Raw genomic sequence first — 131,441 nt, 5'->3', positions numbered from 1 at the left:
TTTTGTCATTTGTCATTATTATTGAGATTGTGTCCCCGCACATTAATGTTTTGTCAAAATTAGGAGAAAGTAGGTCAAAAATTTCATTTTGACTCAGTATCTAAGAATTCTGACTTATCATCTCACAATTCTGACATACTATCCCATACATTATTAATCTGTAGGCAATGTCAGAATTTCGTCTTTGAAAGTCTTTTTTTTTATAATTATGACCTACCATATATAGGCTATTTTCTACCATTCGAACTTTTCATCATTATTTTTGTTTTGTATTAAAAAAATTTTTTATTATTGTAGTTTATTTGTCAGGGATAATGATCACAGTAAAACAGTACATGAACCAGAGTTATCCTACAACGACAATTTTAATTGACATTTAACTTTAAATGTCAGCCTAAAATTTAAATAAAATAGAATTTGACAGCTCGCAGAAAGCTACAAAAATGTAAAAGCCTTTAATGCTGTGAAAGCTCCTTTCATCACAACCAGTGGAGGACATTTACTTTTGTTGGATTTATATTGCAGATTAGGAGTCTCAAACTTTTATTTTGAAGGCGTGTTGAATAGAAAAGAGCTGGAACTGGAACAAAAACTTTTCTGCCTCTTTACTCTCAGCTCATTAGGCAAATGAAGGCATGCACACCATGGCCTACTTTTTTTCTGGAGGAAAACAAATGAACACAAGCCAAAAATACTGAACAAAACCTAAACTCTGCATATTAATTACACGCTTGTTCTTCTGTAAGAAAAGTTTTCACAAACTGGGTCTCATTTGTGTGGGAATTTAGGCTATGTCACATTCCTAACCAGAGAATAATTACACAGACTTGAGACTGAGGATTATTTTGGTCTTATCCTGTGGTCTGAAATGTAGTTTTGGTTTGAGTGAATGGCCTACACACTGTAAGCCAAAACAAATAAATAGATAACCTCAAGTGACTCTCAAAGTGTAATTTATTTTTGGTTGCATTGCATTAATATTCAGATTTTGTATTTATTTTAATTTTAAAAACTGTAAATGTGCTATGTAAATGGGAGAACCTTTTGAACAACTAGCTGTGTGATCTTTATGTGCAGGTTAGTAAAATGACAGATGCTTTTTTTGACCGACACGTTAACATCATAGAAAGTGAACAGTGAAAGATACAACTACTTGCTATTTCTTTAAAAAATAAGTCTGCTACACCTCTCAATCACAGTTGAGATCTTTGGAGTAGGCAATGATGCAATATGTTTATGAAGAGAAAAGAGATGAGAGCTCTGAATCAAGATATTTTGAATGGCCTTGCTCTTCATAACCCTTGGGAGTACTCTTCACACCATATTTAGGAATGAAATTATCAGGATAAAAAAATTTCCACTTAGTCTGTTATTTGTTGTTGTTGTTTTTTATTTTTTTAGACAAGAAGAAGGCCTACTTTTTATGGAAATTAGAGAAAGGGAGCCTAGTTGTTGAACACCCCAAAAAAAGTTTCCAGTCCATTTTACTTCAAATATGGACAGAAAAAACTGTATTGTGTTTAACTTTTTAGACAAACCAAAATTAAGAGAAATAATATAACTACATTATCTGAATATGGACAATTCCTTAAATGTATACTAGTAGAAAACCATCAAAAATATCCCTATTTTGATATATGTTTTTTTTTTTTTTTTTTTTTTAAATGTCTTTAGTTGTTTGTAATACAAGTTTAAAAGACATAAAATAATTTTATTTAGCTTATTTTACTTTATCTTTAATTTTTATTTTTTTAGATTGTGTCCCTGTACTTTCCTGTCAAAAAGAAAAGAAAAGAAAAGAAATTAAAAAAATAAAGAAAAGAAAAGAGAAAGAAAAGAAATGAAAAGAAAAGAGAAAGAAAAGAAAAGAAAAGAAAAGAAAAGAACAGAAAAAAACAGAAAAGAAAAGAAAAGAAAAGAAATTAAAAAAGAAAAGAAAAGAAATGAAAAGAAAAGAAAAACTAGAAAAGAAAAGAAAAGAAAAGAAAAGAAATTAAAAAAGAAGAGAAAAGAAAAGAAATTAAAAAAGAAAAGAAAAGAAATGAAAAGAAAAGAAAAGAAAAGAACATAAAAAAACAGAAAAGAAAAGAAAAGAAATTTAAAAAAAACAGAAAAGAAAAGAAATGAAAAGAAAAGAAAAGAAAGAAAAGAAAAGAAAAGAGAAAGAAAAGAAAAGAAAAGAAAAGAAAAGAACAGAAAAAAACAGAAAAGAAAAGAAAAGAAAAGAAAAGAAAAGAAAAGAAATTAAAAAAGAAAAGAAAAGAAATTAAAAGAAAAGAAAAGAAAAGAAAAGAAGAGAAAAAAACAGAAAAAAACAGAAAAGAAAAGAAAAGAAAAGAAATTAAAAAAGAAAAGAAAAGAAAAGAAATTAAAAAAGAAAAGAAAAGAAAAGAAATGAAAAGAAAAGAAAAGAAAAGAAAAGAAGAGAAAAAACAGAAAAAAACAGAAAAGAAAAGAAAAGAAGAGAAAAAAACTGAAAAAAACAGAAAAGAAAGGAAAAGAAAAGAAAAGAAAAGAAAAGAAAAGAAAAGAAAAGAAAAGAAATTAAAAAAGAAAAGAAATGAAAAGAAAAGAAGAGAAAAAAACAGAAAAAAACAGAAAAGAAAAGAAAAGAAAAGAAAAGAAAAGAAAAGAAAAGAAAAGAAAAGAAATTAAAAAAGAAAAGAAATGAAAAGAAAAGAAGAGAAAAAAACAGAAAAAAACAGAAAAGAAAGGAAAAGAAAAGAAAAGAAAAGAAAAGAAAAGAAAAGAAAAGAAATTAAAAAAGAAAAGAAATGAAAAGAAAAGAAGAGAAAAAAACAGAAAAAAACAGAAAAGAAAAGAAAAGAAAAGAAAAGAAAAGAAAAGAAAAGAAATTAAAAAAGAACAGAACAGAAAAGAAAAAAGAAAAGGAGTACTGTAGTTACAGTATCGTTTCCGAGCGGTCTATGAACGCAACCCTCCTTCACGCCCCTCTTCATCATCACTGGTGGCACACTCCCACAATGCAGCGGGGTGGTGTATTAACATGGCGTCAGTGGTTGCTGTTGTGAGCAGGGCCGAGTGAAGCTGTGAAGAACAGACATGATGCAGAGCAGCACCGCGGAGGAACACGAACCATCACACTAATACAACCCTAAAGACACACAGAGTAAGTCCATACGCGCGCTTCTGTGCTGCTCTGCTCGACGTGGTTGTGTTGTGTGTTTTAATGACTTGCTGCTGGCTGACAACTGGCTGTTATTTATCTCCCGTTAGCCGCTAGCTCGGCTCGGCTCGGCTCAGCTCGGTTCGGCTCGGACTGGACCGGACCGGACGACCGGACCACCGGGGGCACAGCAGCGGCTATCGTTAGTTAGCTTATATAGACGTGGAAGTGGAGCTAACGTGAAGTCCCCCGGTGTTCAGTGCTGAAGTCCCTTCAGTTTCGTTTCTCTTGAACTAACGGGAGCATTACCTGAAACAAATGTTAGCTGTAATCTCAACCAGCCCTGTCTGCGACGCCTAACCGGAACATACCCGAACCACAACCTCTAATCAGTACCCCACACTAGTTCTTCATACACATCTTTAGAGACGGTAAGCGACAACATTGCATCAACATCACTGCTCGGTGCTGCTTTGGCTCTGTGATAGTTTACATATCAGCAGAAGTAGTAGTTACTTATATAAAGTAGCAATGCACAGTGTCAAAGTCATAAAAAAAAAATAGGAGTACAAAAAGTATTAGCATCAGAATATACTCAAAGTACCAAAGTTAAAGTAGTCATTATGCAGAATGGCCCATTTTAGAATAACATTATGGGATTGATAGCAATGCCACAGTGTCAAAGTCAGTCATGTCAGTGCATGTCACAGCCTAAGAGACAACCACAACAACAACAACAACACATAATAGATGTCACTCACACTCTGCCTTTTATTTACTCCTCTACTTCATGTTTGTTTGTTTTTTACATTTATCCTTTGATATTGCAATATATTTTTATTAATTTGTTTTTTGTTTGTTTGTTTTATTGACACAACAAACATTAATTACTTCCTTATTTATTTTTTCATTTACATTCATGTTTTTAAGTATCTATTTATTGTAATTTGCTTAATGAATTGTATATATATATATATATATATATATGTATATATATATATGTATATGTATATATATATATGTATATGTGTATATGTATATATATATATGTATATGTATATATATGTATATGTGTATATATATATATATATATATATATATATATATATATACATATATATATATGTGTGTGTGTTTTTATTTTGTTCTTTTTTTATTTTTTATTTATTATTGAATTGACGCTTTGGCGATATTGTTCACCTGACAGTCATGCCAATAAAGCAAATTGAAGTCATCAATAAAAAAAATAGGAGTACAAAAAGTATTAGCATCAGAATATACTCAAAGTACCAAAGTTAAAGTAGTCATTATGCAGAATGCAGAACATTTTAGAATAACATTATGGGATTGATAGCAATGCTACAGTGTCAAAGTCAGTCATGTCAGTGCATGTCACAGCCTAAGAGACAACCACAACAACAACAACAACACATAATAGATGTCACTCACACTCTGCCTTTTATTTACTCCTCTACTTCATGTTTTTTTTTTTTAACATCTATCCTTTGATATTGCAATATATTGTTATTAATTTTTTTTATTTGTTTGTTTTATTGACACAACAAACATTTATTACTTCTTTAATTATTTTTTCATTTACATTCATGTTTTTAAATTTATATTTATTGTAATTTGCTCAATGAATTGTGTGTGTATATATGTGTATATGTATATATATATATACACATATACATATATATATATGTATGTGTATATATATATATATATATATACACATATACATATATATATATGTATGTGTATATATATATATATGTGTGTATATGTGTGTTTTTATTTTGTTCTTTTTTTATTTATTATTGAATTGACGCTTTGGCAATATTGTTCACCTGACAGTCATGCCAATAAAGCAAATTTAATTGAAATTGAATTGAAATTGAAAGTCATCAATTAAAAAAAATCGGAGTACAAAAAGTATTAGCATCAGAATATAATCAAAGTACCAACGTTAAAGTAGTCATTATGCAGAATGCAGAACATTTTAGAATAACATTATAGGATTATAATTAGTGATGCATTATTGTGTGCATCACTTTAATGCTGCAGCTGGTAAAGTGCAGCTAATTTTCACTACTTTATGTACTGCTGGGTAGCTGAAGCTATAATAAGTGTAAAAGTCAGTCATGTCAGTGCATGTCACAGCCTAAGAGACAACAACAACAACAACACATAATAGATGTAACTCACACTCTTGCCTTTTATTTACTCCTCTACTTCATGGGGTTGTTTTTTTTGTGTTTTTTGTTGTTTTTTACATTTATCCTTTGATATTATCAAGTCTTTTTCATGGTCTTGATAATGAGGATTAATCTCGGGAATAGATGGTAAAACACTGAATGATAGAGACTAAACTTCTGTTTTTTGTCAACTAGAAATCAACAAAATAAGTTCTAAATATAATGAGCATGATCCTGATTCAAATTTTTCTAACCTTTTTACAGAGACCGGATTTATGTAAATATTATGAAGTAAAAGATTTAAAAATTGTTATTTCAAAGTTTAACACATTCTGTTTCACCCAAAACATTTTCTATTTTTCATCTCAATTTGAGGAGCTTATCTAAGAATTATGATAATTTGACCCAGTATCTCTCATGCCTGGATCACACGTTTTCAGTTGTGGCTTCATCTGAAACATGACTAAATGAATCTGGTTTCATTGTATGAACTTCCTGATTACAAAGCCATTCATTGGACAAGGGGAATGAGAACTGGAGGAGGTGTGTCTCTTTTCATCCACAATAGTTATCAATTTATCAATAGAGATGATCTTGTGACTTTTGAATCTAATGTTGCAGAATCTGTTTTTATTGAAATCACTTCATGCCCTTCACTTGGGGGAAGAAATGTAATTATTGGAGGTATTTTCACTACTTTTATGTACCGCTGCTGGGTAGCTGAAGCTATAATATTACATGATAAATTATCAGGTGATTTATATTTTGTATTAATAATCTGATCTGTAATTAGCAACTGAAGTTATCAAATACATGTAGTGGAGTTAAAAAGTATGATATTTGCCTCCAAAATGTAGTGAAGTAGAAAGTAGCATAAATGGAAATACTCTAATAAAATGCAAGAACCTCACATTTGTACTAAGTAAGTACTGTACTTGAGTAAATGTACTTAGTTACATTCCACCACTGCATATGAGATGTGTTTGTGTTCAGTTAATGCCGCTGTCGTTTTACCTACATAGAAGCCCTTCTTTTTCCATGATATACAGTGGCATAAATCCTGGGAAATTTGTGAGAAGCACTGTTAAATTATCTTTTAAGGGAGAAATAAAAGCAGATTAACCAATTAAGTGAAATCAATTATCAATTCCAATCTTATAAGGTAGTACATGTAATTTCTCCTGTGAAAAATGTACTTGAAAGATTTAAAATCGGATTATATTTATGATAAAAAAAAAATGTGTGGGCTGATCAAGGAGACTATCTCCCACTGCTTCTTTCAGCGTGTTCACACAAAGATAAACCTTTTTGACACATACACTGAGGTGAAACTTTTCCATGTTTTATCCACAATACATTTTTTTTTTTTTTTAAGGAATGGTTTATTTTACATGGTCATATTCTCAAAGCAAAATAGTCAAATTCTATCAAAGCTATTTTTCTCCCTTTTGAATAATTCAGAAGTTGCAGCAATAGTTTTATGTGAAATTGGTAGTACAACAGAAAAAAAGAATTTATGACATTTTAGTTGACCATAATATTTACATTGTAAGACCTATGTCTCGATTTCTTCTTCTTCATTTGACTGTTGAATAATTAAAATTTCTCTTTGTAGATTAATCTATGTACATATCTGTAATTAAAACAATGTATATAAGCCCTAGTAAGTTACATGCAAAGCAAGTTTACACATTTGTTTGGTCAGTTAGCTTCACCTGACTTTGTAAAGCAAGACACAACAGGCTATCACAACGTAGTGTAGTCTTGCTAGTTAGACTGATAACTATAATTTCTTCTCTTCTTTTTACCTAGACTTTAGGTGGCCTGTCTCCCTTGTCATCCTCAGCGTGGTGTTGACTCCACCAGGGACAAGAGCAGCAGGACAGGAGGGATGGATGACTCCAAAAGTCCAGTAAAATCAGTCAAACAGTCTCAACCCAGAGGACCCAAAACTTTGTCCAGTGAGAAGTCAAATAAAGAGGCTGCTGTGCAGAGAGACGGTACCAAGTCTGCAACCCGCAGCAAAGAAAACTTCACTGCTGCAAAGGATGATCATAATATAGGCAGCCAGGGAAGCCGTGGGCCAGGCAAGACTTTCACAGACATCCCCCAGGACAAGAGGAGGGGACGGGCCTCCAGGCTGACTAGACTGACTGGAAGAACGAGTTCTGGGGAGAGGGGGAAAGGAAAGGTGGCGAGCTCACAGCAGAAGCTGGTGGCACAGGCTCCTGACTCCAGGGTGTCTATTTCTGCAGACAGCAGCCCCTCGGCAAACAGAGAGACCAGCTCTCCTGTAGTGCCCGGCACACCTGAGAGAGGCCTCGTAGCGCAGGCCAAGAGCTCCACAGTAGCTCCAGCAAAGGAAAGGTCCCATGGTGAGTTAGCACAGTGTTTTGTTCCTGGTATGATTCTGTCTTCTACACCAAATGTATCTCTGGTAGACCGCTTTGTTTTTGTTGTTTGTAGGAATGAAAGCTGCGTCATTGATGCATCAGTCTATTGAAGAGGTGAGGCCCACTGTGGAGGAAGGGCCCCTGACAGAGCAACAGCTGGGCCTCCGACAGGCAGAGGAGCGCCTCTACAGAGACTACATCCACCGACTGTTGAAAGTAAGGAAACCATCCAGTCATACATGATATACAGTATGGCTCATCTCAGCTGCTGCATTATGGGTCCAGCCAGTATACATCTGCAATAGATGGTTTGATAGATTGATAAATAGATCGATGGATAAACACATTTATTTATCTGTTAAAATCTCTGCTCAAACATCATCTGTTTTCTTGATCACAGACATGTTTTGAACATAAATCAAAATTAAAACTGCTTGAAGTCCAACTACACTATGTAGACTCAGGGGCTGTTCACATGTTGTGTCTAAAAATGCGTGGAACACGTGCTGCTTTTTTTTCTTTCCAAGGTGCTTGGGAGGTTGTGCTCCCGTCGTGCCTGCCGTTACTAAGCAACCAAAACATGCGTGCGGCGATGACGATGATGACAAAGTTGCGGTAATTTGGCAGTTAGCCTCAATGACTAAACTGAACTCAGTCAAAACAAAGATAAATGGATTTCCAGCATCGTAAATACCTCACAGTAGCTTTACTGCTCGATTTCTGTCAGTTTGGCTCACCTTTCAACCAGATGTTGTGACGTCCTCGGACGGATATGGTGAAACAAGTAAAATAATTCGTGGGACAGATGGTAACGCTCTGGGTAGTCCTGCACTAAAATGAATAACTTCTTCTCCATATATTTACCGTAGGCTGATAATTATGGTAGAAAGAAAAGATATCTGCCAACAGTCATTGGTTGTTCCTCGTCATGTGACATGCAGTGCGTGCTGCAGCTATTTTTGGCCCAATTCCAATCCGGTCCTTACACCTTCCCACTCCATGACGGAGTGAACTCTGTTTGTAGTCACACTCAGGTAGGATCTGTCATCAAGTGACTAAAAGTGCAAGAATAGTATAAATAAATACGAAAGTCAGTTTAAATGTAGTGTATAAATAAATGCAGTGTTAATGGCAGAGTAAAACAGATTATTGCATTAAGTCAGTATTACACAGTTGAAGATATAATAAATTATGGGATTATACCTGCTGATAGGGGTAAACAAATAATCAATATATGTTGTGTATATACTGTATGTATAAATTTACAACAATTTGCCATCTAATGTACATGTCTACCGTTTTCTAGACTAGACGGGTATATTTAATCCTAAATACAATTTATTTACTTTAAATTGATAAAGTCTGTATGACAATAAAGTAGAATAAATAAAAAGTCTATCTTAGTTTGAGCAGTTTATGAGTAAATGTTTGTGCTGGTAGTCGCACGGAAGTTACATTGGAGCGTGTTCCATGACGAGCCCAAAATAGCGTTGCACGTCGTCAGAAAGGGCAGCTTGTTAAGTCGGCATTGATGGATTAATTACAACTGCAAAAACAATAAAACAAATCTAGGGCTGAACGTTTTTGAAAAAATATCAAATTGCGATTATTTTGACTGATATTGCGATGTAATTTGCGATACTAGAGGGAATGATCATTTTTACATCATTATTCTCATTTTCATTGAAAAACATATTAAATTGATGATGGTGTGATCTCTACCAAACAAAGATGTTTCCTTAAATCTAGAATATGATGTGTAGACCAGGACATCACTGCAGCACAGCAATATTTAATTTAGGACCCACATTTCGAAATTTAACAAATATTGCGCTTCCTGCAGTTTGAAATGCTATATATAAATTGCAGCTGGCCATATTTGGACTTTGATCAAATTGTTTAATTGTGCGGCCCTGAAAAAAAACTAACATGTTTTGGGGAAAAAATAGCTGTACACAAGAGCTGACAGCTACTTATGTTCTTGGTGTTTAGTTGAGATTAACAAGTTATGTTTAAAATACTGACAGAGGTCCAATCTGTAGGACTGGGTGTTGAGTGTCAACACTTTTTTGGTGTTTTTCCTGTACTAGCGATTTGCTTGTTTTTATCTCCACCCAGCATGAGCAGGTGGGATTAATGATTGTGATTATGATCATGTCAAGATGACAGATCCTAAAATGTCTGACTGAAAAACTGCAAGAGAACGCACATGAACTGATTGCTTTTGCCTCTCTCCTTGTTTTCACAGCAGTCCCCCGAGTACCCCAACTATCAATACTTATGCAAGCTCTGTTCTGTGCACATTGAGAACATTCAAGGAGCACACAAACACATCAAGGAGAAGAGACACAAGAAGAACATAATGGTATGGGAACTTTAATTTTGTGTTGTCAATCATCCCAGGACTTTATTAATGCTCTTCTGAATGGGCATAACATAAGGGTTTATAAATAACGTATTTTACATATTCTGGTGTATCAGGAGAAACAGGAGGAGAACGAGCTGCGTGCGCTGCCGCCCGCCTCCGCTGCCCAGTTGAGGGCCGTGGACGCGGCGGTCCTAGAAACAGCCAGGCAGCACGGGATCTCGGAGGAGGACTTTGAGGTTCGAAAGGCCGTGGTCGTCAGGATGGAAGAGATCATAAAGAAGCACCTCTCAGGTTGGATGCTGTGATGTCACTCAGACCGGTCTATATTTCCTGCAGCGAGTAGAGTAAAATGAAGAAATGCCTTGAGATCCATTTGAACCATATTAAGTCCTATGGAAATTAGATCTTGCTCGTCCTCGGTGCCTAGTTTCCTTCTGTTTTTATTAAGTCTTACTAAAGTGTGTAATTTATTGTATTTTCCAATATCTTCTCTTTGGTTTTCCAGCTTGCGCTCTCCGCCTCTACGGTTCATGTCTTACCCAATTTGCCTTCAAGACGAGTGATATCAACATCGATGTCACCCACCCCTCCTCAGTAAGTCTGCTTCTGCTATTTCACAAAATCAGTTCTCTAATCAGCACTGACATTTGTTCTTCTAGTTGATGATTCTCTCGTTGCTTTTCTCCGTTCAGATGACACAACCTGAGGTCTTGATTCAAGTGCTGGAAATCCTTAAGAAAAGCCGTAAGTTTTGCTCAGCACATGTTCAATTTCCCACGAGTTTAGACATGATTAATTGTTACTAAGTTGCATAAACCCACTGTTCTTGTTCTTCTTGGAGTTATTGGCTTTGTCTTGTTGGTTCTTATGTCTGATAACATTTGCAAATTAGACACACAAGCACATTGCTTGGGAATTCCTTATCTGCTTTGGTCTTGAATTAGGATAAAATGTTTCTTCTTAAGGACCTCATGCGAGGGGTTTGGATGGTTAATGCTACATGTGTAGTTCCGATTTTAAGTCCTGCAATGAATTTGTGTCTCTTCAAGGTCATTTACTGTTTTTTATCTGTCTCTCTTCTCTAGCTGAATTTTCTGAGGTTGAGTCCGATTTTCATGCCAAAGTTCCTGCCGTGTTCTGTCGGGATGTTAGCAAGTGAGTGTTGCTTTAAATGCATCAATGCATGTTGCTTTTTGCCTAATAATAATTCACTTTATTTGTTTAGCACCTTTCTTACAAGAAATGTAGCACAAAGTAGCTTTACAAGAAGGGAAAATAGACATAGAATGAACATAAAAACAGGGAACATAAGATGGAAAATTAAAAAACTTGATAAAATAAGAAAAAAAATAGGAATAGAATGCACAAGACGGAAAATAAAACCCACTTAATAATGATAAACAAATCAGTACCCATATGCAGCATGCACATATACATCAGTAAACACTGCAGCAGTAACTGCATGTATAAGATTTCACTTTGCTAGGCGTAACATATATTTAAAATTAATTCAGACTTTGATTCTCACAATCCGTCGTTTTGGTCACATGAGGATGGCACAGGTTACCATGGTTACACGTCTCCAACCGGCAAGGAGATCCTCAGGAAGTGACAGCGTAAATTACTGCTCAGTGGCACATACTACTGTTTATTCACACAAAAGTACGTTGAACGACAGTACACATACTGGGTATGTAGGGCATAGTATACGATTTCGGACGAAGCCTATATGTATATGTATAGATTTGTCACTCTCATTGATGTTTAAATTATTTGTTTTTAAACATTTGTTTGTGACTTTACATTGATTAGTAGAAGATGGAAATCTTTATACGACTGCAACCTGCTACCTTTTAAGATTATGTCATCTCAGACAGCACAGAGTTGGCTGTGTTAGATGATCTCATTTCAGTGTACTTATGTAACTGCACATTGTTACAGTAGATATCAACTCCCACTTTCCTGCAGTTCCAACACTAATTTCCAGTCTGGCACCAACCAAAAAAACTCTCTAAAAAAAGAGCATTACATCACACATTACACATCACACGTTTTTTGAGGTTCTGTTCAATGTTGATGTAAGAATGTGATCCAACTTTTCATTGTCATCTTCCTTCCCTTCTGCTCCTGTGCAGTGGCCTGATTTGTAAAGTGAGTGCAGGTAATGACGTTGCTTGTCTCACCACCAATCACCTGGCAGCTCTGTCTAAACTGGAACCCAGATTGATCCCCCTGGTGCTGGCCTTCCGTTACTGGGCAAGGGTAAGGCTGCGACTGACACTAACTCCTCAGCTGAAAGAAGAAACTATAAATAGCTTCTAATGGGTTTCAGTGTCTTCAGTTTTTTTTATTATTATTTCTATGCATGTTCCTGCGCATGTCAGCAAATACTGATATCCCTTTTGTAATACAAAAACAGGTGTTAGGAGGTTGGATTTTAAAAAAAAATTGTTTTTTTACCTCAGGTCTTTTAAACACTGTTTGTTTTACTATTAGTATGTTTATTAAATGACACACAATACTGGACTTATTGGATTTTAAAGCCAACAGACCACAATGTGTTGTAATGGCAATGCTGGTATTTTTTTTTTTTTTTTTTCTTTAAATAAAGCATCTCTATCTCTGCGCAAACGATCTATATTACCTATATGTCCAATTACCAAAAATAAAAAAATTTGGATTAAGGCTCAAATGCAGACTAACTGAACACATTTTTCTCCATATATTTATTTCCGCAGCTGTGTCACGTTGACTGCCAGGCTGAAGGTGGCATCCCCTCGTACTCCTTCGCCCTCATGGTCATCTTCTTCCTGCAGCAGAGGAAAGAGCCCATCCTCCCCGTCTACCTGGGCCGCTGGGTATGTCAAGTGTTGGGTTTTTCAGCTCTTAGTCTTATCCACTTTCACTGGAAAAGTGTCCACTCTCCCTCTCCCAAAATTACCGTAAAACTTCAATTAGACGCCGAGTCCCTTTCACTCGTCTAGTGTGACCACATGTTTTGACAAATAAACGTCAGTCTCAATTAAACGCTGGGTATGTTTTTTTTAATATTCATACTGGTTTAAATAATCAATTTGATGGTATTTCTCATGATCATCCCAGCATGAGTTTTGTGCGAAAGGAATTAAAGGCCTGCCCCGTATAGACGCCTGTCCCAAATATAAGCTGGTTGAGTTCAGTGATTGAAGCAAAAAAAAAACGGGCTATTAATTGCAGTTTTACGGTACTTTTCAATCCCTTTCTCCTTTTTTTTCTTTTTTTATGGTCATTTTATGCCTTTTATTAGGTGACAGACAGTAGAAAGATGACAGGACATGAGAGGAGAGAGATGTGGGGAATTGCATGTAAAGCCAGACAGGACCCAGCCAGATGCAAACCAGGGACATTTCGCTTCATTGTTGGTGCCTTAATCCCAAGGCCACAAACGGCATTTGCGGGGTCAATGCTTTTCTAAACACAAAGAACTGACGCCTGTTTTAAACTAACGTCTTCTATGATAAACACAACCGTTATCCTCGAAATAGCTACATATGTAACCTATACTCTTGAACAGTGCTGGAAGTGGGCCAGTAGTCACCGGTTCGCAGTACCGGCACTTCTTCCTTTTACTCCTTGGCGTACCGTGACTTTTTCTTGGGCGCTGGCACTTCTCACAAGCTGCTGGTACTCTTCTCTGCCCTCTATGTATCAGGTTCTCTGGGAGATTCATAATGGCGCATCGCCAGCGTTTTTATGCCGCTGCTCATAAAACCTTGCACACCTCAGCTCTGCTTGCATACCTGCCTGCCTGTCTGTCTGGCTGCTGTTGATTCAGGCCTATAGACATCCTATAATATATTATAGAGCGATACTATAGGCTACAAATAACACTAGAAAGCACTTAAAGTAATAACACTGTGGGTAAATTTACCAACACACCACCATAACCCTATAATGTTTCAGTTGGAATATTATTAAGTATTATAGGCCTACTATAGAAGATGCATAGCCCAAGTATAAAAAATAGCAATAAAACCACAGCTTATTATGACTGACACAGTATAAAATGCTTAAAGAAATAATAAATAGATAGGAATAAGTTGCAAGAGACTGCTGATACCGTATATGTGAATAATGGAGTACTTGCACTTATTTTTTTCCACTTCAAGCACTGCTCTTGAAGCTTTTTCAGGAGGCTTTGAGGATCCAGTTGCCTTCAGACAAATACACACTTGAGCCCTGACATAAATATACACAAAAACTGCTTACGCCTCTCCTATAACTAAAGATTTGCTCATTTATCATGTCTTGTTTGTTTCTGGTAGTATAACTATTTTTTTTTACTTCATAACATTTTCCTGTTGAATCAGAAATTATCGTTGATAAAATGCATGGAAATTTTAATTGCACTTATTTGTCAGTGAAATCCTGCCTACTCCCCATTATTTGTGGTGCATTATTAGATTTTTTTAATGGAAACTAGGGCTGTCAAAGTTAACGCGATTTAAAAAAACGTATTAACGCAAATAAGTTTTAACTCCACTAATTTCTTTAACGCAACTTGTGATTTTTAGGTTGTGGCTCAGTTTTAAAGTTAGAGTGAAGATACTGATATCATATGAAACCAGAAAACCCAAGGAATCCATTGTCACCGACCATGTCATACTAGCTTGTCGCGAAGGAGGATAAATAACGCTCCGAACTCATGTTAAATTTTGGCGAGGAAAAACTGGCATGGCCATTTTCAAAGGTGTCCCTTGACCTCTGACCTCAAGATATGTGAATGAAAATGGGTTCTATGGGTACCCACGAGTCTCCCCTTTACAGACATGCCCACTTTATGATAATCACATGCAGTTTTGGCAAGTCATAATCAAGTCAGCACACTGACACACTGACAGCTGTTGTTGCCTGTTGGGCTGCAGTTTGCCATGTTATGATTTGAGGATTTTTTTATGCTAAGTTCTGTGTTGTTAATTGATTTCTAATAATAAATATATATACATACATTTGCATATTTGCCCACTCCCATGTTGATAAGAGTATTAAAAACTCTCTTTCAATATAAAGCAGGGAAGAAGGCTGAAATTTAAAAATATGTCTCAGAAAACACAATTAATAGTCTTAAGTGTCACAGCCTGGTGTAATATAGACAGTGGCTGCACACGATGACCCACATTCTTCGTCTGCATCTTGTGTAATGTTTTGTGAAAACGTGATAGGTATGGCGGGTCTCAGGTCTGTGTTGGGAATTACGGGCTGAACGCATGCTGATGTAAACATGTGTCTGTATTATATTGAGCAGGCACATTTAACTCAAGAAAAATACTTGACTTAAAAATCTTCCTTCTGCTATGCTGCTTATATTTGCATAATACTGAGGAAAAATGATTTGATGCTGCTACAAATCATTAACTTAAAATTCATATTCATAGTTACATGAAGATATAAAATTACCCATTTAACTAAGATTGCATTCATCATTTCTGGCATCACTGTTATAAAATGTTTTCAAATGAAATAAAAGTTGTATTTTAGCATTTACCGCCAGGAAGAACTCTTCTGTAATGTTGAGAGAAGTGTAGGTGGAACTTATTTCTACTTCTAGTTGTTCTCCTCGAGGTGAACATTCTTTTCTTCAGACCTTCAGTCTATTTGTGCCTCGAGGTTATCAAAGAGAAGAAATGTGACATGCTCTGTGCTCACAAGATGAGGAACAGGAAAGATGAAATTAACTTTCACAAAGGTTTCCTGAAGTGTCACGTTCAAGAGCAACAACACCAGGCTGAAAAACAGTTTTGCTGCTCTCCCTGTTTGACCGTTTCAAACCTTCATTCCAAGCACAGGGTGTGGTATGTGCTCTTGCACCTGTAACCACCACACCCAACAACGGCATCAATAGATCCAAAAAAAACATTCATCACAAATCTATACTGTGACAGTTATTTGAATAATATGCTTTTTTTATACTGCAATAAATTACAAACCAAAGCCCCAAAAGTCACAGCTAAAAGTTAAAAGGCGATCACACTGGACACCTAAAAGCAAGGCACAGAGCCGCAGTGCTTTCCCTCTTGCAGCTCTTAACTTGATCACACTGAGGCATCTTGCTGTTGCTAGACAACACATACTCGCCTGTCACTTGTGACACATAACTATTTATAGCAGCTTTTTTTTTTTTTTTCAAGCAACCAAAACACAGTAATAACAGACAATCCAATCTATAACTTATAATATAACTCCCAAGTGACCCAAATGTTTCTGGACCTGTTCTGTGAGATCAAACGGCAACAGCAGGCTTTCCCCCATTTTTGTAGTTGACTGTTTGTGCTACAAATGTGCTTCTCTACTTGCATGGCAGAGAAAAAGATGCAGTGATTTAGAGCATTTATCTATTCAGAGCTGAACTTTCTTAAACCGAAGGTCCTTGTTGCTTTCCTCCTCTAAGAATGCAAGGTGGGCTGGAGGGATAAAATGATGGGGTGTCCGGTAGTGTTGTGACAGTTTTTCCTCGCCAAAATTCAGTGTAACTTTGGAGCGTTATTTAGCCTCCTTCGCGACGAGCTAGTATGACATGGGTGGTACCAATGGATTCCTTAGGTTTTCTAGTTTAATATGATCCCAGTATCTTCACTAGCTTCAAAACTGAGTCGACCACAACCTCCGAAAGATTGAATAGTGGCTGGGATTCCAGATTTTTAAGAGATAATTGAAAATCGCTAATTAAAAATCAATTCAGTGTTTTGGAGAATCGATACAGTATCACAAAACATAATATTGCAATGCTCATGTGTAATGATATTTTCTTACACTTAGTGTAGTGTAACTAGTCCCCAAGCCTTCACTAATAACATGACGATTTAGCATGAAACATGTCTGCCACGGAGCTGCAGAGTTTTAAGAGGGTTTTTAAAAAAAGTTAACATCTTTGCTTAATATCTCCTCTTCCTCTTTCAGATTGAAGGCTTTGATGTGAAACGTGTGGACGAGTATCATCTCACTGGAATCTCGTTGGACATGTTTGTGCGGTGGGAGCGCAGACCTCCGAGCTCCGATAACCGAAACGATGCCAGAGGAGAAGGCAGACCCAAACCAGAGCAGAAAAAAACTGATGATACTCATTACTCAGAAGGCATTGTGAGTCTCACAACAGCACACAATCATATCATAAGAGAACAATTTACTTTGATTCAGATTTCAAATCATACTTTTATGTAGGGCAGTGTTGATATTCTTGCTTTGTCACCCTGCTTTTAACTACCTCTTTGTTACTGTCCCTTAAAGACCCGCCTGACCTTGAACCTGGGTAAAGGGGTGTCGCTGGGCCAGTTGTGGTTGGAGCTCTTGCGTTTCTACACACTGGAGTTTGCTCTTGAAGAATACATCATCAGCATCCGCCTAAAGGAGCTCCTCTCTAGAGAAGTGAAGAACTGGCCTCGCCGCAGGCTCGCTATTGAAGGTGAGAGACCTACTGTGTTGGAAAAACTCATCTTACAGGTCTGGAGAAATATCAGACATTCACTCTGTGTGTCTTTTTTTTATTCTTTTTTAGATCCTTTTGCCTTGAAGAGGAACGTCGCACGAAGCTTGAACAGCCAAATGGTGTTCGAGTACATCCAGGAGCGATTCCGTACGGCTTACAAATACTTCGCTTGCCCTCAGAGAAGGGGCACCGGGGGCCGCCAGAGAGGCAAGAAGGCAGGCAAGCAGGGTGTAAAACTGGAAGAGCTTGAGAAGGAAGAAGACGACGGTGAAAAAGTTCTGAGCGCACAGATGGGGCACCGAGAGTTTAAGGACGACGAGGAGCCTGACAGTGATGATGAAGATGGATCAGATTCGTCCAGAAAAAAGAACGAGAAGACTTTAGATGCCAGCCTCATGGACATGGTTCTCAATGAGGGGGACAAACCCTCCTTCTCCCCCAACGGCCTGCTGGACAGTGACGAGGAGGAGGAGGACGAGGAAAGCAGTATTTCAGATAAGGACGGGCCTGTTACACCAGAGGATCTCCACTATGTGTTTGATAAGATGATTTTCACTGGTGGGAAGGTAATTATCACCACTCTTCCTTTTGTGTACATGTTTTTTTATAAAGTTCATAGCATACAATCAAGAATTGGTTTATTCAAGATATTTGTATTGACTATTAATTCTAGTTTTACTTTGACAAAAGTAAAATATCTTAACCCATTGTACTGCCAAAAATACTAAATCCTGCATGTAATACTATTTAATATAGCTCCTGAACTGTTTGTGATAGAGGTAATTTGGAAAAAAAAGAAATTGTAGATTTCAAGCTTTCCTACTTTTATAGCTGCAGTATAGAAGAAGCATCATCTCACCTGTCAGCATTGATGGGTTCATGTCAGGTGAGATGTTTAAGTTTAGGGAGGGTCTTTAATTGATTATTGACACATAATGACATAGTCCCTACATTGTCTTCAGTGGTTGTTAGAGAGCATAATGCGACCTTTAAGACATTTTATTTTCAATCTATACAACATGGGACATTACCCCACACAAAGGAGTCCCTGTTCAGATGTGGCATTAATATGCGTTCTGGTTTATCTGATCACAAGTGGGCAGCTCTAAGTACAGGTGTGAATGCACTGAAGACACATTGAGATTGGATCGCTCAGACCACATTCAGAGGAGGTCTGGGCCACATAAGGCCACATTCTTTTAGCAGTGCATACGCAAATGTGTCCCGGGCCACATTCAGGACCGCCTACTCAACTGACATCCCGCTGGGAGCCGTGGGGTCTCACTGCGCACAGAGCTGACACCCGCCCGCTCTCATCCTCAGCTCTGTAGCTCTGTTCCCTGCTGTTGCCTGGCAAAGGCGGCGGTGTTGGCGGCACGGAGGTCCCCGAGGACCGCCGGTAGACAATAACATTCTAATTTTGATAATAAAATGTACCCAGATTCTTGAATATGAAGGATATTACTAATGATATTCCTGTAATCTTGCATCGCAACGCCTGCTGTATTAGCCATGTGTTTAACGTAACTATGTTTTTATTTGCATATAGAGCGGGGAAGTGAGATCCGATCACAAGTGGTCACTGGAGACGCATGTGGAGACGTAGCTGTCCACTTGTGATTGGATCATCCAAGATGCGTTTTAATGCCAGGTCTGAACAGGGCCAGTGATTTTCTATAACTAGTACAGGATGGTCACAACTATTTGGAGTGTCTGTCATTATCTTGGACTTACTTTGTGTTGTAAAAGGCCGTCATGTGTAATCGGTAATTTATGGTCTTTGAACTTTTTCGTTCCAGCCCCCAACTGTTGTGTGCAGCATCTGCAAGCGAGATGGTCACCTGAAGGACGAGTGTCCTGAGGACTTCAAGAAGATTGAGCTGAAGCCTCTGCCTCCCATGAACGACCGCTTCAGAGAGATCCTCGATGGGCTCTGCAAACTGTGCTACTGTACGTAGTCAATGGAGCACTTTATGTCACTTAAATCTTTTCTGGATAGTAGTCAGAATCAGCATCAGTTTTATTGGCTGAGTATATGTGCACACACAAGGAATTTGTTTTACACTGCTCTCAATGTCAGCTAAAACAAGGATAACAAAGCTCGACAAAAGTAAAACATAAGCATTCATTTAAAAAGTATGCAATAGACAATGCAATGGTGCAAAGGTTGCTGGAATAGCTATGGAATAATTAATGTCACAGGTTGCTTTATGTACATGAGGTAGGTGGATATGACAGCATATACATTTACACATAATTTTTTTACAGTGGATAATTTCACTAAGGTATCACAAACAGTGACCAGCTGGCATGGAAATGAGAAAAACAGATACATTTTATTCATCATTAAAAAATAAACTGCATTATATTTACTCCCAACTATAATATGATAGAAAATAGGATTTAGGTTTACTCTGATCTACCACTAGTAAACCTGCTCTATATCAGTGACTCAGTTTTAGATGATCAATATTATAGGATTGCAGAGCTGCAACTAATTATTATTTTCGTTACAGATTAATCTGCAGGTTATTTTCCCAGTTGAAACGATTAATCACTTGGTCTGTAAAACATCAGAAAAGTGAAAAATTCCCTTCACAATATCTTAGAGCACAAAGTGGCATCATCAAATGTCTCGTTTTGTCTGACCAATGTTCCAAAACCCCAAAATATTACATTTACTATAATTGAGACCAAGAAAGACCAACAAAATCATAGCTGCAAGCGGCAATCCCGGGTTCAAAATTTGAAGCTGCAATGAGCAGGCTTTGAATTCCGGGCTTCACAAAGCTTAGAAAAGTCACTTTAGCTGGTTTAATTCTGTTTAAAGGAGGAGTTAAGACCAATCACACACTTGTGTCATCATTACAATGTATGCAGCGTTTCAATAATTGCACATTCAAAGCTCTGCTATTTTCCTGCCCTGTAGTGGATGTGAACGAAACTTGGTGTGTATATTCAAGACAACAATTAATAATATCAAACCAGCACAAACTCAATAAGGTTCTACCCCTTCGGCGCTTGAACCCTAAAAAAGCCTTTTATTTTTATTTTTATTGACCAATCAGATTAATCGACTAATCATTGCAGCTCTGTCTGATTGCATTTCTGTTCTTCTGTTTGTAGATGAATTGTCACCAACACATCCTGAGCAGCAGAAGAGGGAGCAGATCCTCTGCAGCCTGGAGAGGTTTATAAGGAAGGAGTACAACGGTGAGCATTAAACATAAACTACTACAGACGACAACCTCCCAAATATTGATGTTCCTCCAGGCCTTTTTTTTTAATGTCTGCAATTTATTCATTTATTTTATTTTACATAATTCATCAGCAAGCCTTCCTTTTTTCTCCCTTTTTGTTGTGTTAATTTGTAGCTGTTGATGTTTTGCAAACTTAATGCGCTGTACATATCAGCTGTTTACAAGACATAATGTCTTCCCTGGAAGGCCTTAATTGTGAAATGTTTGTGGGAATTGTAGAGTTTCATTAACAGCAGCTTAACACCACAAGAGTTTAGCAAAGTAAAAACGATCAGAATGAAGAAATCAGACGGGGAGTCTAAGTTGTAATGATACAGAATGTGTGTTTTACATTTGGATAGAAATTAGAATCTCTTCCTGTGTCTGAATCCACAGATAAAGCTCAGCTCTGTTTGTTCGGCTCCTCCAAGAACGGCTTCGGCTTCCGCGACAGTGACCTTGACATCTGTATGACTCTGGAGGGCCATGAGACTGCAGAGGTAGGCGGACTAAACACACACACATACTGCCATTTAATGCAACTCACGCTTCCTCAGTGGGATTAGAATTAGTGAACTCTATATTCTTCCACTGTTACATTAAAATTTTGATCTGTTTGAACAGAGGCTGAACTGCAAAGAGATCATCGAAGGCCTTGCAAAAGTGCTAAAGAAGCATACAGGTGAATAAACATTTTACTAGAACTATTTTCTATCTGTCAAGGACTGAATCTGACTGGTTGTGATCTCCCATTTTCCCAACATCACAGGTTTGAGGAACATCTTGCCTATCACAACAGCTAAAGTGCCTATTGTGAAGTTTGAGCACAGACAGAGTGGTTTGGAGGGAGATATTAGCCTTTATAACACCCTGGTGAGTGAACCAGAACCTTCGTTCACTGTTATGTAAAGTGCTTAGACATGCCTTTATTTATTAAATGTGCTGTATGAATTAATTTGGACGGGTCATCCCTTGTAGGCTCAACACAACACCAGAATGCTGGCTAAGTACGCAGCCCTGGATCCACGTGTGCAATTCCTGGGATACACAATGAAGGTCTTTGCAAAGGTATGTGGACAGCTGACACAATAACCCTTCACTGGTTTTGACAGTTCAGTTTGCAGTTCTCTGTTCTAGTTCTTCTTTCAAGGTTTTTTTTTTTAGGAACTTGTTTGTCAGAATTTTATTGACATTCAAGAGCGCTGCCTGGAATTATCCAATAACTACGCCATCCTGACATCAGTAAAGCCCTTTGTAACAGCAAGCCCTCGTGAATGACAATTATAAATCAGTTGCTTGAAAATTTTGGCACCAGCCAATTACAAAACAAGTAAAGTTAACATAGTTGTCACTGCAGCATCACAAGCTGTGATATGACTTCCAAAAATAACGCTTTCAAGGGGCGGTGTACCAAACTTAAAACTGTCAATCCTCTGTAAAGATACTTAGTTTTATTCATATATCCATAAATGGAGAAATATACGTTCAGAATCTGTAGAATGCATGCAGTTTAAATCCAATTTACACCTTTATTATAACAGCTTTTTCATTTTAGTGTCATATGTATATTTATCTATATTCCATACTACCTCTTATGCTCACTCTGAGCTGGAAATATATTGTTTTTGACAGAATAATCTTAAAGAGGACCTTTTATGCTTTTTCCCTTTACTTTGCATTTAAAAGTTCTGCATAGTCACAAAGCACAAGATGCTGTTCCACAATCTCCAATGGTTAAACTTCTCACCTTGCGGCAGTGATGTACAGGCGTACTCCAGGACAGTGTGACATCACTGTTGGATGTGGTTACAGGTGCAACAAACCAGACTTCTGACCAGCCACTCTCATCAGTAATGCTGAGTGTGTTCAGAGGTGAAACTAGAGAGGGCAGCAAAGCACTGCTTTTCAGCCTGGTGATAGGTTACTCTTAGAGAACAGCTTTTGCAAACAGCTGCCTTTTATCCTGATAAGAATTGATAATGTGCTGATATCTCATGTACTAGACACCTAATAGGATGTTTTTGGAGAGCACTTGAAGGCACTGAAGGGTTACTGTGTCGTTTCTTGCTGTGTAACTCTGTCCCTCTGTGCTCACAGCGCTGCGACATTGGGGATGCGTCCAGAGGAAGCCTCTCATCTTACGCATACATCTTGATGGTGCTTTACTTCCTGCAGCAGAGGCAGCCGCCAGTCATTCCCGTCCTGCAGGAGGTACCAGTCACTGATTAATGACCAGACCCTTTAAACTCAGAAGAAATGAGCTATACCTGAAAGATAAAGGATTTCGCTTTGAATAAAATAAGATAAATATGTCTGTTTGATGTCTTTTTAGATCTTTGATGGGAACTCTGTCCCCGAGCGGATGGTAGATGGCTGGAATGCTTTCTTTTGTGATGACCATGATGATCTGGTGAGTTTAATGAAAAGGACTTGACAAAAATGCATTATTAACAAAAAATTGCAATATTTGACATTATGAATGTAGTACAAATCTGCTGTTGTTCCTGTCTACGGAGGACAGAACCTGCCAAAATCAAAAATAAATAAATGACTTGATAAATAAATAAATATGTAATTAAATCTAGCAAAAATAATATTAAAAATAAATGTAGCCATTAATTGATTGACAAAATGTGACATACATTGATATTTCTGTTTTAATTTGCTTCTTTATTTATTTATCTTTGTATTAATTCCCTTATTTATTTACTCTTCTGTATAATTTTCCCTTTTATTTATTAATGTATTTATTTTTATTATTCTTTAATGTATTTATTTATTTTTGCATTTATTTTTTATTTATTTATAGATTTTTGCATTATTATTTGGTAATTTTTATATTTATTTTACTTTTATTTTTAAATGTATTTATTTATGCATGTTTTATTTATACACAACTTGTCCTTTGCATTTCACCCCTTATTTATTTCCCCAAACTATTTATCTAAAGAATACAGAAATAAATAAGTTTGGGGAAATAAATAAGGGGTGAAATGCTAAGGGAAACTCGTAAAGAAATAAACAGATGAATAAATGCAAACATACATAAATACGTACATGAATTTAAAAATAAATATAAAATAAATAGATTTAAAAATGAATAAAAATAAATACATTAATAAATAAAATGGAAAATGAAACAGAAGAGTAAATAAATAAGGGAATTAATACTAAGATACATAAAGAAGCAAATTAAATCAGAAATATCAGCATAAATCACACTTTATTAGTTACAATTAATTAATGGCTACAGAGTAATTTTTTTATTTATTCATTTATTTTTTTAAATTTTGCAGGTTCTGGCCGCTGTATTTGTCTATGTTCTGCTATTTCATCATTACATTTTATATAGATACTTAGTGAGTTTCTTCTGTCTGCACAGCGTCGGCTTCTCCCAGAGCTGCAGCCGAACACGGAGTCAGTGGGGGAGCTGTGGTTGGGACTCCTGCGCTTTTACACTGAAGAATTTGACTTCAAGGAGCACGTCATCAGCATCCGCCAAAGGAAACGCCTCACCACCTTTGAGAAACAGTGGACCAGTAAATGCATCGCTATTGAAGGTGCGTACACGGATCTGCGTGTCCCTCCGTCATTACCTGCTTCTTAATGTTTTACGGCCGGGATCTTCTTTTCTACTCACTCATCTGTTCTTCTCCTCAGATCCCTTTGATTTGAATCATAATCTGGGTGCTGGAGTGTCTCGCAAAAGTAAGTCATTTAATACATCGCATATGTTCTCTAGTCAAAGGTGTTTTCTTCCTTTACGACTTTTGAACTGTTCTGCTCTCCGGCAGTTCAGCCTTTCTACCAGTTGTGTTCTCAGCTGCCTCTAAACCGGTGCAAATGTTTCTTCCTTGCTTCCTCTAGTGACAAACTTCATCATGAAGGCCTTTATAAATGGGAGAAAGCTGTTTGGGACTCCGTTCTACCCCGTCCCCGGCACTGAAGTGGTACGTCACTCATGATTCAACCAGATTGAACAAAAGGTTAAGAATCTGAATGCTGTCTGTCTGCTCTGTGTCCTGGGGAAACCGTCTAAAATATCTCCTGTTTCTGTTTCAGGACTACTTCTTTGACTCGAAGGTGTTGACAGACGGCGAGCTGGCGCCCAACGACAGGTGCTGCAGGATCTGCGGGAAGATCGGACATTACATGAAGGACTGTCCAAAGAGACGCAGGTTGTCCCCTCTCCGTTCATGGAAATATTTCTCTCGTGCCGGTAGAAATCCATGAAAAAGCTAAAAGAAACTACTGAGAAGTAATAAATGTTATAAATTCATATAACTTCTACTTTGTGTTGTCTCGCAATGTAAAAAAAAAAAAAAGTATATTTAAAATTTAGTAGGGCTGTCAAAGTTAACGTGATAATAACGCATTAACACAAATTCGTTTTAACGGCACTAATTTCTTTAAGGCATTATCGCAACTTTGATTTTTAGGTTGCAGCGGGCTCAGTTTTAAAGCTAGAGTGACGATACTGGTATGAAACTAGAAAACCTAAAAAATCCATTGGTACCAACTATGTCATACTATCTTGTTTCAAATCAGGCTAAATAACGCTCCAAACTTACGCAAAATTTTGGCGAGGAAAAACTGGCATGGCCATTTTCAAAGGGGTCCCTTGACCTCCGACCGCAAGATATGTGAATGAAAATGGGTTCTATGGGTACCCACGAGTCTCCCCTTTACTGACATGCCCACTTTATGATATCACATGCAATTTTGGGCAAGTCATAGTCAAGTCAGCACAATATTTGTCATTGTTTTGTGTTCATTGATTTCCAATAATAAATATACAGTATACATACATTTGCATAAAGCAAGCAGACTTGCCCACTGCCATTCTGATGAGAGTATTAAATACTTGACAAATGTTCCTTTAAGGTACATTTTGAACAGATACAAAATGTGTGATTAATTTGCGATTAAGCGCGATTAAATATTTTAATCGATTGACAGCCCTATTTAAAATTTATATGAAAATTTTTTCAAGCGTCACTGTCGACAATACTCCTGTTCTATATATCAAACATATTAGGGAGCAACAGTGACATTTTGTTTGGATGGATGACCTAAGAGTAAGTGTCATTAAGTGTCATTAAACATCCAATAGCTAGTTTCCCTTTATTTATCTGTATGTGTTTTATACTGCACCATTGTAGCTTTCCAATTATGTTTTCGGTCTCATGCTACGTTCACACTAAGAGCGACAAAAGCAACAAAACGGCCAAGCGTGGCCAGCTACATTGTCGCCGTTGAAGTGTTGCTCTAGTGCTCGTTGATGTAGTTATGCCGTTAAATAGCACTTGGAACTGGCTAACGGCATTTTTGTAGACTGAATGGAGCAGGATGAAACAAAAACATATGATTGCTTGACGCTTTACACTGAAAAAAGTTGAGGCCAGCTCAACTTTGATTTGTAGCGCGTCACGCAGCCACAACCGCCGAGCGTCAGTTTGTAGCTTCCTGTCACCGGCTTCCATTAAAAATGACTTGTAGAAGGTTGCGGTGTCGCTTGTAGTGTAAACGTAAGTTAAGAGTTGGTAGTAAACATTCTAACAATTGAGTGTTGTCATTTCCATCATACAGTAGCTGTGAAGTGAAACAACTCATTAGTTGATTTTCCTTTCTTTTTAATTATAATTAGGCTTTTATACATAGAAAATGTGCTATTTTGAGTAAGTTGATGCGTTTTTCCACAGTAACATCGGCTCAAACTAACTTTGATTATTTTAAGCTGTCAACATTATTATTCCCAACAAACAGCAACAGAACGACTCAAAAATAGAGATGCGTAAAAAAGAAGCTGTTAAATGTCAGCAATACATTGAGAAAGATACGAGAGGAAAGAGAAACACAAAGTCATGTCACAACTATCAAAGAGTGAGCGAAGAACAGATGACAGCGGAGAGTTAATCCAAGTGACAAAAGTGCGATTGTGAACAAAAGACTTCAGAAAGGAGTAGAACAGCAAGAGAATGACTTTCTCCTGACGCTCCAGCTGAGTAACATAAGTTAGGCCAAGATAGCAAGGTTAAGCTGTTCAATAGGTACACTTTCTTTTTCAACTGTTAGTAGCAAGGATGATACTGATGAGTCTAGCCTGAGGCTCGCTGAAGCCATGAATATGTTTCGACCTTAAAAAATCCTTGGTTGTATATATACAAGTTTTGCTGAAATCTTTATAATTTCAATTAAAACCATTACCTTTTTTGTTGCAAGAATTTTGTAGTTTTAGTAGAATTGGTAGTTGAAGGTGTACAGAAGTCGTATTTGCTATTTAGGAGAGCCTGAATCATTGTTATTTTTCTTGTCTGTATGTCTGCACACTCCTTTATGTGTGTTTGTACTGAATGTGTCAGATTTATTTATGCCCTGAACTTTTTCCTCTGCCAGGATGAAGAAGAAAGAAAACGACAAAGACGAGGACATAAAAGAGGACGAGCGGGAGCCGAAGGACAGGCGCTGTTTCCAGTGTGGGGACATGGGCCACGTACGGAGGGACTGTCCCGAGTACCGCCACCTCAAACAGAGGACCGCCGGAGCACCAGGTATCCCCAATATCCACATCTGACTCAGAGGTTAACTTTCACAGAGACTAAGAGTGAAGACGAACTCACAAAGTATTACTTTATGATATTTACCTATTTTAAAAAGATTAATTTTAACAAAGGTTAACTGTCTTGACACATAAAAGCTAATATTCAGACCATTTAGGTGGTGAAAATAAAACTGCTTACATGGCTTCTTATTCTTCTGCAGTTCCTCACATGGTACGAACTATAGTGAGCTCCCAGTCCATCCCAATTCCCCAGACAGCTGCAGACTGTCCCGGAAGGACCAGACAGCCTTCTGAATGTGTGAGTACAATGGTTCGACATTTCACTGAGTCAGTTCACCCACATTGGAAAAAAATATACAAATATTTTCTCACTTATATGCATAGAGATTTTTGCCTCCATCCAAATACAAAGCATTAGGTTTCGAAGATTAGTTTATGAAGTATCAAAAAGTGGTCTCACTACAATGAAATGGCTACTATGGGAACTAACATCATCACATATGAATACAATTGGGCTCATTGGATCCACAAGAGTCTCAGCTTTACAGTCATACCCAATTTATGTATTTGCAAGACTGTTTAGGGAACCCAAAATGCAGAAACCACTTTTAGATAAGGCAAAAAACTGTATGGTTTTTGCCCAAAACTGCATGGGATTATCATGGAGTGAGCATGTCTGTAAAGGGGAGACTCGTGGGTACCCATAGAACCCATTTTCACTCACATATCTTGAGGTCAGAGGTCAAGGGACCCCTTTGAAAACGGCCATGCCTGTTTTTCCCTCGCCAAAATTTAGCCTAACTTTGGAGCGTTATTTAGCGTTCTTCTAGACAAGCTAACATGACATGGTTGTTACCAATGGATTCCTTAGGTTTTCTATGATATGATACCAGTAAGTACCTTCACGCATCCTCTGAAATACAGTTATGATAAGTCGGCCGACGATGCCTGCGCCCTCAAGGAGTAGAATAGGTGATTAAGGCCTCAGAGCTGAAATGTAATTGATAACGTGAATACAAATGATTGGCAGTGTGCAGAATGTTTTGGTTTCTTCAGTCAAGACTTTTCAATTCCATGCACCTATCAATAGAGTTGTTGGTGTGCAAGAAGTTTATCATTATTAATAATCCCTATGAAAATAGTTCACAATATCTTGAAATGGGGGCAAAATCAAAACTAATTTGGGTGAACTGGCCCTTTAAACCTTTGATGCTGCAAACACAATTTGGAAATCTAATAATGTTTTTCCAGGTTGAATTAATTCATATTTGAATATGTAAATAAAAGCGTGACTTTTGTCTGATTTCTGATTCTTTCTTTCTTTCTTCTTCTCAACAGTCCGACAGTCGGCAGACTCCGCCCTACTCCCCGCAGCCTTCAGCTGTCCCTCAGAGTTCGTCCCAGTCCTCCAGTTCCCCTCAGCCCTCCCTCATCAAGACCAGTTCTGTCGGTCCCCCGAAGCAGCCTGTTCACCCCCAGGTCCCCCTGTCTCTCTTCAGCTTCCCTACCTCCCATCCAGGCCAGTACCACCCAAGTGCGCTCACCGCACTGGGGCTTCTTCCCTCTCACCAGCACCCGTCCCAGGGGCAGCCTCATCACCCGGTCCACATCCCCTCCACCTCCTGGCCCATACACGGACCAGTCCTCACCACGTCCTCTCCCAACGCCCCCTCCCCGCCCGGCCTGAAATTCGCCCTGCGTTCGGCGTCAGGGAACGGGAGTCCCACAGGCTCAGGGGGCAACCCCAACCCCATGAACCTGAACGACCCCAGCATCATCTTCGCCCAGCCGGCGGGGAGACAGCTGGGCATCGGGCCAGGACGGGAAGGGCACTGGCACAACCATTTGGCACAACCTGGGTCACTCATGGGCAATGGCACTGTGGTGAAGTCAGGTATTTACTGGGTGAACTTTGGTGGCACCGTCTGTGTGTGATTCTGTCTTTGTGTCTTCCCGTTACTGCATCTTTAAATACAGATTTAGTTTAATTGGTAAATTATATCTAAAGTCGTTGGATTATACTATCTGATTTTGGAACCAGTCTATAATGTGAATTGCAACAGTAGTTATTTGCCTTTTAATACAGAGAAAATCCAGTAATATTTCCAAAAATATATATATATACGTGTGAAGTTGCGTAGTATTTTACAAGGTCCCCTGAAGTACAAGGTAACATCATGTTCACTGCGATCTGGGCCACACACCCCTATCAAGACATTTCACATTGCAGCAGTTTGGAGAGTTCCGTTTCATTTTTCCTGAGAAATTTAAGTATCACATACCATCTCCTGCAGTCATCCAGAAGCCATAGAACTGTATTTGACAGCAACTGTTTTCAAGGTCAATCAACCTTTTTTCTCCAAACAAGACTCGGTAAAAAGCGAGTATATGGCTGGACCGTGTGTGGTCAGTCTGTGAATTTGTGGCTAAATTGTTACACAAATAGTCAGTGGTCATGTCTGTAATGTTTAATCCAGCGGTACATGTCCACCAGGTCCGGGTTGGCCCTCTGTAGTGCAGCCAAAAATGGATATTTGGACATTTACAGTTCCATGACAACTGTGCAAACTACGTCTTCTGAGGAAGATACGACCAAAAGCTTCAGAACAGCTAATAAATGGACTTTTTAGCGATAGTTGTTTTGTTAATTGTAGTTACATACGCTAGTCTTGTTTGCAGTTGTAAGACCGATTGAGCATGAGACAAAGAGGAATTAGGTCACAGTAACACCTGAGTGAAACACCAGCTGTTGTGGCGCTGGTGTAGATAGCTGTGATGATTAAAACTGAAGCTGGAAACTAAAAAAACATGGCTGAAATGCTTCTAGTGTAGGAGGTGATAAGAGAGAGGGACGATGGAGCAGCGTTCTGTCAGAGCTCTGAGGCGTTCTTCAGTGTCAGAAGTTGTGGGGTAACTAATGTAGAGCGGAGAGGGGATGTTGATTTGGATTTTCTCTTTTGGGATTTTCTCTTTTTTCTAAAAATACTAGGGCTGTCAATCTATTAAAATATTTAATCGTGAATAATCACATGATTGTCCAAAGTTATATTATATTATAATAAATATTTATATAACATTTATATTATAAAATTACAATAAATTCCCTTATTATGCACCAAAAAATGAACTTCCATGGCCTCTGCCATTTCTGACGTCAACAAACACAACTCGTAAACTCTGAGCTTTCAGAAACTTTCCACTTACAAAGTCGTGAATACCACAAGAGGAGGGCGATCATATGTACTCTTCTCGTGAACACAGTAAACACGACCCCATTAGAAGGCACCAAGAGTCGGCATACAGTTTGACACACATCATTGTCCTTTGGTGTTGATTAACCCGGCTAAAAGCCGACTGCTAAAGCTGCTACAGCTGACTAACAACAACTAGTGCACTGCCAAAACTTTGCGAGTAACACTCACGCTCCAGACTTTCTGTTCCGCGTGTGTGAGTAGTAGACCTAAACAGCTGTTTGGGTCACAGGCTGTACCGAAAGGATGTCGTAGACCGATCCGAACGTCCTGTACCAAATTCATGTACCGCTCTACCCCTAACGGACAGACAACTCGAAAACTTAATGTCTCCGGCCAAGTCTGTTGCCGTCGCGGAGGCAAAATAAAAACTTGGATCATTTAAAAATGATTTAGTAAATGTCTAAATGAGGTAAGACATAGTTCTTTAGGGTGTGGGTAACAGTTCATTACATCACTGGTGAAGGGACACGGTTTGGTTCACACAAACTGGGATATTACAGAACTTTTATTACTAGATTTTATGGAACTTTTTCCTCAGTTATTGAGTGTGTTTTGATCTTGTCTCTACAGAGTCAGGCCACCCAGCCCAGTTTGTAGGCGTGGGTCAAGGCTCTCGGTTATGGGAGCACAATAAAACACCGCAGTACGCCCTGTCTCCATCCTGGCCCTACCGGATGCCCCAGAACTTCATCCAGCAGGGCAATGGAGGCTACCAGCCTGGCAAACCCTTCGTGGCCCAAGGTCAGACATGATGGCCATTTCTTTTATTGCTGCTGAGAGAAATAGAAAATCACAAGTTCTCCATTTGTACTGACTTGATTTTTTTTGTTTCGATTCTCTCTCCTTTCACCAGGGTCTGTGGTGCATCCGAATCCAAACTTCCCACTGGTCCCCCACGTCCGACATCAAGTAAATCTGAATTTCATCCAACAGAAGAAGTAAACTTGCATCTCCTTTTTAATTCAGTTTATGGTCAGTAACATAACAAAGCAAAATTATGTACTCTTTGCATCATTTGGTCACAAGGATTTTAAAAAAAAAAAAATGAAATTTTTTCTCATTTTTGTACAGTTTTTATGTTTTATTTTCTGTCTCATTACATTGATTTGTGATACAAATGTCAGATATTTTAATACCCCCATTTTTGAGGGGGTCCAAAAAAGTGTTTTTATTTTATTGTGTAAAGTAAGGAGGAAAAATATAAACCTTTATTTTTATTAGCTGTATTCATACTTTGCTTGCCACAAGATGAAGGCTTTTAATAGACGTTTGTTTTAAAAACAATCTAACATGTCACTCTAAGTATGTAGTGCCAAAAGCAGGGATAGCAAGAAAAAAGGGAAAAAATCTTAAAGAAAAAAAAAAAAAGGCTACAAAAAAATAAAGAAAAAAGCAAACAACTTGAATGTGTCGTGTGGGTTAATCTCTTCTGTTTCATGATCCAGGATACCGTGTGGGCTTTAAAGTGCAACACAAACAGACCACGCATTAGGAAGGTTATATTTGTAAAAGTTTTTTATGTTTGAATTGGAGTTATTAAATTAAGCTCACCACAGCTGTGACAAAGTCATCCACGCTTGCTGGCATTATTCTGTCACCATTTTGCATGGATGTAGTAAGGTAGCAAGCTAGCTACGTAGGAAGATGATATCCCCATGCTTTAGCCTGCACAGCTTTGATTGGTCGATCATTAATTAGTACAACAGCACATCTATTTGAATCGCTGAACGAATCAGAAATGTGTACGGTGATTCAGAGGTTTGGAATCAGGCTACCATTGTCCCGTTTCCCAATACCATTTACTACATTTGCTCTCCAGATTCAGGCTGTATGACACATCTGGTGTTTCCTACGGTTGTCAATTATTGCGCGCAATGCCAAAATGCTCTGCAATGCGGCGGCCTGGTGTGTGTTGCAGATTTCACCCTCGACAAACATGGCTACTCTATGCACGCACAATGTGTGGCATTGTGCTAAAAGACTGAAATAAGTATGGAAATGATTAAAAAGGTGTGAATTAGATGAATTGAGACTCTTAACTTGTTACATGGTTGATAAACAGTCTTGACCAAAGTGTCCTTGAGCATCCCAATAAGCTGGCCAGCACAGGGAAAAAACAATAGCAAGTCGCATTAGACAAAATGCATGCCAAATGAATACAAGTGTAATAATCCTATAGGTTATATCGGTAAACAAATCTCACTCCTACACAATATTATGTATAATTTCTACCACAACAATGTTATGAATTGTAGTCCTTGGAGGTGTTGCAGAGCGGTGGCCAGATGAGTTTGGTTCCTTGCTGCGTGTTGCCACAGATTCATGATGTGATCGTCGTTAATAAGCTTTGTCCTGGTTCAGCTACACTGAAGCTGCAGAGTGGTGAAAGGAAGACAAGTTGCCTCTTAAGTTAATTTGCAAAGAGCAGATACAGAATCTGACATGTTAGTTTATCTTGCACCCTCACTGTCATTGTGTTGCTCCTCAGAAAACGCAGAACTGCTTATGAACCGCAGGAGATCTCTGTAATGAATCTGTAACAACAGAAGTCAACACAAAGTAAATAACTCAGCTTAATGCCGTATTCAACTGTTAAAAACTAAATGTGGTGAGACATTGCCTAGTTTCATTGTATTTCGTTAATCAAGATACATTTCTGCAGTGCTCCTCAGCAGCACTCGCATCTGTTCTGCCACCGGTGACCAATACACTGTATTGCAACAATACTTCAGATTAAAATGGTTAACAGTATGCATGTTAAAGGACCAATATGTAATATATTTACTGTAATAAATCATAAAATTAACATGTCATCAGGGATTAAGGAAGGTCTGAGTCTGTACTCTACCAAATTTCATGGCAATCCATCCTCTTGACAAAAGTGTTAGATTGTCACACTGATTTCCATTTCCATTTTTAGATCCCCACCACTGGTGTGTGGCTAAAAACAAGATTTCCTAAACAAAGAAATAGTAAGAACAGTTTTGTGTGTGTGTGGAATTTAGCTGTTATTGCTACCTTACCTGGACTGGATCATCTTTATCACTAAACATTTGCAGAAGCAGAGAAAATGTCGGCAATTTCAGTGGAACGTCATTTTTCAGAAACTGGTGAGTGATCTCGGATCGATTCAGAATCCCACTGAAGGTGAGATCAAGAGCTGCCACTTCGTCCTCTGTTGATCTCAGAGAGGAGAGCCGCCAATCCGACAGCTCCTCTCTGACAGCCGAAGAGAGCTCGGCCTTATCTCCGTCCACAGACGCACCTTTCTGGGAGAAAAATGTGGGTCCAGTTTAACAACAGTGCTACACCATGAATCCGTGATGTGGATCATAGAGCTGAACGATGTATGTTATAGGCCTACATTAAAGGAGCAGTGTGTAGCATTTAGGGGGGTCTATTGGCAGGAATATAATATTAAGTGTGTTTTCTTTATCGTATAATCACCTGAAAAGAGAGTTGTGTTACCTTAGGATGAGCACTTTATCGACATATGGAACACGTCCTCTTCACGGAGCCGGCCACCATGTTTCTACAGTAGCCCATGCAGAACATGCAAACCAAACACTGGCTCTAGATAGGGCCGTTCACGTTTTCATGTTTCCACGTCGGCCACCAGCACGCTTGGCGCACAGGAGAAGTTTTCGTTGGTTGCAATCTGCTGCCGCTAAATCCTACACAATACACCTTTAAAAGCCTCTTAAAGGTCCAGTGTGTAGGATCTGGCAGTATCTAGCGGTGAGGTTGCAGATTCCAACTTCTCCCGCGTGCCAAGCGTGTAGGATGCTACAGTGGCTGACGTGAAAATGTGATTGGACTTGAGCCAGTTGTTGTAAGAGTTGAGTGCTTTGAGTGTGTGTGTGTGTGTACGTGGGAAATGAGTAGTGAAGCAAGAGGGAGAGAGCGGTTGCGACGGGAGCGATTAATGTCATCGAACTACGGCCCAAATTCTACTACTGTAGAAACATGGCGGTGCAACATGGCGGACTCCATGAAGAGGACCCGCTCCCTATGTAGATATGAACGGCTCATTCTAAATGAATGAAAACACTGTTATTTTCAGGTGATTATACACTAAAGAAAACATACTTATTTATATTATATTCCATTTCTGCCAATAGATCCCCCTAATTATTACACACTGGTCCTTTTAAAGCTTTCACTTAGAGAGGTTGTGCTTGGAATCGGGAACTTTAACTGAACTGAATCCAAAGTGAAGCTGTAATGTTGCTTGTGTTCCTCAATCAGCTTCCACATAAAGAGCTTTAAGAACTTAATTTACAGTTTCTTTAAGTAGCCTGGCCCCTAATCATGTAAATCAAAGGCAGTCTGAGAGATTAAATTCAAAGATTCAGGTAGTCTGAAAGAGTTGGTAATCTTCTTCAAAAACATTTTATGTTATATTTGTTGAAATTCTCAATACATCCCGACAGCAGTCAATTACTCAAATCTCTGACAAAAAACAAACAAATCAGGTATCTGTGACTGTCGCAGGACTGTTATCATTTGGCCCGAATGAAATGATTGGATAGCTACCTGCCTGTTTACCTGAGCGCCATGATAATTTTGGGGGAGTGGCTTTGGAGGGAGGCCTGAAGGGACGGGTCAGTGTTGCAGACTTGGCAACTTTCTCGCTAGATTTAGGGACTTTTGGAGCTAGTGCTGCTAGCTGCTTTCATTGGAAAAGAGTTGGTAACACTGGGCTGGGTTTTTCAGTTGGATAATTATTTTTTTTTTAAAATCTAGCGTACTCTTGCAAGTTTCTTAAGATTACCAACCCTAGCTTTAAGGGGGCGAATGTATTTTTAAGTTTTTTTTAATTAAATTCTGTCTGAAAGTGATTGTTTCTGGCATTTGTTTAACGCCAAAAATACCCTCTTTTAAAAAATAAAAAAAAATCACTAATTTAGCCTGGCATTTGTTGCCCGGCTAAATATTCCGTTTTTTTAGTAAAACAATAATCAAATAGTCTAAAATGTGTACACACACTCATTTTACACAGCCTTGATGTTTATAGTAAAACCAGAGAGGTAACATCTCTGCTTCTCCTTGCTGTATGACCTTCCAAAGGTCAGAATCTGCATGTGAGGTAGGTTTTATTGTCTTATTTCATTCGTCACTCATGACCACTTTAATCTAATAAAGTATAATAATTGATAGCTGTATTTTTAAGGTTATGTTTTACAAGAGAACCTGTTCTGTTGTCTCCAGTATGTCAGCTGCTCTGGGATGAAAAATGTGGGGAGTCTTTGGGTGAATGTAGGACTTGGAGCGATCACCGGAGGGCGCTGTCACACACAGCCTGTCGGGAACCTGCAGAGATATACAACTACCATCAGTAAAGCCTCCATGTACATGTGCCATGATTGGATTGACATGTGTCTGCAGTGTTTACATTCTCCAGAAGTGACCTACAAACAGCACAGGTCAGATTAAGTATGTACAGTTTAGAAGTTCTGGTACTTTACTTGAGACACTTTACTTTTCCACCTCTAGCCTGCATTTCAGAGACAAATATTGTGCTTTTTTCTCAACTAGCCTACATTTATCTGAGTTACTGCTTACTCTGATTCCATGTTTACCACATTTACATGTAAAACATAAGATAAATATGGCTTGTCAGGTCAAAATATTGATTTTTTTTCTTTCTATCTCTCATCTGCCCTTTTTTCCTTTCTGGAGGTTCTGCTACTTCAGTGAGGTATTTCAGTTTGTGACACTTTCTACTTGTTCTTCACTACATTCAAGGGAACTACTGCACTTCTTTATTTTAGTTTTTACTGGGTGAAACTCTTCCTTTATTTCTTGCCTTATCTTCCTCACTTTCTTCTATAACTAAAAGCTCCCCAAAAGTGAAGCTACAACCACTGAACCGAAAACTTTTAGGCCTACTTTTGGTACATTTCACTGCTTGTCTGCCTTTTAAATATGAGATTACAAGATTTGAGTACTTCCTTTGAGATAGTATTTGTTGTAATTATTAAGATTGTTTTATCTTGTTATATATTTTATGTTTCAGATTTCATTTACTTTTAGTCTTTGTTTTTGCACTTTATTTTGAAAGGAACTATATAAATAAGCAGTTTTTACTTCCTCTGAATATTAGTGAACACATACCTGGTTGATCACAGCCCAAAGTGCAGAATCCACTCTGTGCTGCACCTGAGACCTGGACACCATCACAGCTTGATTTTCTGGAGCTTTGTGGAAATCATCATCAGATACGTCAACTGAAGGATTTTCTTCTTTCTTTGACGTCTCTCCAGGAGCTCTGTTTGGGGGAAAAAACGTGAAAGTAATATGGATTTTTTTTATTATTATTTCTGCCAGGAGTTTGAAAAATGCAAATAACACTTTAGTGCAAGCCAAATTAAAGGGGACCTATTATATGTTTGTGCTTTTTCCCTTTCCTTTAGTGTGTTATATAGTTTTTTTGTGCATGTTAAAGTCTGCAAAGTTACAAAGCCCAAAGTCCAGGCCAAAGGGAGTTACTCTCCTCCACAGAAACACTGCTCCTGAACTGCCTGAAACACCTTGTTGGAAGTCCCGCCTTTTCCGTAACATCGTGATGTCATCAAGTAACACATTTGCATAATACCTGTCTAGCGGCTAGTTTGGCAAGCCCTCAAAGAAAGCTAGTTAGAGCAGAGATGGAGCGAAGTCCAAAGAGTTTGGTTCGGTTAACCAATCACAACAGAGTGGGAGAGCTGACCAATCAGAGCAGGCTTTTCGGTGAAAAAAAAGAGACCTGACAAGCCGGTATGAGAAAAGTAAAGCGTTTTTTGAACATTAAAAGGTATAAACATGTTCTAATAGAAACCCAAAATACAATATGCGCCTGAAAATCAGCACAATAGGTTATCTTTAAATCAAATCAACTCCAACTGTACATCCCATAATCACAGTGAAAGCATCAAAGGGCTTCAAAATAATGATTCTGAGATAACAATTAAGGAATTACTCCCATATAAACCTCAGTGGGATGTTATCTGTGAAAAATACAGGAGGATACAAAACAAAAACAGTAATTAGGCATTGAACAAATTCATACTTAAAAGGTTAACCCGCATTAACACCCTTTGCAATTCCTGCACGTCTAATTAATAAGAATAAGAATAATACCAATAATAAGAATAATAAGAATAAAAAGCAGAATAATTGGAGGAAGAAGGAAGAAACTTTTCAAACACTTACAAAGTGCAATAAACATGCAAGGTATGATCATAAGCAAAGCATATGATAAAATACAAGCGACAAACAAAGTAAAAAAAAATTATAAATAAAACTCAACTGAAAGCCAGCATCATTTCATGTGTTAAATGTCTTAATTGAGTAATATTTAATCTGCCGTTTAGGACATTTTGAGAGCCACTAAATACCACAACCGGTCTTATTATTCTACTCACACTTGTGGCTCCTCAATAAACTGCTTGACTTGTTTGCTGCCTATGATCTTGACAACAAGTCTGGGGATTGAATTTGCTCCAGACGTGTTTTTCTGAGCCATGATGCAGGTGATGTGATCGGGATTCCCTGGAGGATGAGGCACAGAGACAGAGAATAGGAGAGGCATCAATCACACAGCTGATAGAGGGCTCGAACCTTGATGAATCTTACAGAAAAGCACCTGCAGTATATAAAAAAATAGGTTCTACAGTGTTTGCTACAATCATCCTTTACTTACATGTACAATTATTCCATTTTCCAATTTTTACTCATTCCCAGTTTACTGTTCCATGAACGAGTGGATCTTGTTTCTTGTGCTGTGTGTCTGGACCAGTTTTTCCGAGGTGTCTGGCTTCCTGTTTGCTCTTTCTGCACCATGGTTACCTCTCTGTTCCCACCCCTGACACCCTGCAGGACTCTGCAGAGGACTGGGAGTCACTTCAGCACACACACTCACTTGTGATTTATGAGTGTGTTTTGCATTTGAGTCGGCTGGCATTATTAAAAATATGTGAAAAGGCAGGGCAGAGAAGTGACAAGCAGGTAAAGGTGAAGAAAATATGACATTCATTTTATGAACATTTGCTGTTTCTTTTCCTTTCCATCTCTATTGTGTATTTGTATCTGATGTGTACGTATCAGTATGCAGTATAGAGAAGAAATCCATCATCTAAATTCATGGCATTCCTGCAGTAAAATCTATTTATTTATTAAGTTAAAGTTAAGTATTAGCAGTAAAATGTAAGTCTACCCAAGGACCAAAAGTAAAAGTACTCTTTGTGAAGTCTGGTCCCCTTCAGTGCTAAATAATCACCTTAATGCATCAAGAATGAAAATCCCTGACACAGGAGTAAATGGGTTTTCTATCTCAGATTTTATAGATTCATAAGGACTTTATGCTTCCCTACAGAGGGAAAACTCCTCAACCTCCTCACATAAATGTCTGAGAGTCAGACATTAAATCTACAGTGGATAATGTATTTCAAATTTATATTTGTTGAAATTGTCTTTACATCCCGACAGCCATCAATAAATCAAATGCTCTGACAAAAAAAAGAAAAGAAAATCTGGTATCTGTGGCTGGTGAGGATTGTAATAAGCTTGCCCAATCATTTATTGAACAGACAACCTGCCTGTCTACCCACGCACTCTAACCGTGCACTCATTGCGCGTCACCGGAGTCTTCCACAAGCTGCTAGCTTGACAGCTGTGAGTACTAACAATAGCCATATTCGTTGTTAACGTTCATTACAATGGGCAACTCCAGGTCTGAAAAGTGAAGCCAATGCTGAAGTGCCTTAAACTTGCATTCGTTCTAATAGCCAGCAGGGGGCGACTCCTCTGGTTGCAAAAATAAGTCAGATTGTATAGAAGTAAATGAGAAAATGACCCTACTTCTCACTTGATTTATCACCTCAGTAAACATTGTAAACATGAATTTAGAGTCAAATAGACCATAAAGCAGGGGATGATTTAGGGCGTGGCTTTCCCTGTGATTGACAGGTCGCTGCCACGGCGTTGTCCAGTCTGGGAGTTGGCCGTGTTTTTGTCTTAGAACTTTAACCTTTTCATAGTGTGTTTTCAGTTCATGAAAGTTAATTATAATATTTTGGTCACCTAAAAATGTCAGCATTCAGTTGTACTTAGCTCCACCCTCTAATGTCACTTCTGGTTGCAAAAAAACAAGATGGCAAATGCCAAACTCGAGGCTTCAAAACGGCAGTCCACACGGGTGACTACGTCCACTTTTTATAAAGCCTATGGTTCATTATGATATGTTTACGTTCATAATGATAATTTGGGGGGGAGTGGCTTTGGAGGGAGGCTAAAGTATTGGACGAATTAAAACTTTGACCTGCTGGTGGCGCCAGAAGAAAAATCAGAGGATGTTGAATGTAAAATCCGAATGTTCAAAGTCATTCATAACGTCAGCTATCAAATAAATGTAGTGGAGTAAACAGTAGAGGGCTTTACAGGTCCACTCAGTTCATTGCAACTGTAACCAAGGGGACTCGTGGATTTGTATTGGATCCCTTTAAAAACAGTAATTTTTACAGTTTCAGGTGGGTTTATGGGTCCCTTTTCGATCTGGCCCATAAACACCTCTAGAAAAACGTACAATATTTCCCTCTGTAATGTGGAAAGTCTCCCAAAAAAGGAAAGCTAATGTAAAATACCATAACCTTAATATATTTTTTTGCCACCACAGGGCAGACGATATTGATTAGTGGAGCTTTAAGTGCAACATTTAAGTAATGCACATATTATTCCTTTCCACCTCCGTCCAGCTGTCCAACTCTTCTCTTCATATGCCTCTGGCCAACAATTAACAAGGGAATCAACTGGTTGAAGTTAACTTTAATTATGCCAAATCATTAACTGGAAAGATTTTTCTAATTAAATTTCCAGAAGCGATAAGGAAACAGCTTTGATAAGAGGCCTGAGCGGAGATAGAGGGCCTAATTACATTAATTACTCTATACCTGGAGGAGAAATCTGAGTCAATAAGTTCTGCAGCCCTCTAATCTTTTCATAGAATAAAGCAGGAGGTGGACCACTGTACGGCTTTAGCCTGAGCCTGGCACGCTGCCAGGCACAACTGCCGGAACTCGGCTTCTCTCCGTTTGATTGGCAAGAATTAAGTTATTAAACGGTCTTAATAACTGTGGAAATGGCGGCTCATTCTTCATGGCATTGTCAGTCCCTCCACGTCACAGACCTCTTTAAATGTCCTGCTGCGGCCGGAGTGTGAAAGTCAAACACATAGTGTAGATCTTAATAATCAAATGAGCAAAACAGCAAAACAGCAAGGATGTTTGTTGCTGTGAGGAGAGAGGCAGTTTACTGAAACCTCAAAGGTCCCTCTGGTGGTTCTGTGAAATGATGTCCACTGTGTGTGAGTTCACATGTTGCTCAGTCATACTGACAGCAGTCCAGGGAAGCAGGAGCACCAAGAATTACGATGAACAATCTTGTATTTACATACCAATGCCTTATTACATTGATATTTAAAATGCACATAGGTGTAGATATCCATCCGTCCATCCATTATCTACAACCTGGAGCCGATCCCAGCTGACATTGGGCGAAGGCGGGGTACACCCTGGAAAGGTCTCCAGACTATCACAGGGCTGACACATAGAAACAGACAACCATTCACACTCACATTCACACCTATGGGCAATTTAGAGTCAACAATTAACCTAACCTGCATGTCTTTGGACTGTGGGAGGAAGCCAGAGAACCTGGAGAAAACCCACGCTAACACGGGAGAACATGCAAACTCCACACAGAAGGGCCCCAAGCCGGATTTGAACCTGCGACCCTCTTGTTGTGAAGCGACAGTGCTAACCGCTGCGGCCCAGGTGTAGATATGAACAGTGATATTTCAAAATACCTAACATGCTGTACAACCGCGAAACAAACTTCACGTTACTGTGATTATGTAAGTGGATTTCATATTTTTATGCTAAGATGTGAAGGACAGGTTTTAATTTATATCCCTGGCCTAAGACCCTGTTAGCCTAGAAATATGCAGGGCTTGAACTCTTTCAAGCTCTCTTTTATTCATTTTTCACAGAACTATTTCTGTAGACTGTCCAAAGACGATCTATCTATCGTGTACCACGTAGGCCGTGTTCTATCAACTTCAATGAAATCCCATAAATGCAAGAGCACATTCCTGGTAGATAACATTGCGATCTTTATAAACAGATTCTGCATTCACATGTACAATTTGTAGGTGACAGAACAAGATTTTGGTATCGGAAGCGTTCTGGTTTCCGTTTGTAGTCCGAGTTTGACCAATCGCGTTCGGGCAGGCTTTGGTTGAATGCAGGTAAACAGTGTGGAGAGCAAAAGAGGCGGAACGCATTGGCCGAAATGCAATCTGGAAACCCACCGGTTATCGTCTGATGATGATTTAGCTTTTCATTGGTTTAAAATTAGTTTGTTATCTGGCGACTTGTGAAACAACAATCCGGTTGCATGTCGTCTTTCAACTCCAACTACATCTCACATTGCTAATCGGACAGTAAACAATGAGCAGGGCACGGAAAAGGACGTTTTGGCCCAGATATCCGCTGGCTGCACCGGAACCCCAGAAATATAGCTCCTTGCCCCCAGAGGATTATCCGTCGTCAGACCGATAGCCCGATGGGTTCTGAAATTGATTACTTTGTAACGTGAATGCCTCATTTATACTGTTTACTTCACAATCAGCAGATCGAAAGATGGGGGGTTCAGTATCTTGCCCAAGGATGCTTCGACATGAGGAGCCGTCGGTTGAACCGCTGACCTTCAGATTGGTGGACGACCCGCTCTACCTCTGAGCCACAGCCGCCCTCAGGTGGTGAGTAGTTTCTAAAAGATTGCTGAGCTAACAAGTATGACGAGGCTATCAACCTAAACCTATGGACTACAGAAAGACCAAACCTCTTTTCACGCTTAATTTTCCACAACACATTAGCCTCAGTATTTAGACCCAATGGTGATCTTAAGATCATTAACCGGGACCTAATTTAATACCTCTCAAGGGTCTCAAATGAAACAAGATCAAGATAAACAGCTGCAGTCATTTAGAAAAGTGATTTCTGTGCATGTTTGTTTAGCAAAGTTACTACCAACAGGATGATAGGACACACTGAGATAAAATGTGTTCTGTTTAATCACCTCTGTGTGTCTCACAGCTCCGACTGTCAGCCTCATTTATGCACTTGGCTGAGACGATCTTTTCGCACACAGGCCTTAATTGATTAGCAGCCCAATTAAAGAGCAGCGACGGGGACCGAGGCTGGAAGAGAAGGTGACAGAATCACAGCGCCCTCCTCTCCTCCTGAGTAATTCTTTTACCGAGGTTCTAAATCGGGTTTGCCTCGGACTGATAATGGATGTCCGGGCTATCTAAACATGCACCCAAAAGCCAGCTCAATCCCTCAGCTGAGATAAAGCAGACAAATTACACAAGGAGGAAAGTACAAGGAATAAAAAAACAGAACAGCTCCGAAAAGGCTTTATCTGTAGTTTTGGAGTGTTTGTGTTTGTAGATGTGCTTGTAAGTGACTGCACCTCCATGTTTGTCTGTCTAGAAGTCTATATGAGAAAAAGACAGAATTGGAGATAAAATTCCGAATGACAAATTGATCATTTAATGGGTTATCTCTGTCTCGTTAACCTTCGCCTGCGTGCAAATGATGTGTTGGATTAAACAATGGGGTCTGAACATGGCAGGCACTACATCTCCTGACTGGCTGTGTGGAGAGACACATTGATCAAAGCGTCACGTGCAGGATCTCCAACACTCCTGCTGCGCTCCGAGCCATCCATCACCAGTCCCTCCTCTCGCTCAGATGGCGGTGTCGTTTAACATTTTTTATATAAATGCCCTCCTGCTTGACATACCTGCGCAGGAAAAATGTGACATTATAATGTCCTTCAACAGTCCAATGGTCACATGGAGAAAAAAAGTCTGCTTGCAACCCTGCAAGGCTGTAATACTCGTTGCACTCCAGAAAACACATTTGTTGGAAGGATGAAAAAATGCACTTTGTTGGTTTTACATCATTACCCACTATAGTGGGGGAGGAGATGTACAGTATACAATATGAGAGCACTTTTGTTTGGTTGGCCCATAATGGCAAGAGTTTCAGAGTTGAACCAACATTTCCAACCCTAGATGCAGCTCAAGTGCCTAAAAAAACAGTGGGCAACCTCCGGGTCTGAAAAGTGAAGCCAATGCGGAAGTGCCTTACACCTGCATTCTTTCTAATCGCCAGCAGGGGGCGACTCCTCTGGTCGCAAAAAAGAAGTCTGATTGTAGAGAAGTCTATGAGAATATTACCCTACTTCTCACTTGATTTATTACCTCAGTAAACAGTTTATGGTCTCAATCGCTAGTGATGTTCATTTAGTAAACTATGGTCCCATTTAAAGTAAAATAGACCATAAAGCAAGGTATGCTTAGGGCGTGGCTACCTTGTGATTGACAGGTCGCTACCACGGCATTGTCCAATCTGGTAATGGTCCGTGTTTTCATGTTACAACTCTAACCCTTTCACAGTGTGTTTTCAGTTCATGAAAGTTCATTATAACCTTTTTGGTAGCCTGAAAACTTCTTGTTCAGTTGTACTTAGCTCCACACTATCGTGTCACTTCTGGTTGCAAAAAAACAAGATGGCGACGGCCAAAATGCCGAACTCAAGACTTCAAAACCAATGGGTGACGTCATGGGGACTACATCCAATTCTTATTTACAGTCTATGGTTTCACTGCATTAATCTGTTACTCAGACCCCCCTGCACTGCTTTAATGCAGGGCTGTTTTCGGTCTGAATCCCTGCTTAGATATGGCCGTTCTAAACAGCTGTAAACACTTTTGCTTTCCAACATGCTTGGACGACACCCTGCACAAACTAGTTGGTTTTGAGCGTACCTCACCGCCATGCTTCATTTTATATCTAAAAATACCTAATTTTGGTCGTCACCATCTTGGTTTTTTGAAACCAGACTCTTCTTCAAGACGGCAGTCCACAAACCAATAGGTGACGTCACGGTGACTACGTCCATTTCTTAATGTATATACAGTCTATGTTAAAAACCTCAAAGAATCTCATTCAAATCTTGAAGAAAATAACAAAAATGCCTTTCATCATTATTGCTGTATGTAGAATAATGAATTTGATCTAGACAATACATACTTTATTTGCTATAACAGGTTATATGAATCGAGGCATTGATGTTTGAGCATCAACAGTATTTATACCCTTCACAAGCGGCAGACAGAAATCACCCAATACAGCAGGAAATGAGCCTATATGGCTGCATGTCACTCAAAGGGAAAGTGTAAATATGTCCCTCAAGTATTCTTAAAGTGATATGTTTTGGTCAAATTTAAGTTAAAAATGAAGAAATAAAAATGTTGGGAGACAGATTCTGAACTGAGTAGAATGAATGGACCCCATGTTCAAGCAAATAAACAGAAAAATAAACAATGAAATGTAATAAATCAAATGCACGTATCAGTACAGGATTATAAATCTAGTTTGGTCTTGGCAGGCTGCAGCGTGGCCATGCCTCTCTATTAAGGAGGTGTCAAACGTGATAGGAGGGCTCTGCTCCGCCCTTCAGGGAGCTCGAGCAGCAGCGACACTCCACTCGCACTGTTCCTCGTGTTAAAATGCAAATTGCTTTTTCCTGACCCCTCCGCGGTGGACAGGGAGGGCCTGTAGCTTTCAAAGTGACCTGCTTTTTGCTTCAAAAGGCCGCACACTACGATGCAGCAGGCACTGACAGGGCGAGACAGCTTAGCAGATAATATCGTCCATGGCAACAGAGCAGCCGGCAAAACAGACGAAAACACCAAAATCTTTAACCCTCTGCAGCCTGAGGTCAGTTTTGCAATTTAAGGTGTAAATAATGAGATGGGAACAGAATTCAATCAGTAACTTACAGGGGTCAAATTATTGAATTTGGTCCCAAAGTGAGGCCTTAAATGTTACTGTATCTCAGTCTGCGCTCACATTCATGATCACAGGTTATATGCCCCGTCTACACGTATACAGACATATTTTTAAACACGGATATTTTCTCCTTAGTTTAGAAAAAAAATCTGTCCACACAACCTTCATTTCACAAAATATCTCTGTCCACACTCGAACACGAAATGACTCCAAATGCTCACCGTAATATTTATATGTCACTGCAAGTGAGATCACAAGTGTAGGGATTCTACTGTAACAGGTTTTGGTTATTAGCAAATTAATTAATAAATAATAATAGAATTATTAATATTAATAAAGATTATCAATAAACATTAATAATAAACGGCACCACCCTGGAATCAGGGACCAATGACCAAAACGTTAATATAGTCTCATTGTGTGTGTGTGTGTGTGTGTGTGTGTGTGTGTGTGTGTGTGTGTGTGTGTGTGTGTGTGTGTGCGTGCGTGCGTGCGTGCGTGCGTGCGTGCGTGCGTGCGTGCGTGTGTGAGGGGGGGAAACAAGATGGCGTCTTGTCTCAAGATGTCTGAATGGCCTACAGACCAAAATGGCGAGCACTGTAAAACTACAAAGATGGCGGAATCAAAGATGGCCGCCAGCATGTCATCACATGACCTCTTTGTTCTTCTGAGCACATGTGCTCAAGAAGGACAGAGAGGGGGGGGGGTGATGTGGGGTTAAGATTATCTGAAGCTGTATGTTTATGTTTAACTAATTCACAGTTTATGTATGTGATCTTAATGTGTGTTAGATATGCAGTGGGTTAGAAAAGATGGTTAGTTTGCATGCAAGACCTTGTCTATGTGAAGCATAAACTTAACACATCAGATATGGCGAAGCCACCTACCCAAATATCAAATACAGATAAATCACCAAAGTCAAACTCAATGAATAACATTAAACCAAATCAATACAGGTACATTCTAGAAATCAAAGTTTAACTGTCTTGCTCAGCCATGTGCGATTGCTAATGCTAAGGTAAGCCCAGTATGTTACCGATCCATGGAAGAAAGGGTTTGTGATTCCATGGGTTAAAGTTGTGGTTCCAAGTCAAAGAGGTCGTCTTTGCTGTGCAGATTGGTGCTAACTGTGAGAAGGTAGGCTCTCGCGTCTTCTGCATTTTTGGTTCCTTGTGTTGCTAGGTCTGTTTCCTAACAGGACATAGATCAGAAGAGCAGGGCTATTTCCGGTCTGGAGCGCAGCAGCTCACCTCTCGCAGGTCAGGAGAGATGAGGATGAAGAGTAGAAAGAGGAGGAACACAGACATTCCTCTGGTTTTGTTCTGGCTGAATTTCACACCTCTGTGTGAAATGTTACTGTAGCCAATGAGGACTGAGCTGAGTCCTGTGGTCAAGGATCATGTTACTGAGTTCATGAGGTCACTTGAAACCAGCCAGATGCTGGGTCCCTACACAAGTTAAAGCAGCAGTGGGTAGAAATGGAGCAAATATGATTAAAAATAAGTTATTTTTATAAAACGGTCACTAAATCTGAAAAAAATCATGTGACTCTGTGTCCTCCGGTGCTCCTAATGGCAATATGCAAGATTTCACAGACCGGAGGAAAACAACCAATCAGAGCCGAGCTGGAGCCTTGCCATCTCTGATCAGCTGTCAATCACTCGCAAACTCAGATCAAACGGTCAAACTAGGCAGCGCTGATCAAATATGAATCAATATTCTGTTACGGCAGCCATGTTGAGATCAGTTGAGGAAATACCAAGCACCGCCCACCAGCTGGAGCAAACTTTTTCATTTTACAGCTAAACCGTGCACTACAAGATGTTTCTGAAAACATTTGAGGTGGGAAATAGGCATTACAATTATAGAATATTGATTCATATTTGATCAGCGCTGCCTAGTTTGACCGTTTGATTGGAGTTTGCAAGTGATTGACAGCTGCCTCCGTTGAATGAACAGCCAATAGGAACGCTCTCTCTCTGAAATGACCTGTGATTGGCCAAAGTCTCCCGTCACAGGCTACATTTTCTAAAGCCTGAAAACAGAGCCATGAGGAGGTGCAGAAGACTAGTTTTCTCTCAGAACGCTTGAATTACAAAATGCTGAAAGGTTATTATGGAATTTTTGCCCAACGATGCCAAAAACAGTCTGCCTGCTGCCACTATAAGTAATAAATAATGAGACAGTAGCAGAATTCAAAGGACTCAGTCTACATGTTATGAGCACTGAATTATTCATAGAAATGTATGCTTTCTGTAAAAGGGGCTCCATGTACAAACTTCTCATTATGCTTTTTAAGATTTGAGCTGCTATGAGGAGCTGCTTATCCTCCCACAGTTCAGAGACATGCAGGTTAGGTTAACTGGCGACTCTAAATTGTCCGTGAATGTGAGCCTGAATAGCTGTCAGTGTCAGCCCTGTGATTGACTGGCAACCTGTCCAGGGTGTACCCCGCCTCTCGCCCAATGTCACATGGGATAAGCTCCAGCCCCCCCGCCACCCTCAAGGGTATAGTGGGTATAGTTACTGGATGTATGGATGTTCAAAGGTTGTTTTGTTTAAACTATTATTTTTAATCTTTACTTTTTTCTTTACCTCTTTTATAGATGTATAATCAAAGGCATGGAAACAAGCTGGACATGCTGGGAGCCTTTAACAAACAGAAGATGAAAGCAGGTAATTAAAGCTTTTTATGGAGGATTTAAAGTCTTGTTGACCTGCTGAGAGGCCCTGCAGCGCTCTGCTGGCCTCAGAAAAGTAATTTATTTGTGATGAATAATAATTTTTGAAAACATAAACAAATGTGAAATCCATCAGTAGCAGGCAAAACACTAGGAGGGAAAGTTCAACGTTTTGGGAAATACGCTTTTTCGCTTTTTAGATGTTCAGATTGATACCACTCTCGTGCCTGTAAAGTAAATATGAAGCTATAGCCAGCAGCCAATTAGCTTAGTTTAGCATTAAGACAAGGAAACAGGGGGAAACAGCTGGCCTGGCTGTGTCTTTAGGCAACAAAATCCATCTATTAGCACCTCTAATGCTCACTAATGTCCTTCATTTAATCCATACAAAAACTGACATGTGAAAACGTCATGTTGTAGTTTTATAGAGGTTATGTATGTGCCAAATTATTTTGCCAACTGTTCAGAGCCAAGAAATAGTTTAGCACACAACCCCAACCCCCCCACCCTTTGGTTTTTGTCTTCACACTGAACCTGTTGAATGCACTTTCTGTTAGGTACGTGTTTAGTTTACATGACTTATCAGCTGTGCGCTTAACCTGAGACATAACCACTTAAAAGATGGGTGATACTTGCTATCTTCCTACGTTTGTACTTTTAAAACAGAAAACACGTGTTTTATATAGTGATATTTACTAGAAATTACATACAATATATACAATACAGCCAACAGCAAGGAAACTTTCAGGCGATCACCTGGCAATCTCCCTCCAGTCAGCTACCACCTTAGTTAGGTTTCTGTAGTGACATGAGGAGGTATCGTATAAATAACTCCTCATTTCAACTTCACAAATCAGTCATTCCTCATCCATTGCAGCTCTTCCAAAGTGAGCGCCAGGAAAAATAGAAACAGGGCATCTGACAAAAGAACCCCCGACCTTAAAGTTCAAACTGCACCTATGACTGTACCTTTTAAATTAAAAGTTAGTTCAAACTTGCACATGTACAACAAACAATTTGAACTATTAAAGATCAAATTTGGTTGTTTGCCTTAAAGCTCCTTAACAGACTCCCCAGTGTAAAGAGCTTACCAGGCATTCTGTAATAATGTGCAGGATCAAACTGTATACCTGCAGGCTAATTCCTCCACCAGTCGCGGCACTAATAAAGCCACCTTCCTCAGATGGATACGGCGCAGCTTGCACGATGAAATATTAAACTAACACAACATGTTAGTGGGGTGAGACCAGAGGAAGGCTGCTGTTCACAGCAGACTGACGTAAATCTGCTCTGAATTTGTGGAGCTGACAATCATCTACAGCAGAGGGCCTTTCTGGGCTTCTTCTGCTGCCTTTTATCTGTCTGCCGGAGGATACCCAGGGGACAGACGCATATAATAAATGTGTGAGTGCTGTGTGTTTGTGTGTGTGTGTCTCCAGAGACTATTTCTATTTTATATCCTCACATGTTTGCAGAGAAGAGTTGTAAAAGATGACAGGGAGACCAGAGTAGAGGGAAATTCAAAAACACGTGCCAGCGTCCTCTGTTAGGATGCTGTCATGTGGTCTTCTGCTCATGTATTGCTAATTGTTTCTTGACATCATTCAGTTCCTGATGTAAACAAAGTATGCTCTGCCAACGTTTGCAATGTATTTTTAAAGAAAACGTGGCTAACAACTAGAATGATCACCTTTAGATTCACTTCTTCCTCAAAATAATGCAGTGGGATTCTCTTCCACACCAGATGTGAAAACATCCCTGGCTGTTGTAAAAAATCAGGTTAGCCAGCTAAAACCACTTGGTTAAAGTTTGGGAAAGATCAACATCATGGATCTCCGGTGTTGAGGTCACTTTGTATGTCCTCCACTTTTGAACTATATATACTGTATCTACTACACACCAAACTAACATCAAAGAACTTGCGGCGACAAAGGCCTACTGTTGCTTCGTTTCTTGCGCCTGTGTCTTGACCAAAAAGTTGCACTTGAACACACCGCAAAAACTACAGCTGACGGCCAGTTAGCATGTACATTCTGCGTCTGCATGAGAGGGAATAACCCTCCATACTAGCAGGTGGCGGTAGTCTGTATTCATCATTCATCAAGACTCGGTCAACACCGAGTATATGTCTGGACCGTGTATGATCAGTCTGAATTTGTGGCTAAATTGTTACACAAATAGTCAGTGGTCATGTCTATAATGTTATATCCAGCGGTACATGTCCACCAGGTCTGGCGAGGACACTATAGGGGACGCGCTGCTCCACTCGACTGGCCATTCAAGCGGTGACTAACTTTCTCGTGGAATGCACCTGATTGGTCCCTGGTTTTCTGCTTGCCGTTTCAAACAGGAAACAACATGGCAGCCTGCTCGTAAACTTTCGGTTATTCCGTCTAAACAATCCACCAAAATATACTTCTGGAATCATTTTTAAACAGGCTATGCCGCTGCTGAATCTCGTTTCATTTTAGAACTCGACTAGTTTGACAGCTTGGTCCAAGTTTCGTGAGCCAGAAGCGTCGCGCTGGACGGGCTCATTTACAGGACTGTTCCCCGCCTTTTCATTATGAAAGGTGCAACGGCCAATGAGGAAACTCCAACAGTCAGCCGACCAATCGTGTAACTTCATCACTCAGTCACTCAATGATAGACTTTTGCGTTTGTAGGACTGGCCCTCTGCGGTCCAGCCAAAAAGGATATACAAGCCGTTGTTATGATATATAAATGAAATAAAGCAGTGTTTGCTGACCATTTTCCCACCACTTAGCTTCATTCCAGATGGCCATGTAGTTGTGAAAATACTTGTGTATTGAAATGATCATGATGAAAATGGAGAAGAGCCTTCTGTGTGCGCCCTCTTGACTTCAGTCGTGTGATTGCTTTCCTCACTTCTGTTTCTCTTCACGTGCACTGATTCGCCTAAAGCTGAACAGCCAATCAGAGAGATTTCTCTCACTGACGGGCTCTGCCGCCGATTCAACATGCTCAATCGGCCGAAAACGGGAGGCCGACTATTGTCAATGGTGCGGGACATACCGCAAAAGCTATAGGGTCACATGCTTCATCGATGGCCGACATTGACGATAGCTGACCATCAACCTGGTGTGTCAGGTCCTTAAGAGAACCTCAAGCTGCTTCCATTTTTTGCTTGAAACTCCACCTTCAATGATCGCCGCTCCAAAAAAGTTTATAAAACTTAGCTTCTTCATTGTGCCATTGTGGTAGACAACACCTTGATCTGAAAGAACACATCTTCACCCAGGCTGTAAAAAAAAGTAATTTTCGTTTAGCGGTGGAACGACACCTCACCACTCTGGACTTTGATTCATCTCCAAATCGATCGATTAGCTCCTTCTGGCCGTTCAGCTGAGAGGAGAAAAGGCTCCAGAAGCGATTATTTATCTGCTGTCAGGACGGTTGTTAGGCGACGGGACAATAAACGGTGGCTCGTGTGTACTCGGAGCGTCCGGCAGAGCCTGCTGCTTTGTCGGCGGCACAGCTCAGGGAAAAAGGTTAATAAGGTCACCTACTCTTTACCGGAGAGACAGCGCCGTCACGTTGCCTGCGAGGGGAGCCTCGAACAGGTCTCTGCCACATGCAGCGCAGGAATATTTTAGAATATTAATTGCACACTTAGTATGCTGTTGTCATATGGCTTTTATTAGTATTCCATCAACTCAATGAGGCGTGAAAGGGCCAGATGCTGTGTCCTCATCTATCCCACATATATTCTTGTCTTTTGTCAGTTATCAGTGCAGTGTGTGTCAGTCTTCTCATCACTTCAGTGATCTGATGTCATGTATTTATTAATTGGACCAGTGAGTTTAAAAATGGATTAATAACACTCAGGTTTGATCTACATTATCAAAACGGGGGCTGCATCATGTGTATACTATCCTTTCCTATCCTAAATTTTATAACAATCACTACATGACCATATATATAAACCTGATCCTAACTTAGTAATTCTAACCCTAAAATTGAGTTTTAAAGGTGCAACCATGCAGGTAGCAGCTGATTAAGCTTTTAAACATCAAGAGGTACATGATGCTCTTTATGTGTGGGACTTATTGATGAATATCAATGTATTTATACTTGAATATATTAAGTTAGCCAGTAAAGTGATCATTTTCAAGTCATTAACTTTCAGCATGTCATTAAAAACGTCATCTGATCTTTGAAGTATACCCGATCATCTGCTTCATAAAACTTCCTCCTTTACATCACGTCTGAGTCACAGCGCTCACTTTTTAATTGAGTTGGAGGAGTTCCTGTGTTTTATCCTTGCTTTAACTCTTTTCTATGGGCCCTCTGAATTCCCCAAAGATGTTTTATTTTTTTATTTTGTGAAAATAAGATTGTATTTTGTGGGAGGAAGGTTTTATCTTGTTGGGACAAGACTCATATATTGTGGGAACAAGTTATCTTGTTAGAACAAGATCTGTATGTTCTGCCAGCAAGATCTCTATCAACTTGTTCCCACTATAAATCTGATCTTGTACTCATAAATCCACATCTTATTCTCATGGATAATATAAAAGGAAAAACTACCAATTCGACTTTTTAATGTTGCCACACGGATATTTCGGGCAAGACGGCCTTCTTCAGCGTGTATTCTGGCAATTTCACAATCAATATACTTCACTGTCTCTATACCCATATAGTGTAGTTCCCTCAAGCTATGCTTCTGACTATTACAGTGTCTAATACCACCAATGATTTATCATCATGATTACGAATGGAACACTTACTGTATGTTCACCAATCCTGGTTAACTCTCGGTTTGTTTTCCCAACATAATACAAATTACATGGGCATTTTAACAGGTTGACCACAAATTTAGTGTTACATGTGATTCTGCTTCTAACCATAATGTCAACAACATACTTTTGATGGGTGAATTGACTACCCTCAAACATAGAATAGCAGTGTATAAAATAGGGCTCAATCGATAAAAATATTTAATCGCAATTAATCGCGTGATTGCCCACGGTTAATCACGATTAATCACACATTTTTTTTCTGTTTAAAATGTACCTTAAATGTAGATTTGTCAAGCATTTAATACTCTTATCAACATGGGAGTGGGCAAATATGCTGCTTTATGTAAATGAATGTATATATTTATTATTTGAAATCAATTACCAACACAAAACAATGGATTCCTTAAGTTTTCTAGTTTCATACGATGCCATGGCATAGTGGCATTTAAACAAATTTGCGTTAACGTGTTATTATCGCTTTCTTTGACAGCCCTAGTATACAATTATGAAAAAGAAAATTCCCACTAGGGGTCTGAGACAGTAAAATTAGTGGGTTTCTTATGCAAATCTGACTTAGCTAATCACGTAAATTGTAACACCTCTTGTAAAAGTAGTGTATAGGCAGAGTTTGAAATGAACTTGTAATTTGAGTGCCACTTTTCAATATGTGCCAATATCTACTCACTGCTTCTCGTGGATAAAACGTCTTTGTGGGACTTTGGGTTTTCCTGTTTGTGTTTAGCTGCACATGTTTATTGATATTTATCTTGTTTTATAGGTCATTTTTTATGTGATAACTTGTCTATAGATGCTTGTTTGTGCTTTGATGAACAAACCAATTTCCTGCAGTAGACGTACCGATGTTCTCTGGCTGTGTAATCACGGAAAAGAGGCATTAATTTACAACGCTTTGTTCACGCCGGCACCTCGACACTTAGTGATTTACCTCAGCGGAAGTGACTTTTACGACTGCGTTGGAGGTGAGAGTCAATGAAGCACATGAGTGGAGGTCCTCGATAACATTATAACTCTGTTTTACTGCACTCCAGAGCTGTGAGCCAGGCAGGAGGAGCTGCGCCTCCATTTCTCCTTCAACAACATCAGTTTCACAAGACTGCTAACCTTCCGTGGAAGAACTGATAGCCGTCAGGAACACTTTTTTATATGATACTTCCCCTCTGATATCCACACTCTCAACGTTTCTCTAAATAACAACCTTAACGTATTGGATTGTGGCACATAGTGTAATACTGGGGGTGTGGTTGAAGTATGACTTTTAGGTTTTAGCACTGTAATATGTCTTTCTTCCTCTCTTTTTTAAAGGCCTATATCTTAATAACGCTGACTTAATTTGTTGTTAGTCACACTGGCGGTGTGGCTCTATAGATGGCAAGGTCCAATCTCTACAGCTATTGGCATCAAAAATTCAAGTTCTCCTCAGGATGAATCGTAGTAACTTTGGTGATTCCTTCAGTTTTCATCAAGCGCCACAAGGTAAAAATGAATGGATACCCCTGAGTTCAGATATCTGGAGAAAATGTCAGATCGGTGCATCCCTAATTTAAGTCCTCCATGTTTTCCAGCTTTTAAATTACTAGTGCAGTGCATGTTCCTGTTTGGAACAGGCCGATTGCTTGGTTACCGGTAGCCTCCCGGTATCGCTGCTTGCAGTGTTGTCGGGGGCTCATGCCAGTTCGTAGCGCATGGCTGTTCGGAGCATGCTGATTGCTTAGCCACAAGGAAGTGCTGCTTGAAGCAGTGTTGAGAACCGCTCGGTGCTCGTTGACTCTAGGGAAGTGAAGAGTTTGGTTGTAACGTTAGCATCCAGCAGCAAAACTGAAAGGCACTCACTGAGTCCCGGTGTGCGGACGACATGCTCGTCTCAGTCTGCAGAGCCCTAAAGCCCCGCCCCCGCTGCTGAACAGAGTGACATTTTATAGACAAAAGGATAATTGATAAATCTAAATCTGCCAGATGTCATTGGTATTGTCTCATTTTTCTAAAAAAGTTTTACACATAACCTTCACTTAACTGAACTTTTTCCAGCTGTCATTTCTTTGTTGTTTTTACAAATTTATAGCCCTTTCCACTTCCATACTGGTCACACACACACACACACACACACACACACACACACACACACACACACGCACGCACACACACACACACACACACACACACACACACACACACACACACACACACACACACACACTGATGGTGAGAGTCCCTCAGTTCATTAGAGTTTAGATTGGAATCTGTGGCGGTGTTGGTTGTGGCGGCTGTACTTTGTCCCCTGTAGGATTGGAGAGGAGGAAAATTGAAACCACAACCTTTAGACATGCAGACGTTTAAGGCCTTGTCAGAGTGAGATAGGGCTCCCCGGACCTGCCAAACCCTGACGGCTAACTCCATCACTCTCAATATCCTTCCTCTTACTCACAGCAGCCTCCCCTTTAAAACAAAAGAAGGAGATGTGGAGAACAGATATTTCTACAGACTTCGCCTTCCTTTTTCTCAGGTTAGGTTCAAATTGAACGCAAAGTAAATTTTTTAGGCCATTTCATACAAAGCCAAAGGAGAGATTCAAGTAGACATGGGTTCACTCAGGAGGCCACGAAATGATTTGCATTTCGATGAATTGCAAATGAAAATTAGCAGATTCATGCATGTAAGTTGAGGGAAAATAATTGCTTTGAAATTCAGCCTGAACACAGAGAACATCAGCTGGTCTTTCCCAGTGGGCAACTCTGGGTCTGAGAAGTGAAGCCAGTGCAGAAGTACCTTAAACTTGCATTCTTTCTAGTGGCCAGCAATGGTTGCATAAAGAAGTCTGATTGTATAGAAGTCTATGAGAAAATGAGCCTACTTCTCACTTGATTTATTACCTCAGTAAACATTGTAAACATGAGTTTATGGTCTCAAACTCTAGTTTCACATCTTCTTCTATACAGCATGATGTTCATTTAGTAAATTATGGTCCCATTTAGAGTCAAATAGATCATAAAGCAGGGTATGCTTTAGGGTGTAGCTACCTTGTGTTTGACAGGTTGCTAACACAGCGTTGTCCGGTCTGAGAGTTGTCCGTGTTTTCATCTTAGAACTTTAACCCTTTCTCAGTGTGTTTATAGTTCATGAAAGTTAATTATAACTCTTTTGGTCACCTGAAAATGTCTTATTCAGCATTCAGTTGTACTCAGCTCCACCCTTTCATGTCACTTCTGGTTGTGAATGACCTTGAGGCTTCAAAGCGACGTCCACAAACGAATGGGTGACGTCATGGTGACTAAATCCGCTTCTTATGTACAGTCTATGGGCTTTCCATTGGAAGAGGACTACATACAAATCTGCATTTGAAATCTTTGTCTATGAATAGTTATAGAAGCCCTTTATCTTGGTCACAACCTGATCATTTATTTCTAGGACTGTCAAAGTTAATGTGATAATAGCGCTTTAACGCAAATTTGTTTTAACGCCACTAATTAATTTAACGCATTAACACAATTTGCGATTTTTAGGGTGTAGATTTGCGCTCACTTTTAAAGCTAGTATTCACTAGTTAGTGAAGACGCTGGTATCATATGAAACTAGAAAAACCTAAGGAATCCATTGGTACCAACCATGTCATACTAGCTCTTCACAAAGGAGGTTAAATAACACTCGAAACTGACATGGCCATTTTCAAAGGGGTCCCTTGACCTCTGACCTCAAGATATGTGAATGAAAATGGGTTCTATTTGTACCCACGAGTCTCCCCTTTACAGACATGCCCACTTTATGATAATCACATGCAGTTTTGGGCAAGTCATAGTCAAGTCAGCACACTGACACACTGACAGCTGTTGTTGCCTGTTGAGCTTGACAACAACTGTAGATTCAGCGATTTTTCACATTAAACTCTGTGAAATTACAGTTGAGTTCGACCAAAGCACACTTGTTGGAAAGAGTAATGATGACGACAAGTGTTTTACGATGCTCCACTACGTACAGCTGATCTGTACACAAACAGAAATACACGTGGATGATGGCGCAAGCTGAATGGAGAGGGGGGGCAATCATACTCGGGCACCTTGGCGGAGGTCTGCGCTCTCAGAGTGCCATTCTAGTTTTACCATTTTTTCACTCTGCTTTAACATCAGCCTGTTGCAGAATAAAAATATATATATAAATATTACCGCAACATAACAGGAAAATTAAGTCCTGGTCTTGAAATACTCGGCCTAAAAAAATTATTAACCACCACTGCAACTTTTATATTTCACAAAATCTCATCTCATGGCATCATTTCACTCAGCTAACGGAGATAATTAACTCATTCTGGTGCATAACTCTGCATTACCACACAAACACTAATGTACACAATAAGACACACACTGCACCGACTCAACACCAAATGCATCAAATTAAGATGTTTATTAGTGTTGGGTAGATCGTTGCCATTTATGGCCCTGGCTCCAACACAGAGCGAGAGATCCAATTTTAGTTATACTCCTGTTTGCGAGGTCAGTGACATTTCCGTGCAGGCTGCCAGCTATTTCTATCAGTGTCACTGTAATAACATTAAACCAATGTGATTGCTGTGAGTAAATCCACATTACTGAACATAATTTTTTTTACCGTCCCGACATCCCGTTCTGTTTCAGTCCCTCCCATCGTTATGCTGCATCACTTTGCAGAGATGGGACGGTAACTGGCAGGAGACGGAGAGGAGCTCAGTGCTCACCTCGAGGGAACCCGGTCTGAATGACACGCGACGATGATGACGACCGCAGGAAGGTTCGATGTTCATCCACATAAATCTAAACTACTGTGAGATTAAACTGCCACGGTTATATAACAGCTACACAGCAACAACAACAGTCCTTATCCTGCAGATGCTGATGAATGGCATCATTATGGAGAATGACTTGGGGCCACATTATGAACAACAACGATCCTTATCTTGTGATTAATTGAACTTGTATTGTCTGCTCCCTCCTGCAGCTCACCTCTCTCCTCAATATGATCTCGCAAAGTTCTTGTCCCATCTCTAAACGCGTACTTTACAGTTTATTTCCAACCCTTATGACCACATAGGCCGTTTGCAGTGTTGGGAAGTAACTAGTTACATGTAACGGTGTTATGTCATTAAATTACAAAATAAATGTTTTTGTAATCTGTTACAGTTACTGAGAAAAAAATATGCAATTAAATTACAGATACTAATCAAAATGTTGGTGATTACAAAGGTGTTAAATCCGAGTATATTGTTTTTGGTAAAAAGCTTATATAGAACATTCATTCTGTTGCTTTGCATCTTTTCGCTGTGCAGTAATGCCTTTATTTGGCATATTTCCAGTCAACGCAGGTCAGCAATAACCTGACGCGGCAGATGGTTTGTTTACACAGAACCAAACCAACCAAACAAACTGTTTGGAAAAAGGCAGGCACTTCAAAAAAATACTTGACAGGTTATTGGATGAACCACCTGTCAATCAAACTCTTGCCGAAGCCAGTCGGGAGAAGAGCGAACCATACTTTGTTCACATGTTTGTTCTCTTGTTTGAATTAGCACCACCTCTCATCTACCAATCAAATCAATACGCATCGCTCTAAGCCAGTCTTTCCCAGGGTTAGGACCCAAAATGGGTCACAGACCTATTTTTATTGGGTTGTCAATTGGCAGATTAAACTGCATAATGATATGACGTGAATTAGTTTTCCTTATTAAAATAGAAGAAGAGCATACTCTGTTCTTTTTTTGTTACACTGATCTGTTCAGCTCATATGCCTGCTAACATTTGCTAATTAGCACTAAACACAAAGTACAACTGAGACTGATGGGAATATCATTAGATTTGCAGGAATTTGGTCGTAAAACAAATTGGACATATTTTGACTTCATGCTATACTAATGGTGCAACACAGCTAGCAAATAGTTTAGTATAATTTAGTATAGTATCTTGAAACAAGAAACAAATCAATCTGATGCATCAAGAAAGTGAAATCTGATTATAGAAACAATTTTGAAACAAGTTGAATTGTATCAGAAAAGGTGAAGTAATCCCACCTGCTAGGCGGATTTTATTTATTTTCAGTGTGAAATTCTGGGTTATGAAGAAGGGCTCTAATTTCAACCTCATAGAAGATCGAATTAATTGCACCAATCCAAGCATGTGTGATTATTCACACTGTGAGACAGAGTGACAGTTAGTAAGAGTCCAAGCCTACAGTTTGATCCACTGTAAACCCTGCTTGTCTCTATGATACACTCGCTCTGCTGGTTAGAAAACCTCAGACTAAATGTATTGAGGTGGTTCAGTATGATCCGCGTGGAATCTCCCTCTGTAAGTGAACAGGGCGGCCCTGTCTGTGCAAGCCCCGGCTCCTCCGGCTCACCATTTGTGATAATTCAATTTTCAGCAGAGCAGATTTTATCTTTCTGACACATCGAGGCAAAGCTGTGAAAAGACCATTTTCCCAGCGAGGACGTCTGAGGGGGGAAAGCAGCAGAAACAAATGTGTTTCATCAGGGAAAAGACAGCCTGGGAAGGCTATTCAAAACAATTCCATTTGCCAGGGGTTTCCATTATCACATCTGAGATGGAGGGGAGGGACGATCACAAAATAAATCTCCTCTGAAGCAAAATTGCATGAAGCAATGAAGAGATTCTGCAAGAAATGGTGACAGCCTTTTTTTTTCTAGGTCACCATTTTCAGTTTCATACAATTTACTCATTCTAATTAGAGTTTATAGGCTTATTTTTCTTTTATTATATATTTCTTCAGCTGATATTTTTAATTCTTAGGTAGTACCCTCATTCTAAATTAGATTTCATACCTGTTGACATTAAGCAGAAAATTGCAAAGTCTCTATTAACACCAAGAGAATTTAAGTTATCATGTCAAACTGATTTAAAAAAAGTCCCTAACACAAAATCAATTTTAAGCTGAATCGACTCGATCCCTGATTATGTCGGGGAAACCCCCCAACATGTTTTGGATGCAGTAGCACATGAAAGATCGGCTGCTTAATGATTCATGACGGAGGAGACTAAAGAAACAGAGTGACTTTGCTGAACGGGCTGAGACGGGTACCCTTGGAGTCCACTGGAAGGAGAGAGCGCGAGGGGAATGCATTAATGCAGTATTGATCACGGTGACATTACTATCAGTGAGACGAACAGAAAGGTCGCAGTCACTCACTCTGACTTTACCTTGTGTGTCCACCTCTCCGACACTGAGAGAGAAGTGAATGGACGTAAAAACGTAAAAAATGTCTTTGAGCAGTTTAAATTAAAATTATTCTTTTGATCAAACATGTTTTAGTCTGTGTTATAAAATATGGATGTTGTCTCTGATAACGTGTGTCATGATAATACATTTTAGGCTTTCCACGTGTCATTTCACGCCATGGGCTTAACGTTGTGAAATGTTGGCAACAGTAACGTCGTTTGTACATGTTTAGGCAACAAAACCATTTAGTTAGGTTTAGGAAAAGCATAATGGTTGGGCTTCAAATAACTAAGTAAGTGTAAACTAAGTATGATACGTGCGGAAAACACGTCACAAAAGTCAAAATAACTCTCATAACACTAATAACACTTTCGGACATGACCACCAGTCTTGAACACCGGTGTCCTGGTTGAAAGTCCTGTGTTTGTTGAACCCATCCACCTCTTCTTGCCTTCCATAAGCTGTCTCTCTCACTTTTTATTCAACGTCACTAGCTCTGAGCGTAGCATATTTCCGCAGATGCGTTTGCATTGCAGTCGGTACATAGAATACATGCTGTACACATGACACGCCAAAGCAACTAAGGCGTTGCTATTGCACGCGAAAGGACTTACAAATTACAGTGTCATTTATACGCCATTTGGTGAGACCGGGCTGGTCACCCATAGGTTTCTGAAGAGCCGTTGTGATGCTTAAAGTGGGTGGTTCCAGCCGCCGCATCTTGGCAATGACGATGCAGCCTAACTCCAAAAATGGGCAAAGACATGGAGCGGTGGTGGGGCTGAGGCAGCCTGAGTGACGCAGCAGAGCAGACAGCTAGTGGTGAGCGACCTGAGACAGCACCCACCTGTCACTCAAAGCAGCCACGCCCTCCAATTATGCATAATTATTTTAGTCTTATTGTAATTTAAATGGGTTAGATATATATATAAATTTCCCCTATACAGTTGTCATGAATGGGGAAATTAGCTATAGAGACCAAAACCATTTTTTGTACCAGGCTTTAAACATGTTTATTTCTGCTTTAAAGTCGGGCATTTTCACATGGAGGTCTTTGGGGATTGACTCGATTTTAGAGCCAGCCTCAAGTGGCCATTCGATGAACTGCCATTTTTTGCAATTCCACCTTGGCTTAATTTTTTAGCACTGAAGTTTGCTGCTTGATCTAAACCAAATTATTTGGAGGTGAAAACAAAGCCATAGTTGCAATGCAGAGATTGAGCTGAGTATAATATGTTTTTTTTCCAGAATTGTTCGATACGACAGGGTTGGATATAGACAGAATGCTCCTCTTATCCTGTTGGCTTTGTCTCGTCTGAAAGACCTTGTGATTAAACCTTGACCTGGTGTTGTATTTTTGACAAAGCAGAGTTTTTAATGGAGTCTACAGAGTCTTGTGCTTCTTTTGATTCCAGCTGTCAAGCTAGAAAGACATAACGGCTGGTGATGTTTGCTCCTGTGAGCCTTGTGAAACTACAATCACTCATTCACTGGAGGAAACACAAACTGTTGGTGCTACAGATCACTTATCAAACAGAAGTGGTTTGGATCATTAGGCGTGCTGAGGGGGACTCCCGGTGCCAGATGTGCTGTGCCTCTGGCTCAGCTGTGGGACAGACACATCCCAACATTAACTCACACACTGACAGAATCTCTTTATTGCTCATCACTGAGAGTAATTAGCTCTGCCATCCTGGAAAACCCTCTGGGAACTCATTTAGGAAAAAAGGGTGAATCCCCATTAATGTTCAGGTAAAAAGCTATTTCTGCCTGGTGTCACGTCCGAGGTGAAGACGGCACCAGAATACAACAGTATAGTTCTGACACTATCTGTACCCAGTGATGGAGAAAATGGATAGTGGTTCCCCGCTATGTAGTTTAATGTATGAGGATTTAATAGGGACATTTGTACTTTCATCAGGCATATTTCATATATTTTTTTCATAATCAAAGTATTTTTTTTTGCTCCAACTTTAACTTCCAGAGCCCCAGCTGATGAAATAAAACATTAGAGCTATAGGCTAATCTAAAAACAGACAAATGATCTTTACTTGCTCTGTCATGCTGTCTGTCTCTGGTTTATTATATAATTTGATAGGCTAATCAAAGTTTCTTACATAACCAAAACAAAAAATGTTGTAAAGCTGAAATAAAAGTCTCTCAGTAATCTCAGAATATACACTTTGCCATTAGTTTTGTGCGACCTCTTTGAAAACAAGTCCTCCAACCTAAACAACTAAATGTCATTTGTCATTTGTCATTGCCCTTCAAAACAACTAGGAAACTATTTGCTAACTGTGTTGCACCATTCTACGTAACTTGCTCTACTAGAGGATAAATTGTTCGAGACTATGGTACAAATACAATTGTTGAATAAACTGTGTTAACTTACATTTCCATTAACAGTTATTTTAACTGACAGCCAGCTAGCTAAAAGAGCCATGCCACCTATTTTGCAAAACACACAAGTAAACTTTGCTGTGCTACTTACTTTTGGTTGTTACAGATTTTCACTGAAAAATATCCCAGAAAGAGCTGGCGACTGAGATTTTTTGTCCCCGCTGATCACTGCAGGACAACTCAGAAAATCTTTGACGTAACAGAAGGTTAAAGGTGCAGTGTGTAGGATTTGGCGACATCTAGTGGTGTGGTTGCAGATTGCAACCAACTGAGTACCCCTCTGCTCACTCCTCCCTTTCCAAGACTGCGGTAATGTGAGCCACCAAGTGCAAAACCGTGGTAACGCCGTTCGCCTCGCTCAGAGGCCATCCTTACTATAATAGAGGAATGAGTCCTAAAACCAGGAAATGAGTTAGCATTTTAGCATATCTGGTTCCCTCGTCTGGAAGTCAATGGGTTTTTAGTTAGATACCTGAAATAAGTGTCTAACACAAGCTTAAGAGATTTTAACGTTTTGTTCTACGATATAAAATACATCAATAAATACGGTGGTTGCTAACAACTGGCTAAATGAGACTACTAAACGTCATCAGGCCGACTCGTCCACATTTACAGCCTCGTTGTGTAAACTCACGCTCATGCAACCGTGGTGTAGTTCGTTTATAGTGTCGGTTATATAATTGCACACTGTTCCTTTAAGAGAAAAATAAGCAGAATATGCAAATAAGCAATTAAGTATGTGCTAGAGTCCATATAAGTAATGTAAAATTGCTTTTGTGCGACAAGCCAGCAAATCATCCAATTTTTATCCATTTGATATTATTTTACCCATATCCTGGCTCAGAAGATTTAAGAGTGCACGGCGAATACTCTCGATTATTAAGATGTGTATTGAATTTAATCATTGTTCAATGTATCACATATCACATTGCAGATAGCAAACGTTTAATAACTGGAATATGAAATAGTCTCAGGCTCAGTTATGGTCATTCTGTTGGTACTTTTCATCTGATCTCACGGTGTGCCGCCGCTGCAGCTGGCATGAGGTCGAAGGTGTTCGCAGCGATACAAAAGTTCAAAGGTGAACAGGGAGTTAGTCTTTGCCAAATGTCAGCTGGTTCTCCACATAAAAAAAGACCACCTGGCCGTAAAGTAAAAGCAGGACGGAGAGACAAGATTGTACTGAAAACTGCTGCAAACTGAATGCAGCACAAAAGGCAGCATGACCTCGCTCTGACAGATAAAAACAATCCACTAAACAGAGTTTTCATCTAAAAAATAATAAATTCACTTCCTAAATTCACGCTCACCTTTCTTTTTCCATTTGAAATATTGAGATCATAATACAAACGGTGATGTCCATTTTTTAAATTAATCTCCTACTGAAAGGGGATCTCTTCCATGTGATTAACGCAATGGAAACAGTCGCTGCTCGTCATGTCAGAGGATAAGGATCATGAGGGGTAAATCCAGATTTTGTGTCACCTGTAGCTGTTCAGACCCGACATGTGCTGTCACAGAGACCCAAATAAGCACCGTCATTATGGACAAGCTTACAGAATGTAAATCAGAATATAGGTTTGGATGTACATTGAGTCAGGTTTGTAAAAAGTTTTATTCATTCGTTAATTTCACTCAGGTATTAACATTTGAAGAGAATGAAATTGTAGAGAGAGGGAAGAGAGAATGAAGGGAGACAGCCACACAAAGCCTGACTGTCACCTTCCAATTTCCACTCAAGTGATGTCGACCTCATTTCACCATTCACCTCAAGGACTAACAACACACGATTGTTAGATGTGAGTCTTAGATGGATTTTGCTGTTAATTGACTTGTTTAATCACTGCGCAGTTTATTCTCTGTTGAGTAAAATGCTTTCAAGTAATAAAGTGTCATTGTGAAGTGAATGAACACCAATAGTGTCTCCTAAAGTGACGTTTATATACCACTAATTTGCAACAGCAAATATGTTTTGAAGGAAGCACAATTTCTGTCAACATAATGTGGAAATGTTTTTAATTAACCTATGTGGCAAGTTGCAAAAATATTAAAGAGGACCTATTATGCTTATTTTCAGATGCATACTTGTATTTGGGGTTTCTACTAGAACATGTTCACATGCTTTGATGTTCAAAAAAACGCTTTACTTTCCTCATACCGGCTGTGATGCAGCACCTCTTTTCACCCTCTGTCTGAAACGCTCTGTTTGAGCTCCTGCCCCGCCCATCCTGAAAAAGCCCAGTCTGCTCTGATTGGGCAACCGAACCAAACTCTTCAGACTCTGCTCCAGTTCCACTCTAACTAACTTTCTTTGAGAGCGTGCTAAAGAAGCCGCTATGCAGGTATTACGCAAATGTGTTACTTGGTGACATCACCACGTTACGGAACAAAAGGCAGGACTTCAAGCAATGCGTTTCAGGTAGTTCAGGAGCAGTGTTTCTGTGGGGGAGAGTAACTCCCTTTGGCGTGGGCTTTGTAACTTTGCAGAACTTTGACATGAACAAAAAAACTATAACACACTAAAGGAAAGGGAAAAAGCACAAAAGGTCCCCTTTAATACTAAACGTATCAGTAAATATTCATTGACAACTTATTTAATTTGATTTCAGGCCAAACTATCCAATCTTGGTATACAAAATCCTCTACCTGTGACTACAGCATTATTACACTTTTTATGGTTATTTTCGGGCACTGGCAGCACTTTGGTTAAGGACAGGGGAAAGATCATGATCTGGTTTAATACAAAGTGACCGGAGACACAACGTGTTTATAACCATTATTAGGATCTTTCCCTAACCTGAATCAAAGTGCTTTTGTTGCATAAACCTAACCACTGACAGGACTCAGGATGCGAACCAGTCAAAGTCTGGAGAAGTAGATAAATGTTGTGCCCCATTCACTCAAAAAAACATTGCCTTTGAACATAATCCAGCCAGACATTATGTTTGCTTCCAAAATGTAATTGGGAAAACAGTGTAGTATATAAACTTAATTTCTAAGAGACAGTGGAGCTGCACTTGCATGCATGGGGGCGTTTGTAGACGTTTGAGTGGCAGTTTCTTTCAAACTTGTATGCATAATATCTATAATATTTTCTTTTTTTCATCTCTGTTTCGAGCCACTGTCCAACAGGAGTTGCACCATGTGTTGTTGAGATGTGGAAGGTGTGAGTGTTGGCTCCTCCGTTAGCCTCTGCAACCTATGGGTACCTTCTCTGTGTAGGTCTGCAGAACAAACATTTTTAATTTGCATTAACTACGGCTGTCAATCGATTAATATATTCAATCGCGATTAATTGCATGATTGTCCATAGTTAATCGCAATTCATCTCAAAATAATCACATATCTGTTCCAAATGTACCTTAAAGGGAGATTTGTCAAGTATTTAATACACTTATCAACATGGCAACAGCAGCTGTCAGTGTGTCAGTGTGCTGACTTGACTATGACTTGCTCCAAACTGCATGTGATTATCATAAAGTGGGCATGTCTGTAAAGGGGAGACTCGTGGGTACCCATAGAACCCAGTTTCATTCACATATCTTGAAGTCAGAGGTCAAGGGACCCCTTTGAAAATGGCTATACTAGTTTTTCCCCTCCAAAATGTATCATATGTTTGTAGCGTTATTTAGCCTGTTTCATAGATGGTACCAGTGGATTCCTTAGCTTTTCTAGTTTCATACTGTATGATACCAGTATCTTCACTCTAGCTTTAAAACTGAACTTCTAAACTTGGGATTGTAATATCAAGTCCTACAAGCTCAACCAACCTAAAAATATGGCAAGATGCATTAATGCGTTAAAGAAATTAGTGGTATTAAAACGAATTTGCGTTAACTTTTACAATTTGAATCTGCAAAGTTGCAAAATGTTCTCTAACAATCCATTTAATTTGGTAAATACATCTGTTTTTTTTTTGTTGTTTTCTAATATTTGAAGACTAGGGAAAAAAGTACAGACATTATATTTTCTGTTTTGTTTCTTTCTAGCAGTAGACAGACAGCCAGTGGGGACGTGGACTCTGACAAATCCTTTCACAGACAACTGTGATTCTGAACAAAAACCTGCTGCTGCTTTATTCAGCTGTTATTTCGGCGTGCTCGTGCATTTTACTTCTCAAATTACAGAGCGGGTTTCAATGTAAAAACGGGTTAGGAGACAGATGCCCCTTTGACCTACAGTTTGAAGAGGATGCTGTGGATTTGATAGAGGGCCTCAAAATAAATCAAGCCAATTTCATTTCATTGGTGTAAAATCAATATATCCCAGTGTCCTATTTATCTGCAGAATATCCAGGGAAGAGGAGTAGATGAAGGTTGACCTGCCCCTGACATGATTACACAGATATCCTTCATATGACTCAGGAGGCTACAAGGCTGCTTTTTTTTCAAAGAAAAACTCTGACAAGATGCAAGAATAATTTTAAAGTTTAAAGTATTTAAAATTGAGAGTTATTAACAAATCTGTTGAGGCTGAAGAATTTGTATTGATTTGGATTATATTTTTATATATACCGTAAGTGTATATAGTATATGCTGTATACCATTTAAATCAGCAGTAGGCGAGATTGGAGCAAATATGATAAAAAAAAAAGTTATTTTTATAAAATGGTCACTATATCCTGACAGTAGTGCATGAGACAAGTAATCTGAGAAAAAAAATCATGTGCCTCTGTGTCCTCCGGTGTCCTCCGGTGCTCCTAATGGCATCTGCAAGATTTCACAGACCAGAGGAAAACAACCAATCAGAGCCGAGCTGGAGTCTGCCTATCTCTGAGCAGCTGTCAGTCACTCATGAACGCCGATCAAACGGTTAAACTAGGCAGCGCTCATCAAATATGAAACAATATTACAGCACCTTAATGCCTATTTCTTAGACAAAATCTTTTCAGAAACATCTTGTAGTGTACTGTTTAGCTGTAAAATGAGAAAGTTTGTGACCCAGCAGCCATGTTGAGATCGGTTGAGTAAATACCAAGCACCGCACACCAGCCGGAGCAAACTTTCTCATTTTACAGCTAAGCAGTTACAGTATCTCTCAGAACACCTGAATTACAATATGCTGAAAGGTTATTATGGAATTTTTGCCCAATGATGCCAAAAACATTCTTCCTGTTGCTCTGTACTTTTTTTATTTAGTAGTTATATTAAAACAATTGTCATACTGTATCCCTTGCGGTCTGTAGATCAGCAATTTTGTAGTATTTTGTAGTTAGATTGTAGAAGATTTAAATTATTTTTTTTTTGATTGATTGATGTCGAGATGTCATTAGAATTTCAACAAATATTACCCAAAAAAAAGCATTTGAACAGCAATACCAACCCTACCTTTAAGTGTTACACTCTTCATTAAAAATGCATAGGAATATTTTTGTTCCGACCTATAACTTTAATTGTTACTTATTTAGTCATGAATATTATTTAATAAAATATAAAAAATTTTGATTTTGAATTTGTTTGTGTGGCTTCCATTATTTTATCTATTTTTCGTCCTCAGATTTTAATGAGCTTTCTGTGATCTGATATATCTTTTATGAGCAGCCTCGGGCCACTGCCACATGCACCACATACTCTCACTATAATTAAGATGAACACAGGTCATTGAAATTAATTACCTGCGTTTGTCTCCCGAGTACAAGACTACATTGTCAAGAAGCAAATTAATCCAAAATTATTCCATAAAGCCACTCTTTAAGGATGGATTATTCTACATTCTCTGGGTTTTATTCATACCATGTCCTGGTGTAGATTAAATAATTATAACCCATCTTTCATGAAACAGGTGTGTATGCGGGCTGTCACAATATCAGATTTTCACTAAGAAAGAATTCATGATAACGATATTATCGTGATATCTATAGAAAATTTGAAAAAATTAATAAAATAATGCAGTCAAATTCATCTTTAACTTTGTTTATTGTGCATTTTGTTTCTTTTTGACAAATGAATAACACTCAAAATACGAGTGTAGGGAGGTGGAGAGAGAGTCTATGACCATAACTGTATACATAAATGTATTTTTAAGAGATTATTTACACAATATTAATATATCTGTATTATTAACACAATATCAATATTTAATTTTAAAACATCATGGTTATCGTCAATTTCTGGAGATGGCGACTCCCCTAGTTGAAATAAATTCAAAAAGAAAAAAAAATGGGTGAAACAGCAGATCCGATGAGATCTAAGACGCTCATTTCATGGAAAATTTCACGGAAAAGGGCGAAGGGTTGAGGATAAGGATCATGGAGAGTGTGCACTGAAAGTGAATCCACTTCCTGAGACTCAGCTCACCTAAGGGCTTCCGAGGATCAGGATCTGACATGAGAGAGGGAGAGTGTGACCTTGCTGGTTTTTAGGGAGAGAAAATGACTTTCCGTCCACGCCGGCTGCGAGGATGAGGGGCGACGAGTGACACAAGAGAGCTTAATTCAGCCTGCGCGATGGAGGGAGGAGGGTCGGAGGATACAGAGAATGGATGAGCGAAGAGGTGGAATTGAGCATTTGTCTGGATCGGGTCATATCTGATTAAAGTATATGAGTCCAGTATGAGGGGTAATTTTCATCAGGCAGCCAGATAAGCCAGAGCTGCACAGACAGAGATGCTTTGTTATTCAGCAGGACTCGATCACAGCCGTGTGTCCTCCGCTGCCGTCACAATCCCTGCTGATTAACACAGGAATAGAGAGGAGGCTCTGTTTCAATTTCTCTTTCTATTCCCCCCCTTTTCCCTCTCAGGCTCCCTTGTGTCTCTCCCTATCATACAGAGCCTGCTAGGTGCAGGGGGAAAACTTTTGATAAATCGTTCCATCAAACTAATTCCATTGATTTGTCTGCTCAATGTAGCTATTTTATTCTCTCAATTTAGTCTTTTGTACCCTTGAACATATCTCAAATTAATAATCTAATTTATATACTGCCATCAAATTACCAGGAAAGTCCCAGACCTCTGAATCCCTTTCTACCTTTTTTTGGTGAGGCAGGTCCAATGTTGGGCTCAGTGGTGGCTTGTTTTCGAAACAATTAACCAATCAGAGTTTTGTAAACGGGATTAAGAATGGAAACATCACTGTACCAGATTCAGTGTGCAACTCCAGGGTCTGAAAAGTGAAGCCTGTTCACATGCCGTATCTGAAAACGAGTGGAAAACATCCTTTATCCAAGGTGCTTCGGAGGTTGCGCTATATTGTCGCACCTGCCGTTACTAAGCAACCAAAACCTGCGTGCTGCGATGACGGCATTGCGATAATTTAGCAGTAAAACCTCACTGACTAAACTACACAAAGTCAAAACAAAGACAAATGGATATACATTTCCTGCACCGTAAAACCCTCACAGTAGCTTTACTGCTCGATTTCTCTGTCAAGTCGGCACTGGATGTTGTGACGTTCTTGGACGGAGAGGCTGAAGCAAGTAAAATAGTCCATGGGACAGATGGTAAAGTTCTGGGTATAGCACTGCTCTAAAATCATGAACTTTTCCTCCATATATTTACCATAGACTGATGTTTACGGAAGAAAGAAAAGTTGCCGGCTGTGATTGGTTATTCCGCGTCACATGACATGCGGTGCGTGCTGCAGGGTTCCAAAAGTTGAACTGTTTTTATCTTGGAGTGCCGCCATCACTCCAACGTTTTAGCGCGCATCTAGATTGACAACAATTGATTTGAGCGCGTAAAAATCGCAGCATGTGAACGGTCCCTTAAACTTGCATTCTATCTAATAGCCAGCAGGGGGCGACTCCTCTGGTTGCAAAAAGAAGTCTGATTGTATAGAAGCCTATGAGAAAATGAGCCTACTTCCCACTTGATTTATTACCTCAGTAAACATTGTAAACATGAGTTTATGGTCTCAATCGCTAGTTTCAAGTCTTCTTCAATACAGCATGATGTTCATTCAGTAAATTATGGTCCCATTTAGAGTCAAATAGACCATAAAGCAGGGCATACTTTAGGGCGTGGCTACATTGTGATTGACAGGTCGCTACCACGGCGTTGTGGTAGCGTGTTTTCGTCTTACAACTTTAACCCTTTCACAGTGTGTTTTCTGTTCATAAAAGTTCATTATTGTAGTTATTTTGCTATCCTTATGATCCGTTTATTGCAATTACATCTAATAACCAGATGAATTCAGCCGACATGTGACTTGCTAGATACGACGTATCTGGGGCTTCCACAACATGTATGCTACAAAGCAGCAATAGTGGTTATTTGGACCAGGGTTGATGAAACGTTATTGGTATGCATGGAGTTAAGCCCCTCCTCATCTCCGGCGCATCTAACATGAGGGACGCTAATGAACACTTTTTGATCCCATGGTCAAACGCGAGTAAAGCAAGGTTTTGTGTGACCACAGCATTACAGTAGCTTGTAACATTATGCAGAAATACATCATCCTTTAAATCCAAAAGACTGAACCGACTGACCTGTTGAACCTGCTTGGACTGGATTTGTCTCAGAGTCGGCGTCTTGACTTCAGGCCTGGTTTGGGTGAATGATGGCTTTGGTGGTATAATCCACTACTACAACCTTGTTGTGGATTATCCCGTATGCACCTTTGTATGCCTAATACAGATCTATTAGACACAGGCTCCTCTCTTCTCTATAAATATAATATCTGCAGAGTGTTTTTTTTATCTTTTGTGAGCACACAGCAGCCAGACCTGCTCAAAGCCCCGGGGACAAATTAACAAACTTTCCAGGGGATTTATATATTTGCATAAACCGTTCTTATATTCCCTGTGGATTTTCTGACTAAAATACCATCAGGAGCAAATATCTTGTAAGTAAATGCTCTGATAAGACAGCAGAGTCCATTTTACTGTTTAAAGGACAAAGGAGTCAATGCATGAGCAGCTGCCTTTGCTTACTATGTTGTTGACAGAACGTCAGAATGTGTCAAATGCTCTAACCTGAAACATGAAACATGTACATGAATGTGAGAATGAGAAAGTCAAGCATATTGGATTATGTTGGATTCTCTTGCCTAAAGTTTTACCTCCATGAAATGGTCTGTGACATTTTGGACGCTATGATTGGTTTGTCTCTGCTCACTCCTCCCTGATTAGCTTAGGTCGTGAAAGATCATGAGCTATGATCGGTGAGGGTTTAACATGTAGCAGCCTGATGTGCCTCGACCAATCACAACAGGAATTTATGGCACGAAGATCACCTATTCTCACATAGTAACGGATACATTTCATGTTTTCCGATCCTGGTTCATGATGACTATGAACATTATTTAGAGTTGACCATTGTTTTAATTAGGACTGTCAAAGTTAACGTGATAATAACTTGTTAACCCAAAATCGTTTTAACGCCACTAATTCTTTAATGCAGTCAATCTTCCGAAGGTTGTAGTGGAATGAATCCATTGGTACCAACCATGTCATACTAGCTTGTCACAAAGGAGGCTAAGAAACGTTCCGAACTTACGCTAAATTTTGGCGAGGAAAACTGTCATGGCCATTTTTAAAGGGGTCCCTTGACCTCTGACCTCAAGATATGTGAATGAAAATGGGTTCTATGGGTACCCACAAGTCTCCCCTTTACAGTCATGCCCACTTTATGATAATCACATGCAGTTTGGGGCAAGTCATAGTCAAGTCAGCACACTGACACACTGACAGCTGTTGTTGCCTGTTGGGCTGCAGTTTACCATGTTATGATTTCAGCATATTTTTTATGCTAAACGCAGTACATGTGAGGGTTTCTGGACAATATCTGTCATTGTTTTGTATTGTTAATTGATTTCCAATTATAGATATATACATACATTTGCATAAAGTGAGCATATTTGCCCACTCCCATGTTGATAAGAGTATTTAATACTTGACAAATATCCCTTCAAGGTACATTTTGAACAGATAAAAATGTGCAATTAATTTGCAATTAATTACGATTAACTATGGACAATCATGCGATTAATTGCAATTAAATATTTTAATCGATTGGCAATCCTAGTTTTAATTTATGTTGCATCGTCAAGCAAAGCTACAAGAAGATGACCTCCATTTGGAGACTGTTGATGGATGAAGTTGAAAATCTTAAAAAATGTCCTCCTCAGTATTGTGACAGCTGAACCTCTGAAGGCCACGGTGGCGTCTGCAGTGACTCACTGGATGCAATGATTGATTTAAGGGTCAGTGAGTCCAATACATTTCCTCTGAGCCGATCTTTGAACGGCTGATGTGATCTTAATTGAGTCTAGTTCGTCTTCCCGGGAAAAGAGAATAAAGGGAGAAACACACAGTCTTCGGATCCACAGAAGTGCAGGGAATTTCACAGAGATAACTGACAGCACTCACCTCAAAACACAAGTGTGTTCACATAGTTTTCCAGTGGTTCGCAGTTCAAAGTAATTTTTTCTCTTTCCTTTTTGGTTGACAAACAACAACATTGTTCTTCTGTTGTGAGACAAGATAATCCCTATTTTACACTTGTGCAGTTGCCTCACAATAGAATCAAAAAGACATGAGTGACGCCTGTACTGTGTGATCTACGGTCCTTATACACATAATACAGTATCACTTCTTAACATTGCGGCTACACAGACGTAATCAACTACATCTGTAACTGATGATTATGTACAGCATGAGGCTCTACAGACGCCAATGTAGGTCGTCTACCACTTCAGTTCAGACTGAAATATCTCAAAAACTATTGGATGGATTGCCATGAAATTTTGTCCAGACACCTGATTTGACTGTTATCAGGCCATTAAATAGGCGTTATCAGTCGCTTTGAGCCCCATAGATGTGGGTCATTAGGGGCCTAATACGCCTACTACACTGTAAAAGTGAAAATGAAACTTAAAAGCAAGACATTATAACATGTAAAACTGATAGAAACATCGCGTTTTGAACATCTCTAGGTTTAGGCAACAAAAGTACAACTTCTTTAGGTTTAGGCAAAAAAACAAAACACGTAGCTAAATTTAGGAAACAACATTGTGTTTTGACATCCGCTTCTGCTCCTATCATAATTACTACGGTAGGTAGAGGTCGCTTTTGTGTTCTTTTATACCTTCTTTCGGTAATCTACCATGTGAATAGATGATAAAACCTACGAGTGGGTGCAGTAGGCCCCTATTGACCCACATCTATGGGGCTTATAGCGACTGATAACGCCTATTCAATAGCCTGGCAACAGTCTAATCGGCTGGCAAAGATATTCATGTTCTCCAGAGGATGAAGCCTACAGACTTTGGCGATGCCCCGACTGCAGGTCAAACTTTTCACATATCCAGTAAAATATCTCCACATCCACAAGATGAATTGGCACAAAATTTGGTTCATATATTTGTGGTTCCCTGACAATGATTCCTACTGACTTTGGTGAACCTCTGACTTTTCCTCTCCCATTTATGTTCCCCTCAGGATGAGTTGTAATAACTTTGGTGATCCCTTAACCTTTCATCTAGCACCATCATCGGGTCATTGTTTCATGTTTGTGACAAAACATTTTTTGGGGGAATCTTTGAAGACTTGTCCATAAATCTTGATGACTCCTTTATCATACAAAGAACAGTCCCTCCAGTGTACAGTTAAAATGTTAACTAATTTCACAAAGTACGCCTCAACTCCTTGATCCCATAGCCTGTATATAAAGATGGACGACGTGTCTCCACTTCCTCCCACTGTACAGAAGCCAAAATATCCCGGACACGGGAGCTGCCAGTTTGAGATTTTGATGTCATTGGGAGCCAGAGTCTGCACAGTATTTAGTGATAGAGGGGTGGAGCACGGTCAAGGTATCAAGGTCACTCGCCCGAATCAATTGTAAGCCAAGCACAGCTGCAGCTTGTCTGCGAGAGACTCACAGCTGCCAATCATGACGTCTCACCCCCTTTTTATAGCATCAAATAACTAATTAAAACCAAACGTATCAGAAAAAATAACACAAACATACATCAGCATGATAAAAGCTACCTGAAATGACAGGGGAAAATCTGAAAAATGTATTTGACGTGTACTTTGATTTTTTAGTTTGACCCATGTCCCATACACTAACATAGAGAAGGCTGGATTCATGACCTATACGGCAGCCAGCCAGCCAGCAGGGGGCGATCAAGATGTATTGGCTTCACTTTTGGAGAGCTGTCGTGTCATCCATCTTTATATACAGTCAATGCTTGATCCAAACAAAATGACAGCAGGTGTTGCTTCCAGTTGCCATCGTTGCTTGGGTCAAGGATTGGAGACCTATACCGTAGGAATTAAATATCTAATATACGTGCATCAGATTACATTTTATTATTCTATTACAACAGGTTATGAAAAATAACTGCATAGCTATCAATCAAATGAGTACTTTTTTTTCCTGCCAGTCAGTATCTATAGTATAGTAATCTATTTTTGAGCTGCTCCTCTGCTTTATTAATTAGCTGAAATATTTTTCATCAAAGCTGAATTTAAATTTAATTTTCAGTGTGTGTTTTGTTGTTGATTTTTAATGATTCAGCTTAATTTGTAGGGTAACTAGAATTTGTATATAAACTCGGAGAAAAAAGTTTGGAAATTTGTGTTTGGTGGATTATTTCTCTGTTACAATGCTAATTGGCATTGTATTTTACATGGTTGGAAAGCCTGTTTATTTACCTTCACAATGATGTCCAACTTGTAAGGATCATGCATTTGTGGGATGAGCAGCACAGCTGATTATGTGGGTAGCACCCAAGAACAATTTGCCAAAATGCGCCTTCAATGGTAAACAGTGTATTCTCCTGTTGAAATTGACTCTTGTTTTGAGTTGTTTGGTGGATTGGATGATTGAACTCTCTATCAGTAACAAGGAACAAACAAGACATATTGGCAATTTTACACTTTATTCATACACCGTTTGGCAGAGCATTTTTTGCAAATTTTTCTTGGGCGCTACCCCCACAGTCAGCTGTGCTGCTCATCCCACAAATGCATGATCCTTACAAGTTGGACATCATTGTGAAGGTAAATAAACATGCTTTCCAACGATGTAAAATACAATGCCAATTAGCATTGTAACAACAGCGAAATAATCCACCAAACACAAATTTCCAAAAAAAAAATGTTCTGAGTTTTGTATTTTCCTTTTTCCACATCATTGAGTTTTTTTTTTTTTTACTTTGTGCTAATTAAAAAAAATAAAAAAAGTCTAGTTTTAATATTTGTGCAAGTTCCTCATGAAAGCCCGACCACAGAGCGCCTTCTCTCTCTTGATCTTACTCCACTGGGGCTCATTTTTAAATCACATCGACAGTCATTTGTTCATTCCTGAGCTCACCACAAACAACCCAGTGAGGTCTGAACCACCCGCCTCTGGCAGAGAAGACCTGAACTCACCTCAGGCTGCAGAGGAACATCATCTCACGTGAGGTCGGTCGACAGTCGGGAAGGGCGAACAAGTGTCTCCCGGTGTCCCCGCTGTCCCACTGGCCGCACAGAGGAGCGGAGGAGGAGGAGGAGGAGGAGGCGTCGCGACTCCTGCAGTTTAATGTCATTATCACCATCACTGGATGTGACAGCCGGTCTGCAGTCACAGATTATTCTTTGGCTCCTTCATCCAACATTTACGCGTTACCTTTTTTTAAGGTCGGGAGGAGATTTACTTACAGATTTCTCTGGCACGTTTTGTTTCGTTGGATGACTTTGTAGGCTGTTGTGCTGCACCGCTGTATTGTTATTATTTCACTTTTGGAAGATAAATCAAAGAGTGGGCGCGTAAAATCCCTTCTTGGTGCGTAAAAGCTTGTCCATGAATGACGCGTCGTGCGTTTCGTCAGTGAAAGCTGGGTAAGTTTTATCAGAGGCACTGATGAGCTCCTGTCAGACGGAGACTTTGGCTTCTGAGGGAACCTGTTGGATTATAACAAAATCTGTTACTTTCAAAAAGACGACAAGTTTGGAGAACCTGGTTTTTTTCCTCCTTCTGGTGCGTCCTCAGCTGATATTTTTTTGACCCTGCAGATTCCAACCTTCCTGTGGTGATTACATGGTCGAAAATATGTTTTTATGTAACACGAGTGCCATAAAGGACTGGAGCTACTTTCTGTCTCAGATATTGCCGCTGATTAATAAAACTACAGGCTTGGTAAACATGGACAAAGCGGAGGATGTGACCACCACCACCATGGTGACTGCTCTGCAGCCGGACAGCGCCATGATGAGCGCCAGTAACCCGCCTCTCAACTCCAACCAGACCTCCGGCATGGAGCACGTCTTCCAGTACTCTTACTCCGAGAGTGACCTGCTGTACACCGACTACCGGACACCGGCACGAGACCCCATTCCGCTGCCCAAAGCGGTGCTCTACCTGGTCATGGCCGCGCTGGTCGTGGTGGCGGTGGCCTATGCCATAGTTGGACACCTGGTCAAAGATGTGGTCAATGAGTTTGTAGGTATGTGACACCCTATTGTGTGTGTGTGTGTATGTGTGTGTGTGTTTATGCATAAAAAAACATGCACTATCTGCCTTTAAACATGCACTATCTGCCTTTTAACATGCACTATCTGCCTTTAAACATGCATTATCTGCCTTTAAACATGCACTATCTGCCTTTAAACATGCACTATCTGCCTTTAAACATGCACTATATGCCTTTAAACATGCACTATCTGCCTTTAAACATGCACTATCTGCCTTTAAACATGCACTATCTGCCTTTAAACATGCATTATCTGCCTTTAAACATGCACTATCTGCCTTTAAACATGCACTATCTGCCTTTTAGCATGCACTATCTGCAACCATCTTGGACTCTAACCACTACCACTTTATAGACTGCACATATGTACATATTACATTTATTTATTGTACATACTACATTTATTTATTGACAGACTGTACACACTATGTTCACCCATTCACTCGGTATCTTTTATATCTCTATTATTGTTTTTATATTTTTTGTATACCTTTACCTCCTGTGATTCACTCTGTTTGCTGATGTTGCTGCTTTGACACCTGAATTTCCCTCTGGGGATTAATAAAGGTTCATCTTATCTTATCTTATCTTATCTTATCTTATACACTCCCACTGGAATTACTAAAAAGAACATGGAAAGGAAAGGTGGTAAAGGTACAGACAATACTCACACAGGCTATAGCAGTGGTTCCCAAACTTTTTTTTCATGACACAAATTAGACCACAGACCCCCATTTGATAAGATGTTGTCCTATAGGTTTCCCCCCATCTGATTGGATTTCTGCTTTTTAGTGCTGCCCCCTCTTAGTCAATTAGTCCACTAATCATACCTTTTGGTCTTAGTGACTAAAATGTCTTTAGTCGATTAGTCATTTCATGCTTTCTTTTTCATGATGAATTACTTATTTCTAGAGCGCATCTCTGTCAAACACCAGATTTAAAGTGGTGCTTTTGTGTGATTCTTTGTGGAGAAACTCAGTTTTACAGATCTGTCGATTAACTAATCGATTAGTTGTCAAAATCGTATGTTAGTCGACTAAGAATTGTTTTGGTCGAGGACAGCCTTATTGCTTTTCGTTTTAATTTTATTACAGAATGTGTATTAAACCCATGACCAAAATAGTCATACATTATGTCATTGTGTTACTTATGGATGGAATTATAGTGTAAATAAATGATTCCCTTTTTTGCTGGGCACCCCGTCAAGGACCCCCATTTTGAAAACCACTGGCCTACAGGTTACACTTTTACATGGGAGTAAGTTGTAGTAAAATATTAGACCTTTTCCTAATTGTATATTTGGACCCCTGGACCCCTTCAAGCCCCCACCCATCTCCTAGAGCCCACTTTGAGAGTCGCTGTTTCAGAGAAGAATGCTCTATAAAGAGTTGAAAGAACAATTGCCTGAATTGACAACACAGAATGCAAACATCTTAATTAATAGATGACTGAAGAGATTTGGGGACAGACTGGTTCTTTATTAATTGAATAAGTAAAGTGACAGCAGTTATTTTGGTAAACTGCAACTGTGGAGAGTATTTTGTCATCCCTCCCCCCAAAACTCCCAAATAGTAAAATCCCTGTAGCTCTGCTCTCAGCCAATGACCTTGTGAGGAAGACGTCCTGACAAACTACACTATCAGCAAGTGTCTTTTTGAGAAATGGAGAGGAGGTCTGCTGTTTCTCTATTTTTGAAGAGCGCCCCGTGAATGATACATAATGAATGAATGAATGGGTCTATTTTTTAGGTCTCATAGTGCTGACTTGACCTGATAGTCATCTCATTACATCAAATGATTTAAAGCAAAATATATGATTTCCCTCAGTAATGTTTCACCGGGGGGCAGATCAGGACAGGGACACATTAACCAAGCAGCTGCAGGGCGGCCCATCGACCACCAGGGGCTGGGGTTTATTTTTTTGCACAAAAGTTATAGAATATTTTTCTGATTTGATATTAAAGGATGATATTTGACTGTTCTAACATGTTAATTTCAGATTTATCGCTTTTGGAAGTTGTGTATTTTGTTGATGGAGAGCAGCTCTTTTGTCGTGGTCGCTGTCAGCCTTTGTTTAACAGGCGATTTGATGACGGAGCGCTAACATGGTGTAGCAGCTTTTGTTCTACAGTTATCCAATAAAAAAGGGCAGTTTATTTATTCTGAATACAGTAGTTTTTGTTATAATGTTCATTGTGTGCAGGTTACCGATTGAAGTAGCTCATACAGATGTCTGTGATGTTGCTGGGAGACTTCCATGTATTTGGATTTGTTTGTCATGAGCTTTATTTTTATATAGCTCAAAATGAATGGGAAATGTGCTCTCTGGATACATATTGTTATCATAATACTTTTTGAATTTGTTGTCAGACCCTATAGTGCTACACAATTTTTGAGGTTGTATCAACACATTTGCACATTTTGGGGTTTTTGGGTGCTACAACAAATCTTGGAATAATGACAGAAATTTATGGCGGGGGTTATATCACATTTTTGGGATTTTGTTGTCAACATTTGTGGTAATGACAGCAACATTGGACGTGGGGATACACTGTGATTGTGAAAACAAATTTGTTTGTTTTTTATAACAAATTTTCAGATTTGGGGCGCTATAACAAATTGTTTTGAGGTTGTAACCACCAATCTTGGAGGCATTGATACAAATATTTAGACTTTGGGGTGCAATAATGACATTTGTGGTTATGAAAACAATTTGGGGGATCATTTTACAACATTTTATCCTTCTAGACGCCACTACAGATTTTGAGGTCATGATTATATATTTTGGGAATGCTAAACCAAATTTAGGATATTGGGGTGTTACGGCACACACATTTTTTATTTGATTCATTACAACAATTTATCTGATAACACAATTTTAGTTTTGTGGGTGCTATAACAAATTTTGAGGCTTTGACTATACATTTTGGGGACATTATACCAAATTTTTGGACTTTGGACCACTAAAGCAAATGTTGAGATCATTATAACAAATTTGTAAATTTGGGACTTTTCTTTTAGGGTGCAACAATGACATTTTGTGATTATCCCAACTGTTTTGGTGGTTGTTATACCAAATTTGGGGATTGGGGTTTTAGCAACCAATTTAAGGATTGTGACCAAAAATTTGGCAGATGTTATACCTTGAATATTTTTGATTTGGGGGTGCTATAAGGGCTTGTTGTATTATGACAACAATTTGGAAGGATTATACCAAATTTGGGGATTTGAGCAACCACAACAAATTTTTGATTAATTGAGAAATAACAAATTTTGGAAATACTATGACTGTTTTGAGGTGCTTGAACAAATGTTTTGAGAAATACAAAATTTTGGGGCTATGTAACCCTAACTTGGGAGTTGTCTTTTTAAGTAGAATTACTCCTTTACCATGAAAAATACCTCTTAATAGGCTGACAGGCGTCTGTTAAAACTGTGTAACAGGACACCTCAAACATAGTTCTGGTCAATAGTTAAACCAACAACATATGTATAGGACCTGAGAGAGACTTGAGCTGGCCCTGCACTGGGGCGTCTATATCACACTCATTATAACACTTGTCCACTCGTATTTAAATGCCTTCTGTTTCTGCTTTGTTGCTTCATCCTTATCATTTCATAAGACACAGATGGAGTCTGTGTGCGGACTCACTAACATGCCTGTTCTCTTGCTTGCTGCATGTAGGTGGAGGCAGGTCGATGGTTGCTGAAGGTGACGGTGGTGAAACCAGTGAACCAGGTAAAAACCAAAGCTCACACGGGTCACAGTCTGCAGCACTTAGCTTTGCCACAGAGACATGCTGACCCCCATTCAACTGGTCAGCAGTAAGAGCTTATCTGTCTGCCTACCTGCTCCTCACCTGACCTTCCCACCTTCATATGAAAACTCACACATACAAGTTTACACAAACACACAGGCGACGCAGTGTTTGAGCCCTTGGGCATTTTGCTGAGGTGTAAATGTGGAGGATGTGTGTTTTACGGCAGCTTTCCTTCTCACCAGAGCCTCCTGCTCACAGCGAGATGCTTCACTCTTCTGACATGGTGCAGCTTCAATAAAGCAAAACAGCCTGTTGTAGACATGTTACGGTCGACATATTAAGGAAAAACAATGGGAATTGCATGTTGGAATGAATACAGAGAGGGCACATTTATAAATAGTTTTTAAAGGATAATTAAGGGTTATTACAACTTGGGTCTTATTTTCATACTTTTGGCCTCCTATCAATAATAATAACATTGTCCAACTTTGCATTGTATTAATGTGTGTTGTATATGGAATATTATTTGGACTTAATGTTTTTTATTTGATAATGCTTATAAGTTATTTTATATATGTATATATATTGTGACTGTGGGGTGTCAGTCGATTAAATTATTTAATCACGATTAATCGCACATTTTTTATCTGTTCAAAATGTACCTTGAAGGGAGATTTGTCATGTATTTAATACTCTTATCAACGTGGGAGTGGGCAAATATGATTTCTTTATGTAAATGTATGTATAAATGTATTATTTGAAATCAATTAACAACACAGAACAATGACAGATATTGTCCAGAAACCCTCACAGGTACTGCATTTAGTATACAAAATATGCTCAAATCCTAACATGGCAAACTGCAGCCCAACAGGCAACAACAGCTGTCAGTGTGTCAGTGTGCTGACTTGACTATGACTTGCCCCAAACTGCATGTGATTATCATAAAGTGGGCATGTCTGTAAAGGGGAGACTCGTGGGTACCCATAGAACCCATTTTCATTCACATATCTTGAGGTCAGAGGTCAAGGGACCCCTTTGAAAATGGCCATGACACTTTTTCCTCGCTAAAATGTAGCATAACTTTGTAGTGTTATTTACTTACTTACCTTTGCGACAAGCTAGTATGACAAGGTGGTTACCAATGGATTCCTTTGTTTTTTCTAGTTTCATATGATACCAGTATCTTCACTATCTTCAAACCTGAGCCCAATACAAAGATCGATTCCATTAATGTGTTAAAGAAATAAGTGGCGTTAAAACGATTTTAAAAAACAGTATTATTATTTGTATCATTACCATTATCAGTTGTAGTAATAGTAGTAGAAGTCATCTACAAGTACAAGCAGTAAGAGTCATAGAAGCATTGAGATTAATCAATGAAAAAAAAGATAAGAAATCAGACTTCAACCTGAAACTTTAAGTGAGGGGGACAAAAATAGGACTGTGGAAAGCGAGGTGGTCCCTGTGGTCATGTATCAGTTCTGTGAGTCTGAGGATTCCCGTTCTGCCTTCTGCCTGTTCTTCACACTCACTGCTGTCAGCCTTAATCTCAGCTCCTCATCTGACAGAACAATGATTGATGTGTCCCGATTCAAACAGGCTCCACCGCTCATGATGGGGCGGCTGTGCGGCAGACATCTCCCCCAGAAACAATTTTATGGTGCTTTGCCTCTAATGGAATTACAGAAGCTGAACCCATCATAACTTTCTGTCAGATGAAGTTTGCGGCCTTGTTCTGTGCATGTTCTAAATACTCAGCTTACTTGTTTTTGCCCAGTGGATGAGTCTGTGAAGGCTTATCATAAACTGAGTGGAAACAGTACTCAATTCATTTATTCAAAGAAAAGTACAGTCCTACTTGTAAACAGATCCTACATTCGGGTTTTAACCTAAAAGTAAAAAATAAACAAGGATTAGCAGGAACATATTTATCAAGTGTCAAAGGTAAAAAAATACTCCTTGCATTCTTATGTTTTTAGATAAGCCTGCCCAGCGACTGTAACTGGAAAGTAGCTAGTTGCTAAATCTAAAGCTGAAATAATTAGTGAGTTTAATGTAATTAAAGCTAGGGTTGGTAATCTTGAGAAACTAGCAAGAGTACGCTAGATTTTAAAAATGATCCATCCGAAAAACCCAGCCCAGTTTTGCCAACTCTTTTCCAATGAAAGTAGCTAGCAGCACTAGCTCCAAAAGCCACTAAATCTAGCGAGAAAGTCGTCAAGTCGGCAACACTGACAGTCTCCCTCCAAAGCCACTCCCCCAAAATGATCAATATGAACGTAAACCTATTATAATTAACGTAAACAACGAGCATGGCTATTGTTGGTACAGCTGTCAAGCTAGCAGCTTGTGGAAGACTACGGTGACGCGCAATGAGTGCACGGGCAGAGTGCGCGGGCAGAGTGCGCGCAGGTAGACAGTCATTTATGCCAATGAAATGATTGCTTATTACAGTCCTGTGACATCCACAAATACCAGATTTGTTTTTGTTTTTGTCAGAGCATTTGATTAATCGATTGCTGTCGGGACGTAAAGAGAATTTCAACAAATATAACAAAAAATGTTTTTGAAGACCCTAACTCTAGCTTTAATTAGGACCTGTTTTGATAAGTGGTTTGAGGCACTTTCAAACAAAAATGTCACTCATTTGCTAATGATAACTTTCTAAATGTGAGTGTTTTCTGTGTTGTTTTATTGTGGGTTGAAGAACTTTGGGTTTTGATCTGTTGGGTGAACATTACGGGCAATTTGAAAGCTTCACTTTGAACCTTGAAATTGTGATAGGAATTATTGACTTTGTATAACCTGCAGGTTAATTAGTAAATAAAATAATTGTTTGTTGCAGCCCTAGCCAAATTTGTCACAAAATCTTGTCTTTTCTTTTCTTTATTTTTACCACATGGTTCCTGACAAATAAATAAATTATTTGTTTTAAAAGGACACAAAGGTACAAAAAAGGAAGGGAAAAAGAAAGGAGAGAAGGAAGAAAAAGTGTATCATGTTGATTGAATGAATGAAATCTGAAATGTAGTGTAGGAAAGAAAAAGAAGTCTCCAAAATAAAAAATGCTCTCATAAAGTATGGATCTTGGTGGTCTCCGGTATTGTGGCTGCATCTGCTGCCGCGTCGGTGCCTGCTTGACACCAACTGCTACCATCCCTAATTAACTACGTCTGTACGAGGGACTACCAATGCTAACGAGGGATTTCCAACACCTAGTGACAATGTGGCAGCCTGGAGAATAACACTTCTCAATCACTGCCAAAGACATCAAGAGCTCCCAGCAAGCATGCTGATGCTGCAGGAACCAACGCACGGGCATCGATCGCAGGGACGTCCCACACCAACACACATGGACGTACTGAGGACAGATGCTGGACAGTGCTGGCTTTCCGATAGTTGTATTATCACTCTTTCCATCCACCACTATTGGTTTTGTGTTATCAGCCCTACTTGTATTAGCTATTACAGCTGCTAGACTGCTATTGTGGCTGCTTCTATATCTCTCTCTCTCTATCTCTCTCTCTCTCTCTCTCTCTCTCTCTCTCTCTCTCTCTCTCTCTCTCTCTCTCTCTCTCTCTCTCTCTCTCACTCTCTCACTCTATCTATCTATCCCCCCAGCCGGTCTCGGCAGATGGCCGCCCGCCCTGCGCCCGGTTCTGCTCCAGGTTTCTTCCCAGTAATCGGGGAGTTTTTCCTGGCCACAGTGCGCTTGGTGGATCCTGTTGGGTCTCTAAACTATGGTGTACGGTCATAGACCTGCTCTATATATAAAGTGTCTTGAGATAACTTCTGTTGTGATTTGACGCTATACAAAAATAAATTGATTTGATTTGATTTGATTTGATAAAGTGCCAGAATCTCAAATATAAAAGCTACATAAATGACCACACAGCAAACTGGAAAAACACAAATTTTAAGATATCACTGAACCGAATCTATGCCCTTGGCAGCACTTGAGTAAATTGACTTACTTCACGCGTCTAAAATCTGAAACAACAATCTAAATCTGCACTGACTTCTTAAGTAACACTACTATTATCCCTTTGTATCTCCTCAGACTGGGTGTTTGGCTCTCGGCGAGTTCCCTACCACAACAAGACTGAGGTGAACTGCATTACCAACAACATGAACGAAATGAGTGAGTTGGGCGAGAGGCCCCGACTGGTGGAAATGAGCTACATATCCCTGAACCACACTAACTGCCTAAGTTCCAACAGAACAGAGGAGACGGTGATCACCATAGATGAGACGTTACAGCAGCGACCGCCGGACACTCACTCTGGGACTTAACCTGTGACCTCCTGACCTCCCCTGAGAGAAATAAAGCAACTTGCGTTTCTTGTTCAAGTGGATGTACAAGTCTGTCATGAATTGAAGCTCCATCCACTGTTTTATCACCTGCAGGTGGGCTGTAATACCTGTGTAACGTTGGGCCAGAAGGGACTTTGAATTGTCAACCCGTGTTGGATCATTGGAGGCATCAAATGCTGATGTTTGTATCTGATTGGACTCCTTTCTGTGGAGATGACTGGAGAGGACGGCTGCAGCTTTTTTTGGACAAGCAGGCAGAGAAACAAGTGTTTTTTAAATTTTTGTTCTCATGTTGCTGCTCCTTTTTCAAGTGACCCCTTGTGAAAATGTTAACGTGACACATGCAGTTCACAGTAGCTACAAACAGTATGTAATTACTCTAAATATACAATACATGCCGGTCAGTGCTTATTGGAATATTGCTGCTAGCGCGGTTAAACACTTCACCTTCATAAAGGCAAACTTTTTTATTTTCCTGGATGCTGTGAGACACCTTTTTTGTAATTATTGTCAAATTTGTATATAGCAGCTCAAATGACACAGGAAGGATTCAAATGTTAAAACTAGGGCTGCCAATCGATTATGCCAAAAATATTTAATCGCCATTAATCGCATGATTGTTTATGATTAATAGCAATTAATCGCAAATTAATTGCACATTTTTTATCTGTTCAAAATGTACCTTAAAGGGAGATTTGTCAAGTATTTAATATTGCAAATATGCTGCTTTATGTAAATGTATATAAATATTTATTACTGGAAATCAATTAACAACTCAAATCAATGACAAATATTGTCCAGAAACCCTCACAGGTACTGCATTTAGCATAAAACAATATGCTCAAATCATAACATGGCAAACTGCAGCCCAACAGGCAACAACAGCTGTCAGTGTGTCAGTGTGCTGACTTGACTATGACTTGCCTAAAACTGCATGTGATTATCATAAAATGGGCATGTCTGGAAAGGGGAGACTCGTGAGTACCCATAGAACCCATTTTCATTCACATATCTTGAGGTCAGAGGTCAAGGGACCCCTTTGAAAATTGACAGTTTTTCCTCACCAAAACTTAACGCAAGTTTGGAGCGTTATTTAGCCTTCTTCACTTCTTTCTGCTACCACCTCTGAAAAGTTTATGGTGATAATGCGTTAAAGAAATTAGTGGTGTTGCGTTAACGCGTTATTATCACGTTAACATTGACAGCCCTAGTTAAAACCATCTCCTTTTCTGTATAATAATGCTGTAATTACTTGGGGCAAAATTTCACTACATGATGATAAAATAAAAGTATTTTGTAGTTTCATGTTATTAGCTTGATGTGAATAAGTGCTAAAACACCTTTAAGAGCTCTGGTTACACCTGATTGCAAAAAAAAATAAAACATATAAGTATCGAAGCCATTGTTGTTGGGTTAAGAAAAAAACTGAGGAATTTCAGTTGTCAAGGATTAATGATTTCTTCACCTTTCAGTGACGTTAAACTTTTCGTTAAATGTCTAACCGTGGCATCACCTTTGAAGCAAAAAGTGTTCATTGCTGGTTCATCTTTCTGATGTTTAATATGTCGTGTGAAATGGCTTAATGTCGAAAGGCTATGTTTACCTTTCTTACCTCACTGTTAAGGGCTATGTACTGCTGCTGACACCACTCAAAGCTACAACTAATGGGGCTTACTTGTCTGTGCATGCTGTGATCGTTATACTCTGCACACACGGCTTCTGTAAACTGTGTGTTTGGGAAGATGTATGCTGAACTGCAGTGGAGATAGTGAAGGGTGGAGAGGATAGATTACACTCTTTAAGGCGACTGAAAACAGAATAAAATCACAACTTAGAGAAAAATGTGCAGCCTATTCTAAGTAACTGATTCTTGTCTCAGATTTACTCATGAACGTATTTGGAGTCAAACCGAGTAAAGTGAAACTTGAATAGAGAAGGTGACTATTTTAAGGGCAATATAGTAAATTGGTGTTTAACTCTGCAGCAGTGCTCATTTTCCAGATGTTAAGTCTCAGAATTTGTTTCACCACCTCGATGCCATCAATCACGTTCAAGTCATCTAATAAATACTCGTGGGCAAAAGTGTTTATTTTCATATCATTTGCTGACTTTGACCTCTGGGTATGCGCACATATCTTCTGCATACTAAGAAGTGAGCGTGAAAGTTAATTGTTGACCATGGAAACTGATTTATGATTTGATGTTCAACCAAGGTCAATATGCTAGATTTTTTTCCCCAGAGTTTTCCACTGCATAACTGCATCTCACACTTTTCTTTAATAGTTGGAATTAATTCAGTTTCCATGGAGATAACTTTGGTCTCCATGACAAATGTGCAAACTCTATTCGTTGAGAAACACAACTAGATAGTGGTTGAAAACGTCAGGGAAATCTAGTAAGTAGTAGTAGGACATTTTTTGTTTGTTTGTTGTTGTTTTTTGTCAAACCAATAAGAAGACACATTTATTGACTTAATTTATCCAATTTTTGTATGATGTTTCCATTTATTTTACATTTTACATCTAATATAAGGTCTGGAATATTACATAATATGCTTGTATATTGTGTAATAATTCTATGTAATACCTACATACATTGGCTGATCAATCTTTTTAGTTCCACAGTAAATACATTTTTAATTGAAATCAGTAAAACTGCCAAAATTGAAAAATCAGTGTTGATCAATTAACATAGATAGAAGTAATCATTCTCAGTCCAGGATAAAATATTTTGCTTTTCTTCACTTGATTTAAAATTCACAGTAACAGTGGAGGACATGTGTAAAATGTATATGTGAGGTCAAAGAGACACGGTGGCCTCCAGTAAAGCATTAAAATAACATTTCCTTATATCACAGAAGGGAGGAGAAAGTCACTGATGCACAACTTAGACATTTTATTATCAAACCACAGAATCCATAGATGGAGCTTGTGTAACTTGACCTTCAAGATGTATGCTGCAGTATGTTTTTTCTACACCCACCCCTCCCTCAACAACTTCCAATATCAGATGTTCTCCAATGCAGTGACCAACTGCTGTGAGGATGCAGTGGAAATACTAATGAGCGCAGCACGCGGCTCACACGTGTAATACGATATCAATGGAGAAAGGACATCTGTGTCATGAAATTCTACTTAGGGCTCCAGAACATCTTGGGCCAACCCTGGTGGGAGTCCACTAATGTTTAATGTTTTCAGCCATGCTAGTGGCGTGATGTTGGCCGGTCCAGACTGAAATATCTAACCCTAACCCTATCTGAACCATCTCTGAAGGCTATGGTTTCCAGAGTGTCATCTCTCTGTGCTCTACCCTCCTGCGGCAGCAGACACACCTGCAGCTTCTTCTCAGATAAAAAAATCAGCTTTATTTTATCTAAAGGGTCAAGGTTAGGGTTATCTTGTTAAATTTATTTGAAGAATAACAATACTTTTGCTTAGCACAATGCGCTGCTGGCCTCACAGAGCCGCTAGCATGGCTTTAGACTATAGAACAATCTGAAACATATAGGACAACACAAGACAATGTATTGTCATCTGAAAGGCATGTTTCATCACTTTGCCTTTGAAATACTTAAGTGTGTACAGTGTGTAGCATCTGGCGACATCAGACTCTGACAGAACCCTTCAGGAAAATCTCAGCAGTGATTTCAACAGATTCCTTAATCTCCACATTATCAAAACGAGCAAAACAAAAACGCCTCCTGCAAGAAAGGAGAATGTCTTGAAGACGATGTATTTAATTTGACAGCACACACATTACAACCAACCCCTAGTTTAAATTTTTAATGAAAGCACCTTCTCTGTCTGAAGTATTTCTGCTTTTCTATATTCTGAGGACAAACTCCAGCGTGTTACCCACACTTCTGTTGTTACCTGTCAGCTGCCCTTACCGTTAAAGAGGGGCATGACACAGGAGCTAATGAAAGAGCAACAAGGATTGCCAGAGACCCTGCCCACCCAGGTAACCATCTGTTCCAAAAAACGTCCCCTCGCTCGCTCTGAGAGACCTCCTGTCACCTCGGCCGCTTCGTCCCAAGAGCTGTCACCTTGCTTGACTAGTACTGCTACTCACTGATGCCTGCAGCTCCTACAATCACCACACAAGACCTCAGCATCCAGCACGCTCATTCTGCACTGTGTGAGCATTCTGGGTTGGTTTGAATGCTTCTTTTTCTTCTATACAGTCTATCACATTTTTTTATTAATTCAGTAAATACACCCTAATACATTACAAAGATCAGTGGTTGAAAAAGGACTTGTGATCGTAAAAGTAGCCTACTAATACCACACAGTAGAAATCCTCTGTTACAAGTAAAGGTTCTGCATTCAAAAGTTTACCAAAGTAAAACTGCAAAAGCATTAGCAATATACTGTGTATATATATATATATATATATATACTTTAAGTACCAAAAGTAAAAGTACTCTTCATGCAGAATGACCCATTTCAGAATAATGTATATTATATTATTGCACAGTGGTGCAGTGGTTAGCACTGTCACCTCACAGCAAGAGGGTTCTGGGTTCAAACCCATCCCTTAGATAAGCTAAGACTTCCACTTGGGTAAGTCTTATCTTATCTTAACCTTTAACAATATATATATATAATGTATTGTTGATTATATTTTGCACTCATAATCAGAATCTGCAAAGTAATGTAAGTTATTAACTCTAGGCAGATGGCTGATGGGGCTGCATGGTGGTGCACTGGTTAGCACTGTCTCCTCACAGCAAGAGGGTTGCAGGTTCCAACCGGGCTTGTGGAGTTTGCACGTTCTCCCCGTGTTAGCGTGGGTTTTCTCTGGGTTTTCCGGTTTCTTCCCACAGTCCAAAGACATGCAGGTTAGGTTAATTATTGAGTCTAAATTGCCCGTAGGTGTAGGTCTGTCTCTATGTGTCAGCCCTGTGATAGTCTGGCGACCTGTCCAGGGTGTACCCGCCTTCGCCCAATGTCAGCTGGGATGGGCTCCAGACATTATGCGTGACAAAGCCCCCAGATAATTATACAATTTGGAGGAAATAAGTTTTAAAAGGCATTTACTGTACTTTGTGATTAAAATCATCATCACCAAATGATTCAGAAAATCTATTATACTATTCCTTTATAGCCTCATCAAATGCTCATTGTTCTCACTTGACTTTGAGGAAGGCGTTAACTAAACAGAGACATCTTTCACTGTGACAGCAGGCCCTCCTCATTGTTTGTGCTGAAAGAAAGAAAGAAAAGCACACTAAATTATTGATTGTTTCAAAATGTCACACAGGCTTGTATACTCGCGGGGCAGTGTGTATAGCGCAAGCAACAAAAAGTTTGATTCTACCAACTCTGAAATTCAAATGAAGTAAATGTCAAAACTTTGTTGGATATTGATTTTCAAGGTTTACATGAGTGAGCTTCATCACAGTAGCTGGTGTGAACGTGAAACCTTTTGATTCACCTCCATTAAATCTGGCTTGACTCTGTTGTAGCTTTAGTCTGTGACCTCCAGAGAAAACATGGTCAAACTGAGTATAATAATTCTGCTGTGGTCAATTTGTTGTTCACTTTAAGAGGAGGAGGAAAATATCTGTATTTATGCTGCAGTTTAGTAACTGATCATTTCTCAACTAGTCCCCATAAATTGGTATTTTAGGCTAATTAGTGATCTTGAATTTATTAACATTGCCAACTTGTCCCCATCTTTCATAGGAATTGTGAAATTTCAAATATGTTCAAAGTATCAAAAAATATAAAAGTTTTGAGACACCATAGAAACACAATGTGATATACTGTATGTGGGGTTTTCAAAAAGGGTACAATTGCCCCCAAGTGGCCAAACATCAGAATACCTTCAGAGAGCAACTTGATGTTCAAATACCAAATGAGTAATATACTGTAAATGCATTGGTAGTAGTCAGTCTGTGTGCAAATCTGTCCATCAATAACATACTCTACAATTTCATTGCCATCTTTTTCCAAAAAAATGTTGACACTCGTGAGTTTTCAGAGGCAGATATCACAAATGTAGTGTTGGAAAGTACATAAGTACATAGACTCAATTACTGTATTTGAGTAGTAGTTTTGAGGTATTTTTGTTTTTTCCATTTTTCCATTTTTATTCCATTTCGTTCTTCTGATTCACAGCATTTAAAAGGCAAATATTGTACTTAAATATTGTACAAACTCCACTACAATTATCTGATATAATGTTAGTTGCTTTGCAGATAAAGGTTTCACATACAAAACATGATCACTTTACAAAACATTGCACATTGTTATAGATTAAAATGCCAAATATTATACATAATCCTTAACATGAACTCCCTTTACAACCATGTAACAGCACTGAAATCTGCTTACTTGTTAATGCATCAGTAATAAAAGGAACGTACTTTTCCTTAAATCAAACTTTTAATGCAGCACTTTTACTTGCAATGAAGTATTGTTACATTGTGTTATTTCTAGTTTTACTTAGGCTAAGTAAAAGATTTTAATAGCTGCTAATATAACTATAGTAGACCGGAAGAATAAATACATATACAGATGAGTAGAATTAATTTTTCTATATAAAAGATTGATATTCTCATGGTATAAATTAGATTTAATAATAAAGATCCAATACTGTATACAAAGACCTTTTTGGAATGGCAAATTGTAGTTATGGTGTTGATAAAACAAAAAATAATAAAATCATGTGTGTCATCCTCTATTTATTTTCTTTGAAATAATGCACTAAAATTCATTCAAATCCCATTTTTTCTTCATCTTCAACTGAAATCCAGGTCACCCACAACCCACTTGGACCTCTGTCCTAACAAATTCCACGTTGGTTGGGCTTAGATCAAGGTGGCAGTCCAAGAGTTTAATGGTGGAAGGCTTCACTTCAGAGCTGATCAGCTGCATGTGTGGACAAAGTCATGGATTTCTGGGAGAGAGCTCTAATTAACTGGTTAGACAGGGACCAGGACAGGAAAACCCGCCATATGGAGATGTGGCAGGGCAAACTGGGAAGCACTGAGGATGAGCAGTAACCTCTGTCAGACAGCAACAATGTACAGAAAGACTGAATGAGGTCAGGTCATTTCATTATGTCCATACCACTCTGAAACAATCCTGTTTTGTCCAAACGCATGCAACTAAAATAAATTGGATCAGGGTGAATTAGTAGACAATAATGCTGTGTAAGTTTGGTAAAAAATTGCTGAGAAAATGGAACCATTGTGAGGAAGGAAACAGACAAGAATGATGATTATCAACCAGCTAGAGGCTGAGGACTAAAATTAAAAAGGTATGTGAGATTCTGGGCTGTCTAGGAGTCAAACTCGCAATTTATGGAGGTTTTTCATAATTTATTTTTATTTTTATAATTAATAATTATAACCATATATACTAGTAACACTCTCTGCCTTTTACAGGTGGTGCTGAGCAATAAATGCACAATGTAAAATAATACATCATTTCTCCTTTCTGTAGTAGCTATAGGCTATATCTGCTAATATATATAACTGGAAATGTTTTATAATTGAACTGGATCAACACTTTCATGGATTGGGGGAACTCAAAAGTAATTCATAATAAAAATCACCACCAAAATAGAATAAAATTAAGTTATAATTATTTATATTCATAAAAGGAAATTATCATCACATTTAATTAATGATGTCTAATTATCTTTTGATATGTTTAGACATATTTTCTTTTCTTCTGTACTGTTTTTTTGTATGTATTTCATTGTTTTTATTGGATTGTTTTCCACTGTTTGGTTAGGTTTTTCTGCACATTTTGTGTACTTCTTGTTGTTGTTTAACTTTTGTTGTATTTTTTAAATTATTTTAGTTTAGATCTTTCTTCCTTTTGATTTTGTGCAGTTTTATAAATGTGTAAAAAAAAATACTAATAAAAATCACCACCAAAATAGAATAAAAATGAAGTTATAATTATTTAAAATGAAGTTATAATTATTTAAAATGAGGTTATAATTATTTATATTCATGTGTTAAGTCCCACGGAGGGGGCGGGGCTTCTACAATCTCTTTGGAGCCCACACACACAAGCCACAGCCCTGACGTTGCCGTAGCAACGGGCCGCGGAGTAGGGGGGGGGACGCCTCGGAGTGACTTATGATTGGTCAGATCAATCTGTCGCTCACTCCTAATCCTCCCTCTGATTGGTTATATCTACTGTCGCTCTCAGAGGCTGCAACGTGATTGGCTAACTCCTCCATCGCAGGCCCGCCCCCAGTGAATAAGCTCTCGCAGCTGCATACAATCAGAAAGAAAAGGCGAGCGGAGGAGGAGGTGCTAGCTTAATGTAATGAGTTGAAACTGGGCTGTTTTGAGGAGTAAAAAAGTTGTTTATTCTACTCTACTGTCTTCCGACCACTGGAGCTTTGTGTTTACTTGGGAACTATACAAAGTTGGAAGAAATGTAGGGACTTTTTGGCCGCTTTTGTCGTTGCCTCACGATGGAGGAACCTGCGACAAGGCAAGTGGTAAACCGTGTGACTCGGTAGCTCACTAATGTTCAACATGTTTGTTCTGCTTATTCACTCAACTTACATGTCTGAGAGTTGTGTTTAACATGCAGGGTGACGTATGGCAAGTATGACCAAATAGTGGCACTTCTGAGTGAAATAATATTGACATTACTGTCCACAGAGAGTGTGAGATGTCCCTGTCAGACGGTACCTCGGAGGACGAGATGCCACTAACGTTACCCACAGAGGGCAGCCTCAGTGGGAGCATCAGAAAGGTGAGACACATGGACACACACACACACACACACTCTCAGACACATAATACATTTACACACACATTTGGGGTATGTGGTAAACACGAGGAAAGGCTCTGATAGGGGTCTGGAGATCCACCATCATGGGTAATAAAAGTATCACAACTCTTAAAAAACCACTACCCATATTATTTAAAAAAGCATTTTTTCTCACTTATAATAATAATAATAATAATCTTTATTTGTATAGCACCTTTCTAAACATAGTTTCAAAGTGCTTGCACAGATACAATGAAATACAGACAAAATAAAAACAACAATAAAAGAACAAAACATAAAGACCAAATAATGAGAAAACTAAAACCCGTAACCAGTGGTTATCAAAACAATAAGTTACTACACATAAGCCAGAAGAGGACAATATAAGGTGTGGGGAAAAGGTGCACCAAGCTGTTGCCTTACGGAGTTAAAAAAGCCTTTTTATAAAAATGTTTTTTTAAAGGAGATTTAAAATTGGTAGTAGAGCTGGCTAACCTGAGGTCCTGAGGTAGGCTTTTCCACAGTTTAGGGGCATTGATGGCAAAGGCCCTGTCACCCTTAGTCACCAGCCTAGACCTGGGTACAACCAGTAGAGCCAAGTCAGAGGACCTCAGGTTACGCGGTGGCACATAGGGTGTAAGGAGCTCAGTGATGTAGCTTGGTGCCAAACCATGCAGAGCTTTAAAATAAATTCTAAATTTGACAAGCAACCAATGAAGTGCAGCTAAAACCGGAGTGATGTGCTCAAATCTCCTCGTACCCGTGATCAGTCTAGCTGATCTATCACTTATCTCTAATGATGTCTCGTTATGCTGGTGTTATGAGCTGTATTTGCCTGAGTTTTGAGATACCAACATCTGAAACCTCTGCCAGCATCTCAATACAGTTGAGTTTAATACAATTTTGACTCCGTTGCTCCAATCTGCAGTATTTCACAGACCGGAAGAAAACAACTAATCAGAGCCGAGCTGGAGTCTGCCGTCTCTGAGCAGCTGTCAATCACTCGCAAACTCTGATCAAACAGTCAAACTAGGCAGCACTGATCAAATACGAACCAATATTCTGTTACTGTGATGCCTATTTCTCACCTCAAATGTTTTCAGAAATATCTTCTAGCTGTAAAATGAGAATGTTTGTGACCCAGCAGCCATGTTGAGATCAGTTGAGGAAATAGCAAGCACCGCCCACTAGCCGGAGTAAACTTTCTCATTTTACAGCGAAACGGCACACTAAAAGATATTTCTGAAAACATTTTATGCGAGAAATAGGCATTACAGGAACAGAATATTGATTCATATTTAACCAGCGCTGCTTAGTTTGACCGTTTGATCAGAGTTCGCAAGTGATAGCTGTATCCGTTGAATGAACAGCCAATAGGAACGCTCTCTCTGAAATGACCTGTGATTGGCCAAAGATTTTTTAAAGCCTGAAAACAGAACCATGAGGAGGTGCAGAAGTCTAGTTATCTCTCAGAACACTTGAATTACAATATGCTGAAAGGTTATTATAGAATTTTTGCCCAATGATGCCAAAAACATTCTGCCTATTGCCACTTTAAGCAGATAAAACTTAAACTATCTCTGGTTAAATACCACTAGGACTAAGGGAGAAAAAATGTATTTGGTTATTTATGGGAGCTGACCCTTTTTATTATCTTAAGATACTGTGGGTGTGTTTGAAAAGTGAAACCTGTTTTGTACCTGCTTTTGTACTAACACTGATATCATATCAAGTGTAGTTTAGATATGCAGGATCTCAGGCAATATGAATGGTATATTCCCACAGTATATTGAATCCTTGGTTTGAATAGGGAAAACGTTGATGGAGCAAATGATTGATTACAGATATGGTGCCCTTAAGCAAGTCTCTTCACTTTCTGCTGCTTGAGAGGGTAGAAGACTGTGATTGGAGCAGCAACTTAAAGTTTACAGTTTGCATCTGTGTTGCTGAAAAACAACATTTGAGAGAGAAAGTCACCTGGACATCGAAGGTTTTCGACACAGGCTTTTAGGCTTTATCTGCACTGAATGCCGAGCAGCCTCCATCCTCCTGCCCTGCTGCCCTCCTGATGGTTGAGCAGAGGTGGGAGCTCGGCCAGAATCCTAATCCACACAGGCACTCTGAGGATTACTTGACGTGTGCGCATGCTAAACAAACACCTTAACTGGGTGAGAGGGAACGAGAAAGATAAAGGTGGAAAGAGTGTGAGAAAGTGAGAAACGTTCGCATATTGTAGAAGTTGGCTGCGAGAAAGCGATGGAAGGAGGCACACGGATAAGGAAAGGGAGTATTCAGTGTGTTTACAGTACAGCTGCTCCATATGTCATATTGCTGTACATCTGTTTACCTTTTAAGTGTGAAACGGTGGTGCATTGTATGATAGATTGCTATTTTAGTGAGCAGACCTTTAACTATCAGCTGTTCTGGTGTTGTTGGCAAAATGCCTAGTGAAGCGAGATTTAAGAGGCCTTTAAATCTTCAGACCGATACACAGCTCTGACATATCACCAGATCCTTTTTCTATTAAACATATTATCCTTCTGCGGAGAAGGTTCTGCTCCTGCTGTACCATGCCAGGTTATTACCATTTTTAGCATCCACAAGGCTCTCCCCTCCTGAGCTCCCTCATCTCTGACACGCCCTTTGACACACCCCTCATCTCTGGCACGCTGTGCTTCCAACATGGAGTTTTGCACTGAAATAAGCCTCTCAGGGCACTTTCACAAGCCAACATTTAGTTCAATTTAATCGAACTCTGATGCGGTTCAGCGGTTCATTTGGGCAGTTGTGAAGCAGTAATAATCATACTCTGGTGCGGACCAAAACAACCGGTCTGAGACCGCTTGCGAGAGGTAATCTTGGACTGTTTCCAAGTGAACCAAAATGCAGGCTGCCTGTGTGGGCATTTGTTGAGTTGGACACGGGTAAAGGACGGGTTAACATGAGTGGGAGAGGACTGACCTAGACTTCTACAGAAGTCCGATGAAGCTTGACGTGTGGGCCGAAGAGAACACAGAATATGCTAAATAAAGACCAAAAAAATAGTGACATTTTTAAAGTAATTGGAGATAAAGTGGAGGAGAAGGGATTCCTGTCGCTGTAGACCAATGCCAAGTCATAGTGAAACAAGACTTGGTCAAAACAGAGTATATGGCTAGAACGTATGTGAATTTGTGGCTAAATTGTTATATAAATAGTCAGTGGTCATGTCTATAATGTTAAATCCACCTGATTTGTCCCTGGTTTTAAGCTTGCTGTTTCAAACAGGAAACAACATGGCGACCTTCCCTTAAATTTCACTCTGATTCGGACTAGCCAAACAGACTATGCTTTGTGAAAGCGCCCTCAGTCAGCTATCTGTCTAGGTTGTCCTGTACCCTCACCATATATGCTTTACAAATAAAATGCTATAGTTTACTGATGGTTAAAGTAAGTGTTAAGGCCATGTGAAATCTACCAGGAAGGCTCGTCTTTGGGCAAAATAGTCCCGAAAGGTTCACTGTCATTTATCCCTGTTTATGTACAGTATGTTTGCTGGAACATGTAGACAAATATAAAGCATCAAGCAGCAAAACGACAATTTTCCCATCAGATGATGAACAGTGTTAAAAAACAATTCACTCGTTGTTTGAGTTGGTGGTGAATGTAGTCCAGCGTGAGACATATGTCTTTTTGGATGTCTTACCTCTGGGCACCTGATGTGGCAACAGACTTCACTTCCTCTGTGCTTAAAATAGTTAGATTTGCTGCTGTAATTCATCAGTTCATCACTTCTTTTGACTCCTATTTCTTTATTTTCTCTGCAGGGATGTGATCCTTTCGCCCAGACTCAGCGCAGTAAACTGCAGCACCGACGAGCTCGCATCAACCAGCAGATCAACAAGGAGATGCGCATGAGAGCAGGAGCAGAGAACCTGTTCAGGTGAGGTGCTGGGATGGGTCAGATGGTTTTTTTCTTTCTATACTAGACTTTTTTTGCATTGAACATTTTGAAAGTAAGATGCATAACTGCATCACTAGTGTCAAGACAATGTCCCCTGATTCGTTAAAATAAGTGAAATTCTGTTTGAAATAAGTGAAAATTTGCAATGGTGCTGGTATTTGTTAATGAAAATGGATTTCAAGACACAATACAAGAGTAAACATTTTTTTTTGAAGTGTTTTCCTGCTTTATCAGTTGTTTCAAAGTACCTAATGTAGTCAGCTGGACACGTTGTTCATGGCATTTATCTTTATTTGAAAGGGCAAGCTTTCTCCTACATCAGCCTTTTCTCTCTAAGATGTGATGATAAATGCTATTCTGGCCTCCTCTGTGTTGGTGGCTCTTTGTTAGCTTGTTGCCTCTGTCACTTTTGTGGTGGCGTCCTGTGATGTGAAAAGGTCAGAGATCACTCCCCTGAAAAACACACACACACACCAGCACCACCCAGTTTTATGGCTCTGTTTGTGTTCACTGCGTCTGTCTGCTTGTGTCTTCTCTTACCATGTTGTGTGTGTTTGTGTCTCCTCTTCCTTTTTTCCTACTAATATTTCTTTGTAAGATAATTGAACACTGCATACTTTTCAGCATGAACACCAATGAGGCTTATCACCCAACTGAATTGTGCTTTGTGTCATTCACACAGCAAACAAGAGATTTATTGGTGAAGAAATGAGGGAAATGAAAAAAGAAGCGGTGGCAGCACATCAAAGTATTCTCTCTGAGAACATTAGCGTCATCTTTATCCCCTCAAGCTTCGGTCCATGTCTCGGTGCCTTTGCTTTCTCCCTCCGACTATTTCTCAGGCTCTGCATTACAGATTACTACAGAGGCTGAAAGTAAATATTTAATATATGTGCATACATTTGGTCTACACTTTTGTTGTGGTAGTTTGGCGAACATTTACAGCATGAATAGTCCACTGTGCAAAAGTCTCCCCTTTACTCATAAAGATTCAACTTGGGAGTAGGAGGAGGAGGAGGAGGAGCCACTTAATTAAAGCAAGGAGCCACTTTCTTCCTCCTTAGTGGGGCCGTGTCGGAATCTAATAAGATCAACACAGAAAACAACAGTGTCTTTAATTAAATGACAGCCAGGGGCACCTCTCATTATTATCCCAGGACTAACTAATTAAGTTTCACACATATATTTTTTAGGGATAGGTTGATGATGGATAGCAGGGCTACTATTTTAAATGATTTTCATTACTGTTAAGTCTCTATATTTTTTCCTATAAATTTACAGGAAAAGTGAAAAATACCCCTCATACTTTTCCAGAGGCCTGTACTACGAAGCAGGGTTTGGGGTTAGCGAGGTAACTTCAGGTTTAACTCTGGGTTTTCCGTCCTACGATGGTGGTTCACTTCTTACTAGGGTAGATCACCATGGTAACTTATGCTGAACAGCTAACCTGCTCCGGAGCAGGTTATGTTCCCGATAAGAGATCAACTCCTACATAAGCACCGCCTACTGACCAATCGAAGCATGATGCGCAGATTGTATGATAATACTACGCAAATACAAAGAATTTACAGTCATAATCCAGGCTAAAAACAACACAGTTTCCTTCCTGCATTTCGCAGCTTCAGCTGTGTTACTTTTAGTCTGATTATGTGTTTAACTTTTTTTTACCAATTTATGACATTTTACAGACCAAGCAATTAATCGAGAATATAATCGAATGAAAATAATCATTAGTTACAGCACTACTGTATATAAAACAGAGGAAAAACAGTAAATCCTCACACTTAAAAAGCTGAAACTGGTGAATGTTTGGCATTTTTTTATTTGATAAATAAATTAGTTTGATAAGTAATTAATCAATTATCAAAGTTAGGTAATTCATTTTCAGCACTAATAGGCAGATTGGAGTAATTCTGTAAAGGGTAGCGATTTCTCGTTCTTTTGGATCTTTCTTCCCAACTCCATTTTTGACTGGATTTAGGCTGTTATCCTAAAAGGTGATGACTCAGTTTAGGGGAACTAAAACAAGCGCTCCTGCCCTTTCTATTTGGACGACGGGTCACAGAGACAAAGAGGACCCCCCCACACAGCCTGCCGGCCTGTAATCAGCCGGCTTTGTGTCCGCCTCCTGTCCTGTGCTCATGCAGAGATTCCCAACGGATCCCCGGCAAGCTCATCCCCCACTTATTTGTCTGGCACTGTCAGACCTTTTTTTTCCTGTCCTCCCCCTTTCCGGTCAACTGGAATAGTTGACACACACATAACGTCTCGCTTTCACTTCACTCACTCTAAAACTGTTGTGGAACTGGGTGGTGGTATGAGTGCTGGTGGGTGGGAGGTGATTGAGAGGGGGGGGTGCTAATTACAGATGAAAGAGGGGTTGGAACTCATCAGGTCTTGCGATTGGCTGATGCAGACGGCAGGGTGTGTTTTTCCGAGGGACAGCAACTAGTTAAGTCCTGGTCTTCACGTCAGTTATTACAAAAATATCCTAAGTTACATACTGAACAAACTTGTTTTCAGCTTCTCTGATACTTCATGTTTTAAACTCAGAGTAAGAGTTATTTTTCCCCTTAGAAGCTGCAGTATGTTGTGCGTGCAAGTGGGTGTGTGTGAAGGGGATATTTGGCAGCCCATTTAAAGCTGACTAATCAGATTGCCTTGGGCTTCATCCTAGATATAGATTTGCGAGTGTGTGTGTGTGTGTGTGTGTGTGTGTAACTGAGGGAGGGAGTGGCAGATGTAGAGAGAGGTGAGGATAAAGTGGTCTAACTGGACAGATTAACATTATTTACAGGAGTTCAAAGGTCAGTGTTATCTGTGTGTTTGTGCCAAGTTTGATCATGTGTTAAAGAATCCAAACTTTCAATTTCTCCACCAGGTTGTCATGAAGAAAGCAAACGATAGCAAAATGTTATCCAAAAAAATCGGAAACATTGTTTTTGGAACATCTGCCTCTTTAAGATGAGAGAACTTCCTGAGGGAACTTGTTGTACAGCAGTTGCACTACAAAGTAGGAAAGAGTGCAAATATATAAAGAGTACAAATATAAAATATCAATAAAGGTGCACTATCAATAAATAGATATGCAAAATATAGACTAGGTTAACGACAAGGATCATAAGAGGCTGATATCTCAAGGTGCTATGAGATTTGTACAATTTATCATGTCTAGTTATATTTACTGTACATACATATGTAGCCTTTTTTTAGTCAATGCAAATTAAATTTGATTTAATTTGTTAATGTTAACGCATGTTTTGGTTAAAGGTATGGTCAGTAATGCTGAGAAACTAGCAAGACAACATTTTAAATATTATCTAACCAAAAAAACCAAGCCCAGTGTTGCCATCTCTTTCCCAATGAAAGTAGCTTGCAGCACTAGCTCCAAAAGTCCCTAAATTAAGCGAGAAAGTCGCCAAGTTGACAATTGATTGCTGTTGGGATGTAATAAGAATTTCTACTAATATCACAAAAAATGTAATTGAGCAGCACTACCAGCCCTACCTTAAGTTTTTAGAAGGACCTGATTCAGAAAAAACAGAGTTCAGGACTTTTCCTACTAGAAACCAGTCGTGTCCAAAAATGCACCACCCTTCCATTTTGTTGTTTTTGGGAAGGTCTTGCTTTGGCTGCCAGTTTTTTGTAAATTGATGTGAGCATCTATGATGATGTTGATCAGCATAAGTAAACACCCTGACAAATGGAAAAAACACTTGAAGAAAAAGCTGTGGCAAGGAGGGAAGTAACATTCCCTGAGACTTAACAGAAGCCGGTGATTTAACATTATTTATATAGTATACGCTGGATAGATGAAAAATAACAGGTTTATATTTACAATCAAAAAGTGATCAATTTTAATTACGGAGAGTAGAGTCCTGCCATCAGTGGAGTGATGACGCTAATTTAAAGGAATAGTTTATCCACAGATTATATGTTGTCTACTCACCTTCATGTCAGATGAGACACTAGTGACTTTTGAGGGAATATGAGGTCTTATGATGCAAATATGTGCTAAAAAATTGAGAGAGAAAAATGAGAGAATATAATTGACCGGAAGCTTGACAGGTTTAGTGAAAAGCAAAGACTTTGTGATCAAGGTGGTGGATAAGTGTACATATTCATCGTCATCTCTTAAAGGGATAGTTTGGGTGTTTAGAAGTGGGGTTATCTGAGGTACTTTTTCCATTAGTCAGTGTATTACCTACAGTAGATGACGGTCAGCACGCCCCCAGTTTGGATAAGCAGACAGAGTACCGACACCAGAGCAAAGCAACACAGTGCTGTGGACGGGGACTGCAGAAAAGAAATTTAAAAGAAAGGCTCACCTAAAAATGTATATCCGTTTAAGTGTACGCTATATTTAGAATATTTTCACCGCTTTATCTTGCCGTCAGAAAGCCTTTTCCTTCTCCTTTCTGACAGGGAACTGAACCGAAAGTGGAATTTATCTGTGCTCTTTCCAAAGCCAGCAGGCTCAGATGACAAAAACAGTATAGATACGTTTCACTTTCAGTTCAGTTAACTGTCGGAAAATATTCTAAATATAGCGAACACTTAAACGGATATCAATTTTTTTGGTTTAGCCTTTGTTTTAGGCGGCTACAATAAGTTTTTCTGCCGTCCCCGTCCACAGCACTGTATTGCTTTGCTCCGTTGTCGGTACTCCTGTCTGTTTCTCAATGCTAGGGGCACGCTGACTGCCATCTACTGTAGGTAATACACCTACTATGGATAAATACCTTATACAACCCCACTTCAAAACACCCAAACCATCCCTTAAAGTGTATTATTTATCTATGACCCAAAACATAACCACACTTTGCCAATTCTTTGAATTTATCATAATTTACCCTGACAGTTTGTAGCTTTCCACCCTAAATCATCCACCTGATGATGCATCTAATGACTCATTCAGCACAGAGACCTGCACATCTTTCTTTTTACAAGATAAGACTGACAGAATGAAATGAGGAAAACTGTCAGTGTTTCCAATACGCAGATTTTATTTAAGCTGCCCAACCAAAAACCTAGGTGTATGTGTCTTTATCTGTATTCATTATTTCTTCCCATCTTGAAAATGTAGATTTATTGAAAGTGTGCCAGAATGATGCATTCATGTGCAAAATATCAGTTATCTTGTGAATTCAGTGCTGCAAGTCTTGTCTCGTCATATCATTAAACCAGTGATATTTAATGATTGCATAATTAGGGGGATTTCCTTGGCATTGGTATATCATCAGTTACCACGGCAACCCGGTGATGCCTCAGACTTCCAGGAACATTGTGTGTTGTTGACCCCCCCCGCAGTATGAGCTGGCTTTACTCAGCAATAAGACCCTCCCCCTGTGATTGGAGGAGGAGTGGAAAGTCTTGAAGTGAATGAACAGAGAGTGATGGAGGAGAGAGTGGAGAGATGAGATAGTTGCATAAATTAAAGACAAGCTCTTTGTCAATGAAATCTCCACTGCTCATTGTGTCAACGGTATCATGTTTACGTCCATCATGCAGATTTACACCTGCTAGTCAGTTTTTCAAGGTGGATTGTGTTATTTGTGATACTAAACTGTGTGATAAAGCAGCCAAGGACAAACAGTAACACAACGTCCCCTTACATTTAGTCATTTGTTATTTAGCCCTGTGCCCATTTGTTTTCCTTACATGGGTAAGTTAAGGCACAAACCCTATAGAAATGTCGAATTCAGTTCTCAGTGTTTTTCATTCTCAAATGACAGGGATCCATACCATGAGCAACAGGAGTCAAGCTGATGAAGAATGAGGGAGATAAATATCAGAATCAGTATCGGTTTTATTTCCAAGTAGGTTTTTACATACAATAAATGTTCCTTAGTGTTTGGTAAATAACAATAAACATATTAAGAGAAAATGAAAAAATAAATAAAAAATAAAGCAAGTAATGCAAAAATCAAAAAACATAAATAGAGAATTCACAATATAATATGAAAAAATATTAGGAACAAAAGGATAAAATTATACATATTTTTCATAATATAAAAAAAGTTCTAGAAAATTCATATACATTTTGTTAAGCTTTAGGGCTCCAACTACTGATTATTTTACTATCCATTGATCTGTGAAATATCTTTTTCAATGAATGAATCTATAAAATGTCCAAAAATAGTCAAAAATGCCTATATCACAAGTTTCTAGAGCAGAAGTTGACATATTCAAATCTTTTGTTTTGTCTGACCAACAGTCCAAAACTCAAAGATATTCAATTTCTAATGATGGAGAAGAAAGAAAAAAACTTCAGGTTCTGCAAAGAGCTCAGTTAAGATACATGTCTGGCCTAATTTAAGGATTTTCTTTAATTATAGATTGTATGGGAGATGGGAGTGTCTGTGATGTTGGTGACTGAACCTTCTCCTGCTCAAGGACTCAGATTTGCCTTTTGAAGTTGTTGGCATGTTGCTAAATATCTCTCCTTTTCTCACATTGGAGATGCAAGTCTGTTATAATCTGTTATATGTTGGTGTTAATGACAGATGAGATCTGATGTCTGTGTTAATTTCTGCAGGGCAACAACCAACAACAAGGTGAAGGAGACGGTGGCTCTGGAGCTCAGCTTTGTCAACTCCAACCTGCAGCTGCTCAAAGAGGAGCTGGAGGAGCTCAACAGCAACATGGAGGTCTACCAGACAGACAGGTAGACAGCTCTGACACACACACTAGATCTATGAGAACTTGTGCTCTTGTAAATAATGTTGTGTAATAATAATGTAGGCTACTCAAGTACTGTACTTAAGTACAATTTTGAGGTATTTGTACTCTACTTGAATATTTCCATTTTATGTAACTTTATACTTCTGCTTCATTACATCTCAGAGGGAAATCATGTATTTTTAATTCACTACATTTATTTGACACTATTAATTACTAGCTACTAAACTATGATGTATTATTAAGCAGCATATAATTATTAAGTATATAATGTAGTTAAAATTAGGTCCACCTTTACCAGCTGCAACATTAAAGTGATGAAAACATGAATGCATCAATAATTATAATCCAACAATATACTCTATAGGCCTATTATTAAGAAATAGGCCATTCTGCATAATGAGTACTTTTTCTTTTTGGTACTTTAAGTATATTTTGATGCGACTGCTTTTGTACTTTTACTTAAGTAACATTTTGAATGCAGGACTTTTACTTGTAACAGTATTTTTACACTGTTTTACTTTTACGTAAGTAAAAGATCTGAGTACTTCACCCACCACTTTATTTTAGTAAGCAATTTATTCATAAACACATTGGTTGTAGTATAGATATGAATGGTGATGACACAGCAAAAAAAGTCACACCTACGGTAAATGAGATAGGGCCCGTTGCCGACAACGCTGCAGACTCCTGAAGCTCTGAGGACAGTCCACCCCGGTTGAAAGTTGCGCCAGGAACAGGGGGCCCCGTCCCTCCCCGCAGGGAGAGAGCAAAGCAAGCACGGCCCCAGGACGCGGCGAGGGGTGCTGTAAGGGTTAGAGTAACTAGCCACTTTCATCCTGGGCCTTTCCGAGCCAAACTAGAGCGCATTGTGCGGAGGAAATGCGTCCGGCGAGGGCAAGCCAGCCCACCCGTTGACAATGAAAAAATGTTTTCGGTTCATTATGAAACTGTGGCAGGATAAAATAGACTATGGCGGGCTGCCACAGTCTAGGTAATTAATGGGAAACGCTGCACACACACACACACACACACACACACACACACACGCACAAAATCATGGCCCATTTATTTGTCCCATGAATTCCAGGTCACTCTCATTAGTCTAATGAGAATTATAATTGGTGAAAACAAGCATCAATTACATTTTTGTATTCACACTGTGCACTGTGTGTGTATCTGCTCTACGTGTACTTCTATCATTGTGGGGACATATTTATGTTGTAGGCCTTAAGAGTAAGGACATTTTTGTAAAGTGAGGATGTTTTTTCTGATTCTCAATTCTTCAAAGGGCAGTTAAGATTTAGTTTAGGTTAGAATTAGGTTCAGGCAAGGTTATAGTAGGAGGTTAGGGAATTATGTCAGTGAGGGTCCTCACAAGTATAGAAGTACAAATATATGTGTGTGTGTGTGTGTGTGTGTGTGTGTGTGCAGTCCTTCACAGCCAGGAGATTTTTCCCTCTGCAGCCCAGGGTCACGGGAAGGATAAACCCCTGATTAGAGTGTCATTAATGGCCCTGTGGCGTGTGTGCATGTTTCAGTTCATTGTGAATGGGAGGGGGACTGTGTGTGTGTGTGTGGGGGGTGGGGGTGGGGAGGGGGGGGGGGGGGGGGGTTGGGGTGTCATGGCCGTAAGGGTTAATACTTGGCTTTAGCTTTGCTTATTAGCAGGATGAAGTACTGAGCAGTGAGCCTGCTGGGTTTGAAGAGTAGCAGATGGCAGTGCTGACTTGACCATGGCTATAACCTGCACTGTGTGCAATGTTGGTGTTTACATAGTATGTAACCTGTGAAAGATTACACACACACATTCTGTAAAAACATTTTTTTTCACAGTGAGGCTATCAACGTTCCCATGATACCACTCGGACTTAAAGAAACCAAAGAGGTGGACTTCACAGTTTCTATCCAGGTGAAGATGACATCTCATATCTTTTTCTTTGAGAGAAAAACATTTGAGTGAAACAGTGAATGTATTATTTAAAATACTACAACAAGGTAGAGGAGGAACATTATCCTTATTTTACAAGCAGTGTTTCAGCTTTGACACTAGTTTTAAACTGAAAACAACTTACATCCAGTGGCCTGCTTTATTTATTGTGACAAATACCGGATTAACCCCACATCCCAAAAATTATTTACATATGTGAAAAATTGAGAAGAAGTTACATTTCATCACAAACTTGGCCTATAAACATAATCAAATATGTGCCAAAGCTTGATTTTCCGACTTACAAACATGCATAAGTTTCTTTCAACTAATGTGAAAACTCTACAATAAAGACACTGCCAATGATTTCTGGTGAAACCTTTTGTATAATTTGGTATTTTGTTTTGTCTTACATATTTGTTGAAAGGCTACTGATGGGCACCAAAAGCTCAGTCATGTCCTCTGCATTTTGTTTAAATATTAAAGAATACCTCAGCTGTGAAACTGATTTGTCATTATGTCACCGTCTGTCTCCCCTCATAGGACTTCATCTGTGAGCATTATGGTGAGGACAGCTCTCTCTACAACAAGGAGATCAAGGAGCTTATGGAGCTCAGACAGGTTGATAAATGCACACATACAACTTCATACAAGACAAACCTTGATTTTGTTTAGTTTTAAATCTGTTTGTCATTAAGGAGGAAATGAACTAAATTAAAGATTTACTTTAAAATACCTTGAAAGGTCCGAAATGTACATGTCAGGAATTTGAGGTCTACTTGAAGCTATGTGCCGATGACATTAGATGTTTGTTTATGTGTGTTGTTTGGGGCAGGCCATGCGTACACCCAGTCGTAACCAGGCCGGTCTGGAGCTACTGATGGAGTACTACAACCAGCTGTACTACCTGGACCAGCGCTTCTTCCCCCTACACAGGAACCTGGGCGTGCACTTCCACTGGTAGGACATGATCACTTTTTAATGTAAAAGCCTGGAGGTTATTGAATTGCAAGTCTCAAAGCCTGGTTGTGCAGAGAGAGGATGACAAGTGGATGTTTATTCCTCAGGTTAATTACTTAGTTGCTCAGCTGTATTATGTGAAGAAGTGTGACAGAACGTGAGTTTTTTGAGCTGGACATCATTACATATACAACCAGCGCTGTGATTTGTCATAGAATAGTATGACATAAAAAATGTCATAAAAAGTCATAGTATAGTATGCCATAAAAATATACTATAGTATGTCACAAAAAATGTCATAGCATAGTATGCCATAAAAAATCATAATATAATATGCCATTAAAAATGTCATGAAAAGGTCATGGTATAATATGTCATAAAAAGCCGTAGTATAGTATGAGATTAAAATTTAATCCAAAAATTAAAGAAAGGCAAGTTTATTTGTATAGCACATTTCAGCAACAAAGCAATTCAAAGCGCTTTACATAAAACATAAAAATCATCAAGACAAAGTGCAAAAGAAAAACATTATAAAAACACATTTAAATACAATTGAAATTAGTCATTAAAGAGAAAAGAAATTAAAACAAACTAGAATAGAATGAGATAGACAAAACAAAACTAAAAGTCAGTGTAGCATGCACTGCGCATATGTCATAAAAAGTCATAGTATCGTTTGCCATAAAAAGCCATAGTATAGTATGCCATAAAAAGGTCATTGTATAGTGTGTGTAAAAAATCATAAAAAGTTATAGTATGTCATCAAAATTTCTTTATTGTATGTAATTAAAAAGTCATTGTAACTTCATCACTCACTCACTCAGTGACAGACTTGCATTTGTAGGTCTGGCGGTTTGGGGTCCAGCCCAAAAAGTAATTGTATATAATGTCGAAAAAAGGTCATAAAAAGTCATAGTATTGTTTGTCGAAAGAAATGTCATGGTATAGTATGTAAAAAAAAAAGTTTAGTATAGTATGTAGAAAAAAAAGTTTAGTATAGTATGTAGAAAAAAAAGTCATAGTATGTAGAAAAAAGGTCGTAGTAAAGTGTGTTGAAAAAAATTACAAAATAATGTATGTTAAAAAAGTCACAGTAGTTTTTTTTCGAAAAATGTAATGTAAAAGTCAATAGTATAGTATGCCATAAACTTTTCATTAAAAAAAGGTGAGGTAAGACAAGGCAAGTTTATTTATATAGCACATTTCATCAACTAGGCAGTTCAAAGCACTTCCATAAAACATCAGCAGCTTCAAGATGAAGTGCAAAAGAAACACATTATGAAAGGACATTTAAACATGATTAAAAACAGTCAGCTAGAATAGAAAGACAGGTTTAAAATACAAGAATAAAAGATACCGTGAATAGTATAAAATGTCATCAAAAAGTAAAACAAAGTCATAAAAAAGGCAAAGTAAGACTAACCAAGTTCATTTATATAGCATTCAGCAACAAGGCAATTCAAAGCACTTTACATAAAAAAACATCAAAAGCATTAGTACAAAGTACAAAAGGAACACATTATAAAAGTATTTAAATACAATTCATTAAAGAGCCAAGAGAATAGAAAAGAATAAGACAATACAAGAATAAAAGTCAGTGTATTATACATTGTTCATAGTATAGTATAACACAAAAAAGTCATAGTATAGTTTGTCGTAAAAAGAATAAAAAGTCATAGTGTAGCATCTTATAAGAAAAGTCATTGTATGGTACTTCAAAAAAAGTCACAGTATGTCCAAAAAATGTCGTAGTATGCCATAAGAAATGTCAACAACTATGACTTATAACTTATTTCATGAATTAAGTCATAGTAATAAGTCATAGTATAGTCTTCCTATGTCACACAAACGAAATGCATTAAGTAAATTCATTCTTCCTTCTGTGTCTCTAGGTACGACTCCCTGACAGGCGTCCCGTCATGTCAGCGTACGTTGGCTTTTGAAAAAGGAAGTGTGTTGTTCAACATCGGTGCCCTGTACACACAGATCGGAGCCCGACAGGATCGATCTGCAACAGCTGGCATAGACCGAGCTATAGATGCCTTTCAGAGAGCTGCAGGTAATGAAATACTAACTTAACATTTCCAAAAGCCTTATTCCCTTATGTGGGACTCTACAGTTAGGATGTCAGAACTCCAAAGAAGCATTGTTTTTGCACAAAAACAGCAGAGTCTGTCCACCTTATCTGCAAAAAAATAAATATATTTGTTTATTTAGCTAGGGCAGGAACTAATTGTTTTTCTAAATCTTTAATCTATACATAATCTTCTTCAATTAATAGATTGTATATTCTATTCATTGTGAAAAAAGAGTAGTGGCTATTTTAAGAGTGACTTTGATAAATGACTGTAAATTGAGTAATTCATTAATTCATTCACAAAATATTTCTATTTTGCATATACGTGTGTTCATAACCATTGTTGTACTCTTTTTAGGTGCATTTAATTACCTTAAAGAGAATTTCTCCAACGCTCCCAGTCTGGACATGAGTGGTCCGTCGCTCTGCATGCTGGTACGTCTGATGGTCGCCCAGGTGCAGGAGTGTGTGTTTGAGCGTGTCACACTCACCACTCAGGACACACACTTCACTTCCCAGCTCCGCCTGGCACAAGAGGCTGCAAGGGTGAGTTAACAGGTCTCATGTTGTTACTGTTGATGTCCCGTGATTCTCACCCTGTACGTGCTCGTGTGTCCTGTAGGTGTCAGACGTCTACTTGTTAGTGCAGCAGACCATGACGCAGCCTCTGATGAAGGACTACGTGCCGTTTTCTTGGGCGTCCATGGTTCAGGTCAAATGTGAACACTTCCGTGCCCTCTCACACTACTACGCTGCTGTTGCACTCTGCGATCACACGTGTAAGTCAGTCCAGAGCATGCAGAATATTTAATTAAATATTTTTAGTGGGTGTTCACACTATTGTAAATTCTGCAGACGCATTCAATGAAACCTCTTGTTCTGTAGTGTCTGCTGAGGAGGAGGAGGAGGAGGAGGGTGATGAAGCAGAGAAGGCTTTCCTCCAATTCTATGTAAGCGTTCCTGCAGGGCCACAACTCAGCCACGTTTTACAAGACCCTGAAAAAAGAAGAAAACTTGGTGAGTTAATGGAATATGCTTATATGTAGTCCACATATACAGCAGTGTCTAGTCAATGTTTATATGCACAGAGAGAGAGAGACAGTGATAGAGAGTGACAGAGAGCAATAGAGAGAAATAGAGAGAGAGAGCGATTGCGTGTGATAGAAAGTGCGCGTAAGGAGAGCAATAGAGAGAGAAAGAGCAAGAGTGATAGCCTGCGATAGAGAGAGAGCGAGTGATATAGAGCGAGATAGAGAGAGCAAGCGATAGAGAAAGAGAGCGAGCAATATAGAGAGAGAGAGAGAGAGAGCGATAAAGAGAGAGAGAGAGCCAGCGATAGAGAAAGAGAGTGAGAGTGATACAGAGAGAGAGAGAGAGCGATAGAGCAAGCGATACAGAGAGAGAGCGAGCAATATAGAGCGATAGAGGGCGAGAGAGAAGAGAGCGAGCAATAGAGAGAAATAGAGCGAGAGAGCATTTGCGCGCGATAGAAAGTGCGCGTAGGGAGAGCGAGCAATAGCGATAGAGAGAGCGAGCGAGTTAGAGCGAGCGATAGAGAGAGAGTTTCGGACTGATCTAGATAAAAGTAGAATTCACACATTTTCCCTCTTACATGTGTGCAGGTAAAGCTCACCTGCGGCGTGCAGTAATCAGACACGAGGAGGCCATGCGTGTCCACAGTCTGTGTAAGATCCTGAGGAAGATGGACATCCTGCAGGACGTGTTGTCTCTCACACACAAACGCTCTTTAGACAAGTACTCTGAGCTGGACAGAGAGGACGACTTCGATGAAACCGCAGAGGCTCCAGAGATACAGTGTAAGTATCTGTTTCAAGTCATATCAATAATATGATTGTATGATTAAATAACAGTAAGTGATTATGGTTTGTTCTGTTGACAGCTCAAACCCATCAGAAACCAGACATCACTCCAACCAACTTTGCTACAGTCCAAGTTACTGATATCTTCCAAAGACTGGTAAGACACATTCATTACAGGAACAGTCTGATATTCAGATAGCAGCAGCTACTGGTACCTGAGTTGAAGATGACTCTTCCCTGTGCTGCAGGGGCCTCTGTCAGTGTTTTGTGCGCGAGCTCGCTGGGGTCCAGTACGCGTGATCTGCCTGCTGAGGAGAGAAGGTGGACTGGGTCTCACGCTCAGAGGAGACTCCCCCGTCCTGGTGGCTGGAGTGGTGCCTGGAGGCTGTGCAGCGGTAAGACAAACTCCACTGACCTTTATGTGCATCAGCAGAACTGCTCATGTCTTCCACATCCTGTAAAACTATGAGGAGCAGTTACAAAAGTAAGATTCTCATTCACAACTACTGTACATACATCAGAGTTTTAAGGATTTTTTTTATCTAAACTGTCATTCAACCAATTTCTTTATTTGAGGTATTAATCCATAATTTGCAGCACATTTTCTTCTCTTTCTATTACTGGAAAAAAATCTGAGCTATACTGTGTTTTCTGTAACCTTCAGTGAACGGTGTCTTGTGCCAGCAGGAAACCCAATAATCTCTGGTTTGTGCAGACAGTAAATCCAGCTGAAAATCTGTTTAAACTGAATTAAATTAAATCTGCTCCTGGGCATCTTTTTTAATATTGTTTTTTTTTCTGTAAAATCTGGAAACAATGAGCCTCATAATCTAATTTATAACCAGCATCACAACAATTTCAGTCATTAGTGTGTATTGAAGATACAGTAATTAATTTCTGACCACTAGAGGGCATAATCAAATTTATATAGAAACTAATGTAAGGTTTTTAATTGGGCTGGGGGAAGAAAATTGATACAGCATAATATCGCGGGGTAATATTGTATTGACACACGGATGACAAGTATCGATCTTTTATTGTATAAACTATTAACCTCTTAATAATTTGACGGCGGGCCTGGCCGCTACTCATTCTGTCAGAGGTTGTAGCAGGCTCAGTCTTAATGTGTGAAGATACAGGTATCATATGAAACTAGAAAATCAAAGGAATCCATTGGTACCAACCATGTCATACTAGCTTGTCGCGAACGAGGCTAAATAACGCTCCAAAGTTACCCTACATTTTGGCGAGGAAAAACTGGCAAGGCCATTTTCAAAGGGGTCCCTTGACCTCTGACCTCAAGATATGCGAATGAAAACTATCTTATTAGATAAAACAGATGTTGACAAACGGCATAATTTGCAGTTGAAAGTGTAATGCTCATTTCTCCACCCTGTAGAAAATGCACAAAACACCTCACTGGATTTTCACTCTTTTCCTAATGTTTGTGTGTCACACAGGAGGCCGGACTAAGGGAAGGAGACTACATAGTAGCAGTGGACGGAGAGGACTGTAAATGGGCCAAACATGGCGAGGTGGTCCACATGCTAAAGAGCTCTAGCGACAGAGGAGTGGAGCTCAGTGTGGTCACATTACACTCACATGATACACAGGTAAGTACGTGTGTGTTTGGGATGTCAGTGGCTGCTGTTTCAATGAATGCGTTCATACTAGGGCTGTCAATCGATACAAATATTTAATCGATCGCGATTAAGGAAGATTTGTCAAGTATTTAATGCACTTAACATGAGTGGGCAAATATGCTTGCTTCATGCAAATGTATGTGTATATTTATTAGGACTTTAGGTTTCTGGACAATATTTGTCATTGTTTTGTGTTAATTGATTTCAAATAATAAATCTATACATATTTGCATAAAGCAGCATATTTGTCCACTCCCATGTTGATAAGAGTTTTAAATACTTGACAAATCTCCCTTTAAGGTACATTTTGAACAGATAAAAAATGTGCGATTAATTTGTGATTAATCACAATTAAATATTTTAATTGATTGACAGTCCAAATATTTATTATTGGAAATCAATGAACAACAAAAAACAATGACCAATATAGTCCAGAAACCCTCACAGGTACTGCATTTAGCATAACAAATATGCTCAAATCATAACATGGTAAACTGCAGCCCAACAGGCAACAACAGCTGTCAGTGTGTCAGTGTGCTGACTTGACTTTGACTTGCCCCAAACTGCATGTGATTATCATAAAGTGGGCATGTCTGTAACTGGGAGAATCGTGGCTACCCATAGAACCCATTTACATATCTGGAGGTCAGAGGTCAAGGGACCCTGTTGAAAATGGCCATGACAGTTTTAACGTAAAACCAGCTTGTAAACTGGCAAAAACTAAAATTTAGAGTAAATTTAGAGTTATTTAGCCTCATTCACGACAAGCTAGTATGACATCATTGGTACCAATAGATTAGGTTTAATCCTTAGGTTTTCTAGTTTCATGATACCAGTATCTTCACTCTAGCTTTAAAACTGAGCCCGCTACAACCTAAAGATCACAAGTTGCGTTAATGCATTAAAGAAATTAGTGGTGTTAAAACAAATTTGCGTTAACGTGTTATTATCGCGTTAACTTTGACAGCCCTTGTTCACACCTGTGCAGTGAGTGACCAAGACATTACCTGTGTGTGTCAGCAGGTCGAGAGGAGGGCCATCATGCTGTCCCTCGGCAGCGATAAGGAAAACACTCGGCAGCGTATGCTGGGTGGAGCTAAGGGCCAGAGCTCCGCCTCCTTGTTGAACTGGAACAGGAAGAAGAAGAGGGAAGGAGGCGGGGTCACTAAGAGACTAGGAAGCACTTTCAGTTTGTCGTTTGGAAGCATCCGAGACACTGAGTCCATGTACTGAGACATGATTGCAGAGGAACCACTCAGGGAATCACAGCAGTGGAGCACAAGGTACGATCAGGACCGCATTCAGACTGACAGTAGTGCTGCACCAGGCAACACCAGTAGGGGATGCTGCTGCTGCAAAGAGAGCTCTGACAAAAAAAGCACACGGTTTGTCCAGTAAAACTGTTCCTGGCTTCTTTTTTTTTTTTACTACAGCACAGTCCAATGTATCTGGCAACTATGTTGGCTAATCAAATATGTGGAAGCACACATACCAGGTAGAACACCTTCTAACTTACTAAACTTCAGTAAAAATTTTGCTTTTTACTAATTTTCACTTTGCAAGAGTGAAGAGCTTACTATTGCTGCCATGATCGTTTTTTAAGAGTTGAACAATCCTGCCTCTGAGGAGGATGCTGTACTGCCTTGGAGTTGAACATTGACACAGAAGGAAACATTTTGGATGCAGGATGCTATTAAATCATTTAGAGACAGTGCTGCCACGCTGTTGACTGACAAAATGTGTGACGCACATGTGATTTTTGATGCACATCTATCACCGGTTGGACTTCTGTGGGCGGCAGGAAGCCATTTTTGAATATTATTGAACTTTTTTCAGCAAACAACTGAGACTAACATCCAAACAACTAGTAACTAGTGAATAAGTACATTCATTTTGTCTCAATTTGCATACTTCTATACTTCCACTTGCTATTTTGATTACATAAGTGCGTTCAGACTGATGGCAAAATGCAGTGCACTCTAAGTACCCAGATGTTGTACTCAAAATGGTCAAAACATTGAGTGTGGAACGCTGGACACTTCTCACCCTCAGCAGTTGGCATCTTTGCTACGTAGTGGAAGGGGAAGGACCACCAACCTATTTCAAACTTGTGTAAATGGCAGGTGAGGAAGCGATTGACACGGCGAACACCAAACTAAAAAAAATATACGTGTGTTTTTAGTACCCACTATACTGTAGTGGGATAGAAGCCATTATTGGGTTAATTTATCTGCCTGAATTGAATTATTGGCGATACGGCGTGATGTCTGTTGATCACCAGCTGGTCTACCGAGCTTCCAGTGAGTGCACAACAGCCGTGTGCAATTTGAGACAACACTACCATGTTGAAATTCATGCACTATACAAGTTAGTACATAGTGTGCACAGTGTACTACATGGAAGTGTACAAACGGAAGTATACGAATTGAGACACAACTCTAGCCTTTAAGTCTTAAAGATGCTACCAGCTTGTGAATGTTGACATCTGATGGGAAAACCAACATTTTTCTGCTTTTGTTCTAACCCAGATTCAAACTAGCAATCTTAATCTGATGTTTTCGGAGATAACTCTGATCTGGAATTGGGTTTATCAAAAATATATGACGCGTACACGCCTGTTTGCATCTATTCTTTGTATGACCACACACCAGTGACATTTTCCTGTTTCCTAGGTTGATGCTTTAGAAAAGCAGACATTTTATCACATGGGCTAATGTAATGCCACGTGGCGCAGCTGGCACAATCTTAGTGGGGAAAAATGACTGAAAGCTCCTTTACTTAACTTTAAACAAAACACATGTATAGTAACATTAATGTAATGGATATAAAAATAATTGAGAGGGCAAAGCAGAATTAACAGTATTTCTTGTGTCTTATATTATCCTTAAGTGGTCTCTGAGGTTACAGAATACTCTTAACAGTCACCTGTTTAACCACTGAAGTGCTCCAGATTTCAGTTCATCCACTCATACTTTACATTGTACTTCTACTATAAGTATGATGGAGAAATGTTTGTTGTTTAGTTTTGTCATTTTTAGATGAGTAAAAGCACTTCAGAGGATTTGCTCCTACAGTATGTTTTATAGTTTTGGTATTTTTAATGCACTGTGAATATTAAAAAGGACAAATCTGTTAATAATGTAGTTCTGACTTGATGTTTCAATAATGAACATGAAACACGCACACAGAGAGGTTGTGTGTGAAAATTTTGAAATGAAATGTGATACTGCGTTGTATTTTTCAGAGGAGTTTTGTATCGTCTTATATCTATTGTGTCCTTAATGGTTTCTGAGAACGGTCCAGTCACTGTAGTTTGTTACAGTCAGCCAATATTAGGAACAATAGAGGAGGATGTTAGTAGAACAAAATAATGTTTCTTTTAATTAACATTGCTTGAACTGTTTGTAAGATTTTGAGATAACTAGAAATGTGAGAGTTGTAGCACAATACTGTTTGGTCCAGCTAAACAATAATGCTGATTTCTTTTTTTTTGCCATGGCCTGTGTGTTTTTACTTTTTCTGTACAATGTTTGTGCCATGGTGGTCCATAGTGATGAGTACAGAAAGCCAGAGGGGACAAACAATGATTTCTCATGTTTTGTTTTCACATGATCACAATATAGTTTTGTTTTTTGTATTCATCATAAAAAAAAAAAGCTTACCCATTACAAAAAACAGTGTTGACAATTCAAGCCAAGATTACAAAATAGTTGGATCTTATGTGTTCTCATATTCATGAAATTAATTTCTGATTTCAAGGAAACAAATGTATCATGTTTGATTTTGTTGAAAGTAACTTTCTTGTTTGCCGAAGAAAAACTGGTACAATCTTTCCTGTTCAGCTTTCTGTACTGTGTATGTGTGTGAGTGAGTAAATGTTTGTGAAGAGGAAGAATTTTTCTCCTTCCGTTTGTTTTTGACTAAATATCTGACCATCCCTTAATGACTGCATTTGGGGATTTGCACAGTATTTTCTCAAGTATAAATACAATAAAAGTGAATAATGAACTATCAGCTGCATCTGTGTGACTCTGCCCCCTCATTAAGAACTACCTCAAAATGATATTACATTATAGTACATACAGTAAATGCAACAGCAGAAATGTCTCCCTTACACAAGTAAGTAGAACTAGATCATCATTTTGTTTATTATATTAAAATGACATTATGTATTAAATCACAATTTGAGATCACATTATTTATTCAGATGTAGCTAGCTATTTACTCTTTGGTTACTCGTAAGCCGTTAGCTGACGTATCATTTTTACGCTGTTGGCTTTAATTATTAGATATTACCTTTTATTATTATGTTTTCATCATAGCAGTTCTGTTCTGTATTAAATACGTATTAAAGGGATAGTTTGGGTGTTTTGAACAGTGCGGTTGTATGAGGTACTTATCCATAGTCAGTCACCTACTGTAGATGACGGTCTGCGTGCCCCCAGCTTAGAGAAACAAACAGGAGTGCCGACAGCTAAATTACAAATCTTGCTATAGCAAAGGCATGGCCTGGCCTACTCTGCCTCATGCCTTCACTATAGTAGGATTCGTAATATCGCATACCGACATGGAAGCAAAACATTGTACTGCTGTGGACGGGGCCGGCAGAAAAATATTTTAGTCACCTTAAAGAAAGATTCACATAAAACAAAAAAAATGTATATCCGTTTCACTTTCAGTTCAGTTCCCCATCAGAAAATATTCTAAATATAGCGTACACATAAACGGATATTGATTTTTTTTTTAAGGGAAGCTTTTCTTTTAGGTGGCTAAAATATGTTTTGCTGCCGTCCGCAGCAGCACATCGCTTTGTTCCCGTGCAGTAACTCCTGTCTGTTTCTCCAAGCTGGAGGCTCACAGACGAAGTAATACACCGATTATAGATAAGTACCTCATACAACACCACTTCAAAACACCGAACTATCCCTTTAAGAAGAGCTCGCTGCTTCTTACCACCTGCATACGGTCAAACTGCAGAAAATTTGGGACAGAAATGATTTTGATGTCTAAGTGCAGCATGTCAGAGCTGTATCATTTATGACCACTAGAGGGCATTAAAACATCAACGAAAGCTTACGGATGCACAGCCTCTACATTTCACTTTAGCCAGAAAACAACAACTCTAGTGTTCAGTTACTCTAATGCACTTTTATGATAATTTAGGTAATCCTGATGTGTATCTGAATGCGTTCTTACCTTTGAGTAGAGCTTGTGGATGGTATTGATCATGAAGGAATGCTGTTGGGTTCCCTGGATGTGGACATCCTCTGGAGGAGATGGAGACTTCTGCACAGACTTCTGATCGTGTCTCAGAGACAACCTCCTCCTCCTCCTTCAGGTGCTGAAATAAATAAAAAATGTTAAGTATAGAAGTAAAAACCTTCAAAGTTTGTAAGCTGCTGAACAAGTCTGGTTGAATGTATACACACCTCCATGGCGATGTCCTCATGCAGCACAGAGCGGCCCCAGACTACTCACCTTGACACATCTAGGTGTTGGATTTACACCAAGGAGACACTGCTGCTGGCTGAATACCACTGGACTCTCTTAAAGCCACTATTGTGTAGAATTTGAAGCTATACCACTCTGACGCCCCCCAGTGGTAGCATCAATAGGACACCGTGTGTCAGTCGAGATCAGTCAAGTCAGACAGGTTCCCAGATCTCAGCAGTTAAACTTGTGACGAGTACAACTAGCTGTTCAACTGAGTTGTAATAAACTGGAATTACCCTTCAAAGAGATGGCTACCATGGCTAACAAATTGCTATCACCCTTGCCACACTAACCCTAGTTCAATGTAGATTACAGTATAAACTCACAGGATACAGTGCGATAACTACCGTGCACCAGACGCTTTCACCAAATGCCACCTGCAAAAATATTGATTTTGACTGACAATTTTACAAAAGATAACACCTGTCATATTTTTCAAAAGGCAAGTAAACTTTAACAGTAAATGTTGGTCGGGATTAATTTGTTTTTCGTTCAGCTTTGCGGATCTGTCCTCCACTCACTTTGGGAATTCCATCCAGGGTCGATAACTATTATTTGGAGGTAAAACTTATACATTATAAGAAACATGTCTGCTTACGACGCCCGATGACTTTTGTTCAAAGCCCAAAAGAAAAGTCTATCAGAATTATGTAGAATATTTCAGCATGAAAGCAGCCAGATTCAAAGATTTGGGGTTTTGAACATGATTTATTAAACGTCACGTGGGTTTTCAGGGATAGCAACTGGGCAAACAAAGTCCTTCTGGTCCAGTCTAATATAGAAGGACGGATACAGTGGGATTTATTCATCATATCAATACCGCATTACTCTCCTGTGGTTAAAAATGTATGCAGAATGTAGCAGATGTCAGATGATCAAGTCCCAGACAGAGTTCATGAGAAGCTACTGATGGCTCCTTTAAATGATTTTGCCTAAAACAGCCGCTGCTGCAAACTTCATGTACAGTATGAAGAATAGGTGAATCCTCACGGAAAGTGCTGAGCAAAGCAGCACTTTTCTTTCTGTCCCTTTAAATGTAGATCCTGGGAATCCGGCTGTCAGTGAGCTGGTCGGTCCTCCTACCGTCCCCCGGGCGCGACCGCCGAGCCCAAGCCGTTCTGTTCCAGCTCCGCTATCACCGACATGTGTTTGAATTCTGCAGGGTGGTGGTTAAATGCCTCGACCAATCGGTACGTCTCCTGCCTCTGCGCGCCGTAGAACAGCTGCACCTGATTGGCCAAGCACTGAGCCTGGTGGACGGTCTGGGGAGAGGAGGGATAAACGGTTTAAAGGGCAACGTTGGTATTTTTCAACCTTCAAGATTTCCAATAATAAAAATACATACATTTGCATAAAGCAAGCATATTTTTCCACTCCCATGATGATAAGAGTATTAAATACTCCCTTTAAGGGACATTTTTAATAGATGAAAAAATATGAAATTAATCACCATTAACTATGGACAAAATTAAATATTTTAATCGATTGACAAGCCTAATTTATTATTATTTTATTTGTTCTATATTTGGCCACATGGTGCATACTATCTGTAAATGATGGGAAAAGACGTGCAAAAACACCAGTGAGGTCCATTAATGAGGGTGTAGCCCGGCCGGGTGGGTTCATACAGGTGAAGGACTTACTATGAACTTGGGGTCCAGCTCGGCCGTCATGAGGACCACACCCTTCTCATCCTTCAGGTCTGTGTAGTGGTAGAGGATCAGCTGACTGGGAGCGTTCTCGCCCAGCGTCTGGACACCAGCAGGGAGAGAAAAACTGCAGTTAACACCTCCAGGTAATACGGATATTGAATTTGGCTAAAATATGTTTTGCTGTCGGTCACGGCAGCATGTTGCTTTGCTCCTGTGTCAGTACTCCTGCCTGCTTCTCCAAACTGGGGGCGTGCGACCGTCATCTACTGCAGGTAATACACTGACTATGGATAAGTACCTCATACAACCCCTCTTCAAAACACCCAAACCATCCCTTTAAGTATCTACCTGCATTTTTACCTCCAAATTAGTAGTGTTGATTGCCTGTCTAGACACCATACTTTTCCTTTATTTGTCCAGGTTTTGTGCACTTTGCAAACTCATCAAGACCTGGAAATTACACATTTATTTTTCTATAAAAATAATTGAAAAAAAATTCTTTCACGGAATGTGTTTGAACAGTTAACCACTGTCTGATCTCTACTTCAACATGACTATACTCCAGACTTTAAAATATATAAACAGACACACCTAATTCAAAACCTTAAATGTGCTCTTAGTGTGTCTGCAAAAAATATAATTATTTTTTACCTGAAAACTAGGTCTGAACTGATCTCATTTTGATTATTTTGACAGATATTGCAGTTGCTTTCTACTTAGCTTTTTTTTGCGACATTAGAGGGAATGATATGAATGATGAATGATGAAACCTTTTTGCAGGGATCTCTACCAAACAAAGATGTTTTTTTATGTCTGTAGAATATTATGTGTAGGCCAAGACATCTCTGCAGCATGACAATATGTCATTTAAAATGGTATTTTAACACATATTTCACCTTTAAAAAATTTGAAAAATGCATATTGAATATTGCAATTTTTATAGAATTTCAATTAATTGTGCAGCCCTACTAGAAACGTTAGACTGATATTAATTTTGCTACCCAAGTGACACTACAATTACCATGTTTAACTGTCAGTTAAATAAAAAGTATGATAATGTTAATAACTTTATGCACATTCAAGGTATAGCACAGATGACAAAGCATCTTTTGTTGTGAAGTTGTTGCTGTGCAGTGAAAATGTAGAATCAACAGGGATGAAGTTAGCTCATGAAAACAGCGTCACTCTCCCAGCAGAATGTGAAGTGGTTTACCTGGACGTTGATGAGGGAAGTGAAGTGGAGCTCATGTCCGGACCATTGAGCCAAGAAAAACTCATAACCTTCCCTCTGAGGCAGAGCGTAGAGGAACTGAGGAGAAGGAAACCACAGAGAGGCTGATGTTAAACAAGTGGGTCTTGTGTAGCAGAATAAGTGAATGCTCACAAAATGTATTTTGTTTATTATTTTAATAATAACACAGTGTGAGCAGCAGTGATCTTACCATCGGGCACGACTTTGATCTGCTCAAAATCATCTCGTACATCTGTGTCTGCAATATAAAGGAAGACAACTTATTGAATATATGACCAGAGTGTGTTCATTGTTGGATCTATAAAACTGTCTGTTTATGAATTTTTTTTTCCATTTACAAGCTTCATTGTGCAATTGCACATTATAGCAGTGTATGTCAAAAGCAAACATTTTGAATGGTAAAAAAACATAAAAGCAGCTATAGAAACAAAAGAAAGGAAAAGACAAGATTCATCATAAACTTGGGAATCCAGGGAAAACTATATCCTTCAACACCTCACGATTCAGGATTTTTCAAGCAAAAACTTAAAAAGAATTATATTTGTGGGATGCTATTGGATCTGGAATAGCAACAAAACCTTATCACTTGTTCAACAGCTCATGGTGTAACTGTTCACCATAGAGTTAAGATGTCATGTTAACTAAAAAGAAGGAAACAAGCACACAGGAGCACAAAAACGTAACTGGTCGTCTGCAACAAGAGGTACAGGTCACAGAAGTTAAACAAAGTGAAATGAGTTGTTGTTCCAGACAAGAAACTCATTTTATGAATTCAATCCAAGCATGTAAAAAAAAAATATTAAAAGACGTAAATGACATTAGGAAATATTAGATGTTGGGAGACTCTGTGCTGTATCAGAATGTTCTCTGGTGTCAAACTCACCGGGATGACGGCGCTGATTGTGTCTTTGGTCGAATAATAGCTCATCCAAAGCTGAGAGAAGAACACAAAACGTCAAAACAAAGAACAGTTTAAACAACTACTACAAGAAACAATGGACCTCATGCAAGAACATTTTCGTATTCTTCTCCTTAATTTTCTTGGTATCAATGATACCATATAAGGTCCTGCCCCATTCATCTGTCATAGCACGCTGTCTAAAGACATGACGCGCTCTCTTCCAGGAGCCTGACGCATAAGGCATCCAAAAGAAGTACGTCAGCCATCACACGACTCCCCGTTGACTTTTTTTCTATGCAGACAAATTAACCTTCAATTAATGCAGAAAATATATTAATATCATCAATAGACAATTTAAATTAAGAGTGTCGTTAAGCTATATGAATACATTTTGAATCATATTATAAATCGAATTTCAGAGTCAAACAGGATAAAACACAATTATGAAGTTTATCTTATAGAGGATTTTCAAACTCCAAATTGTTTCAAAGTAATGAAGTAATGAATTAAACAAACCATTAGTGAAAAACTTGTGTTCATACGAGTGGTTCTTGCAGGAGGCTCATTGTGACTATTGGTGGTTAAACGGGCGTGAGGCTGACCCCCCCCCCCCCCTCCGCCACAGACTCACCTCTGTAATCTCCTCGGCCGTCTTGTCCCCGATCATCTTCAGGTTGAGGATGGAGCCCAGCGTCTGAAGAAAAGCACATTACACAGTCCGTTATCAGTACAAACTACTTCTTCATCATCATCATCATCATCATCATCATCATTGCACTGAAAACATTTCATCTGACTTTTTTTTTTTATACTACAAAAGCTAAAACGCTTAGCAAAATGAAAATGAAACTGATTGCGATCAAATATGCACCAACACATCAGACATGATTCCACAGAACGGGACGAAAGAATGACAAAATGCAACGAACACCGTACAAAAAAACAATGGATTGATTTGTCAATGAGTTCAATTAATATGCAGCAATTATAATATCTGGTTAATCATTTAATCATTTAATAGAGGGTCGCAGGTTTGAATCCGGCTTGGGGCCCTTTTGTGTGGAGTTTGCATGTTCTCCCCGTGTTAGCGTGGGTTTTCTCCGGGTTCTCCGGCTTCCTCCCACAGTCCAAAGACATGCAGGTTAGGTTAACTGTTGACTCTAAATTGCCCGTAGGTGTGAATGTGAGCATGAATGGTTGTCTGTCTCTATGTGTCAGCCCTGCGATGGACTGGCGACCTGTCCAGGGTGTAACCCTGCCTTCGCCCAATGTCAGCTGGGATCGGCTCCAGCCCCCCCGCGACCCCTAACGGGATAAGCGGTTGCAGATGGATGGATAGATGGATGGATGGATGGATGGATGGATGGATGGATGGATGGATGGATGGATGGATGGATGGATGATCATTTGAGTAAAAGTGCCAAACATTTTCTGGTTTCAGCTTTTCAAAATGTGAAACTTTGGTGCTTATCTCTGTTTCACATCTTAGTCAATTAAATACCTTAGTGGAAGCTTTTTGACCAGTTGTCACAAAAAAATAACTTGACATTTATTGAGTATCGTTAATTATAAAAGAAATTAAATTTAAAAAAAGTAATCAGCTCTGAATATAACCATAAAAACAGAATACATTTAAAGTGAACTGAAAACAATATAATGGAAGATCAGGCTGATTAAACTGCCCACCTTGTTCTTTGTGAAACCTCCTGATGCTCCATCGCCAGCAGCCAGCTTGTCCTTTCTCTCCAACTGCAAAGATTCCCGCAACAAAAGTGACATCACAGTCAAACCTCTGTGCTCCAGCGCCGTCATGATGAAATGAAACCACAGAAACATGTTCTCTAATCCTAGATAATAAACAGGCTCACAGGAGTTTTGGTTTGTCAAACTCTTTAAGACATTTCAATGAACACTGTTACCAGTTCAAGATAAAAAAAAAAAAAAAAGTTTGGGTAAAGGTTTGATGAAAGTGTTTCAATGGTGAGAACACTGGCTCTCACATTTTATCAGATGATGCCCCAAAAATCGACATACATGCTTAAAAATGTGTTTAAATCCCTCATTTTAATTTGTTTGATATTTCAGGACATCCAGAATATGTTCTTGAAAGATACCGCACCTCCTGCTCCATGAGCCGGACGAACTCCACCTGCTTTGAGTGTCCCAGAACTTCCTTCTTGGCCTCATGGCGATTCTCCACTCGGACCTTGTACTCCTGTGGTTTGGCGCTGAAAACAAGTCAGACATCGAATCAGTGAAACGCCAGCAACTTTCAAAAGGACTAAATCCCCTTTAAGTCTATGATGGGGTTAAATGCAGCAATAATTTAGGCTATAGTTTTAGTAAACCTGCCTGTACACTTCTACTTGAGTCTGTGACTTCCAACTCTCCTTGTAACGAACTCAGACAAGAGACCTCAGCACTCTCAGAGTGACTTCTAGTCGGCCATGTTTTACCTCATTATCAACAAGTTGTGTCCGTCTGCTGACCATTTTTAGAGAAAACTTTAGCTTCTAGAAAGCCAACCAAACATATTTCAGTACACTACGAAAGTCAACTTGTTGTATTATTCAGTGTTTCCCCCGTCTTTGCATGAAGTTTAAGTGTTTCCCCTCAGGGAGGGAAAAGATGTTCCTTTCCTCGTTTGTGTCTGTTGGAAGATTAAGATTCATCCATTCAGGGTTCTCAGAGTTCCTGCTTTTAAACACTTCTACAAGTCAATGATTTGTTTAAGTCATTTGTTGAGCAATCATCCAAACACTTTCTGTTCAAATCTTCTCAATTATAAAGATTGTGTGATTTTCTCTGTTTTAATCATGGGGGGGTGTAATCACTGGGAATTGAATATATTTGGGTTACTTTGGAACTTATTTGGTTTGACATAAGGAACTTGTGATGTACTTTTTCACTATTTTCTAACATCTTATAGCCAAAAATCATTAATCAAGAAAATAACCTAAAGATTTAGTTTAAAGGTCCCATATTATGCTCATTTTCAGGTTCATACTTGTATTTTGTGTTTCTACTAGAACATGTTTACATGCTGTAATGTTAAAAAAAACTTTATTTTTCCTCATACTGTCGGCCTGAATATACCTTTATTTACCCCCTGTCTGAAACGCTCCGTTTTAGTGCATTTTGATGGAATTGCAACATAATTGTGTTGCTAGGCAACAGCTTAGGTCCATGTGTACTTCCTGTCAGCTGATGACATTCACATACACTGCAACAGGAAATAAACTGGGACACATTTAGAATGTTTACATTTAAAATTGTGTCAAGGGTCGAAATATTGTACATTTGTGACATCTTGTCCTGACAGCTTGTTTCAAATGCAGAGTTTCTGAATACAGGCTGTGTGTATTTCCCTGTGGATTGAGTGTTTCCATACTTTCACAGTATTTATAGGATTTAAGCCTGCTTTATAATAAAAAAACATGAAAATCTCACTTATATATAATATGGGACCTTTAAAGAAAAGCCGTTTGCAAAGCCATAACAACCATCACTTGTGTATCTTAAACTCATTGATTAGGTGGGGATGTCAAGTGGAGGGTTCAATTAAATTATTCCTCTTATTTATATATATATATATATATATATATATATATATATATATATATATATATATATGTGTGTGTGTGTGTATATATATATATATCTATATATATCATACAGGACAGTGAATCAAAAGAGTCTAGTTTGTGCTAATTTCGGCGTAAAATTGTCGTTTAATTTAATCTACTTCAGAGAAGTTTGTCTTTTGATGATAAGGTCACTGAATTGTTTACACTCCTTTATTACATTGGCAAAATAAATGTTATAATTTCTGCTTGGTGGTTTAAATGTGAGCCGATTATGTCATTAACTCATCAGAATTTCAATTAAATCTTTTGCGATGGTTTAACTAGTATTTACACTTGTCAAAAAATCAAAATACTTTTAAAACACCGCTTTTGTAAAGCAGGTCTGGTGTAACGCGGCGTCGCTGCTAACGTCAGCCGTCTGTCCGCTGACCTCTGCAGCTGCTGTATCTTGTGCTGGTACTTGTTGTAGAACGGGTTCTCCTCCAGCTGCTCCTCCGGCTCCTTCTTCCGCACCGAGAAGGCTCTGAACATCACCGGGACCAGCCCGGGGATCAGCGGCCTGATGCCGGTAGACCGGACCGCCAACATGCCCCGGTACAAACAAGACATCTGCACCAGCGCCACCGACATCTTCACATCACTCCCGTCCACCATCTACAGTGCTCCGGCGGGGAACGGTCTATAGTGCTCCGGCGGGGAACGGCTTTCAAACATTGGTTCCGGCTAAAGTGATACATTATTTCATTAAGTTAGTACTGTAACTTTGTTTGTTTATGTTATTTATTGTTATTATTTTTAACTTACTTATCTTTTTATTTTTTTAGGTCCTTTCCTTCTTCCTTTTTTCTTCTTTTTTTGTATGTGTTTCGTTTATGTTTCCATCGGATTTAATTAATGTATATGTATAAATGTAATTCTTTATGAAAGTAACTCTGTTTATTTAATGGTGCAGTAATATTGTTCTAGGGATGGGGGAGAGAAGGATATAATTTGTTTATACAATTATTTCTGTGATTTATTGGATTTTGTACAGAATACCAATATAAAGACTTTGAGCAAAACAGTTAGTACTGTGACTTTGTGTATTTATTTATTTATTGTTATTATTTGTAACTTACTTATCTTTTTGTTTTTTTTTGGTCCTTTCCTTTTTCTTTTTTTTATTCTCTTTTTTGTATGTGTTTCATTTATGTTTCTATCAGATTTAATTAATTTATATGTATAAATGTAATTGTTTATGGAATTAACTCTGCTTATTTAATGGTGTAGTAATATTGTTATAGGGATGGGGGGGGGGGGGGGGGGGGGGGGATATAATTTGTTTATACAATTATTTCTGTGATTTATTGGATTTTGTACAGAATACCAATGAAAAGACTTTGAGCAAAAAAGTTAGTAATGTGACGTCACGTTTTAATAATTATATTTTTCTCATTAAAAAAACAAAACATAATATAATGGAATGAATATGTGTTGATGAGATAAGATAAAATAGTACCTATACTTTATTTATCCGAGGGGAACCAGGAAAAACAAAACACACATGTGATCTCCACATACTTTTATCCTTTCTTTGACATCTTTAATGACCCTTTGGGGGTGATTTTCAGAATATGTTTCAATGTATCTACATGAAATAAAAATGATTAATGAGCAACTTCAAATCTGTTCACAGCTGTTTGAATGTTGTCCTGACATGTTGAGGCCACTGGAGGTCACTATATCTCTTCATTGAGAACTGCCTGAATATCTTTACATGCATAAAAGCTGCTCCTCACCTCACTGATATCTGAACACTGTGAATCACTGCAGCTATCTACCTCCACAAACAGATTGACAAATAAATAAATGAGCAGATAAGTACAGTAAACAATCTGCTCCAACTCTCCAGAGTCACCTACTGATGCGCTCATCTTTTCCTCTATGTATGTGTGTGTGTGTGTGTGTGTGTGTGTGTGTGTGTGTGTGTGTGTGTGTGTGTGTGCGTGTGTGTGTGTTTGTGTGTGTGGCACCATGCTGGCTGTAAATTTAATGACATGTGTTTCCCTGATGACCGTCTGAGTGCTTCTGTGTTTACTTTCCACAGCCAATCATTTTTCAATCACTAATCAATGAACAAAGCAGCTGGGAGCTGTTCAGTGTACATCTGGGGGGTCCCAGCAGATGATGATGGTGGCTGATGTTTATGTGTGAATACATGACAGCTGTTCTACACCTCATCACAGATAATATCACAGAATGTGTTACACAGATAAACATTTAGAACAGCATTTTTCTTCACATGATTTTTGAGTGTGGTTTTCTGGTGTTTTATTGTTTTGTTTTTTCTTTTTGCAATGTAGGCTCAGTAAGTAATGTTAGATTTTGTTGTTATTGTGGGACTGCAGAATCATAAATGATGATACATTTTTTTTTCTAAAAGTAATTAAAGAACAGGACAATAATATCTAAATGTTGGCCTAGATTGTAACTGGGATGTGTAGCAATGTTTTTGTTTTGACCCGTCTTCAGGTTTATTTCAGGTTGTTTCCTGCCTGCTTGTGATGTACGTCTCCACCATTAAGACCTGATGTGACCTCACACCTGACAAAGACACACTTATAAAATATTTTGACCATACATTTGAGGTATATTCACAACCATAATTGAAGAGTTTCTGTTTTAGCTGGAAATGTGGCATTTTCATGCTTCTCCCAAGTCAAAATAAAGGCCAGTTACAGCTGTCTTTACGAATCCCAAATTGTGCCTTTAATCAAACGTAAAGTAGTCACAGTGGTTTGTCTTTGCAGAACGACACAGAGGTGCTGTTTTTCAGTGGATACCTGTGATGTATTATATTTAAATACATTACACTTAAACTACTAGTTACTCTGTTTTCTATGAAAACCAGAAAAACACATCTTATTCATAAAAGCAATATGCGTGGTAGGTGTCATGACCCGAGTATTTTAAAGGGCCAGTGTGTAGGATTTAGTGGCATCTTGCGGTGAGGTTGCAGATTGCAACCAACTGAAAAACCCCTCCACTTACCCCTCCTCTCCAAGCGTGTTGGAGAACTACGGTGGCCTTCAGGTAACATAAAAACGTGAAAGGCTCTCTCTAGAGCCAGTGTTTAGTTTATCTGTTCTGGGCTACTGTAGAAACATGGTGGTGTAACGTGGCGTGAAGAGGACCCGCTCCCTATGTAGATATGAAGGGTTCATTCTAAGCAAACAAAAATAATTCTTAGTTTCAGGTGATTATACGCTAATGAAAACATAGTTATTAATAGTATATTCCATTTCTGCCAATAGATCCCCTGAAATGCTACACAGTTCCTTTAAAAAAATCTTGGCTGAAGTCTGAATGAGATGTTCTCACTGTCTTCAGGATGTCAGATGTTCCTGTCCAGGTGTGCATGAAAACACAAAGGAAGTAACAAATGTGAAGTCTTCAGTTTGAGTTAGACTCCATAGTAAACAGATGTCGCTACTTAAAATGATCCACTGGCCGTTCTTTGATTTGACCTCAGCTCTGACGCTGTCATCATTCCAGTTTAACGTCCCATACGGAGTCACCTTCTCTGTCGTTATTGATGACCTCATACTCATCATGTCTGTCTGATCTACAGATGTTTATCAGGAGTTCCACACAAATCAGATGAGCCTGGAATATGAACAACTTTCTTTATTTAAGAAAATTAAAAATGATAAAAATAATTGTTTTAGAAGATCAGATCTGTAAGAATTTGACTTTTAAAAAAATCGACACATTTATACCCAGAAATAATAGCTGCATAACAAATAAAATCCAGACAAATTCCTGTCAAATAAACAACTGTTATGTGGGAATTTTAATAGAATGAATTCATGTAGTTATTTTGTGTCATGTGTTCTGCAGATCTGCCTGTGAATACAAACACACATCTCCAGACGCTGACCGCTTTCTTTAATCTACTCTCTGCTTCTTTTCTCTCTTCCTCTCCTCTCACTGACCTGCTGCCCTCCTCCTCCTCCTCCTCTCTCTCTCTCTCTCTCTCTCTTTGCGTTCTCTCGCTCTCTTTGTTATGGGGGTCCTGCATGGAGGATGTATATTTTATGTGCGGCTCTGGAGGCTTTTACCATTAATTATAGAGAAACACTAAGCTCTCCATTTGCCGGACAGATGTTATTTTTTACTTAAGGAGAGAAAGGGGACTGTTCCATAATTCAGAAGTAATCCCCGCTCACCAGAGAACAAATAAATAAATGAATAAATAAATAAAGCAAAAGCAAAAACCACAAACATTTGGTACACTGCTGCTGCGTGCTCAGACATGTAACGCTACAGCCAACACACACACACACACACACACGCACAGATTTCCTCTGTGTTCAGCCTTTAAGTGCCTTCCATGTAATAAATATGGAACAGCTGCTTTATCATTTCATTTTTTATTTAATCTGCGTCTCCCAAAGTATTTCACAAAATCACACATACACACATATACACGCACACACACACACACACACACACACACACACACACACACACACACACACACACAATGCAACCTTTTTTTTAGCTTCAGAACAATAGATGTGTAAAAAGTTTTTCAAAGCTGAAATATTTGTTACAAATCTGGATAATAATAATTAAAAAAAAAATGTTAACCAAATACAGAGCAGATATTGAACCTCTTAAAATCTGGGTACATCATCACAGATTAAATTATTAGTCAAATGGTGAATTAATAACAATTTTGATGATTGATTAATCACTATAAAAGTCATTTATCAACCAAAAATGCCAAATATTATCAAATGTGATGATGTGCTGCTTTTTCTCAGTTTTATATCACTTCAAACTAAATATCTTAAATGCCATCTCAGGCTTTGGGAACCTGCGATAGGTATTTTTCAGGGTCACAGAGGACACTGAGATCATGTCCTATAATATTTCTAAATATAATATATCTGGGATTTGAGGGGAATGCAGGACTTTACATATTATACTGAGTGCTTTTAGGGCTGGTTCGGATATTGTTTGGGCTAAATATCTTCAAATGTTATGTTTTTTAGGATATAAATGAATAAATTAAAATAAAAGGGGTTGACCTGTATTTTCCACCATAAATACATACCTGGTAGTGAAGAGAAGGCTTTGACAGTTTACAAAAATACAACTGCATATTTAAATGAATAAATAAAGTGAAATTGTGATGTTTTTTTTAAATACCCCAAAAACTGTAGAGTTTGGTTGCTGGCTAGTCAAAAATGTATTAGAGGTGTGTGTAGTGCTGGGCAAAGTTGGACTTGGTCTAGAGTCCTGGCATATGGATTATTTTTGACATTTTATAGATATGAAATGATTAACCGATTATTCTAAAAATGTAAATGATAAATTATTTGATGAAGAAAATATCATTAGTTTCAGATCTACAGAACCTTATTTTAATGTCTTCAACCAGTCAGTCATTACAAAATAACCTATTCATGCTGAGCAGAAAAACTTTGTTCAAACCAACAACTTTATTTTAAATTCTAGAGATTCCAAAGTTTCCAATGACACCAAATATGTCGGAATGAATTTTGGGTAAATGTGTGTGAAATGACACAAGATGTCCAGGTTTACCTATTTTACTCAGAATAAGTGTTGGAACAAGCAAATACACAATATATGTGTCATTTTGTCCGTCTAAAGAAGAAAGTCTAAACTAACCTGAGGGACGATTAATGGGAAAAACAAGAGTTTA

General features: G+C 39.0%; 5 protein-coding genes across 10 annotated transcripts; 3 read left to right on the top strand and 2 right to left on the bottom strand.

Moving 5' to 3' along the window:
• Window positions 1-2,968: 2,968 nt before the first annotated feature.
• tut4 (terminal uridylyl transferase 4) lies at window positions 2,969-32,003 on the top strand. Of its 3 annotated transcripts, none has more exons than XM_074636323.1 (30): window positions 2,969-3,130; window positions 7,138-7,700; window positions 7,792-7,934; window positions 9,967-10,083; window positions 10,200-10,377; window positions 10,592-10,680; window positions 10,779-10,830; window positions 11,172-11,241; window positions 12,222-12,348; window positions 12,825-12,944; window positions 17,023-17,202; window positions 17,350-17,524; window positions 17,618-18,114; window positions 19,348-19,498; window positions 20,675-20,761; window positions 21,184-21,287; window positions 21,412-21,469; window positions 21,557-21,660; window positions 21,766-21,855; window positions 22,885-22,998; window positions 23,120-23,197; window positions 24,170-24,347; window positions 24,448-24,495; window positions 24,655-24,737; window positions 24,850-24,965; window positions 27,184-27,338; window positions 27,550-27,647; window positions 28,688-29,243; window positions 31,174-31,344; window positions 31,457-32,003. In XM_074636323.1, exons 2-30 carry the CDS (start codon window positions 7,217-7,219, stop codon window positions 31,543-31,545), a joined length of 4,512 nt encoding a protein of 1,503 aa, XP_074492424.1. In that variant the 5' UTR covers window positions 2,969-3,130; window positions 7,138-7,216; the 3' UTR covers window positions 31,546-32,003. The 3 variants fall into 3 exon arrangements, with proteins under 3 accessions (XP_074492424.1, XP_074492426.1, XP_074492425.1); XM_074636325.1 differs by having other exon boundaries at window positions 2,970-3,130; window positions 28,688-28,868; XM_074636324.1 differs by having other exon boundaries at window positions 2,974-3,558.
• Window positions 32,004-32,835: 832 nt separating this feature from the next.
• On the bottom strand, window positions 32,836-38,418 carry c23h1orf87 (chromosome 23 C1orf87 homolog). Its single transcript, XM_074636326.1, has 7 exons — window positions 38,288-38,418; window positions 38,010-38,136; window positions 36,721-36,874; window positions 35,797-35,916; window positions 33,627-33,872; window positions 33,071-33,137; window positions 32,836-32,975 (listed from the first exon to the last, which is right to left on the bottom strand). The coding sequence occupies exons 2-7, from the start codon at window positions 38,108-38,110 to the stop codon at window positions 32,965-32,967; spliced, it is 699 nt and encodes a 232-aa protein (XP_074492427.1). The 5' UTR covers window positions 38,111-38,136; window positions 38,288-38,418; the 3' UTR covers window positions 32,836-32,964.
• A 37,469-nt stretch (window positions 38,419-75,887) lies between these two features.
• LOC141768614 (uncharacterized) lies at window positions 75,888-87,108 on the top strand. The gene is made up of 3 exons (XM_074637010.1): window positions 75,888-76,938; window positions 80,650-80,703; window positions 84,789-87,108. Exons 1-3 carry the CDS (start codon window positions 76,533-76,535, stop codon window positions 85,019-85,021), a joined length of 693 nt encoding a protein of 230 aa, XP_074493111.1. The 5' UTR covers window positions 75,888-76,532; the 3' UTR covers window positions 85,022-87,108.
• Window positions 87,109-93,290: 6,182 nt separating this feature from the next.
• Window positions 93,291-116,201, top strand: rhpn1 (rhophilin, Rho GTPase binding protein 1). Of its 4 annotated transcripts, none has more exons than XM_074636319.1 (16): window positions 93,291-93,504; window positions 93,678-93,771; window positions 97,596-97,711; window positions 104,271-104,399; window positions 106,250-106,325; window positions 106,887-106,964; window positions 107,179-107,303; window positions 109,196-109,362; window positions 109,739-109,926; window positions 110,003-110,159; window positions 110,266-110,397; window positions 111,003-111,197; window positions 111,281-111,357; window positions 111,449-111,595; window positions 112,661-112,813; window positions 113,867-116,201. In XM_074636319.1, exons 1-16 carry the CDS (start codon window positions 93,485-93,487, stop codon window positions 114,074-114,076), a joined length of 2,064 nt encoding a protein of 687 aa, XP_074492420.1. In that variant the 5' UTR covers window positions 93,291-93,484; the 3' UTR covers window positions 114,077-116,201. The 4 variants fall into 4 exon arrangements, with proteins under 4 accessions (XP_074492420.1, XP_074492419.1, XP_074492421.1 ...); XM_074636318.1 differs by having other exon boundaries at window positions 113,864-116,201; XM_074636320.1 differs by having other exon boundaries at window positions 110,003-110,167; window positions 110,283-110,397; window positions 113,864-116,201.
• Window positions 116,202-119,024: 2,823 nt separating this feature from the next.
• On the bottom strand, window positions 119,025-126,422 carry atpaf1 (ATP synthase mitochondrial F1 complex assembly factor 1). The gene is made up of 9 exons (XM_074636317.1): window positions 126,159-126,422; window positions 124,261-124,369; window positions 123,828-123,890; window positions 122,773-122,835; window positions 122,124-122,174; window positions 121,431-121,478; window positions 121,202-121,297; window positions 119,980-120,087; window positions 119,025-119,598 (listed from the first exon to the last, which is right to left on the bottom strand). Exons 1-9 carry the CDS (start codon window positions 126,380-126,382, stop codon window positions 119,416-119,418), a joined length of 945 nt encoding a protein of 314 aa, XP_074492418.1. The 5' UTR covers window positions 126,383-126,422; the 3' UTR covers window positions 119,025-119,415.
• Window positions 126,423-131,441: the final 5,019 nt, after the last annotated feature.

This window comes from Sebastes fasciatus, chromosome 5, assembly GCF_043250625.1.
Source record: "Sebastes fasciatus isolate fSebFas1 chromosome 5, fSebFas1.pri, whole genome shotgun sequence".
Lineage (NCBI taxonomy): Eukaryota > Metazoa > Chordata > Actinopteri > Perciformes > Sebastidae > Sebastes > Sebastes fasciatus.
The sequence above is the reverse complement of the archived record's forward strand: the minus strand, read 5'-3'. Positions and strand labels throughout refer to the sequence as shown.

What these genes read in the sequence shown, in the direction of transcription:
- c23h1orf87 (XM_074636326.1), bottom strand. Translation starts at nt 38,110, where the DNA reads ATGGCTCAGAAAAACACGTCTGGAGCAAATTCAATCCCCAGACTTGTT. An exon ending in TACTGGAGACAACAGAACAG is followed by an intron (nt 33,873 to 35,796) that starts GTTCTCTTGTAA and finishes TTTTTCTCCCAG; the next exon opens with AAAGGTGCGTCTGTGGACGG. An exon ending in ATAAAGATGATCCAGTCCAG is followed by an intron (nt 33,138 to 33,626) that starts GTAAGGTAGCAA and finishes CTGTTGTTACAG; the next exon opens with ATTCATTACAGAGATCTCCT.
- tut4 (XM_074636323.1), top strand. Translation starts at nt 7,217, where the DNA reads ATGGATGACTCCAAAAGTCCAGTAAAATCAGTCAAACAGTCTCAACCC. An exon ending in CATAAAGAAGCACCTCTCAG is followed by an intron (nt 10,378 to 10,591) that starts GTTGGATGCTGT and finishes TTGGTTTTCCAG; the next exon opens with CTTGCGCTCTCCGCCTCTAC. An exon ending in TATAAGGAAGGAGTACAACG is followed by an intron (nt 20,762 to 21,183) that starts GTGAGCATTAAA and finishes CTGAATCCACAG; the next exon opens with ATAAAGCTCAGCTCTGTTTG.
- atpaf1 (XM_074636317.1), bottom strand. Translation starts at nt 126,382, where the DNA reads ATGGTGGACGGGAGTGATGTGAAGATGTCGGTGGCGCTGGTGCAGATG. An exon ending in CGGCCGAGGAGATTACAGAG is followed by an intron (nt 122,175 to 122,772) that starts GTGAGTCTGTGG and finishes TTCTTCTCTCAG; the next exon opens with CTTTGGATGAGCTATTATTC. An exon ending in AGCTGGACCCCAAGTTCATA is followed by an intron (nt 119,599 to 119,979) that starts GTAAGTCCTTCA and finishes TCCTCTCCCCAG; the next exon opens with ACCGTCCACCAGGCTCAGTG.
- rhpn1 (XM_074636318.1), top strand. Translation starts at nt 93,485, where the DNA reads ATGGAGGAACCTGCGACAAG. An exon ending in ATGGAGGAACCTGCGACAAG is followed by an intron (nt 93,505 to 93,677) that starts GCAAGTGGTAAA and finishes TACTGTCCACAG; the next exon opens with AGAGTGTGAGATGTCCCTGT. An exon ending in GGAGCAGAGAACCTGTTCAG is followed by an intron (nt 97,712 to 104,270) that starts GTGAGGTGCTGG and finishes TAATTTCTGCAG; the next exon opens with GGCAACAACCAACAACAAGG.
- LOC141768614 (XM_074637010.1), top strand. Translation starts at nt 76,533, where the DNA reads ATGGTCGAAAATATGTTTTTATGTAACACGAGTGCCATAAAGGACTGG. An exon ending in TGTGGTCAATGAGTTTGTAG is followed by an intron (nt 76,939 to 80,649) that starts GTATGTGACACC and finishes TGCTGCATGTAG; the next exon opens with GTGGAGGCAGGTCGATGGTT. An exon ending in TGGTGAAACCAGTGAACCAG is followed by an intron (nt 80,704 to 84,788) that starts GTAAAAACCAAA and finishes GTATCTCCTCAG; the next exon opens with ACTGGGTGTTTGGCTCTCGG.